The sequence below is a fragment of the Callithrix jacchus genome, chromosome 3, assembly GCF_049354715.1.
Source record: "Callithrix jacchus isolate 240 chromosome 3, calJac240_pri, whole genome shotgun sequence".
NCBI lineage: Eukaryota > Metazoa > Chordata > Mammalia > Primates > Cebidae > Callithrix > Callithrix jacchus.
Genome location: NC_133504.1, coordinates 38,145,948 through 38,290,126, shown reverse-complemented (window position 1 = coordinate 38,290,126; position 144,179 = coordinate 38,145,948). Strand labels below are relative to the sequence as shown.

Here is a 144,179-nt window from a genome sequence, read left to right as displayed (position 1 = left end):
ACAAAGTATTAATTTGTAATTAATATTTTAAAAATTGCTTCCACTTGAACATAATTCTTCAAATTAAAAAAAATTAAAATTCTGTCATATAAAAACTTTAAAGAACTATAAGCCAGAAATTCAAAATATTTGAAAAATAATAATAATGAACACATTGTATACTGACTTTGCATATAAACTTTGTATCACAAAAAAGAAAAATCAATAAATATAAAAACAAAGCAGAAATGAGTTATGAAAAACAAGAACAGGTAAGATTAGAACTAATACTATAATAAATTATTTAACTAAAATAAAACAATAAAAGTGAATTTAAAAGCTTTTATTAAATCAATAAAATGGATTTAAATCTTCATTTTCCTAATCAGGAAAATAAGAAGGAAGAAAGCTATGAGCACATTAAAAGACATGACGATGAGACAATAAGCCTAAAAGAGGGTAATTTTTAAATATGAAGAGACTGCTTTCCTAAAACTCAGAGCCATGAGTTTAAAATTTGGATAAACCAAAACATTTCTAGAAGATACAATTTTTTCGACACTGACCACAGTATATACAAATCCTGAGGAAAAAAAAATCAGTTGAAAGGTAGATATTAAAAAGCTATCCCCAAAATAAAAAAGTCTTAGGCCTGGATACTCTCAAAGATGATTCTTCTAAACTCTGGAACAAATAATTATTATGCAAATTATTCTACAGCACATTAAAAAATAACGTTTCAAATTATTTTTTTTTATTTTTAAAAAATTAAGATAGGGTCTCACTCCATCACCCTGGCTGGAGTGCAGTGACATAATCACAGCTCACTGCAGCCACAACCTCCTGGGCTCAAGTGACCCTCCTACCTCAGTCTCCCAGATTGCTGGGGCTACAGGTGTGCACCACCACACCTGGCTAATTTTTTTTCTTTTGTAAAGACAAGGTTTCGCCATGTTGCCCAGGCTGATTTCCAATTCCTGAGTTCAAGTGATCCTCCTGCTTCACCCTCCCAAAATGTTGGGGCATGAGCTACCACACCTAGCCTAAAGTTTCAAATTATTTGAGTAAAGTGTGTTACATTGATATTAAAACATAAAAAAGATTGAAAACAGACAAACAAAATCTTCATCATCTTTCCTTATTTAAGAAACTCTTAAATAGAATATTGTGAAGACTTTGCGGTAGCACATTGAAATAGCAATACATCAAGAACAAATAGTATTTATTCCAAGCATACAAGGATGGCTCAATGTTATACAGTAATTTCATATATTTTATTCTTTTTATAGATCTATGGCAAAATGATTACATGATTATTTTCCTGGATACTGAAATGACATTTGATAAAATTTATACTAATTTTTTATTTACAAGGAAAAAAACTCAAAATGTACAAATTAGTGGAAAATATACAAATATATCTGCACATGCACCTGCACACACATGCACGAACACACACAAACACACACACACACTCATACACACACACATCAAACTCAGAAATCAGCAAACTAAGTTGGGGGGGTGGAAATGGGTAATAAGATGAATGCTATTACCATGACTAAAGATATTAGCCTTTGAAATTATGACAGAAAAAGATGTTAGAAGTGGGCCGGGCGCGGTAGCTCACGCCTGTAATCCCAGCACTTTGGGAAGCCGAGGCGAGTGGATCACGAGGTCAACAGATCGAGACCATCCTGGTCAACATGGTGAAACCCCGTCTCTACTAAAAATACAAAAAATTAGCTGGGCACGGTGGTGCGTGCCTGTAATCCCAGCTGCTTGGGAGGCTGAGGCAGGAGAATTGCCTGAACCCAGGAGACGGAGGTCGCGGTGAGCCGAGATTGCGCCATTGCACTCCAGCCTGGATAACAAGAGTGAAACTCCATCTCAAAAAAAAAAAAAAAAAGATATTAGAAGTTTACAAACATGAAAAGATAAGGTAAAATTGGCATGCTTTGCAGATAATATAATTATATACTTGGAAACCAACATGAATCCTGAATGGGGAAGAAAGAAAAACCTGGAAAGCAAAGAAAACATAGATGTATTACTTAATAACATTGGAGTGAGGAAAGGACTTTTAATGATGACATAAAATCCAGAAGCCATTAAAGTTAGATTAATAAGATCTGAGCGTGAAAGCCTCCTTTCATGATACCACTATCTACTTTTTTTCCATTTTACTTTAAATTAGAGAAGCCAGATCTTCTCCCTAATAGCGTCAACTAAGTAAATGAGTTTTGTTACTTTTACCTCCATTCATGAACAAAATGAAGATATCTTACCTAAAATAAAATATCTTTCTCATATCTTATTTGATTCAAGCCCTGATTAAATTAATATTTTTCAAAACCATCATTTTTCTTAAAGTACTTGTTTTCTGAATATATCTGGTGAGCCTAAAAGAAAAATCTGATTTAAAATTAATAAGATGAATAAAGAAGAAAATGTTTCTGCCTGTAATATCTTTTAGTAAAGATTCTGGAGTTTTACAAAGATACTAATAGACTAACAAATGGTTTTTGTTTTATATTTTAACTAGGCTTTTTTAAAAATTTAACTCACGTATCAATATAAATGAGGGAAAAGAACAAAGAAAACTATTTTTAAAGATAGATCTCATCAGAAACAGATATATCTCTTATTAGAGATTCTAACTTAGAAAAAAATTTTAACTTCCATACACTATCTCTTAAAATATTTTGTTAAGATATTTTCTTAATGCAAGTCAAGACCAATTTATCTTTACAGATATATTTTAAGGTGGCTTAAGATTTAGGAATATTAATATATTAACCTTTTTGTGTTTATTGTCACTGTCATTTAAGCACTTAATAAATTCTGAGCTGGTTTAACTGAATAAATGAGTGATATTACTGAATACTTTCATTTGTGAGTAGATAAATTCTAACCATACCAAAAGTATCAGAAGAGGAAAAAAAATGTAAAAAAAGAAAAGATAAATTATTTCCCTTCAGGCTTCTTTACTCAGATCTAATTTGATTGATCGTAAGGCAAATATAAAGCCAATCTATGGATAAACAAGATGCTATGAATAAGAATTTTAAAAATAGTTATATCAAATCATGTAAATCTGCTTTTGCATATAAAAACAATTCAATTTGGAAATGCCAAAGACATTTTTGATGTCAGTCTGAAACTTGCCTTTAATTTTAAAATAATCTAGCTCAGACTAAAAAAAACTAGAGTAAGAATTTGGAGTTTACTGTCTAACAATGTGGATCTTGAACTGTGGGGATGACTGCAGAAGGAATTCTAAAGGAAGTCACGACTTGGCTGTTTTGGAAAATGAGAACATTGTTCAGCTTCAGCATAAGACTGAGAATGACAGAGACAAATAGAAAACTCTGATATATAATTGTGAAGTATTAAAATGTTGCTGTTTATACTCTAAGTCATTCTCAATAATTGGAATGCAAGTGAGTCAATACTTAATTTGGGGCAAATGATTTAACCTCTTGAGATCTCTGTAACCTCACCAGAGATGAGGGGAGGGGGAGTACAAGTTTAGTACTCTAAATAGGGGTTTGGACAAGATAATCTATTATGTTTGTTTTTTTATTTCAGACTTTTGATTCTATAATGTATGAAGAAGCAAAGGAGGTCCTTTTTTCTGTGTAATGTCTACTTTATCCTTTTTCGTTTTTTAAATCTCAGAGACGTGAGTAAGAACAGACATCAAGTTGAGTCCTTTCCCAACTCTGTTTCCCACACAATCTCTTGGGAAAGAGCTGCCTCCCTGAGTGTGAGTGCTCCATGAATCAATCCAAGGGCCCTGGGCTTAAAGGGGAAGTTTGGCGATGACACTCTGAGGTTTTGGCTCTGAGAAGAAACACAGGAATTTTAAGAGTTTTGACGTATTCTTTATCATTATAACCGTATTCTTCCATAAGTTTAAAATAAAACTAGAAGAAGTGTTTCCCGAATACCCAGGAACTGAGGACTACATGGTGACCTCCTAAGGAACTTTGAAAGAATACCCAACCCAGGGCTCCGTCCCTAAGAGTCTCATCTCATGGTTTGTGCATTTAAGAGCAACGGGAAGAGGGGAGCTTGAAGGTAACCCAATGACTTTGCACCCCAGGCATCTGGGACTTGGAATAGGACTCCATTTCCACATAGCACTGCAAAACCCACCAAGGCTGTATCTCACAACCTTCGGAGGGACTTTGGATATTTTAAGTTGTTTCTGTTGGCATCATACAGCAGAGAATAGAAGGTCTATAATAAGAACGCAGAATAATTCTGTCCTCTCTTCACCTCCTTTCCTCACTACTTCCCAGACGAATCAACAACAAAACAATTTTGGTGATATTTCAGAAAAAGAATGTGATGAGGCCTGTTTCACTTTTTAAACAGTAGCTGGTGAAGCAATTTCTTTTGACTCTGGTCCTGACATTATGCTGCATTTCTTCCAAAGCAGAGTGGCTAATATTGTTGTTTAAAGACTTTTCATTGTTTCATTGTTTTGTAATCTATTAAATTACATTTCTGAAAATAACTTATTGAAATAATGGATGTGAAAATGTCTGGATTAGTGTCTGGCACTTAGAAGCCAGTTAATAAATGCACATTTTATAATCGAAAAACTGTTCAGTTTATTTGTGAAAACGAAAACGCTTATTTAATAGATTTTATAGGCTTTAAACTGTTGTGCTTCGCGAACCTATGCATAAATCAGAATCTTCCAAGACTTAAACAGCTTCATGTGTATTTTTGTGTTTGTTTCCTTGTTTTCTTTTGTTTGTTTGTTTTGCTTAAAGCAAATCACCTTTTCTCATCTTCCAGTAAAGCAAGTCAATGCTGCTATTCACATGACCGGGAGAACTGTCTGTTGAGAGTCAAGGCTGTTCATTATCCCATGAATTTTGCATCATCAAAATATTGTGAAATTATGCCACATTTGGTTGCTAATCTATCTGTATGCTGAAATTATATACAACTTATATGTAACTCTTGTCTAAGAGTTGTCTTCAAACCCTAAGGTAATTAACATACTTTTCAAGAAATTCTTGCCTAGTACACAAACTTCTTATCATAATTCCTATAAATTAAGTGGGTTATAATCTCCAATCATTTTTTCAAGAACAAAATGTGAGTTTGTAAAAACTTAGATGATCCCAAGATGATTATGAACATCAACACCTAAGTAGTTTCATTACATATCTGTTGAATCTAACCTCTGAGGAAGAAGTAACAGGTTAAAGCATAATTCAATGAGTGACAAAAATATAGCTTACCTTGAGTTACCTTTTATAAATATGAATGCCTATCAACATTGACAATTTTACCAAGATTAGAAAAACATATCAGAGGGGGACCACACATGGACAATAAAATATTGGGTACAATGTGCTTCCATTTCTCAGGATAGTACTGATGACAATCCCCTAACTTTTATTTGGGAGCCCACCAGATGTCAGCATGCTCTGTGTGCTGACTGATTTTAAGGACAGTAAGCAATTCTTTCTGTAATGTGATTTAAACATAGCAGGCAGGCCAGGATGCCCTTCCAGACTCTTTACCTGTGCTGATGGATGCCCAACATTTTAGAAAGCTTAATTTCTCAAATCAGAGGTTCTAATCAGGGTGTCCTTCAGTGTTTTAAAATACTCTATCTAAAAAGGCAGATATCCAAGCCTCACTCCAGAACAACTGAATCAGTATACTTGCAGGTTGGATAAAGCATGTATGAAAAGTTTGACCTCTGTCTGTCATATACCAATCACACTCTCCATCACATTTCTAACAGAGCTCTCAAAGCCATCTTCAAGCATTTGCATTTTAATATGAATTATTTAGCAGATTTGGAGAGGGATGTAGATGAGATGAGTCTGTCAGTATAATAATATAAAGACTCAGGTACAAATTGCAGAAAATAGTGGATTTATTCTCATATATTAAGTCTAGGAGAAATTTATGAGAAAATAAAATCTTATAGGACTAGTGTGAACAATTCCCCAGCTCAATTTTTTTTTAACAAAGAAACCGCAAAATTGTGATTTTCTGTAATTGTTTGAAAGACTTGCAAAACTTTGCAAACTGGAGAAAAAATAAAATTTAAGTTGAAAAATTACAAAAAATAACCCTTACCTACAAATCAATAGTAACAATTAATATAGAGATAAATAATATTTTGCAGTGCTTATGAACACTTATAAAGTGCCTTTCACATATTTTATATCATTTAAAAATCAGACTGTCATTATTGTTTTTAGAGTTGATAAAAGTTGATAGCAGCTAACCTCATTTTACAGATGAGGGAACTCCAAGAGGTCATATGGCTTTGTCAAGGTCCCGTCACCAGGAGCCAGGAGTCTATGCTTCAATCTGTTTGCCTAATGTTAAATATTCCACTTATTATATCTCAGTGTTCCCTGAAGAATAATCAGATCTGATCCATTAAAATATAATTTCTATCTTTGCATTCTAACTACCAAAATATAAGAATAGTGTCTTTTTCACCAGAAAACAATCTTTTGAGACCCTTCATCAAATCCTAAAGAAATATCTTGCCTGTTGTTTCTTAGCTAAGTTCCAAACTGTTGTGGGTAACATGAAGAACATTTAAATGAATACCAAAAGTCTTTGTATTTGGTATTCTGCAGATTCCTTCAGGCCCCCTCTCACTGACGTCCTTGAAGTCATCTCTATTCTATTGCGTCCATGTCATTAGGAGATAGGGAAAATCCATTTGACTATAATCACTTAGTATTCCAAATAAAGACAATGGTAGCCTCCAATATTGGATTTCCAAATTTATCTTGGGAATTTCACTACCTACAATTTATAGATGGGAGATGTAAGAGCAAAATAACACACTAAAGGCTGACTCTCTTTTTTCTGCCTTAGCTTCTATCTCTCTTTTGTTCTTTGAGTCTGACTAAATATCTACCAACTGTGCTCTTCTTTACAAATAATTATCTTTGGTCTCATTGATTTTTCTCTAATTTTTTCTTTTTCATTAAATTTCCACACTGATTTTATTATGTCTGTCCTCTTTTTTGGAATTGGATTTGCTGCTCTTATTTTCCCAGCTTCTTAAAGTGAAAGCTGAGACTATTGATTTTGATCTCTCTTCCTTTCAACTGTAAGTGCTTAAAGTTATAAATTTACCTCCAAGCACAGACTTTTTCCTGTTGTTTATTTCCAGTTTAATCTGTTGTGGCTGGGGAATACACTTAGTAAATTTCAATCCATTTTAAGTTACTGAAATTTGTTTTATGTCCTTGCATAAAGTCTATCATGGAGAATTATTCGTGTGCGTGGAAAAATACATGGGTTCTGCTATTGCTGAATGAAAAGTTCTGTATACATCAAGTCAAGTTGTATGACAGACTTCTGCATCCTTATTGCTTTCTATTTTAGTTGCTTCATCGATTACCGAGAAAAGAATATTGAAATCTCCAACTATAATCAAATTTAAGTATTGTCTGTTTTTCCTACAATTCTGTAAGATTTTGCTTAATTTATTTAGGGATTCTGCTTTAAGCACATGTAGACTTATAATTGCTATATTTCCTCACATACTGGACACTTTATCAATCAGAAAAGTCTCTTTCTGTCTCTAGTGATATTTCTTCTCTTAAAGTCTACTTTAATATTAATGTAGCTATTCCAGTTTACTTATAGCTACCATTTGACTGGTATATATTTTTCCATGATTTTACTTGCAACCTATGTATGTCTTTGGATCTAAAGTATTTCTCTTATAGCAAGCATAGAGCTTGCTTTTTGTATTCAATTTGGCAATCTCAGTCTTTAGAGTGCTTAATCAATTTAAAATAATTACTGTTATGGTTGGATTGATATTTCACTACTTTTTTCTTTATCTCATGACTATCATTTCTTGTTCTCCTTTTACTATCTTTCTTTGTGATAAATGAACACTTTTAGTATATCATATTGCTTGGTTACATTTAGTTATGTATAAATAGTTATATTTTCTAGCAATTCTTAATTGGCTTTTTTCTCATTGAACATTTTAAATATGTCATTGCATACTGTCTTCTGGCCTCCTTTTTTCTGATAAAAAATCAGTCACTAATTATTTTGTTTCCCTGTGGTTTGGAATGTTTGTGGTCCTACCAAATTCATATGCTGTAATCTGATCCTTAGTGCAATGGTGTTAGAAGGTGGGGCCTTTGGGAAATAATTAGCTGATGATAGTAGAGTCTTCATGAATAGTATGAGTACTCTTATAAAAGAGAACCCAGAGAACACTCTAACCCTCCTACTGTGAGGATATACAAACACAACAAAACAAAAAACAAACAAACGAACAAAAAATAGCCAGACTGCAACTCAGAAGAGGCAACTGACTAGAACCCAACCCATGTTGACAGTGATTTTTTCTTCTGCCAGCCACAATCTGTTGATAAGAGCTCAGAGTATTCCAGGTATTCCAGGGGAATTCAGAGTATTCCAGTTTCTGTAATTTTCAACTGTAGATTTTCTATTTGTTTCTTCTCATGTAGTTTCCATTTCACTACAGATTCCTTATTTATTAACTCATAGTCTTCGTAGTTTGCCTTACTTCTTGAGTGTTTCCTGTACTTCTTTAAGCCTATTTATAATGGCTACTTTTAAGTCCTCGCTAAATCCAATATTAGTACCCACTCAGAGTCAGTTTCTACTGACTGCTTCTGTAACTAAGTATGAGCCACATTTTACTATTTAGTGTCTTATAATTTTTATTTGAAAAGTATACATTTTAGATTATATACTATAATAACTCTAGATTATTTTTCTGAGGATTATTGTTCTATTTTTTCGTCTACATTTAAACTGCAGAATCTGTGTTTGCTGATGCATCTGCTCAGGGTTTCTATTCTTACATTTATTTTTCAGCCTGGTTTCCTAGGTGTTGCCTCTTGTATCTGCCTAGCTAATTATTGGAGCAGAGATTTTGCTCAAACACCTGGAGCATGTTAGGCTCCCACCTCCTCTCAATCCATCTGTATATAGTTTGAAAACCATAATCAAAGTTGCAGCTCCTTGTCAAGTCTCCATAGGCCTTTTTTTACCTTTTTATTTTTCTAGGTCTGTTTGATCTCTCCTACACATTTAGAGTTTCCCAGTGAGCCAACAGTTATAGAGAGCTTATCTCAGCATTTCTATGGCTCCCTTGTTTCCAGACTCTTCCTGTGAAATGTCTGGCTAGAAGGTTTTCCCTGCTCATTCACAGTTGAGTCCACCACTACTTTCAATCAGCAAACCGGAATTTTTGTCTCCAACCCTGATTGAATCAGTCTATCCCCTTTGAGAGTAAAGCCACTGGTTTTTGCATCCAGCCACAACTTGTAATACTAGGATTTCTGTCATCCAAGCAGGGATTGGGAATGTGAACAGTTCCAAAGAGCTGGCCAGAGATTCCTGCTTTCCTTCTCAAAGCTTTAGCAGGTTTTTAGGAACCAATACTTCTCAAGTTGCTGTCTGCTCTTGATCCATTTGCAGTGCCATTAAATGATTGCTTTGACAAGTTTGTCAACTTTTATATGCATTTTTTGTGGCGATGAATCACCATCCTATTCACACAGCTATTATCCCATTTATGTGTCAATCTGCAAGAGACAAAATCATAGAGACAAAAAATAGGACACTGATTTACAGGCACTTTGGGTCAGGAGAATTCCTTGACTACAAAGGAGGTGCAAGGGACCTTATCAAAATGATGGAAGTGTTCTATATCTTCATTTTGGTGTTGATTACATGACTATAAATGTTTGTCAAAACTCATACAATTGCACACTTAAAAAGGTGAATTTTACTGTAGGTAATTAATATCTTAAGAAACCCGACTTTAAAATAACAATAATATAGCCTATGGAGTCAGACTCCGCAGCTTCAATTCCCGGTTCTGCCTGTGAACAACTGTGTAACCTGGAACTAGTTACTTAACCCGTTTCCTATCCCAAGACTACCCAGCAGGGATGATAATTGCATTAGTTTTCTATTGCTGCTGCCACAAGTTACCATAAACTTAGTGGCTTATAACAACATCTATGTATTATCATATGGTTTTAGAGTTCAGGAGTCCAAAATGAATCTTGTCAAGCTAAAATTAACATGTCAGCAGAGCTGTGTCCTTTCTGGGGCTCTAGAGGAGTGCTATGTGTCCCCTTGAAGTTCATATGTTAGAATTTAAACTGCAAGGTGATGATATTAAAATTTGCATTCTGGGCATGGTGGCTCACACCTATAATTCCAGCACTTTGAGAGGCTGAGGCCGGCAGATCATGAGGTCAAGAGATCGAGGCCATCCTGGCCAACAAGGTGAAACCCCTTCTCTACTAAAAATACAAAATCAGCTGGGCGTGGTTGCGCACTCCTGTAATCCCAGCTACTTGGGAGGCTGAGGCAGGAGAATCGCTTGAACCCAGGAGGCAGAGTTTGCAGTGAGCCAAGATTGCACCACTGCACTCCAGTCTGGCAACAGAGCAGAGTCTCAGAAAAAGAACAAAAAAAAAAAAAGAGTTGGGCCTTTTGAGAAGTGATGGTTATGCAATCTCTGCCCCTGTGAGTAAAACTGATTTCCTCTAAAAAGAGGCTTTAAAGACCTGCCTTTCGTCCTCTTCTACCATGTGAGAACACCAAGACAGTGCTATTAGGAGGAACAAATCCTCACCAGACATCAAACTGGCAGGCACCTTGACCTTAGACTTCCAAGCCTCTAGAATGATGAGAAATAAATTTCTGTTGTTTATAAATTAGCCATTCTGAGAGTTTGTGTGGTGGCAGAAATGGATCAAGAAAAGCAGAGTCTGTTTCTTTGTCTTTCTCAGCTTCTAGAGGCCACCTGTGTTCTTTGTCTTTAGTCCCTTTCTTCATCTGCAAAGTGTACAGTGTAGCAGCGTCTTCAAATCCTCTCTGACTCTGGGCTTCTGCCTCCCTCTTTCACATTTAAAGAACTTTTGTTATCACATTGGGCCTACCCAGATTTTCCAGGATAATTTCTGTATTTAAGAGCTGACTAGCATCCTAATTTATCCGAAACTTTAACCCCCCTGTGACATGTAATATAATATAATCACATTTTCCAGGGACTAGGGATGAGACATCTTTGAAAGGCTTTATCCTGTCTACCACAATAGTAGTACTGACTTCACTGGTTTGTTCTGAGGATTAAATAGGTGATAAATGTAAAGCACTTAGAACAACACCAGCACATAAATTTATCATTATTATTATCGACCTCCTCATCGTGTGGTCAGGCATGAAATAAACGGAGAGGGGAAGAAGTAATGGGGAATCCACAGATCAACACAATCCTGCCGTACATTCAATGAAACTGTGTGTGGAAATGTCAAAATAGTAACTTTTGCTCAAACAAGAGTTGTCATGTAGCCCAGTATCCCTCTGGCTTTCTATTCTAATGCCAAACCTGTAAACAGCAAAATCACGATACAAGGCACAGAAAACTTAAGAACCTATTTAACTTCCCAATCTTCAGGTTACCACCAAGGTGAATAAAGTGACCACATATCATAAAAAAATAGGCTATTTTTTTCTCATTCCTATCAGAATTCCCACAAAATTCAATTTAACTACCTATTAGGAATCCATAGACATACACAGCTTTCAGGTACCATGCAGCTCTATTCATATCACAGCAGGAAACATAATTCTCAAGCTAATTCTCAAGCTTATGGACACATGTGGACTGGAACAGGAGCAAACCACTTGTATTTTCCAATTTTTAAGAGGTCAGTTAGACTAGAAGTTGTTATTCTCAGTCCATGGATATTCAAGCTAGCCAAGCAAAAGAGAACACTAGTAAATCATACATAAAACTTTGGTTTATTCACTCTTATGTTATTACTGTTCCTTGCAATGAAATGCTTCCTTGTTTCAGATAGGAGAAAAAATATTTCCCATGTATATATGTGGCACCCTACCATATTAGATAAGCACATTTTTATTTAGTAATTGTGTAGAGTCACTCCAAAGTAAATAAGTACTTTAAGGCTAATTTGTTTCAATAAAAATAAGTATGCAAGTATATTTGGCACAAGGAAATAATTTCTGAAAGAAATTCAAGTTCATGCTGGAATAGCAAACTTTTAAACAAACATATCTAATAAAACTGAAGCATTGCTCTGAAAATCCATAGCTGTAATAAGCAAAGAATTTAACTTGAGATGTAATTTTAAAAAATAACAATCCTTTAGAAAATAAATGGAGTTAATAAACATAAAAACAGATTTTTATAGATTAAAAATTATTAAATTAGTAGAATTTTTATATTTAAGAATTATTTGCTTTTAAATCCAAAATAGATTAATCATTAAAAGTCAAACAAGAAAAAAGAGTAGCAGTACAAATACAAAATATTAAAATGTTTCTGTTGAAATAACCATGAACAGAAAAGACATTAACAAAATTATGTGTGAATATTTTGCTAAACTCTGCTCAATACCAATGAGAACTTGAATAAAATAGGTTGTTCCCTGGGAACATGAAAAATAAATCCAGAAACCGTCAAAGATTTTACTAACATTGATAATCTAAAAAATGTCATTGTAAAATCATTCTTCCTGAAAATCCAAGTTTCAAACTATTTCTCAAGGTTTTCTACCAAACCCGAAAGGAAAAGATAACTACAATAAAATCTAGGCAGTTTAAAAATACAGGTGAAAAAACTGAAAGAACTCAAACACTCTTTAGAAATTGTTATAATATGGATCCAGAACCCAAAACAATAATGGGAAAAAATGCTAAGTAGAAACCAGTCTTATTTCATGATTATAAAGGTGAAAATAATAGTAAAGAGAATCCCAGAGCACATTAAAATAATAATAGAGCGTGGGAAGGGTCATTTAGTCTAATGGGAGAATGGATAAATGTTAGCATATCTATGTACATAATTTCAAATATTAATGAAGGAGTCACTGAAGAAAAATTAAATACTAATTTTTATATTATAGATACTGAAAAGAGTGTTTAATAGAAAGCTAACATAACTGTGAATATTGTCAATAACATCGAAATAAGTGGACATTTCTGTTAGTTATGTAATTCATGCTTACTTGAGAAATATTAGCAGCATTTTAGTTGAAACAAAAAATGGGACAAGTATGTATTTTGTTACTACTACAATTAACATTATTCTGTATGTATCAGTATAATTAGATCAGAAAAAAGGAATATACAAATTGAAAATTAGAAAAATGATATCATGATTATATTTAAATTACACGATTGTTTTGTGGGGAAAATGAATAAACAAATCATCTGGAAAAAAATGACAAGAAGTAAGAATTTAATAAAGCTGTCTACATAATTAAATGTATAAAAATCAATAATCTTCACATCCCTGAAAAACTACCAGTTTGAAGGCATAATCCACATTTCAGAAACAAAAAAAAATTTAAAACCTAGAAATAAACTTAAGAAATATGCTAGATGTACATACAGAAATACTTAAATGCTCCTGAAGAATGAGAATAGATATTTGAAATATTGTGAAGGCACAATTTGTTACTGAAACTTCACATCATAACATGTAAATAGGAAGACTTCACATCATATGTTGTTAATTCTATCTAGTCAACTTACAAATTTTTTAGAATTACAACAATAAAACACAAAAATAATTTATTTTTGGAACAAAACACACTGACCCTAAATTTAATTAAAAACATTAATAAGAGGGATGTTCTTACATCTAGAATAGAGAGCTGTAAAGAAGGCTTGTCTCATGCTAACGTGAAAAAGCTAGATAAATGCAAAATCATAAATTTTCTTGAATTTATTGAAAAGCTGATGTCACAGAGTAACCAAGTAGTCTGAAAATCCACCTTGGGGATGGTGTCCATAAAAAGAGAGGGGAAGTATGAACTGTCTCATCTATGGCAAAATGCGGGCAAAACGCAGAGCCATCAAAGACAGTAAGAAGAAATCGCCTTAAATTTTAATAAATAGCTAAAAACTTAATGTGAACCAGCATAACATTATACAGCAGCTGATAGCTTCAGATACAAGGAGATTTTAAATTTACTAACAAGCTTTGTTCTGTAGATCTCCAGTGGCTGTTCAGAAAACAGTTGGGCCTGGCGCTCATGCCTGTAATCCCAGCTCCTAGGGAAGCAGAGGCAGGAGGATAGCTTGAGCCCAGGAGTTCGAGACCTGCCTGGGCAATATAGCAAGACCCCGTTCTCCACAAAAAGGAGAAAAACAAAAAGACAAAAAAAAAAAAAGAGAGAGAGAGAACAGTAGGGCAAGAGACAGGAGGACCTTTCCTACTGATGAAGGCAAGGAGGAGGGAGTAGCTGCCATTGCAGAAAAACAAAAATCCTGCTTCCCTGCCTAATCCCTTGTCTCATAAAGAAGCAAATGCATAAGGAAATACCCTTTGATATTTCAACCGTAGGTTTGGCCTGGCTGAGGAAAGAATCATGAACTTGAAGATGGGCCAACAGATATCCCCAAAGCTTAAACGCAGAGAGAAAAGGAATGAAAACAAACAGAACGGAGCATCAGAAAGGTGTGTGACAGTGTCAAATCATCTAAATACTTGTAATTAAAGACCCAGAAGGAGAAGAGAGAGAGCACAAAATGAGAGAAATATTGGAAAAGATGAATTTTCCAAAAGTAATGAAAGACATCAAAAAAAGTTTCAAGAGGCTAAGAGACTGCAAAGCAAGATTGTAAAATACCGTATACCTAGACATACCCTATTCAAAGGGCCAAAAAAATAAAAAGACAGTTTGGAAGGCAGCCTGTGAAAAAGACACATCACATTACAGAGAAACAAAGACAAAAATTATAGACACTGTCTCATCAGAAAGCATTTAAGTCAGAAGACATTGGAGTCACAGCTTTAAGTTTTTGAAAGAAATTTTAAAAACCTGTCAACTCAGATCTCAATAGCTAGAGGAAATATCTCTCAGCAATGAAGGTGAAATGCTTTTTCAGGACAAATAACGTAGTGAAAAATGATTGCCTGAAGATTTCATTGTGATGCTAATATTAAATACTTCTATTAGGACAGAAGATTGTCTGAAACCATTCATCTCAGTTTCAATCTTAAAAAAAGGAAAGCAAATTAAACCCAAAACAAATAGAAGGAAGAAAATAATAAAGAGTAGATAATAAATCAATTATATTAAAAGTTTAAAAAATAGAAAAAAAATTGATGAAACTAAAAGCTGGTTTATTTTTTAAAATTAGAGGCAGGTGGATCACGAGGTCAAGAGATCGAGACCATCCTGGTCAACATAGTAAAATTCTGTCTTTACTAAAAATACAAAAAATCAGCTGGGCATGGTGGCACATGCCTGTAATCCCAGATACTCAGGAGGCTGAGGCAGGAGAATTGCCTGAACCCAGGAGGCGGAGGTTGCGGTGAGCCGAGATCGCGCCATTGCACTCCAGCCTGGGTAACGAGCGAAACTCCGTCTCAAAAAATAAAAATAATGCAATTGACAATCTCTAGCCAGACTGATAAAGAATAAAGAAAAAGACACAAATAAATAATATCCACATCCTACTGATATTATGGAAAAAGAAAATACAAAATACAATTGTGTCTCAATAGTAATACACACAACATAGACATAAAATAAAAACTGTGTTCTGAATACAACAGTAAAATTAGGAAATGGAAAAATGAGAAAACTGAAAACTGACCCAGCTAGATAGCTTGTCTACTTATACAGGGAACCACAAAGAGGCGAGCAGAATAGTGATTGCTGAATAATGTTATTAAGAACACTGCAACTTTATAGAGAAAGATAAATTTAGATTCTCATCTTGCACCTTACAAAATGAAACTTGGCACATAAAGCATATAAAAATGTAAAATGTGATACTCTAAAGCTAATGAAAAATATAAAACGCATGAAAGTATTCAGCATAAAGTGAAATATTGATAGATATGAGTATATAAGAATTGAATATATTTTGCTTTACAAAGAAGATTTGAGAGAAACATTAGGGGAGAAAATTACAAGAAAAAAATAAGACGATGTTATTTAGGATACAAATATTTTCAAATTTGGAAAACATTTGGATTTCAAGTGAAAAGAATGGACAAAATATGTGAATAGGAAAGGAAATGTCATACATAAAATAATTATTATTTTATATCCAGTGAATTAAAATAATTAGGAAGCTATATAATGCCAAGTTTTGGAAATGATATGAAAAAATAGAAACTATTTCAGGTTAAAGTATAGCCTGATATAGTAGATATGTGGAACAATTTGAAGTACATAATAATTATGAGAGTAACCAGCAATGCTGTACTTGGACTCAGAAACATCACACATAGATTTATACAAGCATATTATCTTGATTATGAAAGCTGGAAGCATCTTATGTGTATGTTTCTGGGAAATCAATTTAGAAAAATGAATAGACATATTAAACTAGTTAAAAAGATAAACTACTGAAATAAACAAATTATTTAAAAGTAATGTACATGTATCATGGAGCAATTCATAAGCAGTCACCATGAAGTGTGGACTAGAGCAATGACAAAGTTATTAATATAATTTTAAAGATGCAGTCACAAAACAACATTTTACAGTTTACAAAAACACATATGTATCTCAGAAAAATATGACACATAGTAGAGTGACACTTATGGTGGAGGAATGGTGAGGAAAAATGGGTTTAGGGATCAAAAATGAAGGAAAAAGTAAATAAAATAGAGCAATATAAGTGACTTAGCCCAGTAGGATAGTGTGACATGACCTGAATAATGCAACCTCTGTATTTGAGCCCCCCAACACACACTCATACACACACCACTCACACAAACACACAGATGCACAAAAAGTACGGTATATTCATATAATAAAATACTACAAGATATTAAAAATAATGAAGTGCCGGATAGATAAAAACCTCAATGTTTATTATTAAGGTAAAAACATCGAAGTGTTGAATTGTGTGAAGAACATGGTGCTATTTGCATTATTAAAAAGAAGATATGAGGAAACGCTTCCATAGCACAGTCTGACTCTGGGGGAACAGAGAAGAAAACGGTAACAGCGATTATTTCCGGGAAAGATAACTAAACACCTAACAGGCAGCAGTGGAGGGAATATTTACATTTTACTGCATATTGCTTCTTTTAAATTTTGTACTTTACTTGCCTACCAATCAAACAAATAAATAAAATGTGCGTTAAAGTAAACTTAATAATTGTCTACTTGAAATCAGCAATGAGTTTATTCTAGGCTAACTTACTCGCAGGACTAAAAAATAGAAATATTTAGAAAGTATAGAAAATGTTCATGTTTTATTTCAAATGTATTTTGTATTCAAATATAGCCCATCTTTGTTTTATAATATTTACTATGTTACAATCCTTCGAAGTAAACCTACTCCTTTGATGAGTCAGAATTTCATTTAGAATTCAAAATAATTAGTAGGATAGTAATCATTCCTTTTAAGATATACACCATTATTTTCTATTTTAAATAGCCGAGGATCTCTAGATGCTGAAAGACTCGAAGAATTCCCCATGGCAATATCAAATGCATTGAGGGGCAGATGTGCAGGGAAGCTTACCAATGTGAGAACCAATTCCAATTAGTGTCTCTCCCTAAAGTACTTTCATGCAGACGTTCAGTTTAATCTCAAAAGCCATTCACTTAAATTGTCGCTGATATGTCATTACTCATCACTCTCTGTAACACTCTCAGATTTCCATCAACTTGCACTCAAAAAGCTCTAAATCATTAAATTGGGGAAAATTTCTTTCTTAAGTCTCTCTATTCAACTCACTTCACTGATAGGGGCCATTTCTATCTTGGGAACAACTTACAAAAACTTCGTATCAGTCAGTATTTCTAGAGCAGAATCTGTAGTGGATCCATCAAAGATTGCCTTTACTCAGGATTTGCACATTGATTTATTTTGATTATACCATCACCAAAATAAGGGATTTTTCTATTTTACTCTTAAAGAACTGTACACCCTAAAAGATATTTATACTTCCTAGATTTGGCTATCAGATTATTAAAAGGATTAGAAAGATAAACTAAATTTTACCTTAAAAAATAAAGTTTTTTAACCATTAGCATTTTAACAAAGATATTAGCATATTTCTTAGCTTAATAATTGAAATGGCAGTTGCTAACACAGATAATAACTAGATGATGAGATTTAGTTATAGAATTTGGAGAAAAACTCAATACCATTAACTTTGTTAATATTTTCAAAAGGAAATATGTCTGAGTAGAAAAGTTGGAAACCCAATGTTATTTACAATTTTGCACATAATAAAAGCAATAAAAATTAAGACATAAAACAGATAACCTGGAATGAATTATATTGCATTTTCTTTCACATAGAAGGAAAATAACGTGAGCTATTACACTGCACTTTTTGATTTGTAACTGTGTAATCAATTTCAAATATCAGCAAGTTTTCCTATAAAGGGCCCAGATATTAAATATTTTAGGATTTGGACCACTTGAACTTCATCATGACCACTCAACTCTGCCACTGCAGTGCAGAAGGAACCACAGGCAACCGGTAGATGAATGGGCATGGCTGGATTCCACTGAAATTTTATTTTATTTAGAAAATTTATTTCATTTTGTTAATCAAATTTCTAAATTTTACTTAGAAAAACTGGAGGCGGGCTACATTTGACTTCCTGGTGTATGGTACTCTAATCTATTTGATAGGTTTATCTATTTGATTAAGGTATTCACAGATTTTGTGAGGAGTGTTGGGCTCAGAAACCAATACCCCCGAATCTGGTGTTTGACATGCTTCAGGGTCTCTCTGATGATCGCCACCCCCAACTACTCTCCCAATCTTCTGTCTCTCCCAAAGAACAAGACAAAGTTGTTCTCTGAAATTCCCTGATCTGCCTAAAGTCTGGACCTACCAAAGACAAAACCAGTTACCTCTGGTCCCTTCCCTGAGTTTTTATTAACTGAAATTATTGGAGGAAGAAAAACGGAAATCTGTCAACAAATCCAACAGACTTTTGTCACACACCATTGTCTACTCTGAAAGCCCAACAAACTTTATCCCAGGCCACGGTATGTTCTTCAAGCCCATTGGATTCCCCCAAAAATAATTTACTAACCCCCTGAAATAATCCATACTTCTGCATCTCCATGTCCCCTGTCTAGAAGGATATATAACTATCTGTACCCCCACGGTGTGTTGGGTAATGACTCTGTGATCCTCCTTTGTTTGTGCTAATAAGTTTGTATTCCATTTCTCTTACTAATCTATCTTTTGCGAGTTGATTTTTTCAGTGAACCTTCAGAGGATGAAGGAGAAGTTTTTCCTTGGCCCCTTTAAGAGCAAAATTATTTCGAAACTCCAAATCCTATCAGCAGTGTGCCTTCTGTGACTGAGATGCCCTTGATTCATGGGGCAAAAGCACCCATCTGATATTCTGATATTGTTTATTTTATTTTTTATTCCTGTGCGTTACTCCTCCTCTCCTTTCAGATATACATAAGTGGTGGGTAAATAAATTTATTTTTCCATTTCACAATTTATTTTCTGATCTATTGGGAAGATTTCACAAAGAACACCATATGGTTAGAGAAAATATTCTACAGAATTTCAATTCTGTTATTAGAATATTATAACATGAAGAGCAAATATATGATAAAAAATAACTGAAGGAAATTAGAGGGAAAGTGAAACTTTCATCATGGTTAAAGAGAGAATGATGTTTATGATTGTAATTATCAGCCTTTCATGAAAAGGGTTTTTACTTTGAGATAGTCTTATCTACTACATTCTGTGCCAAGCACTATAGCACCATTTGATTGATTGATTTGTGAACATAGCAACTTCTTTAAAAGATCAGAAAAAATAGTTTTGAGCAAATATTAGGTCTAATTCTCAATCGCTGTTCCAAGTCTTTCACATATATTATCTCATTTAATCCTCATGACAACTTTATGGTTCCTATGATTGTGTTGCACATGAGGAAACTGACGCTTCAAAGTTATTAAGTAACTTTGACATTTTACCGTGACTAAGCAGAAGAGCCAGGATTCAAAACCAAGTTCATCTGTCTCCAAAGTCCAAGAGTTTGGTCATTATTCTACCGATGACATTTATTTTAAAAGTCAAGGTTTAAACATAGAAAAATAAAACTAAGAGTATACAGCAGTGTAGTTGTCAAATAAATAGCAGACTATAAGCAATACACAATCTCTAAGTAACAAAAGATGACAGTAATAAAAACAGGGGTCATGGCAAAATATATTTCAGTTAAATCTTGAATTTTTAAAAATGCATTTAGGTTGGTCACAGTGGCTCATATCTGTAAGCACTTGTGAGGTTAAGGTGGGAAGAGTGTTTGAGGTTAGGAGTTCAAGACCAGCCTGGGCAACACAGCAAGACCCCATCTGCACAAAAAATAAAAATATTAGTTGGAAATGGTGGTGCATGCCCTCAGTCCTAGCTACTCCAGAGGCTGAGACAGGAGGATCTCTTAAGCTCAGGAAGTGGAGGCTGTAGTGAGCTATGATCGTGCCACTGCACTCCAGCTTGGCCAATATGGTGAAATTCTGTCTCTACTAAAAACACAAAAATTAGCTGGGTGTGGCAGCGGGCACCTGTAATCCCAGATACTCTGGAGGCTGAGGCAGGAGAATGGCTTGAACCTGGGAGGTGGAGGTTGCAGCGAGCCGAGAGCTTGCCACTGCGCACCAGCCTGGGTGACGCTCTAAGAAAAATATAAAAAATAAAAAATAAACCACCCCACCACTCTAAAGCATGCAGATAGATGGAAGGAGTTGGGGCATTTATCATGGGGAAGTGTGAAGATGATGTGGAATGAATACATGAAAAAGGGCAGAGAGGTAGGAACACGTAAAGCATGTTCAAGAACAGGACATAAGCCAGTCCAATAGAAATAAGATCATGAAGATGTATAGACACATACACATACAATGACAAGACACACACACATACAATGACAAGACACATGTTAATGGATATAATCAAGGTTCCAATGTCACAGTTAAGATGCTGTGTCTTACTACATATAAAGCTTCTATTTCTCCTATAATAAGCCCTTCTTAGGTGAGTAGAAAGATAATGGAAAGACATTGTGCAGAAATAATGGTTGCATTAGTATAAGAATAAAACCAAATACTATCGTCATAATAAACTATGCTGGTGCATCACAATTGGCCATCAACAGAGTCTAAATCAGGCTATAAGGTGAGAGGAAACAATGGCAAAGAGGTGTTAAAGGCAAGAGATCACAACTAGTGTCAGGATGGCTAGATGGGCACAGGCCTTCCGGAGTCTCAGGTTCCACTAACTCTACTCCTTGTTCTGGCCAAAGGCAAGATACAGGGCCCTCATCACAGGAATGTGCTTTATCTTCATCAATGTGTCTGAAAAAAGAAATTATCATCAGTATTTCTAATTCAATATCTTCTTCCTTCTGCCCCATCTGGTGCTGTGATTCTTCTTAGGTATTCATGGCCAGCGATTGTAGGTATTCATCAGACATGAATATTGCACTCATGTTATTAAAAGTAGCTGTAGAGAAGAAAGGGGTACCAAAGTCAGGGCACTGAGGATTCTTTTTTTTTTTTTTTTTTTTTGAGACTCTGTCTCCCAGGCTGGTGTGCAGTGGCAAGATCTCAGCTCACTGCAACCTCTGCCGCCTCCCAGGTTCAAGTGATTCTCCTGCCTCAGCCTCCAGAGTATCTGGGATTACATGTGCCCCCACCACATCCAGCTGATTTTTGTATATTTAGTAGAGACAGGGATTTACCATATTGGCCAGGCTGGTTTCAAACTCCTCACCTTTTGATCCATCCGCCTCAGCCTCACAAAGTGTTGTGATTACAGGCATGAGCCACTACGCCTGACCTTTTTTTTTTTTTTTTTTTTTTTTTTTTTGAGACATAGTTTCACTTTGCCACTAGGCTGGAGTGCATTGGTGCCATTTCAGCTCACTGCAACCTCCACTTCCCGGGTTCAAGCGATTTCCTGTCTCAGTCTCCTCAGTAGCTGGGACTACAGGTGCACACCACCATGCCCAGCTACTTTTTGTATTTTTAGTAAAGATGGGGTTTCACTATGTTGGCCAGCATGATCTGGAGCTCTTGACCTCGTGATCTACCCACCTCGGACTCCTAAAGTGCTGGGATTACAGGCGTGGGCCACCATGCCATGCTGAGGATTCTTATAAAAGCTGTCCTCTCTGCCAGGGAGTGAGGTTCCCTCCTCTCTTCTGAACATGGTGTCCCACTGTCCATGTATGTCTGTTTGCTAGAAACAAGAGAAGACATTTCCTCTTCTGGCATAACAGGAAACTATATGTAGAAGAAAAAATAAAATCTATTCCCCATGGAAAAAAACGTTAGCAACAACAGAGGTTTGACTTCTTTCCAGAAAACCACCGTGTGTGTGTGTGTGTGTGTGTGTGTGTGTGTGTGTGTGTGTGTGTGTTGTGTGTTTCTCCAGGAAGAGGGGTGGGAGTTGGATACTGAACTGTGTTTATACCCACATATTATATTCTAAAATGTCATTCAGATATCACAGAGAGTAATTTTTTTTGCTTAAAATTTGTTTTATTCTTTTTTTATTGCATTTTAGGTTTTGGGGTACATGTGAAGAACATGCAAGATAGTTGCATAGGTACACACATGGCAGTGTGATTTACTGCCTTCCTCCCCTTTACCTATATCTGGCATTTCTCCCCAACTCCCCACCCCCTGCTGTCTCTCCCCTACTCCCCCCAACAGACCCCAGTGTGTAGTGCTCCCCTCCCTGTGTCCGTGTGTTCTCATTGTTCAACAGCCACCTATGAGTGAGAACATGCGGTATTTCATTTTCTGTTCTTGTGTCAATTTGCTGAGAATGATGGTCTCCAGGTTCATCCATGTCCCTACAAAGGACACGAATTCATCGTTTTTGATGGCTGCATAATATTCCATGGTGTATATGTGCCACATTTTCCCAGTCCAGTCTATCATTGATGGGCATTTGGGTTGGTTCCAGGTCTTTGCTGTTGTAAACAGTGCTGCAATGAACATTTGTGTGCATGTGTCCTTATAATAGAACGAGTTATAATCCTCTGGATATATACCCAGTAATGGGATTGCTGGGTCAAATGGAATTTCTATTTCTAGGTCCTTGAGGAATCGCCACACTATCTTCCACAATGGTTGAACTAATTTACACTCCAGCAGTGTAAAAGTGTTCCTATTTCTCCACATCCTCTCCAGCATGTGCTGTCTCCAGATTTTTTAATGATCGCCATTCTAACTGGCATGAGATGGTATCTCAATGTGGTTTTGATTTGCATCTCTCTAATGACCAGTGATGATGAGCATTTTTTCATGTTTGTTGGCCTCATGTATGTCTTCTTTTGTAAAGTGTCTGTTCATATCCTTTGCCTACTTTTGAATGGGCTTGTTTTTTTCTTGTAAATCTGTTTTAGTTCTTTGTAAGTTCTGGATTATCAGCCCTTTGTCAGATGGGTAAACTGCAAAAAATTTTTCCCATTCTGCTGGTTGCTGATTCACTCTAGTGACCATTTCTTTTGCCGTGCAGAAGCTGTGGACTTTGATTAGGTCCCATTTGTCTATGTTCGACAAAAACAAACAATGGGGAAAGGATTCCCTGTTTAATAAATGCTGTTGGGAAAACTGGCTATGTGCAGAAAGCAGAAACTGAACCCCTTCCTAACAGCTTACACTAAAATTAACTCCAGATGGATTAAAGACTTAAACATAAGACCTGGCACCATAAAAACCCTAGAAGAAAATCTAGGCAAAACTATTCAGGACATAGGAGTAGGTAAGGACTTCATGACCAAAATGCCAAAAGTATTGGCAAGAAAGAAATTTTTTAAAAAACACCCAGTATTCAGAGTTCTTTGCAGACACCACATTCATTGTTACAAAATGTCTTTGGTATATCATGACTTTCATAAAGACTGAATATTTAAGTAGTTCTGTGCAACTGTGTAGCATATATAACCAAGACCGCCACACTTCAGCCTCTCCTGATGTTTAACCATGAAGGAGCATCTTCACCTGTTCCTTGCAATCCTAGCTGCGCAGGTACAAAGAGGAGAAGATAGTTCTGCATGAAAACAACATAAATGAAACTACCAAGCAAACTCTTTCCTCTGCACCAGTCTATACAGCACCCAATTTTTTCTCTGTATTTACATTTGTACTCTAAACCTTTCTACAAGGATAGGACCCCAATGCCTGAAACTCATCAGATTTACTACCAAAGCATTGATCTTTCTCTTTCCTAGTACCTCCTCTGTTTTCTAGTTCAGGTAATTATAGCAATATCTGTCTACCGTCTTCACTTTCTTCCCCTTCTTTATTCTCCAAATTCAGATGGTGGTCATCTTTTTCCACTTTTTTTCATCTTTTTCCACTTTCTACTCCTCTTACTTTGACCCTAATTCACTTTCAACATCCCTTCCCAGAAAAGTTACCCAAACTTCACAAGTGAGTCTCACAGCATCAACTGTCTCCTATTTTATTGCCTCCTTCATATACTGCCACAGTCTGCTTTCTGAATCCTAGATTTGATCATATCAGTTCCCTGTTTGGAAGCTCTCATAGATTTTTCATTGTTTATAGCACAATTTCCTTGGAAAATTAGGTTTGGTTTCTGCTAGGAGGTTTAAAACAGTTGGGAAAGAAGGAATGAAAGAAGACATAGAAAAGTATAAAAATATTTCAAAATGTGCAACTGTGTAGAAAATGAAAGTATTTTTACTTCATTTGGCTTTGCAGGGTTTTTTAATGGACTTATTGTACAAAACAATACATTTAAGAAATAAGACAATATATAAGAAAATGTACCTATCTGCTTATAGTTTTCAAAAATAAGAAAGAATAAATCAGAAACTAATATAATTAGTTATGTGCAAGGGATAAAATGGAGATTAGATCAAAGAGTGAGCTTTTCTTAATTTGCTAACTGTATAGTGGTTATGTAAGAGAATATCCTTGTTCTTAGGAAATACATACTAAACTATTAATAGGTAAAGGAACATGGTATATGTGATCTCGCAAATGGTTCTCATAAAAATAATAACTGTATATGAATATGCATATGTATATGTATACGCATATGACTAGAGAGAGAAAATAAAGCCAATTTGTCATGATGTTAAAAACTGGTCAATCAAGGGTAAAAAGTCATTTCATTTTTCTTTACAGACCATCTATCACTTGCCACTGAGGACAAATTAGAAGCCATTATCCTCAATTCTAATCTCTATTTCTAATCACTGATGAACTTGAACCCCTGTGAGTTTGGTAGTAATTCCGGAACAAGAAAGATTGGCAGTGCTGGAGTAAAGTTCTTCATCTCTTGACCGTGGGTTTGTAGCATTTGTTTAGCAAGTGGTTATGTTTTGCATATTTACTTTGTCTGGGGGGGACGGGGTGGCAGGAATGCAACAACTTTATTGAAAGAAAAGTGCAATGAGATTTGTTGAAATCTTAAAGGGGAAATTCACATAACCCCCGTCAAGCGCAGGACTAAGTGCAGGGTGGACTTTCTGGATGTTGTAGTCAGATAGGGTGCACCCATCTTCCAGCTGTTTACCAGCAAAGATCCATCTCTGCTGGTCAGGAGGGATGCCTTCTTTGTCCTGGATCTTTGCCTTGATGTTTTCAATAATGTCACTGGGCTGGACCTCGAGGAGTGATGGTCTTAATGGTCAGGGTCTTCACAGAGATCTGCACCCCACCCCAGAGACACAGGACCAGGTGCAGGATGGACTCTTTCTGGATGTTGTAGTCAGACAGGGTGCGCCCATCTTCCAGCTGCTTTCCCAGCAAAGATCGATCTCTGCTGGTCAGGAGGGATGCCTTCCTTGTCCTGGATCTTTGCCTTGATGTTCTATGGTGTCACTGGGCTCGACCTCAAGGGTGATGGTCTTGCCAGTCAGGGTCTTCACGATCTGCATTGTCAAGTGGCGATGATAGCAACTCACAAAGAAGAAAGGCGGCTTCACTCCCGGCTGCCATGGAACTCGCATATTTACTTTTTGATGGATGTGTTGCAGATAGTAAATAGTTATTGTAAGCTGTTTTAAGATTTATAGCCTGGCTTCTCATGTATGCTCTTGGGAAATGAAGTGTTTCTGAGTTTTAATTTCCTCATCTGCAGGATAAAAGCAGTTGAGTGATCACTAGATTACATCTCTAAGGTCCTTTCTTCAAAAAAATCTGTTCCACATTTTACTTTTCAATCTTCTTTTTAATGCAGAAGAAATTCAGTTTTCTCACCCACAGCATATCTGTATTATGAGTGGAAAACATATTTGTTCATGATTGAGGTGAAGTAAGAGTGTTATACTTGTTCCTTTCTACATAATTTGAATTTCTTAATTGAGCCTAGAATTGAAAGAACTGTATTATAACTAGGACTCTAAAAATAGTAACTCATGCCTAAGATTGCTTGCATTCTTACAAGTAAAAGAAAATTGTTGAAATAATTGATTTGTTGCCAGTCAAATGTTTTTAATTTTTTATGATTCCTCAGCACTGGGCTGCATGGTCATTGTTACACAGGTTTGCTGAAGTGAAAATATGGCATTTGCTAAGAAAAGAAAAAAGAAGAATTCAGCATCCTGAAGGAGTGATGTACACAACAGATGATTTATACAATCTTTCCAATGGTCATCAGCGTTTGTTTTGTAAATTGTTGAGAAAATAATATAAAAGAATGAATAAATCAGAAATTTATAATTAGTTATATGCAAGGAGTAAAATGGAGATTATATCAAAGTGTTAGCTTTGTATTTCCCCATCCTTTTCTTTTCCTGGGAGAACTGAAAAGGACTGAACACAAATACAGCCGAGAAGTGCCCATGGGGTAATAATGTGACAGACATTGAGTCTTATTGGGATTCACAGGGTCTGAGGTTTTAGACGACAGAATTTCACACAATACGTCCTAATAGCTGCAGGTCTGCCTTGAGAAATCAACAGATCAGCATTTTATTTCCCTTTTCATGATACTCTTACAGATCGTGGAGTCCTCTACCTTATCTAGAGAGGTTACCTTAGAAAAAAATTAATACTTATTTTAAGTTTAATTCATGTATTCAATATACTTGTATTAAGTACTTATTATACTTAATACTATATACTTAAGTATTTGTTGTTCTATGAATCACAAGACAGATTTCTTTTCTCAGGAAAAAATATGAAACATTTTACACTTTAATCATGATTTGTTTAAATGAAAAGAAGACAATTTGTGGTGATTAAAATTTTGTACTATCGTATTTTTAGAGTGAAAGGAATATGTATAAATGAGAAAATGCCAAAAACATAATTTTTTATTATTATACTTCAAGTTCTGGGATAAGTATGGAGTATGTGCAGGTGCGTTACATAGCTATACATGTGCCATGGAGGTTTCCTGCACTCATCAACCTGTCATCTACATTAGGTATTTCTCCTAATGCTATCCTTCCCCTAGCTCCCCATCCCCTACAGGCCCCCATGTGTGATGTTGCCTTCCCTGTGTTCTTGTGAAGAACATAATTTTTTAAACAAATAATTTGTATTCTTCTTGGAGACTTTTGGAGAATAGTCTCAAAAAATATATCGACAATCTTGCTTTCTTCCAAAACATGTTCTTAGCATTTTCACATATATTGTAATTTACCTAGTCATGTTTAAAAGCTTCCATGTTAAAAATTGAACATGTATTTCCAAGGATCTGTGGGATCAGTATCTTAGAATACTACAGTTTTACCAAAAATATTTTTATTTCCTGCTTTGACATCCAGGCAACTTCAAGGTTTTAGGATTCAGACATGTAGCTGGTGTTGACAACATTGTTAATCTTCCTACACAGACATTCAAGGGAAAATTATTAAGGTAAAGTAGGAAAAAGTAGTGTCATTTTAAAAAATTAATTTTACTCAAATAACATTGTCACTCTCTAAATGCCAAAGTCTTCTTTGTAAAAGCCCAATAATTTGTTGACCATTAAGCAGTTTTTGCTTTCTGAAATATTCTGTATGTGTCTTTGAAAGAGAAGACAACATTATTTGTAAAGTATGGCTTAATGCATTCATGTTTTGCTATAATAATTTATTTTGGAGTCAAGTATAAATTGTGATTGATATTATTACATAAAACCAGTGTTGTATATTAGAACAAGCTCTACATCAAAAGTGGAAATCATATATTCAAGTCAGTTAAAACTCATCCATTTTAAGAAATCTCTTTAGGGAGACTACCCTCATTAATTTTAAACAGTCTCGAACTCAATAATAAAATGACAAATTACTCAATTTAAAAAATAGGCAAAAAATCTGAGTAGATCTTCCTCCAAAGAAGACACATCAATTGCCAATAAACACATGGGAAGATGTTCACCTAATTAGCTATCAGAGAAATATAAATCAAAACCTCAGTGAGACCACTCCCTTGTTCCCATTTGTATGATTATAATCACAAAAAAAAACACATCATGACAAGGATTTTCAAGGATGTGAAGACATTGTGAAACTCATACATTGTTGGTGGGAATGTCAAATGGTGCAGCTACCCTGGAAAACAGTTTGGCAGCTTCTCAGAAGGTTAAACACTGAGTTGCCATGATCCATGTATTCCACTGCTAGGTGTATACCCATGAGAAATGAAAACATGTCCATACAGAAACTTGTATTGGAATTTTCATAGGAGAATTATCCATATTAGCCAAAAACGTGGCAATAACTCAAATGTCTATTGTTGAATGGATAGATAAAATGTGATATAAATACACACAATGGAATGCTATTCACCAATTAAAAAAAAAGAAATACTGATACACGCTAAAATAGGAATAACCATGAAAACACCACTACATGAAAGATGCCAGCCACAAAAGACTATACAGTGTATAATTCTAGTCAGGTAAAAGTTCCAAAACAGGCAATTTAGACAGATAAAAAGTAAATTAAAGATTTCCTAGGTCTGTAGCTGAGACCAGGGAAGGATGGTGAGCAACCACTGATGGGTACTGTATAGGATTTTATGATTTTATTTGGGGGTGACAAAAAGGTTCTAAAATTGACTGCAGTGATGTTTACACAAGTCTATGACTCTACTAAAAGCCATTGAGTTGTACACTTTAAGTGGGTGAATTACATGGTGTATGAAATTATATCTCAGTGAAACTTTAAAAATGTCAAAATTAGAGAACGTTCAGAAAATGCAATTGTGCTATTTTAGTACATGTATTATCTCAAGAATATTGAAAAAGAACTGTTAAATGAAGAACCATTGAAGTTGTTTTAAAATGTATAAGATTCACTTATAATCAATATACTCATTGAATAAAAATTACTTTATTTAAAAGCTAAAAATGATATAATTTTATCCTTTAAAAAAATTAAGAATTTTCTAAGACAGTACACTATTAATTTGTTACCTACACTCTTTTCCCAGAATTATTTAATAATTATTAGTTTAATGAAGCCAGATTCAACACAAAATTTCATATAGTTTGTAGTCTATGTTACTGGAGATCTATGGGGAAAAAATTTCTAAATTCCTATTTAAATATTAAATTAATTGCGAGCCTATTCTCTAAAGTTAATGTTACAGCATTGCAATTAGGATACTATTACCAAAAATATTAGAAACCCACCATATTCTTGGATAAAATTCTAAATATATCCTAGTAATTACCGATGTTAAAAATCTTTTAAGAAAAATAAGTAGTGTGATGCAGCCATAAAATATAATAAGATAATATCCTTTGCAGTAACATGGATGGATCTGGAGGCCATTATTCTAAGCAAATTAATACAGGAATAGAAAAACAAATACCACATGCTCTCACTTACAAATGGACGCTCAACACGGAGTGTGCATGGACACAAAGAAAGGAACAATAGCTACTGGGACCTACTGAGGGTGGAGGTGGGGAGGAGAGTGAGAATTGAAAAGCTATCTATCTGGTACTATGCTGATTACCTGGGTGACAAAATGATCGGTACACTAAATCCCTGCGACATGCAATTTACCTATGTAACAAACCCGCCCGTGTACTCCTAGAGCCTAAAATAAAAGTCAGAAAAAAATACAGAAATAAATATAAATAGTGTGAATTAGAGAACTTAATTATTTGATTCAAATACGTTGGTTATGCTTTATAAATAATAATGTTCTGCCAACTTAGCTTCATCTAAATTTTGCTACAAACAAAATGAAAGAAAAATTAACTTCGTTCCAAGAAATTATTAGAAAAAGAGGAGCTTCTTGGCCACATGTGATGTTGAAAGCATCTTTGTCTATTTGCAGTTCTCGACTGAATAAATGTCAGATCAAGAATGGTCACTTCAGGGCTGGGCGCGTTGGCTCAAGCCTGTAATCCCAGCACTTTGGGAGGCCGAGGCGGGTGGATCACGAGGTCAAGAGATCGAGACCATCCTGGTAAACATGGTGAAACCCCGTCTCTACTAAAAATACAAAAAAAAATAGCTGGGCACGGTGGCGCGTGCCTTAATCCCAGCTATTCGGGAGGCTGAGGCAGGAGAATTGCCTGAACCCAGGAGGCGGAGATTGCGGTGAGCCGAGATTGTGCCATTGCGCTCCAGCCTGGGTAACAAGAGTGAAACTCCGTCTCAAAAAAAAAAAAAAAAAAAAAAAAGAATGGTTACTTCAGAGACAGCCCATGACAGCTCTTCAATACTGTCACATAACTGCTTGAGAGGAAGCAGAGGAATCTGCGAAGAGTGAGTGAGATAGATAAAGCAAAAATTGAAAGCGCGTCAGTAACCAAACAAAAGAAATAAAAACTAAAGAAACTAAACAGGACACTGAATTTCCCCTTAAAAGGGGGAAAAAAATCTACAGTTTTCACACACACAAAAAAATGGGGCTAGATGGAAAAGTGTGGGCTTATGAGTTTATTCTAACCATTTATTCAGTCCAGAATTGCAAATAGACAAAGACACTTTCAACATCACATGTGACCAAACCACTCTTCTTTTTCTAATAATTTCTAGGAATAAGATTGATTTTTCATAAATTTATTTTATTCACAAATTTTTCAATAAATTCATAAAATTTATTCATAAATATTTCAATAAATCTTACTTTTTATAGCAAAATTTATAGGCTGAGGCAGGAGGATTGCTGGAGTCAGCAACATAGTGAAATCCTGTCCCTAAAAAAAAAAAAAAGAAAGAAAGAAAGAAAGTGAAAATATTACAAACAAACAAAACTCTTTTTTTTCTTTTTTTGAGACAGTCTCACTCTGCTGCCCAGGCTAGAGTGTAGCGTCACGATCTCTGCTCACTGCAACCTCCACCTCCTGGGTTCAAGTGATTCTCCTGCCTCAGCCTCCTGAGTACCTAGGATTACAGGCACGTGCCGCCACACCCAGCTAACGTTTGTATTTTTAGTAGAGACGGCATTTTACCATGTTGGTCAGGCTAGTCTCAAACTCCTGACCTCAGGTGATCCACCTGCCTTGGCCTCCCAAAGTGCTGGGATTACAGGCATGAGCCACACACCCTGCCAACAAAACTCTTTTAAAAAAACAAGCAAATAAATAAATCATGAAGAGATTTATTTCATTCAAAATTTGCTTTATCAAAGACTACAAATCATTCACAAACACTTAACTCATGGATAATTTCTATAGTGACACAGAAAATCCAAAAAGGAAACAGTTTTTATTGGTTCTTAACCCATATAATGGACAAAACTGTCTAGAATAGTGGTTACAATTCAGACTATGGATGACCGCAAGCAATTCTATAAGAAAAATGATTGGTAAGAAAATGATAGCTCAGGGTGTGGTATCTCATGCCTGTAATCCCAGCACTTTGGGAGGCTGAAGCAGGTGGACTACTTGAGCCCAGGAGTTAAAGACCAGTCTGGGCAGCATGGCCAAACCCTGTCTCTATCAAAAAAAAAAAAGAAAATACAAAAACCAGATAGGATGGTGGTGCACACCTGGAATCCCAGCTACTGAGGAAGCTGAGGCATGAGGATCACTTAAGCCTGGGAAGTTGAGGCTATAGTGAGTTGGGATTGCACCCCTGTACTCCTGCCTGGGTGACAGTGAGACAAAGAAGGAAGGGAGGGAGGAAGGAAGAAAGGGAGGAAGGGAGGAAGGGAGGAAGGAAGGAAGGAAGGGAAGGAGGGAGGGAGGGAGGGAGGGAGGGAAGGAGCGAGCTCACAATATTCTCAAGCAGTAAACCACACATATATTGAAACATTCATGAATTGCTATACAAAATAATACTTCTATATTTCTTAAAGTGTTGACCATATTGAGAAAAATTGTTGATTACGTCCTGTTCTTTTAACAGGTTTAATATGACCCACTGTGGTTGAATGACATCAACATGTTGCTATTTATTTATGTACATATCCCTAAAAAGATAGTTTATGAAACTAAACATATGTGTAAACTTTTTTGTTTACATGTTTGTCTATACACACAAGGAATAAAATGTATTATTGCAGGGCACTGATGAAATGCTGTTTGACTCTAGTTGCTCCTAACTATTACTAAAAAAATTACTACTACTCTTTATACTTCCATTCTCTTTCATTTAGTGCAAAGAAAATTGCTGGGCTATTTTGTGCCACCAACATAGCCCTTCCTAACTGGAAGAATTGCTATAATTATGCTGACTCATCTTTAGATTTCTCCAGCCCATATCCCCTTTCTACATTGGAAAGCAAAGGCAGAATATGAAGAATGGATTCTTTAAGTTGAGGCACTGTGCAGTTCTCTCTACTCTCCATCCCACCTCTAACACCCCTGCGCAAGGTAAGAGGACTGCAACTCTGCTATTTTCTTACAGGAGTCCCAGTTACACTACCTATGAGCAGATAGGATTTAGTGGATTATTCCACTCTTTCATTAGCCACTGAAAGTGAAAATAGCCAAGGGCCAGAGTTAAGAACTAGCCTATATTTTCCCTGTCATTATTCTACGGTGCTCAATGTAATCAGGATTCTCCTTATTAGGAATAATTTGTACTAATTAAAAGGATAGTAAGCTTAATCCTCTTATTACTTACTACATTCTAAATGTTAGGTTGTAAAAGCTGATCAATTATATCAGACACTTTAATAGAGTTTGTTGAAAGCAGAGACATTCGGTTCATCTCTTTTGTGATATATTTCTTCATCCAAAAGATATTTACTGGGTTATTTTTTAAATCCATTACACTACCTACTGCCCTCACAAAGAAAGCTAATAGTAGCCAAAAAAAAAAGTAGATTTCCATGGTATTAGGAATGCATTGTTAGAATAAATATAAAAAGAGAACTCAAAAAACAAATAAGAGAAGTCAACAAAAAAAACCAAGGAAGGCAGAGAATAAAAAACAAAACCACTGAAGATCAGAAGAAAGATTCTACCTTTAAAAAAGTGAGTTGAAAAATTATAGAAACTTTGATATGGGAAATAATTCAATTCAGACATTTTATTAATATGTAATAATTATAAACATTTGTACTTTTAAAAGATTTTTCATGCATTTACTTATATGCATTTAATCCTCACAGCCCATACAGAGTGGCATATGTATACACCCATGAAGCTTATCACCACAATCAAAATATTGTTTCCATCACTCCTAAATGTGTAATTCCTTTCACATACTCCCCCTACAGAGGTAAACACTAATTTCTTTTATGTCACTATAGATTAGTATGCATTCTCTAGAATTATATGTAAATGGAATTATAAAGTGTGCATTTATTTTCTATACGGTTTCTTCCCCTAAGCCTAATTGTCTTGAAATTCATCCATTTTAGTCTTTGTATTAATAGTTTATTACATTTTGTTGCTCAGTCACGTTACATCACCACTTGTTTACCCATTCACCTGTTGATTGACATTTGGGTTGTTTCCAGTTTCTGGTTATTACAAATCAAGCTGCTATGACCATTTGCATACAAGTCTTTGAGTAATTCTCTTGGGTAGATACCTAGGAACAGAATGACGATCATATGGTAGTTGCACATGTAAATTTTAAAGATACTGTCAAACTATTTTCCAAAGTAGCCCTATCATCTTACAGTCTCATCATCAGCATATAGGTATTAAGTTCCTCCACATCCTTGCCCAGACCTTGCATGGTCAGTTTTTTCAATTTTGGTCATTTCTGCATGGTCTGTAGTGACTTCTCATTGTGGTTTTAATTTGCACTTGCTAAATGATTAATGAGTGAACACCTTTTTACGTGTTTATTTGCCATTTGTAAATCTTTAAGTCTTTTTTCCATTTTTGATTGGGTTAGTTCTTTATTATCATTATTATTATTATTGAGTTTTAAGAGTTATTTATATATCCTAGATACAATCCTTGTATTTTCTTGTATTACTCTTTCACAGATTGTGCTTTTGCTGATATGTTATATCTAGAATTTTTGTCCCTAACACAAGATATAAGATTATCCTCTCTTTTTACATCTAGAATTATTATCATCTTAGATTGATCAGTTAGGTCTGTAATTCATTTTGAGTTAACTTCTATATGTAATTAAATATAGTATGAATCAAAGTATATGGGGTTTTGCACATTTGTTTTTGTACATGGATATACCCTTGTTCCAACATCAGTTGTAAAGACCTTTCACCTTCATCAAAAATGTATTGTCCACGTATATATGAGTTATATTTCTGGATGCTATTCTTTTCCATTGATCTATTTGTCTATCTTTATGGCCATGAAAAATTCTTTGATTTCTGTAGCTTTATAAATGGCTTTGAAACTAGGTATTATAGTATTAGTCTTCCAAATTTGGTCTCTTTTTTCAGTCGTCTTGGCTATTCTAAGTCTTTCATATTCCCATATGAGTTTTAAAATCAGCTTGTCAATTTCTACAAAAAAATACCTTATTGGGATTTTGATTACGATTCCATTTAATCTATTAATGAATTTAAGGAGAACTGATGATTTACCATTACTGACTCTTCCGACACATAAATAAGGTATCGGGGTATATACTGACATTTATTTAGGTATTTAATTTTTTCAGCAATGCTTTGTAGTTTTCAGTAAACGAATCTTTACATCTTTTGTATTTTATGTTTTGATGCTATTATATCACTTTTGTATCAATTTATGATTATTTATTGCTAGTATAGAAACACAATAAATTATTGTAGATTATTGACCTTATTTTCTGCAACCTCGCTAAATTTATTAGTTCTAGTCTTTTGTTATAGATTCCATTGAAGTTCCTACATAGATAATGATAGCATCTGCTAATAAAGACAGTTTTATTTCTTTTCCAGTTTGAATGTCTTTTTTTTTTTCTTGCCTAACATACTGGAACACAACCTTTCATATAGTGTTGAATAGAACTGGTAACAACAAAAGCCTTCATGACAACAGGTTTTTCAAAATTATAAACAGAATGTGCTTTCCTTTGAACAAACTTCTGAAACTCATTATAGACCATTTGAAAATTAAATGGCTCCTCCTCATAGATGTCATTTAAATGTTTCATTGCTATTATAAGACAGATTTTCAAGACTGATAGACCATGTACAATATTTGCTTTTGAGTCCATGCTATACAGCTGGCTTGCTTCTTTTGAACACTTGCAACAATTAGAATTAATAAAGTTTATTGAAAGAACTTCAGGAAATTCACAGAGAGAGTACCAGCTGATGAAACTGCTTTTGGATAATACTCAAATTATGAATGCTCTGCAGAAATATCCCAACTGTCCTACAGATGTGAGGCAGTGGGCAACATCCTCACCAAGCTGCTTATGAATATCACCAGTGACTCCATCTTTGGCATTTCATGCATGCTTCTCTAGAGAATGAAAAACTATTGTCCTTTAACATGATATGCTAAACATTTTATAAATATTTTTGTACTTATTTGAGACTTGAATGTGTACTGTCTTGGGTGTGTCTTGCCTTTTAATCAAGAATAGTTACATGATTTATAATTTCAGTGATTGAGATTACTTTGTAGGTAGCAGTTCCGAATAATAAAATATGACTGCTTTAGGGATGAGATCATGTGCTTTTTTAACACACACACTCATATGTATACAGATTTATTTGAATGACTCACTTCAACCTAATGGCTAGATCTCTTTACAAACCTTAAACCAAAGGAGAAAAAAAAAACAATGGTAAGAATTGAAGTGTAATAAGTAACCTTTAGTACAGTAGGGATGAGGCAGGGTTGTTTTTTTTTCTGTCCACATGCAAATTATGGATTCTATCCCAGACCCAGGTTTTCTAGTTGAGGAGACTAACCAGCTTAGTCAGAGGGTGGTTCACCTGGAAGAAAAAAGCCAAGGAGTTTGAAGATTTTTCTTCTACACATCTCAAAGTGTGGTACTCATACCATCCACATCAAAATCCCTTGTAGGATTTTCTAAAATTACAGATTATTGAGCCTACCATAGGTCAAAAGGATTGTAATTTGCCTTCTTAACAAGTATGGTCAAGGCACCACATAAAATTTTGGTCAGTGACAATGTATATATGAGGGTGGTCTCATAAGACTATAATATCATATTTTTACTTTACATTTTCTATGTCTAAGTACACAAATGCTTACCATTGTGTTACAGTTGCCTACAGTGTGGTTATGGTAACATCCTGTACAGTGTTGTAGCCTAAGTAATAGGCCAGGCTATACATATAGCTCCGGTGCGTCACAGGCTATATACAATCGGGGTTTGTGTAAGTATACTCTGTGATGGTCATACAATGATGAAATCACCTAAAGACACATTTCTCAGAACATAGTCCCATCATGAAGTGACATATGACTGTGTCAGAGATTTCTGGAAAAGCAATCTCAAAAGTAATAAGACATGTATGGCAATGTTAACTAAACCGGTTTGTATCATTAATTCCCTATGAGGAATGTGGAAATGTCAATCAAAGCATTGTCTTAAGTTCCAAGATCCATGAATTAACAGGGGCATATATTTAAAATGAAATTTAATAAGCACTTAGTGAATTCATTTGTTCAAGAATATTTGATTTCCTATTGTGTGCTTTGGAGGTTTCCAAAGACAGACTGTCCCTATGCTTGTGCAGCATACAATCCATTTAACTGTTAGAGGCCCTGTGAGATGTAGGCACTGTTATTTACAGATCAGAAAACTAACACAGTAGTGGCAATGCTGGGAATGCCCAACAGGCTTGGAATTCAACTCAGTTTAACACCAAAGCCAGTGCTATTAAGACCTGAAGTTTGATAGTGGATTCCTTCCCAAGTAGTTTTTAAAGTATGTTCTAAGGAACAATGTTTTAATGAAGTCTTGGATACAAAGTGGAATAAAAGATTTCCGTCCATAAAAAAAAGGATTGGTAAGAACAAACATTCTCTTTTTATTCTTGCTCTTAGGAGAAAAGAACGTATCAGTGTGAGGAAGTTCTCTTTTATTCCTAGTTTGCTGGTAGTTTTTACCAAGAATGGGTGGTGAATACTGTCCAGTTCATATACTTATTAAGATGATTTTATAGTTTTTTGGTAGTTTTTCATATTGTGATTACATTGACTGATTTTCAGGTATTAAGCAGATCCTGCATTCCTGCAATATCCCCACTTCATTATTTTGTGTTATTCTCTTTATATATTGTCAGATTCATTTTGCTAACACTTTGTTTAGAAATGTTCTGTCAATGTTAATAAAGGATACGTTCTGTAATTTTTTTTCATTGGAATGTCTTTTTCTTATATTTGTTTTATTTTTCTTTCTTGTATTTGTATTAGGGTAATGATGACTTCAGAGAAAGAGTTGAGATGTATTCCCTGCTTTTCAATTTCATTGAAGAGTTTGTGTTAGTTCATATTTTTTCTTAAGGGTTAATGAAATTTATTATTGAAGCCATTCAGGCCTACAGATTGCGTTGTTAGAAAAAAGTTGCTAAAAAAAAAAGTTGCTATAAATTCCAATACTTTAATGGATACAGGGCTATTGAGTTTCTGTCTTCTTGAGTTGCATATGTAACTTTTTCCTCTGTGTCTTTCAAATAATCCATTCATATCATCAAAGTTCTCAAATTTGTAGGCATAAAGTTTTTCATAATGTCTCCTTTCTATCCTTTTAATAGCTATAGGATCGTCAGTGAAGTCAACTACTTCATTCCTGAGATTTCTGACTTCTCTTTTTGCCTAATTAGTATGGTGAAAGTTTCATCAATTTTATTAGACATCTCAGAAAAGCAACTTTGGCTTTTATTGATTTTCTCTATTTTATTCCTTTTTATTTCATTGATAACCACTTTGGTCTTTATTATTTATTTTTCTTTTTTTATTGCATTTTAGGTTTTGGGGTACATGTGCAGAGCATTATTTATTTTTCTTACTTTGCGCTTAATTTGTTCTTCTTTTTCTAATTTCTTAACATAGAAGCTGAGATCATTAGAGACCTTTCTTCTTTTCTACAGGCGTTTACTGCTATTAATTTCTTGTAAATACCACTTTCAAGGCATCAAGCAAATTTCAATATTTTGTTTTCATTTTGATTTGGTTCAAGCTACTTTCTAATATCCATTTTGATTTCTTATTTGACCCGTTGCTCATTTGCAAATACGTTATTTGTTTTCTCACTCAACATTTAGGGATTTGGCAGATGGCTTTCTGCTCTTCATTTCTAAGATCAATTCATTGTGATCAGAGAAACACTTTGCTGACATGAGCCATTTTAAATATATTAAAACTTGTGCTTTGACTGACCATATGATCAACGTATATCCCAGCAAACATTTCATGTACAGTGGAGAAGAATGCATACTTTTCTACTGTTGGGTAGAGTAGTCTATATATGTCAAATCAATTTATTGATAGTTCTTTTTGTTTGGTTTGGTTTGGGGTTTTTTGGTTTTGCTTTATTTTGATTTTTGATGGAGCTTCACTCTTGGTGCTCAAGCTGGAATGCAGTAGCACAATCTTGGCTCACTGTAACACAGGCTCCTGCCACCATACATGGTCAACTTGTTTATATTTTTAGTAGAGACAGGGTTTCATCATGCTGGCCAGGCTGGTCTCGAACTCCTGACTTCAGGTGATCCACCCACCTTGGCCTCCCAAGGTGCTGGGATTGCAGGCATGAGCCACCATGCCCAGCTTGCTTGAATTTCTTTTTTGAGATGATGTCTTACCTTGTCACCCAAGCTGGAGTCCAGCGGTGTGATCCTAGCTTAGTACAGCCTCAAACTCCTGAGCTCAGGTGATTCTTCTGCCTTAGCCTCCCAGGTGGCTCAGACCACAGGTAAACCCAACCATGCCTGGCTAATTATTTATTATATTTTTGTTTTTGTAGAGATGGAGTTGTGCTACATTTCCTAGGCTGGCCTCAAATTCCCGGGCTCAAGCAATCCTCCCTGCTGCACCTCCCAGAGTTCTAGGATGATAAATAAACATGAGCTCCCATGGCCTGGCCAGTTCGTTGATGATTTTGTTAAGTATACCGTATTCTTGCTAACTTTTCCTTTACTTGTTCAATACTTTACTGAGAAAAGCTTATGGAAATTTTTGACTGTAATTGAGGATTTTTTTACTTCTCTTTGCAGTTTTAGCTTCATGTATCTTGAAGCCCTGTTATTAGGGACATCAATATTTAAAATTCTTATATCCTTTTAACGAACTGAACTCTGTATTTGTGATTAAAATTTTCGTCAAGTCCAGAAAATTTTTTGCCATTATTTCTTCAAATATGTTTTCCTGCCCCTCCACTTCTTTCCTTCAGGAATTTCAATTCCATGTTCCTGGGATTGCCTGAAGTTTTCCCCCAACTCACTGATGCTTTTCACTATTTCAATTTTTTTCTTTATTTTTTCATGTTGGATAATTTTTATTACTATATCTTCAAGTTCACTATTTTTTTCTTCTGCTGTGTGTAATCTGCTGATAATTTCATCCAATATATGTGTCATATCAGACATTTAGTTTTCACCTATAAAAATTTTAGTTTGGTATTTTTCTATTTCCCTACTGAACACGTTTTAACATATGGAATTTGGTAATAATGATTGTTTTAATGGGCTTTTTGCTAATTATAACATCAGTGCTGTTCTTGGTCAATTTCCATTTTCTACATATTCTCTCTATGATACATCATGTCTTCCTACTTCTTTGCATGCCTATTAATCTGCAATTTGTTGAAACATATTGTGAATTTTTTCTCCTTTGGTACTTTATTCCGGGATGCAATTAGGTTACACAGACATAATTTAAGGTTTTTTTTTTTTTTTTTTTTTTTTTTTTGTCTGCCTTTCTGATTTTTTTGGAGAGTTGTTCAGTCTAGGGCTAATAATTTCCTACTTCTCAGACAAGACCTTCCTTGAATTATGAGTTTTTCCAGTCTCACTGATGGAACTATTTTCAATCCTGTGTGAGTGCCAGGTACTATTCCCTCTAGCTCTTTTGGATGGGTGTTTTCTCAGCCTTGAATAGTTTTTTCACCACACACATGTGCTGAACACTCAAGGGAGCCATCTTCAGCTCTCCAGGGATCTAACTGTGCAGCTGTCTTGTCTCCAGTATGCTGTCCTAAGGACTGTAGCCTCCTTAGGCTCCCCAGACCCTCAGATGCAGCTCTTCAACTTGGGGGGTTTAATGAGCTTCACTTGGATTCCCCCATCTTGTGCTGAAACCAGGAGGCCATAAACTGGGGTAATAATAGAATAATCTTTACTTCTTTCTTTCAGGGATCACTATTCCTCAATGCCTGAGGCCCACTGTTCTGAAAACAGTTTTAATATACGGTTTGATTTTTTTAATTTTGTTTTGCCTTTTAACATTTTATCAGGCAGGGAGTGTTTTCAGTCCTTGTTACCACATCTTGAGCAAAAGAGGATGATCTCTCCCACTTTTTATAGAACTAAAGGCACGAAAAAAATCAAATAGTTAAAGAAAACAGAGAAGGGCTGAAACAATGTTCTCCTCTATCTTGCTTTGATGATGTTCAATGGCTGATGCATTAGCTTCCCATTGCTGCTGTTACAAATTACCACAAATGTAGAGGCTCAAAACAACACATATTTATTATTTATAGTTCTGTAGGTCAGAAGACTGACACAGGTCTCAGTAGGCTAAAATCAAGATGACAGCAGGGAGGCGTTCCTTCCTTGAGGCTTCAGGAGAGAATTCATGCTCTGGCCTTTGCAGGTGTCTAAAGACCACCCACATTTCTCAGTTTACCACCCCTTTGCTCCATCCTCCAAACCACCAACTGTGCATCTCTCTAACCATTTTTCTGTAGTCCTATCTTCCTCTGACCACAGCAGATAAAGCTTTCTGCTTTTAAGAAACTGTGTGTTTCAATTATCTAAGTGACCCCTTAGATAATCCAGAACACAATCCTCATCTCAGGTTCTTAATCACATCTGCAAAGTTCCTTTTGCTGTGTAAGGTAATATATTCATAGGATCTGGGAATAAAGATGTGGATAGTTCTAGGGGGTCATTATTCTGCCCACCGCGGTTGACATCTGATGGCTTAAATTTTACTGCTGTTTATTTTTAGCAATGAAAAAGACATTCACAAAAATCCTTTTAAAAACATTCATTCAAATACAAAGTTTTAAGAGAAGAAATATGCAGTTTTTGTCATCCAGTTAATGAAAAAGATTAAATGGAGAGACTGCTATCTCTATGCAATTCACTGGGAAGCCATTCTGTCTTAGCTCAGGATCTTAGTTCTTTCTCAGTTATCAAGACTAAAATAGTAGAGTCTATCATGCAATGGGTTCTGTATATTTCAGTGTTGCACCATGGGCTTTTTAGTATTTGCTTCTATGGGTCTTCTCTAATTTTTTTTATGTTGGTTAGTATGTTTCTCAAAACGATTCTATAAGTAAAATACCAGTAACATAATAATACCCAATATTTATCTAGCATTATTAAGTCAAACAGTACATTTAACACTTAACATTGAAGTTTTTTACTTCAATTTGGGTGGGACATAGCATGTCCGGGTAGTGGGTCAAACATTATTCTGGGCGTTTCTGTAAGGTTTTCTTTGGTTGGTATTACCATTTAAGTGGGTGTACTTTTGAATGAAGCAGATTGGCCTCCATAAAGTCAGTGGGCCTCATCCAATCATCTGAAGGTCTAAATAAAACAGCCTTCCCCAGGTGAAAGCGAGTTCTACCTCTGTAGCACTGACTCCTGGCTCCATAACAAAGTGTCCACAGACTCATCTACAACAGCAGCTCTTGGACGGGAACTGCAGCATGACTGTCCCTGGGTCTTCTGCCTGCAACTGTTCCTGTAGATTTGGGGTTGTCAGCCCCAGAATCACATGACTCAATTCCTCATAATAAATAACGAATAAATAATTTCTTTACTTATAAAGCTATATGTATATTCTGGATCTTCCTCTTACTATATGGTTATATTACATATGATGTATCTATGTATTCTATTGGTTTTATTTCTTTGGAGAGTCCTGACTAATACAAATATAGCTGCTTTGTGGTATGAGAGAGTTATTATCATTATCCACATCTTTTATTAATATAATTTTTAATTGTATAAATTTATGGGGTACAATGTGATGATTTGATATCTGTATGCAATGTAGAAGGATTAAATCAAGCTAATTAATGTATTCTGTTACCCCATTTATCACGTGTTTGTGGTGAGACATTTAAATTTACTTTCTTAGTTATACTGGAACCTACAATACATTACCGTTGAGTACAGCCACCTAGTGTGCAATACATTTCAAAACATATTCATCTTGTCTAACTGAAACTTTGTAACAATTACCTTCAATTTATAAATGAAAAACTAAAGCAGAGAGCGGGTTCTCCCCAGTGTTTTGGGAAGCATGTGAGTAAAGGTAGGATTAAAGCCAGGAAAGCCTGACTCCAGTTCTACACTCTTGATCCCTACTTTATATTGCATTTTAAATTCCCGAAAGACAGGAACCATTCCTGAACATTGTAATCCTTCAAAGAAACTGTCACAGAGCTGGCACATAAGCCTGTAACACGTGGTTGACCAATGAATAGTCATTCTTCTCATATCTTTATTAACCCATTTAGATAGACTCGGTCCTCCAAAGACTCCTCCTGATTTTACTGTGGGGAGGTGAATACGGAAGAGGAACTGGACACATGTCTCATAACTGCCATGACATATTGGTTTAATGGAAAAGTAGTGTCCTATAGTTGATATGAAAGCTACTAACCCACCCTGGGAGGCCTCCTTATATCTCTTTGATATTTGTAATTGTTTGCCCTACAAACACACACATACATATAAACCCAAATTCAGAATACTAGGCGTGATTTATATTTTGTAACATTGAAATAATTAAACCTCATTTTTTTCACTAAAAGACTAAAATCGAGAAGATCTTGCCATTTGAACACATTGTTGACATTTTGAGCTGTTGTGGAAAGCTTCAATATAGAAAGTGAAATAAAGACTTGCTTCCTAATAGTGAGAATGCTGAGCTCAAGGCCACCATGCTCAGGTTTCTCACAATCCTAGCTCCCTCAAACCTGAGCTCATTTATATTACCTGAACCCACTTCTATTACCAGGATGTGGTTTTGGTCCATCATCATCCAAGACAAAATGACTTGTAAGAAGTTTTCTGCTTGTATTAATTCCGTAGGGCTGCCATAACAAATCATCACTAACTGGGTGCCTTAAAAGAGCAGAAATGTATTCCCTTACATTTCTGGGTGCTGGAAGTCTGAAATCAAGGCATTAACAGGATTAGTTTCTTCTGAGTGCTCTGAGGAAATATCTGCTCCTCTCTCCTAGCTCCTGGTAGTGACCACCAATCCTTGGCATCCTTGGAAGATACATCACTTCAATCTCTGATTTACATCTTCACCATGTTTTCCTCTGTGTGTGCATCTATGTCCAAATTTCCCTCTTTTATAAGGATACCAGTCACATGGCTTAATGTTCACCCTCATCTTCACATGATTAAATGTATACAGATTCCTTTTCTAAATAAGATCACATTCACAGGTCAGAGGTTAAGATTTCAAAGCACTTTTTTCACTCTCTTTTTTTTTTTTTTTTTTTTTTTTGAGGTAGAGTCTTGCTGTGTTGTCCAGGTTGGAGTGCAGTGGTGGATCTCAGCTCACTGCAACTTCTGCCTCCCAGATTCAAGCAACTCTACTGTCTCGGCCTCCCGAATAGCTGGGACTACAGTCACATGCTACCATGCCTGGCCAGTTTTTGTATTTTTGTAGACATGGGATTTCACCATGCTGGCCAGGCTGTTCTTGAACTCGGGCTCCCAACGTGCTGGGATTACAGGTGTGAGCCAATGTGCCTGGCAAATTTCAGCGTATCTTTTTTGGAGGGAATGCAATTCATTGCAAGACATTACCAACCCATCCCCGACAAACACCTGTTGAAGAATTTATTAGTTAAGAATTACTGAAGTGAAGATTCTATTTAGACCAGATTGTCTGTATAGTTTTCTGTGATTTCATTTTCCTCTGATGACCATCATTTCAGCCATAAAAGTCTTGATAGTAATCAAGAAAGATGTTCAGATCAAGCATTGGCCATAAAATATGAAATTTAGAATTTATCCTTTCTCAATACCATTTACACAGTATTCATCAACCACATAAAGCTTGTACAATATTCCTGTTTCACTTACACTATCTTGTTGACTCCACAGTCCCCTTCATCTGATTCATGAGTCACTTAATCAGCAGATATTTTATGGCCTCCTATGTAAGGCTCAACACCTTACTAAGAGCTGGGAGGCCATGAAACATGCAATATATGTGATATCAAAAGAAATGAACAAACCTAATCTTTTCATTATGTTCAGAGGAGGAAACCCAAGCCCCAAAGAGGTTAGTTTTCTCTCTGGTTAGTGGCAGAGGCAGGTAATCATAAGTATCAATTGTACCTAACCTATGTTTATATATTTATTTATCTATCTATCTATTCTGGAGACTGAGTCTTGCTCTGTCACCCGGGCTGGAGTGCAATGGCACGATCTCAACTCACTGCAACGTCCTCCTCCCGTGTTTACACGATTCTGCTGCCTCCACCTCCCAAGTAGCTGAGATCACAGGCACACACCACCATGGCCGGCTAATTTTTGTATATTTAGTAGAGATGGGGTTTCACTATGTTGGCCAAACTGGTCTCAAACTCCTGACCTCGTGGTCCACCCCTCTCAGCCTCCCAAAGTGCTGGGATTGCAGGTGTGAGCCACTGTGCCCAGCCTATTTTTATTTCTTAATTCATGATGACATAATGATGTCCGCATAACTCATAAAAATATACACGGTATAGTGCCATTTCAATTTTAGCTCTCCATCCCTAGTTATGCTAACGTCAAAGAGAGGGCTTCCAATTTTTTCTCCAGGTGAGGAATTATCCCCTCTTCACATAACTTTGAGGACCCAGAAGTACATTACAATATGTCAAATTGGAAAATCTTTGCAGTTTTTGCTCTTTACCCCACCTAGTAAATAAGATTATAAGTGAAAGCGAAACCCTCCTCTAGGTTGTGTGCAGCAGCTTAACCATCTCAAATTCAGTTTTCTTCAGACAACTTTCCTAGTTTTCAGCATTCCAATTTGCGTGAATAAGTTCTGAAGGATTTTCTTGGGTAGCTGCTGATGCCTAGCTCTGAATATAAAAAATATAGCTACACATAGACAATTATATTCTTAATAAAATAATGATTTATGCCCTTGAAACTGGGCAATAAAAATTCAGATGGACTTTTTTGTAAGTTACATCTTTTTCACTGCAATTCACTCATCCTTTCTCCAATTCTTTTCTGTACAATCAAATCTCAAGCACTATTGCAGCCTTATGCTTGCGGAAATAAATTTTCTAAAGGAACATGACTGATTTTGCCTCAATCTGTTTTTTAAAGATCAAAGAGGAAACATTTAAAGGCTTCAAGTATCTTAGCATCATTAAATGCATTCATTTTTTAAGGGAAGTATCCACAGTCAACGAAAAGGAAGGATCAAGGAACTGTCTAGAGAAAGAGAAAATGTAGTCAACTTGAACCTAAAACAGTCCAGTTAAACATATTTTGACTTAGTTACAAAGCCAACTATTCCTTAAGGATATTGCTAAACATGAATTTTGATAGCATTAGATCAATTCATTTGAATAACATAATCAATCTACATAAAGTAGCGTGAAGCCCACAAATCATATCTCTAAGCAAAAATAGTGGTAGGAGTTTTTTTCCTGGAAATAGCCACATAATTTTATTTGCACTCTACATAAACTTTCTGGAGATACACTGTAACATAACATTCAAATTAAGAGCTCTTAAATTAAGCTTCTTGGATTCAAGGTCAGCCATTGCAATTTTCTAGTCATATGACTTTGGACAAATTATTTCTAAACCTTTTCTAATTTTCTCATCTATAGAACAGAAACTGTAAGTAGTACCTACCTCTTTATGAAGGTAGGTACCTTTATGAAGCATGTAAAGTGTTTGGTATAGTGAGTACACCATAGATCATTGCTAACAGCTGCTGGAAAAAGCTCTGCTGATGAAGAAATTTGGAGCATAAAATAATGGAAAATGAAAAATAATGGAAAGAAATGCAACAAAATGTTAACAGTGGTTAACATCAAAGAAGTACAATTATGAGTGATAGTTTTCCTTTTTTCATTTTTCAAAAATTCTTAAATGCGATTGTATTGTGTTTACTACAGAATAATACTTTGTGAAAGAAAGCTCAGGACTAAAATGTTTTTAAGTTGGTACAAAAGTAATTGTGGTTTTTGCGTTACTTTCAATGAACACAATGGAAAACTTAAGTTACTGTTAATATTTTCTCTGTGTATGGAAACTTTTAGTCTCTAGAAACCAGCTCTCTTCCTCTTCACACATACCTCTTATCCCCAAATTGGACTTTATCCAAGTCTAAGTACCACAGGGAACATGCACAGAACTGACTGTATGACAATTCAACCAGTTCTTTACAACGAAAAGAAATCTGTATTAAAGCATCCCTAAATTTAGAAACTAATGTTCTGTAGAATTCAAACAAAGCTGATTCATTTGTGTAAGATATGGTTTGGTGTTAACCTGTCAAAATACCGGATATGCATTAAATTTTTTTTGTAATATTTTGTCCTAATGTGATTTTATTAAAATTAACTGATATAGTTTCAACATTTTATTCAGGAATTGGGAAAAATAGATATGTGTTTAATATCGGCAATGACGTTTTTGAACATCACAATTTTTCATGTCAAGTGCAATATCATAAAATCCATATGGCTAGCTAGAAAATATGCCATGCATGATTTTAGGTGGGGAAAATGTCACTTATTTTTCACTTTGTCACCAAAGCTGAAGTGCAGTGGCACAATCTTGGCTCAGCGATTCTCCTGTCTCAGCCTCAGGAGTAGCTGGATTACAGGCATCTGCCACCACACCCTAGTTGTTTTTTGTGTTTGTAGTAGAGACAGGGTTTCATCATGTTAGCCAGGCTGGTCTCAAACTCTTGACCTCAAGTGATCCCCCAACCTTGGCCTCCTAAAGTGCTGGGATTAGAGGCGTGAGCCACCGCACTCAACCAAATGTCACTTATTTCTTAACAATAAGAAATTCAGAAATGATTTGAAATAGCTTATATAAATACATTCAGTACAATAACTATGTCCATATAAGGGAAACTTCTTTGACAACCCAACTGTAAACTTACCATCAGTTAATTGGTTTATGAAGAACTCATTTTAAGATTATGTGAAATCCCTTCATAATTATCATGTTAAAGCCAGTTAAGATTTTTTATTCTATATAAATTTTAAGGCAACATTTTGTGGAAAAGAAAAAAAGTTTGTAAACAGGTAGGTAAGAAGCTTTTCATAAAATTTCCTAATGAAGTCACAAAACATGAGATGTTGGCCATGATAACTAAATTTTAATCTGTTTTAATTTTATTTTTTTCATAGAAACATTTCTTTTTTCTTTAATTTTTATTTTTTTTAGGTGCATACTATATCTGGCATTTCTCCCCATGCTATCCCTCCCACACGCCCCACCCCCGCTGTCTCTCCCCTACCCACCCCCCAACAGCCCGCAGTGTGTGATACTCCTCTACCTGAGTCCACGTGTTCTCATTGTTCTAACAAAGCATCTCATGACTTCCCTGGAATTGAAAAGTATAAAATAACTGCATAACCCTCTCTGGAGATGCGTGGTCAGGGAGGGCACAAGGGAAAATAGATAGCATATCTGTGTCCCCCAGCAATATTTCACAGGTGATTTCAGGTCAAAATAAACATCAGAGATGTTGGGAAGTAAAAATTAAGTCATGAAAGAAATCAGCCTTCTAGGACTTCCTGTCCCTGTGTCAACCTCCTTCAATCTTTCAGAATCTGTATGGGAAAGAGGGATGGCCATAGACACTTCTTGAAGATGGGAGGTAGAGATTTAAGTATTGGCTGCCCATAATGTTGCCTTTTTTACTCCTGCAAATATGGGCCATATACTTATCCATCGTCCTGAAACATGCCACAGCCAGTAGTACACACATCAGTACAAAATATGAATAGCCCTGAAAGCCCATGTACTCAGGGGATCCATTAAAATTAAGAACTATGAAAAAATAAGCTGCATTTGCCTCCTATAAAGATTTGTTACTATGCTAAATGAGAAGTATTATGATTTTGGCCATCATTCTGAGACTCTTACAAGATCAAATGCGGATATCTCTGAGAAAGAAAAGTGAGAGGTTAGACAGAGATTTTGTGCCCATTCAAGAAACAAATGTATAATCTATGAATATCTTACATCTCCACAAATGGTGAACATGCTTTTCATTATTTTCAACTGCAACATAAGCTCTCATTCTCACGACTTTGGTTAAGAGTCATTTACTTGAAAAATGTTGAGAAACGTGTGCTCTGTTCTTGGCAAATAAACTTGGCATTAGCAATTGCAGAAGCAGATGCTTGTCCACACTGTTATCCAGAAGGAATAAAAAACACTCCAAGGTCAGAACTAGCTGAAAAAAATCCAGCAAACCACGGATGAAGAAAAATACAGAAAATGAGTTATGAACAAGAATGGTGGGAAGCAGTGGTTGTGCCTCAATGCCACTGAAATTAGTAGTGTGTATCAGGAAGAGGAAGAAAACAAGTGGCACCCAGAAGTATTCATTAGGATTAGCCTTTATCATGACCGCCTCGCCTTGAATTGAAAAATTTTATTACACAGCTTTGTAATTAGGCTAAAGTCAGCACACTAATGCCAGTGTTGTGAAATGTTGCAGAAATTCTTTCTGTTATTCATTGAGATGAAATAATTTTTGAAGTGTGATTAAATCCAAGCCTCATTCAGAAAAACAGACTATTGGCCCTGATGATCAAGCAACAATAAAAATTTATCCAATGTCAAAGAGCTGGAAACAAATAGGATACATTTGCTGTTATAAAAGAAGTCTCTGAAAATGTTAGTTTGTTTCATCTGCACAAAACATACATCAAAAGAAATGCCACACAAATGCTACAATTGTGCAAGTTTGTTTTGGTATTTCATTTTTCTACCTGTGTCAGAGGCATTGGAACCAGACTGACCCCAGGTTGAACAGGGGCTGGGTAAAATGAGGCTGAGACCCACAAGTTAGGCATTCTAAGTCACAGAATGAGACACACAAGATACATGTCAAACAGACCCTGCTGATAAAAAAGAATGCAGTAAAGAAGTTGGCCAAAACCCACCAAAACCAGCATGGCCATGAAACTGACCTGTTGTCATCCTCACTGCTCATTCTATGCTAAATATAACGCATTAGCATAAAAGACACCCCCACCAGCCCCTGACAGTTGACAAACACCATGGCAATGTCAACAAGTTCCCCTATATGGTCTAGAAACATGGGAGGAACCCTCAATTGGGGGAACTCCCCAACCCTTTCTTAGAAAACTTAACCCACCGCTTGTTTAGCAAATATTCAGGAAAAGCAATAAGTATGCCCATGGACAGTAGCCCATGATATCGCTCTATCTGTGGAGTAGCCATTCTTTTATTCCTTCACTTCCTTAATAAACTTGCTGTCACTTTACTCTGTGGACTCACTGAATTCTTTCTTGCACAAGATCCAAGAACTTGCCTCTTGGGGTCTAGATTGGGACCCTTTTCCAGTAACACCTAGATTTATGGGATAGTTAATCATTGGCAAAGGAAAAAAATGAACATAATGTAAAGGTTATTGAGGATCAAAGCTAACATCTACCAAGTCATTAATTTGCTCTAATTAGAATGAATTCTGCTGAAGCATTTGGAAACGTAATGGTCTGTAAAAACACTATGTAAATGCTTCCTGAACATCTATTGCAGGTGATTGAACGGTGATTTGATTTCAGTGCTTAGTAATGCTTAATTCTGCTTATCTGACACTGCTTATGTCAGCTTGCTTATGAATATCCAAGTTAATTTCCAGGTTTAGATTCAATCTCTGTGCTTGGAGATGGGTTACAGAAAGTATGCATGGGGACCCAGTGAACACGTCAATTAGCCTGGAAGGAAGCACAATTTTTACTCTCTGCTATCAAGTTCAGGCAGGCAAATATCCTGACAGAGATTTAAGAGTTCCAGGAGGTGACTTCTATCACTGGTCTCCCAGGAAGGAGAGGTGCTCATTTTGGCAGCTAACTGAAATGCTCTGAAGGCTGACCCTTTCTTTAGCTCTCCTCCAGCAGAATGGGATTGAAGGGTGCTACCATCACTCAGGCCCAGGAGCAGAGCTGGGAGATGGTTATCACTTCACTTCTTCATTTACCCAGACTGAAAGGAAAGTTTGTTTTCTTCAGTTTGGATGATTGGAGATATTTCTTAAAAAATGAATAATGATAAACTCTTCAATAAGGAGGTATTTCATAATGCAAAATTTTGGATGCAAATTTTGCTGATATTGTGGCTATAGATTTACCCAGTTTGTGAAATAGCTATTTTCTAATTACTGTACTTTTATTTGGGATCTGCCTGCTGCTTTAATTCTAATTGTAACATACCACCTAGTACATCCAGGCTGCTAGACTTCTTAAGGGCAGACTTTATTTCATTCATCCACGTCACCTCCACAGCATCTGTTTAGCACAGCACCATAATCAGATGCTTGTTGCTGTTGTCAGTTCTCAGCACCACATTGCACTGATACTTTCTCACCTCTTTTGAAGTGGAAATCAGATTCTATATCCCTCAGGGGTATTCGTTTATTCCATAGGTTCCATGCCCAAGATTAGCTTGTTTTATTCTAGTCCCCATTTCCATCCATTTTCTCTAGGAAAGGAGGAGCTTTCCTTTTAGTCTGGGTAGGTGAAGAAGTGAAGCGATAAATATCTCCTACCTTTGCTCCTGGGCCTGTGTGCTGTTAGCACCCTTTAATCCCATTCTGCTGGAGGAGAGGTAAAGAAACAGCCCAGGGTCAGCCTTCAGAGCATTTCAGTTAGCTGCCAAAACAAGCACCTCTCCTTCCTGGGAGACCAGTGATAGAAGCCACCTCCTGGAACTCTTAAATCTCTATCAGTATAATGCCAGCACTTTCGGAGGCCCGAGGCAGGTGGATCACGAGGTAAAGAGATCGAAACCATCCTGGTCAACAAAGTGAAACACCATCTCTACTAAAAATACAAAAATTAGCTGGGCATGGTGGCGTGCGCCTGTAGTCCCAGCTACTCGGGAGGCTGAGGCAGGAGAATTGCCTGAACCCAAGAGGTGGAGGTTGAGATCAGCCAAGATCGCACCATTGCACTCCAGCCTGGATAACAAGAGCAAAAACTCTGTCTCAAAAAAAAAAAAAAAAATCTCTGTCAGATATTTACCTGCCTGAATTGATAGCAGGGAGTAAAAATTGTGCTTCCTTTCTTCCTTTTTTTTTTTCCTGTAGTCAATCCTGCTGTCTAATGACTAGACGGGTGACAGAAAGGATGCAAGTATGGAAGATCATCAATACATATTCATCATTTGATTGATTGAGAGTCATCAGAGGAGACAGAACAAGAAAAGTCAAGGATGGCATGAAAGGAACAAAAAAGTATACAGAACATAAACCAAAGTGGTACCCCAGGGATGTATGATCATAAACACAGAATAAGAATTCCCCATATAAAATACAATAATCTAACATGTACAGTACAATTTGGTCTTTGTGTTCTGTGAGTCAGAGGCCTGCCATCATCTGTGATATTCACAGACTCTAGGCAGTGAAAAAAGAAAAGCCCCAGGCTTTCTGTTGGGAGCTTCAACACCAGAGGAGCGCCTCATTAAAGTTTCAGGAGTTTCCGTTTTTAAGGGCAGAATTTTTTTTTTAATTAATTTTTTTATTTTTGTATTTATTTTTTTGAGACGGGGCCTTGCTCTGTCACCCAGGCTGGAGTGCAGTGGCGCAATCTTGGCTCACTGAAATCTCTACCTCTTGGGTTCAACGTGATTCTCCTGCCTCAGCCTCCCGAGTAGCTGTGGTTACAGGCGTGCACCACACCCAGCTAATTTTTGTATTTTTAGTAGAGATAGGGTTTCACCATGTTGGTCAGGCTGGTCTCAAACTAAAAGGGATTTTTTTTCAAGTTTACCTCTTTTCTTGACCAAATCAGGGTATTCTTCCACAGAATGAACTGGAGTATTGGCACATTAGGGTCTTTGAGAAATTCATGAATTTCTCAGAATTAAGTAAAGAAGGTTAACATAATTAAGTTAACCCCAATTTAAGAGGGTTCATTAGAAAATTATAAATCCACATTGTTTAAATTTTTATGATTAAATACAGCTACTTACAATAATAAAATTCTGCACCATGGTGATACGTATTATATAAAAATGTATAACTTATCTAGTGGATCACTCCAGAAAAGATGACAAGAGGTGAATTCAAGGCCCTCTTGACTCTCTTGTTGGTTTGGTCTCACAGGGTGCAAACAAGTCTTTACGATGTTTGATTATTCTCCCTTGTCATGAACAGATCTTCCTCTAGGGCTGAGATAGGGATAGATGCAGGGAAAAGGTCATGGAGCATTGAAAATTACTGTAAAAATATGAGATTTTTCAGGTTAAATGAATTTTAAAGTTAATTTCTTATCATTTTAGACCTAATTTCAGTATATAAAGTCAGGCGGCACGTAAGGACATTTCACCAACACCAGGCCACATACACAATGGTGGTCCCATAAGATTATAACACCATGTTTTTACTGTATTAAGGTCACTAATGAATAGTCGTAGTCAATTCTCAGTCCTCAGACACAGCTTACTCTGCTACAATTTGTTTTGTTTTTCTTGAATTCCAGAGTATTAAAGAATATTGGTTTTCCGCCTGTCTCATTAACTACTCTTTTTTTTTTTCAGACAGGGTCTCACTGTCTTGCCCAGGCTGAAATGCAAAGGTGTGATGACAACTCACTGCACCCTTGAACTCTCAGGCTCACGCAACTCTCTCGGCCTCCCAGGTAGCTGAAACTACAAGTGCATATATCACCATCAGACGAATTGTTTTCTATTTTTTTGTAGAGATAGGATCTCACTGTGTTGCCTGGGCTCGTCTCAAACACCTGAGCTCAAGTGATCTTCCTGCCTCAGTCTCCCAAAGTGCTGGGATTACAGGCATGAGACATGATGCCTGGCCACTGCCACTTTTTCAGACTCCTCCATGACTAATAAAGACCCCAAATTTAAAATACCCGGAAGTGAACTTCCTCCCCCAACCCCTCCCCCACCAAAACTTGCCTAGCCTGTGTTACTCCCTGTCTTGGTCATTGTTGACTCTCCTACTTCTCCGAGACCAACATACAATCTGTTAATTCCATCTTCAAAATGTAGCCAGCATCTGACCATTTATGTTTACTGCCACTGCTCTCACTGGTCCAAACCACCGTTATTACTCACGGAGGTCACCAAAACTGCTTCCTCCCTGGCCTCCCTGCTTCTGCTGTTGATCCCTCTAGCATAATCTCCACACATCAACCAAAGCGATCCTGTTAAAAAACAGGTCAGGTCCAGTCACCCCTTTATTCAAAATCCATCAGAGTAAGAGCCCAAATCCTTACAAAGGCACGTAAGTCCCCACATGGCCCAGTCTTTTGTTGCTTCTCTGACACCATCCCTTGCAACTCTCACCCTAGCTCCCTTTGCTCCAGCCATGGTGACCTTTGGCCCTTTGCAGTGGATGTTCCCTAGGTTTGGAATGCTCTTCCCCCAAATGCACATGTGGTTCACTTCCTCACTGCTTTCCAGCATTTCCTAAATTTTCACCTTCTTTCTGAGGTCTTCCAGAGTCACCCAACTTAAACAATCAAATCCCCTGCTGTAGTTCTGCTATCTTTCACTTCCTCACGCCATTTTATTTTTTTTTCTCATTCCACTTATGACCTGTTAATATTCTGTGTTATTATTTGTTTGGTTTATCATCTACCCTTCCCCACCACAATGTAAGCTTAAGAGCATTTATAAGATGTTATTGGTAAATTATGAACTCAATAAATATTTTTAATTAATAAATGATTAATGTGCAACAAGAACACAGTATTTTTCCATAAAAAGCTGAGAAAGGGTACTCTAAAATGTCTCTGATCTCTCTACATATTTGTTTTTTCTTCTCACCATTTTTTCCTTGCCTCGATTTTTCTTTCCCACTGGGTGTCTGACAGGACATGCATCTGCAAGGTTTGGAAACCGCAGATCTAAAGCCCAGCATCAGATCCACTTCATGTCACCCGTCTCATGAGGGATTCAGTCTCTTCTCAAGTGTCCTCAGAAGCAGAGAATTTATGTGCAATTCTATTGTGGAAGAGTTTATAAAATTAACATGAAATTAGAATTACTATAACTTCCAAGCAACAGTTCTGTTTTTGTTTTTAAGGAAAGCCTTGAAAGATTCTTTACCCTCTTCCACATGAAATCTCTTCAAGTATTAGAACAGAAAAATATTTTCCTTTTGATTCCAAAGTCTTCAAAGTAGCCTCCACTCCTCATATTAGTTGAGCGATTTAAAATTTTAGAACATAAAATTTGATCTAGAGTAATTAGATCTCCCAGTAAGATACAGCTATAGAATTAGAAGAGGTAGAAGCTGTACTAACATGCAACGTGAACAAAACAGAGCTTACAGAAGTAGGGCTGACTTGCCCAAGGTCATCCACAAATGGTCATGTTGCCATCAGTTTCAGGGAAAGTGAATTTCCCCACCCCCACCCCCCATATTTCCTCTCACTTGATCACTTTAACCAAAGTTATTCTATTTTGTCAGTACAGCTAGTGGATTCTAGTAAAGACTGCTGTTTTTCTAGAAATATCTAAACCATCCTCTGAGAAGGCCAAGGTAATCCATCCATGGAAGCAGCATTGCCCCTCCCTTATTTGAGGCATTGCTGAAATTCTTTCCATAAGCAGAAAGCTCAACTGATTAGAATTCTTCCAAGATTCAAGATCCAAACTAAAGTTATGAATAAAAGTGCAGTTTTATCCAAAGAAGAAGGCAGATAGCAAACTTCTGCGTTAAATAAATTTTTTAAGGTTCAGATCTTAATATTAACACAGTTCAAAACTGTACATTTTCAGGAAAAAAATTATAAGAGTTATTGAAATCTTTTCTTTAAAATACAAATCTAAAGCTAAATAAACACTAATGAAGAAAAGCCTGCAGAATCCAGGGACACAAAGCTTAGAGGTAAAGAAAATAATAAACAAAGAAAATATTTAAATCAAATACTTACCAAGAGAATTTTATACCAATCCTTGGTATTAAATACCAAGTACTCGATAGTCAAATACCCATCAAATCTCACCAATATCCTGTGCATTCTCAGGATCTTAAATCTGAGTAAGAATCAAAGCTTTTCTTGAGTAGAAGAGATTCCCCATAGGGAAACAATCAATAGAGGAAAGGTGATGTGGAATACAGGGAAGGGTGGAAAACACCTGCCTGAGGGGAGAACACCACGCATATTTGTTTTACAAAATTAACATTTATAGCTCTTTATGCCGGTACTGCCTACTAGGCAATTTAAATGCATTATCATATTTAATCCTCACAACAATCCAATCAGCTAGGTCCTGTTATTTTTATTCTCACTTCACAGATGAAGAACTTAGGATTCATTCGTTTGGCAACTTATCCAAAGATACCTGGCAAGGAAGTGGCCTAACGAATCCAAACTCAGACCCTGTCTAGTGTCAGAATTGGATTCTTAACCACTATGCTTTGCTGTCTCTTGGGAATTTACTAAACAGTTAAAATATCCATCTTCCCAATCATTTCTTAAGGAAACACAGAACCTCCAAGTTTCCCAGTCACCCTCAGGGACTAGAATCCCAGGCCTACTGCTCAATAGCTTTGCGAAGTTGAGCAATGTCCTTAACCTCCCTGGGCACCATTTTCGTCATTTGTATTATGTCATAATAACAACTCACAGAGTTATTATAAAAATAACTGAGTTAAAATATGGGGGAACGTAGCTTCCCAGTTAAGGACACTGGCTTGGAGTCCGACGCTTGTTTGAATCCAACTCTCACTTTGTACTTTTTTTGTGATATTAAGGGAGCTGCCTATTTTTCTCAGGCTCAGTCTCCTTGCCCATATGTCAGAGACAATAAGGCTCAAGCCTGTAATCCCAGCACTTTGGGAGGCCGAGGCGGGTGGATCACGAGGTCGAGAGAGCGAGACCATCCTGGTCAACGTGGTGAAACCCCGTCTCTACTAAAAATACAAAAACTTAGCTGGGCATGGTGGCGCGTGCCTGTAATCCCAGCTACTAGGGAGGCTGAGGCAGGAGAATTGCCTGAACCCAGGAGGCGGAGGTTGTGGTGAGCCGAGATCGCACCATTGCACTCCAGCCTGGGTAACAAGAGCGAAACTCCGTCTCAAAAAAAAAAGAGCACCTTCCTCACAGGTGGTTATAAGGTTTAAAAGAGAAAATCATTGCCAAGTATCTGGCACATAAAAAGTGCTCAATAAATTTGAACTATGACTTTAATATAGTAAGATCACCCCATTGTAGCACTACTGATCTTTCACTTCCTCACATAGAATAAAAGTCATAGTTCAAATTATATTTGAGTTTTGTTATATAAAAGTCATAGTTACTTGGCAACTACAAATATTAGTTGTTATTAATAAGAGTAAATATAACATAGTTTACTAGGCAGATGATAAAATAGAAATGTGTAACCTAAAAAAAATGACAGTACAAAATTAAGAGCATACCAAGGGTAGTGATATTTATAATAAGATGACTAAAACTGATTTACTTAAAAGCAAAGACTCTCAAATTGAAATACAAAACCAGATTTAGAGATTTACTACATATGAAGATATATCTAAAGTCAAATAATACAGAAATACTACAAGTAATTGTATGTTGAAAATAAAATATATGTGTTATAAATAGAAGAGCATAGAAAAAGAATACAAAGTAAAGTCTATGTGAAGCTAACTTGGTGGTAATTTAGTAAAGTGAAAACATTAACTGAAAATAAATCAGCCTATGGTCGGAAACAAAATAAAATTTTAAAAGTCATTGGAAATTCTAAAAACAATTTCAAGAGATGACATTAACGGTTACATATAAAATGTTCTAAGACTCAGCTGATACAGCCATTTCAACTACTCATGTAATATTTACCAAGTATATTAGCATGCAATGAAAATAAAAAATACTATAAAGACTACATTTGATTTTATCATAGCTCTGATGCAGGGTAGGCCAGCCACAAAATTGGGGTGTAGCCTGGGAGGATTCTTGACTTTGCCCAGAAAAGAACTCAAGGGGGAATCCAATGGTGTTGAGCAGCAACTTTTATCACAGCAGCAGCAGAGGTCCTGCTGGAGGGAGTTACCCTCGGTTCCTGTGGAGCCGAGTTACCCCACAGGCAGTGTGCTCAGAGTAGCAGCTCAGAGGCAGTTTTGCAGTCATGTTTATACCAACTTTTAACTATGTGCAAATGAAGGGAAAGATTATGCAGAAATTTCTAGAAAAGGGGTGGAAACTTCTAGGTTGTCAGGTCATTGCCATGGAAAGGGGCATTAACTCCTGGGTATTACTATGGCAATGGCAAACTGACATGGCACACTGGCAGGTGCATCTTATGAAAAGGTGCTTCTGCCCGGTCCCTGTTTTAGCTAGTCCTCAATTTAGTCCAGTGTCCAAGCCTCTCCTCTAGAGTCACATTCTCCTCTAGAGTCACATTAACCCTTCTACCTCAGTTCTATAAATCTAAAAAAATTATTTTATTCACTTAAAAGAGTTCACATCTTGTCACTTTAATGGAATAAAAGCAAATTTAAAAATAAAGATAATGCATGTTCCTTAATACTGAGTGAAATTTCTGGAGCTGAGGTTGAGCATCTTTGATTTGATTTGTGCTATAATAGGCAGAGACATAGGGTCTCAAGATCAAACTAATATATCAAGAAATAGATTAGCTGCAGTCCTCATGTTAGATATATAGTGCATATGCCCTAGAGGGAAAACATTTTCTTTAGGTAGATTGAGCTTTTTTCTCTTTCCATTTGTATGCAGTGAGTAGCAAAATTACATAGGAACAAATATCTTCACATATTAATTTCTAAAATATTTTCATATGCTTGATTTGCCTTCTCTAATTGCTGAAGTTCTTAGGGAACTGGTTTTAGATCCACTTCTCATCTGTCACTCTTCTTTTTACTTAGAAAATCTCTCTTTTAAAAATATTCTTAGTGTTCTGAAGTTTTCTACACTGCACTCATGCTGAATTATTTACCTTGATTGAGATTTTTGGTTTTTCTTTAATTTGAGAATATACACCTTTGATCAATTTTGAAAATTCATAGGCATTGTCTCTTCAATTATTGTCATTTCTCTCTTCTTTCTATTCTATCTTTTTGGAATTCCTAATAGAAGTATATTAGTACTTCCTCTTTCTTCATGAGATTATCTTTAAGCTCTCTGTAGTAATAGCCATCCATTTCTCTGTAATCTATGGTATTTTCTTGGCTCTATCTTCCAGTTTCCTAACTTTCTGCCTAGTAGTAACCTACCATTTGATTTCCATTGTATTTGTAATTTAACTTATTATAATTATTTCATGAATTCAATTTTTTATGGTCTGTTCTTCTGATACATATTAATTTCTTTCAATATTTTTATCACTTTCCATAATACCATTATAGTCTGCTTCAGATTATTTATTGGTTCAAATGATTACAGTGATAATTATCCTATTTATTGGGTCTGTAATCTTTGGTTCATGGCAAATGAATTCTTTACATGTTAATTTTTTTAATTATGTACTTCGTTCAGTGGGGCTTGGTTTTTGTTTGTTTGTTTGTTTTTTGTTTTTGCTGATGTTTTCCATACCTAGCTGATAGTGAGAATAATCATCCAGAGAAATTCGGCATTACTTCTATGCTTCCCGAGGGTCAACTTTTATATTACTCTCTCAGATGGAAGGTTCTGACCTTCTCAGGTACTGCAAATTTGTGCTCCATGACAAAATGACATAGGTTCATTTGATTGCTTAGAGACGTTTTCCTAGACACTAGACAACCATGAGCTTCCATGTCAAATATTGGGTCAGTGGGTGGGCATTTAATGCCCACCTTTCACTGAAGCTCCGAATTACTATGGTCCAGACTTTATTGAAGAGCTCTAAATATTTGCCTTGTACAGTCCATGCACAGGTATTAAAATCAAGCCCCATGGCTATTTCCAGGTGTAGTAACACTCCACCTCCATTACCAGGACTACAGAAGCACCCATTTCATGCCTATTAAGTTTCATTCCTTTAAAAGTATAATATGTATATCCTAATGCCTAAGGATTTTCTTTCTTTCCTATGTTCTCAGCATTAATTTTTTAGTATTGCTATATTTTACCAATTATTTCAGAGATAGTGAAGGACTTTCTTTGTTTATTTGATATACCATTCTGATGTAACTGAATCTTCCTGAATGAATTCTTCCATTTTCATAAATTCTAAATTTTACCTATATTCCAACAACTTCCAAATTACATTTCTAAGCCAGGAGTTCTCAATTGGTGGTGGTTTTTAACCCCAGTGGGTATTTGGCAGTGGCTGAAGATATTTTTGGTTGCCATAACACAAGTGGTTTACCTCTGGCTTCCAGTGGGTGGAGACCAAGAATATTGTTTCTAAAATGCCCAGGAGAGCACCCACACAAAACTTATCTTGGCTCAAAATGCCAATAGTGCCAAAGTTGAGAGACTGCTTTTGAATCTCTATTTGCATGCATATTAGCATATGTTAAACAGAGTTGTGTTTCTGTTTTTATTCACCAAACCTGTTTCTCCCCTGACCTTGCCCAACTCACTTAATGGTACCATGATGAAGCTGATTGCTCAGGTAAGAAACCTGGTAGTTTTTATGGAAATGCTGATAGCTCATTCTGGTTGATTTACCACCAATAACATCCCTTATTTTATCTTCGCTACCTCTACCATAGACTACCATCTCTCACTAGGGTTCCTGGACAGTCTTCCAGTCTATATCCACTTTCTCCAGTCTCACCTGCCCCAGTTCATTTTTCACACAGACGTCAAGGTGATCTTCCCATCGCACATCTAATAAAATCCAAAGTCCTTAGCAGGGTCTTCAAGGGAGGCATTCATGATCTGGGCCCCACTGATCTCTTTAATCACCTTTTGTGCTGTCATTCATTATGCTTTAGAAAAGTTAGCAATCCCATTATCTGGATGATATTGAACCTTCTTCCAGGCCCAGAATTTTTTGCATGTTATTTCTTCTGTCTGTAATACTCTTCCTCCACTTCAAGCTTCAGTTCAAATATATCTCCCTCTGGGAAGCTTTGTTGACCTCTCAACCTGTGACACATCTAATATGGTTTGAATCTGTGTCACCACCCAAATTTCATGTTTAAATGTAATTCCCAAGGTTGGAAGTGGGACCTGGTGGGAGATGATTGGATCATAGGGGCAGATTCCCCCCTACCCCAGTATTGTTCTCAAAATAGTGAGTGAGTTCTCATGAGATCTGGCTGTTTAAAAGTGTGTGGCACCTCCTTCCCCGTCTTGCTCCTGCTCCCACCAAGTAAGACATGCCTGCTTCCCCTTTTCCTTCCACAATGACTGTAAGTTTCCTGATGCTTCCCCAGGCATGCTCCCCATACAGCCTGTGGAACCATGAGCCAATTAAACCTCTTTTCCTTTTAAACTACCCCATCTCAACTTATACAATATCCTTTCTGTTACCTTCTATAATATTTACTGAACATTTCAATTTGACTATATATCTTCTTTCTTAAATGTAAGCTTCAAAAAGTCAAGAACCTTATCTGTTTTGTTCACTACTTTCTTTTTGGGCCTGGAATATGTCAGGTGTTCGGTAACAAACAACTTTTATTGAAGTGATTCGTTAACACCTACCAGAAGTTTTGACAGGAGTGATCACTAGGCTAACACCAGCTGAAGAGGTTCTCTTAGTCTTGAATTCATAAGGACTTCAAGGTTAGATGCATATGACTCAACAAATACTATGGAATAACCTATATATATAATTAAAAAGTAGTTAATGCTTTGGATAATATAGAGAACTATGACTATAATATCACTACATATGTTAAAAGTGCATAGATATAAATTATATACATATGCTCATATATATTTGATGCATTTATGTATATTAAATATATAACATGTATAACAATATATTTTATATAATGGATTAAATCTATAGCTATTATACATGTAAATACATATACATTATAATTTGGTTCTAATATTCAAAAGTAATATTGGAATTACTGAAACTTTATTTAGCTGTGACGCTGGAGACATCTTTCTTCCAGGGGCTCATCACATATATTGTCCTGGTTCTGAGTGAATGGCTGGTTTTTCTGTGTTTCAGAAGGTTCTATATCCAATCAAACTTCTTCAGAATAATCACTTTATGTCTTAGTATCTTTCTGTTCTATTGTCCAACATTCAAGTTCTTTGCTCATCATCAGTATTTTTATAGCTTAGTATTTTGCTGCTTTTAACTGAAAACCAGGTACTTCAAGTCTTGCGATTGAGATAGGGAAATACATTAATAAAAACAAATCCACTACTGTAGCAGTGCAAGCCTTGATAAATAGCTTTCATGGAGGTTTGTTTCTCAGCAATAACATATTGTAAAATGGCTTTTGTCCTAACCATTTCTCGGGAACAGTCTCTCCCTCTCACTTCTATCTTATGTCAGTGGAATAGATTTAACAGATTATCTTGGCTTTATAACAAAGAACACAGTATTCTGAAAAAGCACCTCATTCCCTCAAAGAAAACTAGACTGAAGTCATGAATTTCATATTACCTTGTGTGTCAAATTCTCATATATCCCCTTGGCTATGAGTTTCGATGTTGCTCCCAGGTTCCTGATGAGATGTCAGGCAGCATGGAGAATCCCAGGATTCTTAGAAAAGATTGTGCTTGCCTACAGAGAAAGACATTCATATTTTTAAATCTCAATCCTTCCCAATCCTCAGTATAAGAGTTCAAAAACCTTATATAAGCCAATCAAATAGATACTGGGTTGTTAAATATCTATTAGAAAGTTAGTGCTATTTTTAAGGGAGTTGTCATTCCCTTATTACCACAACTGGTAATAAGAGTGCAAAAAATAATATGCCAATCAAAGCAATGGTATTACATTTTTATAAAGTATAATCTTTTGGTCATAAAAATAAGTTTTATTTTAATATGACTGAATGAAAGTAAGAATTCTTTTCAGTACAAAGCTGATTTTTACATGAGTTTAAATCTGTTCTTTGTTGTCTCCAATCTCTTGCTTTAAAACACACTAACTAATCAGTTGACCAAGCTCTACTGGCCATTATATCTACTTGCAAACTAGCAAATTTGGTTTTTGACATAACAACACAAAGTAAAATGAAGTGGAATGCTGTGATTTTAAGGGGGCTTTGCCCTCCTTTGTTCTGTGAACTTTGCCAGCTTTCACATCATAGCAGTCTCACAGGCCTTTGTTCAAACTCACAACATCAAATGTAAAGAATGGCTTTACATTGTCGTCTTCCTACAGGAGGAATCCAAAAGCATCGAGAAAAATGCTCATCAAGGCTTGGAACAAAAAGAGGTATTTATTTTACATGCGCCCTAGTTCTGTGTAACTCAGCATCACGACAAATGGGTTGGGATTGCAATTGAGAGTTAAAGTTCTCTTCACCTCCTGTAAATCGTGAAGCCCAAATGCATGGCCCAACATGATAACCCTTTTAAGTATTAGGTACTGACACTTGGGAACATTGATGATTACCACCATCTCATATACTTGAGTACAGCGAGCCCTGAGAGAGATACTGCAGACAGGCTGTTTGCTCTCTCCGGTGTCTGTTAGTCAATGTTTCCACTTACACATCTGGCTATAGTTTCTGTAATTTATCCCACTGTGGATTAGAAGTACAAATTATTTCAGGGAAGCCAGTTTGACAGAGTGGAGGGAGCACCGGATGAACTTGGGAAGGTGGTGTGGCTTAGCTGTCATAAATGGGGGAATGTACATAAATGTAAATGGGGAAGTCAAGCAGATTTGGATTTGAATCCAAGGCAGTTTGATTACTTCCTGGCAGTTTCATCTTGAGTAAATTATTAGCTTCTTCATCTCTCCATTTTCTCATTTTTCTGATAGAGTTGTTGTGAAGAATAAAGTAGATATTATTTTTGAAGTGAATCAAGCCATGCCTCTCCAGTGGTAAGAACATGACACAGGTAGCTGTTACTATGGTGGTTTTTCTATCCGCAACTCTCTAGAGCTCAAATGCAATCATTTTCCCAATGTAAATGGAAAATTTATACCACATGAGCTCAGATAAAGTGACCAAGTTTCCAACTGTGTCATTTTCTCTATTATTTGCCCCTTGTTCTTTTAGTTGATTTAATGGCAACCAATACTTACATAAGAAACATTTAAAGAGTTGAAAAATAAGATAGGCAAGAGGTTTGTGGAGGTAGTTAGCAAGGGCGAGGCAATCATTTGCCTAGATGGTAGGAACAAAGCTATGGATCTCTTCCAGAGTAACAATGCGGTGGACTGAAGTGGAAGGGCACTAAGGGAAGTGAGTGGGGAGCATGAGAACAGTCAGAATACCAAAGGGCACATCTCTGCATCCAGCCAAGACCGGGAGAAGTCAGCATCAGTGAGAAAAGGAAAGATGCGCCAGAGATTTTACACAGATGACGTGGCTGGACATTGCAGAAGTTACCTCAATAGCAAGGTAGAAAGTGCCCTGAAAAGGCTCCTAGAAAAAATAAATGGAAGCACCAATTTTGTAATGCTCTCAGAAAAGAAGTGCAATGAGAATAAAAGAGGATTGCCAGTAATGGAGAAAGATATTGAGAATGTTGAAGGCACTTGAAGGGTATTATTTTGCAACAAGGGAAAGCCAGCTCACAGAGGATGGTTTCTCTCTGTTTCCAATTTCTCTTTCTCTTCAAAAAATGTATCCATTTTATTCAAGGCAGAACAATTTGCCAAATGTGCTATTTAAATATTGGTTTTAGAACATTTCCTTGATTTGAAAGTACACTACCAAGATTGGCAAAATTCCAAGCTATTTATTTCTGTAGTCTTTCTCATGATTTATAGGGTGCTTTTTTTCTACCAAAGATAAAGTGGAAGAAGACCAGAATGTAAAATTGTACAAAATACTCATTGCTGACCAAAAAAAAAAAAAAAAATACACCGGCCTGAGCTATTGCCAAAGGTATTTTATATTATTCCAAAGATTCTGATTATCTTTTCAAAGATGTTTGAAACTAAGGTCTCTTTTTTTCATAGGAACAGAAGGGGAAGACTAACAATTCTATATAAAATAATTTTCTTTTATGTATGAATTATTTCTGGCTAATGTTCCTGATTCCGTTATACACACAGACATTAACTGTTACAGCTTAATGATTAAAAGCTTGAAGGAAAGAAGCTGCTAGAGACGAAGGCATTCAATTCTTCTTCTCTGAGCTATCCCAGGACCTAAAGCAATGCCTGGCACATAGTTGGGACTCAACAAATATTTGTTACATGAAGGAATAAATAAAGCGCTAGAGAAATCAAATTAGCAAGTGAATTCCTTAATCATCATCAGATGAGCATTACTTGTGCAAAAAAATTCCCAAAGTATAAATTGAATCTCACGGTTTGGGGTACCTCAGCCTGAGTTGAGAATCTTATCCTGGTCATCATAGTAACTTGGTGTATAGGCAACTGTGAAATCAGGTTGTTCATTATGAAAAGAGAAACAGAAGACAATCTAACCCGTTATATGGATTTGCTAGTGTGTGTGGTGTGTGTGTGTGTGAATTTTTCTCAATGTTGTATCCTGAGGTGATCTTCTCTCTGGTTTACATAAAGCCTTTTTAAAGAAGACTACTGGTGTGGCTAAAGCACCTGTTTTGCATGGTGTTTCTGGAGCACTTTTTAAAGCTGTTTCCCTTAGCAATGATATTTTTATTAGCATGGTTAGTAATTTTTCTTTGAATCTTAAAATATGTAATCATCCATAATTATGTACAAAAACACTTCAAAATGCGACCTGTCCTACTTCATTCCTTGATTATCTCATGCCTATGTAACTCCTAAAGCTTCCTAGATGACTTCCCATGTCTTCCTTCCTCCTTTCCACAACATACGCAACAATCTACTCTAACAAAAATCTTCATCACATGGCTGCCTTTCTTAAGAATTTATAATAACCTCTCAATAAAACAAAATAGGAAAAAGAGCAAAACATTATTTGGTACAAATCACTGATATAAATAAAGAGGGTGAAACCATGGGAAAGAATGCTCCATTTAGCATAAAACTAGCAAAATGACTACTAACAAAAACAGAGTCTAGGAGAAATCACAGCTATGTGTAGTAGCATTTATGCCAACTGGAGAAAAAAAACTGTGCATATTTCCCAGGTAATAAACAATGTGTAGGTTTTTTTTTTTTAATTGGGTTCTAAGAAGACTAAGAAGGATCTTTTATTTGATCCTTCAAAGACTGGACATGGAAGGAAGTGGGGGCATAATTGTGGGGGTCTCGTTCTGCAGCATGGAAAAGCACAGAAGGAGGGCTGACTTAGTATCTCTAGAGATACTCTGTCTCATTGCTCCAAGAACAAAGCTCTAACCAGGTATCTAGAGATACAGTCTTATTGTTCCAAGAACAAAGCTTAACCTGGTATCTAGAGATACTCTGTCTTACTATTGTAAGAACAAAGCCCTAACCTAACATCTAGAGATATCTGTCTTATTATTCTGAGAACAAAACCCTAACCTGGATATACTGGTAGGTATATCTACCTGTATAGGTATATGCCTGGTAGGTAGGTAGGAAAGTTAGAAGACGAGCGAAACAGCAACTGCTGCTGAGCACAAAAAAAATGCATCCTCTATCCCACACAAAAGTATAGGGCAATGCCTGTGCTCTAGAGCAGTGCAGGTCAACGGACATTCTACAGTGATGGAAATCTTCTATATCTATGCTGCTCATATGGTAATGCAGTATTCCATTTCAATTAATTTAAATTCCATTTTAATAGCTTCCAAAACTATTATCTACAATCTCCAAAAACTTTCATTTCTCTGAAAATCTAGATCAAAATAAATATGAAAAATTCATAATGAATAAAGCATTGAAAGATGAAAACTGAGCTGGAAAAGCAGAAAAAAACTTGAAGATAGCAAAGTAATCGGAGGGATTAAAACTAATTAGAAGGAGTAAGAAGTAGAATAGATATTGCTGAAAACAATACAGTATATAAAGAAAACACTTGAGAAAACAGTATATATCATAAAGAAAAAAATAAATAAAAGGAAGCAGAAAAGGAAAATACAATTGATTTGGAAGCAGATTGCATATACACATCATAAATTTTTCTTAACCTGAAAATAAAACAAACAAATACAACCAAAAATATGTTCAAATATATACTGTAAAATCTTCTGAAAATGAAGTAAAATATAAATATGTTGATAGCATATTTCAGGAAAACGCAATACTGAATGAACAACTTTAAGGCATGTCCTGAGAATTTATTCCTCAAAGAATATGTGAAGGAAAGATAAAGCTGAAAAAAAGAGAAAAAAAATTAATAATAATGAAAGAATTCAATGAACATTAAAATGGGAAAGCGAATCACCTCAAAGTTCGAGGGGAAAAAACTGAGTGGCCTCAGAAATCTTATCACAATGTGCAATATCAGATGACAGTGCTAGAATAGTTCTACAGATTTGCAAGGGAGAAAAATATGAACTCCAGGTTTGTGTCAGCCAGATTGTTTACACACATAAACATAACAGAATGAGATTCACAAATGAACAAAGCTCAGTGAAGGTGGAATTTATGAGTATGTAAGTAAAAATTGCTTGATAATTAAGCCAGTCAAAAATGAAATGAAAGATGAAAAATGAAAACCATCAGGAAGGAAGAAGCTGTAATTGATGGTGGACATAAAATCCATTCCAATCTAGAACTAATACACCTGTGACAGAGTAGGAAACAGAAGGTAAATATTTAGGACAGTAACAATGTGAGAATGATGGTAAATATTTTAGAAGTTAATTTGTGAATGGAAAAAGTGGGGGAAAATTTTAAGAGCACAAACTTTTTCATCTGTCATAGGAAGAAATATGATATACTTTCTAAAATTGATAAATAAAATAGAAATTAATTATAGATTTTCAGTTCATTGTAGCAGAACAATAATCAATTTAGACTAAGCATTAGCTAAAAGATGAATTATAAAAGGATACTCAGTCATTTCACAGAAACCAAGAACTACCAGGGAACTCCAGAGCAATTAACAAAGAAATCAAAAGCCACAAGATTCCTTTCACATCAGACCCTCCTTGGGTATATGTTTCCATATTTCTTCTCTCTCTCTCTCTCTCTACTTATAATTGAGTTTCTCCAGCTCACATGGAGGAATGCATGGCTAAAATCACTGGAAGATACATTATTACTTTAGTCTTTGGTCCTAGTTTCTTTTCCTCATTTTTAGTTCTAAAATTCTAAGAAAGTTATAGGTTATAATGTTAAGTGAAATAAGACAGGCACAGAAAGATCACATGTTCTCACTTAAATGCAGGACTCCAAAGTTATTTCATGGAGGTAGAGAGTAGAATGATAATTACCAGAGACTGGGAATTGTGGGGGTGCGGGGGTGGGAGGGATGACAAGAGGTTGGCTAATGAGTACAAACATACAGTTAGATAGAAGGTATAAGTTCTAATGCTTGATAGCAAAGTAAGACTATAGTTATCAATATATTTTTAATTTATTATGCATTTTATTATAGCCAGAGAGAATATTTAAAACATTTCTGACACAAAGAATTGATAAATATTTGCAGTCAAGCGTATCTTAATAACTCTGATTTGATCATTACACATTGTGTGCATGTATCAAAATATATGTACCTCATAAATATGCATCAATTTTTATTATGTATCAATTTTTAAAACGAAAATTCCACCATTATAAAAAAATTAAATTCTGAGGGAAGTATTCAGATTGGCCCACTTACATTAGGTGTTCAATTTTGAACCAATGAATTATGACATGAAACAGAGCTGAAAAAGAAGATCATGATTTGCCCAGCTTAAGTCACATGTATATCACTGGACCTATTCACTATGGCCTGGAATCCAGGACAGAGGGGAAATGAGGGTGGATTGAGGTAGAAGGTTCCCAAAAGTAAAAGGTTATTGGAAAAGCAATAGTAAACTTAAAGTGTACTGTCTCAGATACAATGAGAGGCACCATGTGTAGCTTTCACCATACATTTCAGTTAACATTATTCACCAGATATTTCTAGTGTCTCTCCTTTCCCAGCTACTTTTGTCCAGCAAGTTGTGTGTGGAAACAAAGGCCCTTCAGATGTTTGTCTTGCTCAAGCACACAGATGGAAGCACTCAGGCTATTCCATGGTCCGAGTCTCTGGTTAAAGGAATGCTTGACAAAGCTACATGATGGTTAGGAGGAAGAAATATCTTGGGATATGAAATAAAATGTTTTGGTGAAGAATAAATGTTTAAGCTCATGGATATCTTAATAACCCTGATTTGTTCATTACAAATACATTACATTGTATGTATGTATTGAAATATCCCATGTATATCATCAATATGGAAAAGCATTGTGTATCAATAAAAAGAAAAAAGGCCACCATTTTAATAAAATAGAATAAAATTTTACAAAGAGTAAAACTCTCCAGCCAATCTTTGATGGACATGTGCTATGAGAAATCTACCTTTGTGTTTTAAGCCACTGAGATTTAATGGCATTTTATCACCATAGCCTTACTTAGCGTACCCTGACTGACACGGTGACTCTGCACTCCTCCTTGGCTGCTGACTGTATCATGGCTAAACAATTCCACTCTAGTGCATTTTGCTGTTCCTCCTCCTCTCCTGCTGGTAGGGAAACACCTACTTTTCATTTCTTTGATCCTGTTTCAGGAAAGGCTCCCACAAGGGCCCTAAGGGGAATCAGCTTCTTTACAGTGCAGGTTACCTATTTATTATATTATTATACTTTAAGTGCCAGGGTACATGTGCAGAGCCTGCAGGTTTGTTACATAGATATACACGTGTCATGGTTGTTTGCTGCACCCCGTCAACCCATCATGTACATTCGGTATTTCTCCTAGTGCTATCCCTCTCCTAGCCTCCCGCCCTTCAACAGTCCCTAGTGTGTGATGTTTCCCTCCCTGTGTCCACGTGTTCTCATTGTTCAACTCCCACTTATGAGCGAAAACTGGCAGTGTTTGGTTTTCTGTTCTTGTGTTAGTTTGCTGAGAATGATGGTTTCCAGCTTCATCCATGTCCCTGCAAAGGACATGAACTCACACTTTTTATGGCTGCATAGTATTCCATTGTGTATATATGACACTGTTTCCTTACCCAGTCTATCTTTGATAGGTATTTGGGTTGGTTCCATGTCTTTGCTATTATGAACAGTGCTGCAGTAAACATACATGTGCATGTGTCTTTACAGTAGAATGATTTATAATCCTTTGGATCTATTCCTGATTCCTCAAGGATCTGGAACTAGAAATATCATATGACCCAGCAATCCCAGGTTATCTTCTTAAAGAATATAGATACTGTGTCCTTGGACAGAGGATGGAAAGCACACATTTGCAAGCACTCTTATCTGCAACAACAACCCATTTTGAAATTTTTGCCCTGATGCTTATCATATGCTCCCAGATTTATTCTTCACCTTTAGATTTCAGAGCTCAAGATGCTGCTTCCTCTTGGCTCTCATGTGGCTTTGCTCAAAGATCTCTTGTTCCAAACCATCAGACCTCCTAGGGCTATTACTGATGTCATACAATGTGGCAATAAATTACAGTACAAGAAATTTTGCAAAGAAAATCTTCATAAATGAAATGTGAGAGAATAAAAAATGGTAAAAGTTTTATCCTTTATAAAGGGATATCAAAGTGGTTCTCAACTAGGAAATGATTGTGCCTCCCAGAGACACTTTGCAATATCTAGAGAATTTTTTGCTGTCACATCTGTAGAGGCTGCTGTTACTGGCATCTAGAGAGTAGAGGCCAAGGATGCTGCTGAACATCTTCCAATGCACAAGATAGCTACCCGTGACAAAGAATTATCTGGCTCAAAAGGCCCTTAGTTCTGGGATTCAGAAAACCCAGGCTAAAGTCAGGGTTTAATTAGAAATTTGTCTTTAATTAGGAATTTGCTTCTCTGGATATTGCCACATCCCTCCTCTCTAAACATAACATATTCTTTCTATCTGAGACAAAACTTTTGATATTGCAACAACAAAGGAATACTAACAGAAATATACAGTAAGAACAGTCAATAGCTTTGCCACAATAGCCACCAAAACTCTTGAGAAAGTCCAATCTTTTAACTGTCATTTGTTACCTGATTAAAAGAGAAGAAAATTGACTCCCTCCTAGGAGGATCTACTAGTGATTTGCTCATTCTCTTTCAAAAGAACTGAATCTTACAAGCTTAACCACAATTTAGTCTCAGAAAGTTAGAATATCTGCATCATACTTGTTTCTTTTTAATGTTGACCTCAATTTTTAATACTCCCGAGAGCCTGAAGAGTGTACAGAACGCCATATCTTGTTCTTCTAAACAGAAGCAGAGCCAATAACATAGGGTACTTTATAAACCAAATAATGTCTGGTGTCCTGAAGCTAAAGAAACTATTGGCACATCTCACAGAGTCACAGCTGTTTCAGTCTTATTTAGTGATTCGTCCCACTCCCTGCAGTCCAGTCTGCCTTTTGAAATATAGCACAGTTAGCTATTCTGCAGCATGTGATTAAAGCCACTGACAAGGGAAGTTTTCCTTATGTGTTAGCTCTTTGTCTGAAAAGCTTTGGTAATCTTGACAAGTACTCTTACAAAATACAGATTACTTCCTTGAAAAGAAGCTGCATAGAGATTTCTTCATGTACACATGATTGTGCATATTTTTATCAACAAACTAAATATACTTTAGCATCATGAAGATAAAATGGTACCTTTCTAAGATGAAAAAAAGAAGTTGAACAAATTTAACCACATGCAATGCCATTTTAAGAAAGGATTTCTGTGACTTCATTCGCTTACCATGTGCATTTTTAGGTTGCAAAACAGTCTGCCAGCAACCCTTCTGAGTCAGACCTTTCTTACAGCAGAGGCCTGTCCCAGAGGACTAAAGAGCTTAAAAATTGGTGAAGATGCCATATTTCGACATAAGACAGCTGTGTGTAAACTGGAAGTGGGGCAAAAGGTGACATGAGCATAGACAGTCCAAACTCCTCCAACAGGCCAATGGAACAGTAAGAAATAGTTACAGTTCTTTGCATAAATGTCAAGAAAATAATTCCTTTGGGAAAAATTCATTCATTTAGGAAATTGTTTAATAAGAAGCAAGAACATTATGGTAATGCCCAGAAAACCATTGGCAATAAATCATTCAATAGTAGACATTGACTATATTTCACCCATACTCCAAAACACAATTTTTTATCATTATGCTTTGAGTTCTGAGATACATGTGCAGAACATGCAGGTTTGTTATAGGTATAAATGTGCCATGGTGTTTTGCTGCACCCATCAACCCATCATCTACATTATTTATTTCTCCTAATGCTATCCCTCCCCTAGCCACCCACCCCATGACAGGCCTGGTATGTGATGTTCCCCTCCCTGTGTCCATGTGTTCTCATTGTTCAACTCCCACTTATGAGTGAGAACATGCAGTGTCTGGTTTTCTGTTCTTGTGCAAAACATAATTTTAAAAGTAACTATCTGAGATATTTTGTATTTTACAGCAAATGAACCAGGTAACTGATAATTTTTAATAAATTAAAGTTGAAGTGAAACTAAACTCAAAGGCTGTAATTCTATGGTTGATTAAGTGAGCGATAGCGAATTTGGAGTTGATGGTATGGGCTGAAAATGTTTAAGGATTGCCAAAGTAAATGCTCTCTCAACTTCCATTGCTAAATAAAATATCTCATTATTCTTTACCAAAACCTAAGTTTTCACCTTTGTATAAAAACAAAACTTGTAAAATACATTAGGTGAAGATTTTTTGACTCCAAGTAACATAATTTCCCATCTTCTTAAGTACTCTGGAAAGCAAGTTTTCTTAACCTGGGAGACCATAGACTTGGGAGGGAAGAGTTCCATAAGTGGTTATCTGTAGATCTGAGAGCCCCAGGAAACTATGTGCAAAACTATATAGAGAGCTAAACATTTAATCAGCTTCTCACTGAGATCCAGATCTCATAAAAGGCTAAATAGCCCTGGTACAACACAGAATATAAATTAATGCATTTTTGATTAATCAGTATATTCATCAGGTTGCAAAACTGTGTTCATCTCTTATTGTACCTTGACACTGGAACATGGTGATGTCTGCAGAATATATTGAGATGATTAGGTCTACTCCTTTAGCCACAAAGTGACTCTGAACTATTGTTTCAAGCAGTAATCATTGACAGTACACTACAGATAGGCAAATTCTTACTGTGAGTACCAATATCCTTCTCTAGCCTAATAAGAGTTTATTTCTGGACACTTCTAAAAAAATTTGTTTTCCTACATTTTTGCTACTAAAAATATAAAGCCTAATTACAGGTCTTGATTGATAGTTAACATGTTGAAAATTTACTTATTAATTTGTGTATCTGCATTGTTTAACAGAACATAACACAGTAAATTCTCAATCAACTGTGCAATGTAATTATCAAAAGTTTCATAATATGAGCAACTTTCTTGTTTATTCTGCTCTAAATGTTCATAAAACAGTGTCCTAAAATTATTACTACATATGAATATGCCTATGTAAGAACTTCAGGGTTTACAAACTTGGGATTTCTTATTTTATGTTGGCAGATAATAAATCCCTGAGAAAGTCTTGACTTTCCAACTTTCTAAGTCATTTCAACACAGAAGATTTTAGGTCAACAGTTTGTATAGATTGAGGCAAGTCACTTTTCTTCTCTAAGCCTTAGTTTCCCCACCAGGAGAATGACGTTGTTGGAAAAGATGCTGACTTCATGGCCCCATTCTATTATAAAATTGTGTAAGTCAGCCAAGTGTGGTGGCTCACACCTGTAATCCCAGCACTTTGGGAGGCCCAGACAGGCAGATCACCTGATGGCAGGAGTTAAAAACCAGCCTGGCCAACATAGTGAAACCCCATCTCTGCTAAAAATAGAAAAACTATGCAGGTGTGGTGGCAGGCAACTGTAATCCGAGCTACTAAGGAGACTGAGGAAAGAGAATCCCTTGAACCCAGAAGGCAGAGGTTGCAGTGAGCTGAGATCATGCCACTGCACTTCAGCCTGGGCAACACAACAAGACTCCATCTTGAAAAAAATTTTTTTTAATGTATAAGTCTGTATTTTGAAACTTTGTTAAAGTAAAATTTTTAAAAATTTAAAATCACATAACTCAAGCAAATAAAATTATATGGCTCTGTGGTCAAAAGATTATTAAAGCAAAATTTTCAAAAGATAAAAAACTGATTCCTAGGAAAATGTAAAATCAATAGATTATAAAGATTTTTTTCAAATAACCAATTAATGATGGAACCAGTAAGATGGTAAAAACCATTTAAAAGAGTATTTCAAAATCCAAATATCTATAGGCAATATTAAGATTGTCGGACTACACTGAAAATGGCTAATGCCCAACAGTTAATAAACTGTAATCGTTGAGGTTATCTCTTGCACTAGAAGGAAATTATTTGCATCTCTATGGAGCAAAAGTCTACAAGTCAACCTCTGCCGACCTGCATTGTTCAGTAGCCCATTTAATAGAAAATTAAGCCCAGCATTGCACTGAATGAACACCCAAAACCTCTCTCCTGGCTATTTCCAAGTTTCATATAATTTTTCTGACAAGTCAATTCTTTCTTTTTATTTTTTCCTTTTTCAACCTTTATTTCAGATACAGGGGTACATGTGCAGGGTTGTTCCTGGGTATACTGCATGATGCTGAGGTTTGGGATGTGAATGATCTCATCACCGAGGTACTGAGCATAGTACCCAAGAGTTAGTTTTTCAACATTTGTCTCCCTCTAGTCATCCCAAGTGTCAATTGTTGTCATCTTTACCTGACGAGACAATTCTAGTTATCTCCCATGAATGAAAGTTCTTATTGTTTATGATACTTAATTTTTAGAAAAGGTCTTTAACACCTTTATTTGACCCATGTTCAATTTCCATATAATTTTCAGATGAATGCTCTAAATGTGTCTTACCTTCTTGTATGCTGATCTAAACATAAGAATTTCATAAGACAGTGTGTAAATAAATCTACATATAGGTATTAAATTCATTATATATAAGGTAAAGTATATTTAATAGCACAGTAGAATAAACAGGCTATGATTACAAGTCCTAAGATTATAAATATAATAATGATATCAAATATATGCACACACAAACACAATCCAACAGAATTCTTGACACTATTTCTTTTTCATGGATAAAGGTAGCAAACACTCCTCTATACCTAACTTTTAAAAACACATCTACAAAAGCAAATGAACTCATCTGCAAAATAAAAAGCACATATCTTTAATTTCTAATGTTTTATTATAGATTTTTAAGATACATATTTATTTTCAATTCATTAGCTTAAAGAAAGTTACACAAGAATAAGCTTTTGCATGCCTCCTAAAGTAAATATTATACTTTAAATTTGTTATGAAGCTATAAATAAAACACATATTGTGCTTACATGAATGAAACCACAGCATAATCTGAGTGCATTTGAAATGCAGAGTATTCTCATTGTTTCAATAAGACAAAAGAAAAACATTACCTATTAGAATTAAAAACCTGACCTTCAGCTATTCATTAGTCAAAAATAATTCATCATGACTCACTGATTACAGAACAAAATTGTTTAAAAGCAAAAGTGACTAAAATAAACATGTTCTTGGGCCTTTCATTTAATATGCATTTTGGAATCACTGGAGGCAAATAAACAAAGTGAAACCCTCATGTGGGAGGACCAGGCTGCCAACAGCATTTTAGCTGAGACTCAACATTAAAGCCAGCTTCTAAAAAGCCTGTGAGTCCTACCAGCAATGTGATAAATTTAAATCGAGATGGTAAAAAATAATTTAAAGCAGTAAAAGTGTAGATATGCCATCTTGGTAAGACAAGGTGTCAGGCAATTTGCCAAAAGAGTTATTTCAAGTCAGTGCCTCAGTCAAAGTAGAATTCCAGTCTCCAAACTTTTGTTAGGCTAATTTTCATTAAGCAGATGATTATGAGAGAAGAAACGGATCTTAAAAATCCCAATGACGGTTAATAAAAGTGGAGATTCAGAAGAGCCGAGGAGTTCTATAAATTTTTAGGAGCAGAGGGAGGCACTCAGGTCTACAGAGGGAAAATTGAAGAGGAAGATGGTCTAAAGCTCAGTTGCCCAATGGGCAAGCACAGCCCACAAGGGTACTAAAGGTAGTGCATGAATGTGAGCCTAGAAAAGCTGTAATTAGAAGATCAAATGATCTCTCTCTCCTTGGTCCATCTTCTCTTAATCTTAACACATTATTTTGACATTTTGCCCTACACTTGTATCAATTAGAGCTATAGTTTTTTTTTCAAATCTTGCCTCTATTGTAATGTCATTCATAGTTCTCTTTCACACAGATACTGAGTTAACCAGAACAAAGAAAATGTGGTGTACTGAGAAAAGACAGGACAGAATGTATTGTAAACATTCTCAATTTGTATTTTTAAACTTTCAGGAAATGAGAAAGTCACAAATTGAACTTTTAAATATGGAGTGGGTTGTATAAGGGCAGGAGGATAATGGTAATCTATCCTGAATTTGAAACCTGTGTGAATAACTGCCATACGTGATGATCTTCGGTATTGGCAAAGGACATAAAGACAGAACACGTGAACCTACTTGTCCATGTCTTCCAATCTAATTTAAAATGTGTTAGAAGGAGTTTGGAAAGGATGATTTGAGGCTTAATATTGTCCCAATTTACTGTTTTAGTTCTAGTCATGTGCCTTCACTGAGGAAAGTTGATCAGAGGCAGGTTTTAACTTATTTTGTTCATATTACACATGTTGAAATAAGCCAGATAATATATTGAAACACACTCAATATCTAGACCAATTCTCAATATCTGGGCAGTAGCCATTAAATCAAATTCAATATAATTACACAGAACAAGTTTTAAGAAATCTATTATTATTAATAAATATACATAAAGTATACAACATGTTTTGTAAAAGTAACTGAGTTTTTAAAGAGACGTCTATTTTAAAATGATACTCTCTAAGTACATTTTCAGGTAGGTAACTTCATATTTTAGCATTATTTAATTTCTCAGCCACTAGACATAAATTGGACTGAAACAGAGAGAGCAAAACTCTTTAATATATGAACTGTCAGAGGTGAATGATTTCCATACTGGCAACAAAATAAATTTTTTAAAAGGAATGGAAAATGCGATTCCTGTTACTTAAATGGCTGATTATTTATAGACACGATAGAAAATATACTGGTAATTTTGCAAATAAACCAGCATTTCTATTTAAATGTATGGTCAGCTCTGATGCTGTCACAGGCCATGGGCCTCAGTGTTCCAATGTTGAGTTTCCTTGGAGTAGCGCAGAGACTGCTCTATGTTAACAATCAGTAACAGAAGAATCATACCCATTAGCATTTGTTCAGAACAGTCAAAATGGCATAAAATATAGTTTATTAATGGAGTCAGTACCTGTGGTTTACACTTTTCTATTAACATGGCAAATGTTTTCGAAACTTAGCTAGAATAATAATTAAAACTATTCTGTTGTCAGATGTTCAGACTCATACATAGCATGATGTTAGAGAAAAATATAAACAAACATTTCTCAAGTAGTATGTTTTTCAAAACCTTTTAAAATCTGCATACAGTGCTCAGTCCCATTATAGCTATTTGGTTAAAGTCATTTATTTTATGTATTCATCTACATTGACTCATTGCTAAATGGGCTTGAGGTTAATGTACTAGATTTAAAAACAAAACCAAAAATGCATAAATATATCTAATACCCTAGCCAGAAGATTCTTTTTTCATTCATTCATAGGTAATACTTTGGCCCCGTGCGCATTGATGTAGGTGATTAGAATTTTGGCTCTCTGCTCTATCACATCAATAAGCTTTTCAATTCCTTGTCTACCTCCTTGACTTTCCCAATACACTTTATCAAGAAACAGAGACTGAAGGAGTTTCTGCCGTAAGTGCTGGCTCTTCAAAACAGAAACTGCAGAAGCGGGAAATCTGAAAAGATAAAATGATATTTCAATCTTAGTAATTGCTTGGGAATAGTACTGTTTACCCAATTGTTCTGCCTTTCATTAATCTGTCATAAATCACATTATCGAGTGGTATCTTCAAGAACCAAAATATTTTTGTCGCTGCCAAGATGAAACTTCTCTAAATAATAATAAACTAGAAAAAAGAGTTTCAAGTGAACTGAACATTCTACTGAATATTCTATACTTTCAGAACATGACAGACATTCTTACCTAAGGTCATTCTATACAGTCAAACAGAGGCATAAAATTGGAAAGGATTCTATTAGACGGCAGAAATACTTTTCTTAGTATTAGGTTCATTTCACAGGTGAAAACCCCTTTAATCTGTCAAGCAGAATGGTATCCTCTGAAGTATCAAGGTGGGGTTTTATGCAAGACAATCTGAGAGAAAAATTGATAGTGACAATTTCAATAAAGTACTCTGCCTTAGTAGAAGTTACACAACTGAATTTAAATGTGAAATAATCAAAATATATACTAAAATGAGAGAAGAATCATTCGAAAACATCAAATTAGAGAAAGAATTGAGGATTTCGGAACATTTTATTTAACTGGAGTATTAAGTTGTTTTCAAATAAATTTAGCAAAACTCGAGTTTCAGAGAAAAGTTTTAGTTCCAGAATGAAAGTCTCTTTGGAAAAACCTAATACCAGTTTAGAGGGGTCTTTGCTGGATTACCTTAAAAGAGTGCATTGTGCTTGCTTTTCTTCATTGAGAAAGTAGAAAGCCAGGATTCCAGCATATACATTATCTGAAGGACTTAGCAAAATTTCTGGATCAAAAACATAAGTAATATTTTGCTAAATCCCCAATTTGACATTTCCCGGCTTTCATTAAAATGATGACAAAGCACAGTAAAAATAGTTTTAATAGTAAATTTCTAATAAACTCAGTTGTACCTCAAAAACTGTAGTGAGAACATATGTACTTGTTTAAAGTATATATACTTTGCCAGAAATTTTAGGCCTTATAAGCACCTCTTCCAAATTCCAATGGAGCACAATGGAGATGGCACACAGGGTTCCTGAGAGCCAAGGATCAGGTGCTCTAGCAGTTTGATGCTGCAGAAAAAACAAAGTCTCAGTGCTGGACATGCTTAAGGCTTGTGATTAAGCGAGGAATGAAAGAATGCTTATACGAAGCTCCGAGTTCCCTGAGGACATTACTATATAGTTTCGGCCCTCAACTTTAAGGGCTCTAGCATTAAGTAGCAGTTTTGCTTTATGAAGTATTCATAATCCATGAATTGTCAGTTCTATAGCCCTTCAACTAATTTAGCTGTGGCAGAATGTATGAGATGGAATTGTTAAAACCACTGGATCTCCTTAGTGACTAATCCTTTTCATAAAGGAAAGCAACAATCTTACCTGTCTCTGTACTACACTGCTATAATAGGAAGAATATTCAATGCATAAATCTAGGATTAGAAAAGTCTTCAATTTTTTCCTTTCAATATATGAATTATATTTTCAAAGAAGATTTAACTTCAAACCCATTACTCCTCATAATGCTTTTAAATAAATCTTTGAAAGAAGAAATAAAGATATTCACATTTACATGAATGTATGAAATGGATGGACTGTGCTCTTTAGGCATTCTTAATTCTAAGAGGGAATTTAGGGATTTAAGAAGACCCTGTAATATCAACTTAGTAAGTGATGTCTTAGGAAAGTAAGTTTTCCTAAACATAGCATGAGCTTTATAGGTGGTATGGGCTGGAGAAAGAGATGTCAGGGATGCACTCTGGTTCTGTTCTTCTTGAGTTTGTTTCCCTTCTTGGGTCTCCATTTCCAGATTCCACATTCACAATTACTTTCAAGGGTTAAAACGATCAGATGTAAGATGTGAGTTTTCTCAGAACCTTGCTACTTAGCTAATATAAAAGTGATGTTCTGCAGACGTGGCTATAAAACTTACTCTTTGATGCCTTCTAACAATTTGAAGTTTAAGTTATCTTCACTCCTGTCAAAGAAGCCTTTGTTGTCTATAAAAACCAAATGCCTTGGGTCATGCTTTCGCTGGATAATGTGCGCTAGAGCCGCAGAACCTTGGTCGTCACATTTTGGCCTCAATCCTTTCTGTACACAGGCATCTTCCTTGCGAGGTCTGAAGCCACAGCAGTTTGTATCTAAGCGATTATAAATCTGTAAATGGAAAACACAAACAAAACCAAGATGTTGAGTGAAAACAAAACTTGGGAAAGTAACAAGATTTTCAATGACTAGTGCTTTCTGAATAGGTGACTTGCCAGAATTTAAGAGGATCAGGCTCCTTTAATTAAAGACAACTGTCAGAATAAGTCCAAGGTTCATATCCTTCTGACTCAGTCATGGTTATAAGCATTTCCAGCTTCTGCTAATAGATCCAAAGTCAGATGATCCAAGTTAGGCATCTCCACCCTAAATATTCAAAGTTCCCACTGACATCACATGCAGACACATGGCCAGCAGAATCTCTGACTCCATGCAGAAGACAAGAAACACCATTGCACTTCTATGTATGTAGAAGGTTCTGTCTTGTTTTCTCCCTCAGGTGGTTTATGGAAAATTAGAGTTATTTCATTGCCACAAAAAGTTTATTGTTTCCCCTAGCCTATCTGGACTTCAGTATTACAGTAATCTAACTTGAAATTACATACAAGAAATCTATTGACTAGATGTGCAATCCAATCATGAAAACTAAAAGCACTATGTAAATGGAGGCCACAGCTAGATTCTAAACAAGTGAGCAGGATGAACAAAATGGGCCTATTGAGGTATATTATGGGAGTTAGTGATACCACCCTATAGAAGAGGGTAACCAGATTATTTAGAAAAAAATTTGTTTAATTCCATGTCTTTTGGGCAAGGAAAGAAATAATATTTATGAATCAGGTAAAATACAGTCTGGGCAAAGAAATTAGGTAATAATTAAGTCAAATCTCTGCTTTCACACTTCTCAACTCTGCAACCTTGTGTAGATTCCTTTTCATCACTGACTCTCAATTTAAATGCTCGAGTAACAGGAATGATACTCCTTACCTTACACAGCTGTTAGAAAGATTTATGAAAATATGTGTACACCCTGCAGCCCTGATCCAAGCATCTATAAGACACCAAAAAATGAAAATCACCATGACTCTTATTGAGACACACCTACATACTATCCAAAGTTATTTACCTCAAAACAAGCTTCTAAGACAAAGAGTAATTTGTCTATTTTAAATAAAGAAAAACTCAGCCTCTGAGGCATTATGTAACCTGCCCTGGGTAGAATATCAGTAAATAAGTAGCAAAGTTAGGAAATCTAAATGACATAGATTTCCTTGTCTCCAAAATTCCACGATATTCCCCCGAGTAGTACATTGTATTGAATGGTTTAAGGCTAACTAAAGTTTGTTTGTGTGCTCATGAATCAAAAGATGACTACACAGACACTGCCACTTTAATTCTTTTGGCATTAAATTCCCATCTTGTTCTCCTGTCGTGTTTCTGCAGCTCCCATGGAGCTGTCTAGGAGGCCAGCTGCTTAGAAAGGGACGCAAAAAAGCAGTGCCAAAATTTAGTCTACTTTGGAATAATCATTTATTCATTTATCGAACAAACACTTATTGAACATCTGTATCCTATCAGTGAGCTAGGCACCAAGGTAAATGCCACCCATGGTCAGCACCTCTCCACCATTACCATTCCCAATGGAAATTGAAACGGTCATTTAGTTTTTTTTAGCTACCACAGCAAGCTTCAAGAACTGGACAAAAGACTTTATTCTTTGCTTTCTGTATATAAACGGACTTTGTATCAAGTAGCATGCTTGAGATTAAGGATTGTAAGAGAAGTTAGCATAAGCCAATTTTCTATAAAGTTTATGTAAATCTGGTCACATGGGTGGCAAGTGAACGCCCAAGCATTTGCACCAGTCAAAGGGTACACTGCTAGCCTAGAAACGGTCACAGAAAAGGAGGGTTCTGTCAAGATTGGTTCCAATCTGCTGATCCATGGGACCAAAAGTCTAATCCGTAGTTTATCCAAAAAGTCACAGAGGCTGACTCCAGGGAACAGTAAGTTACCTGATCTAATTCTGAACCACTGCTTGTTTATGTGCATTTGTTTGACATGAGCATAAGAAGGCTTCCCAAAGTGAGCTAGAGCGCCCCAAGCAAATCACTATAGGTTAGAAAAGCACATGCAATGAAAAAAGCACAAATTAGAAACTTTTATACAAATGTATTGAGCCCTTTTTTCTCAATTTCAGTCATTTTATGCAGTACCTTCACTGACTTTGAATATAAAAGAAATCAAATGATCTAAAAGAGATTGCACCTGATTGCCAATTATTTAAGTTAAGGTGAGATAGAACATGAAAAATAACTTTTCTAAAAGCTGCTTCCCATCCAATCACCTCTTTTTGAAAATACAGATTAGCTAATGATTCTCAAATAATCTGTATACCATTTTTATCATCATCATTGTTTTATCTAGTTATATTGACATTAAAAATGAAAAACCCTTATACCTTATTTAAATTTGACTATTAAATTGAATACAATATCAAAGTATATTATATTGGACACATGTGTTTTGAATTTAACTCTCAAAGAAAACTCTACCAAACATTCCTTAAATACTTCTTCAAACCCTAAGTTCTTCCATCATTGTGGATTTCATAGTAGTGGGGAAAGGACTAAGATACATAACTACATTTGTAGTGTTTCTATAACAAAGCCATGAGTATCATATATTTATGTTAAATAATAAGCTCTTTAGAGATAAGGCCCTTTCAGAACTTCTGTAAACATTATATATATTCTATTTTTAAACTACATGAAAGCATTAAAAGATAAAGGTGGAAAAGATTGATTTAGGTCATCTTTTTATTGCCCTACCAACTTTAGATTGTTTGCTACAGTATACTTTTGAAGTGCTTCATCTGATCTAATTTTGAAGCACTCAACAGTCTGTGATGACTTCATCACTTCCCTGACAGACTGTTGTGCCATTCAGATCTAACAGACATTACTATTGAAAACAGGTGTGTGCGTTCAGCCCAACTTGTTTTCCAGAAAATGTTGCCACTCATTTTTTTTCAGATCTATATACATACACACACACACACACACACACACACATACACATATATATATACACATACATATGTGTGTATGTATATATATATATATATATATATGCCCACCAAGTATATATACACACACACACACACACACACACACATATATGTGTGTATATGCATATATATATATACTTGGTGGACATATATATATGTGTGTGTGTATATATATATAGTGTGTGTGTGCTTATACACACATATATATAGCACATATATATACATATATACACATATATATGTGTGTACATATATGTGTGTATATATACATGTATACATATATACACATATGTGTGTACATATATGTGTATATATACATGTATACATATATACATATATATGTGTGTATATGTGTATATATATACTCTGTGGGCATATGTGTGTGTGTATAGCATGTGTGTGTGCATGCACACTGTGTGTACATCTTAGATGGAAAATCAGCTTGTAATGTCTCAAATAATTTAGATTTTACTTTGTTTTCCTTATCCTCCAACTATAGTAAATTACATCTCTGTATTATTGCCCTTGTCTATCAAGGGCTTATGTACCTCTTAATTCATGTTCTCTAGCTCTTCTCGGAATTTTGTTTATAGCCTTCCTTTTGAATTCTCATTCAACATACCAAAAATAACTTGACCACAAAAACATAGTCTACTCCCTTAAATTCAGTGCCATTTTGTTGGGCAGTTAATTTAGTTCTATATTGAGCATATTTATGCTTACTTTTAGGACAGCTTATCTATTTTTAAAGCCTAATAAAGCATATCCTGCATAGTTATGAATCTATAATATGGTTTTAATATACTTGTTTAGTGCACACATTAAAACAATCACTTAACTACTGCATGATTAAGCACTGTAGTGCACATCTACGTGTTTGTGTAGATAATTATCCTACAAAGAAGGCTATTTGGGGATAAATTTTTGTCAGCTAAGCAATGGTGTTAGTCCTCGTTACTGCCGCTTGTTCAAATTCACATCTTCTCATTCTTTAAAACAGGAATATCTTTTGCAAAACTGATCTTCTGCATCTTAAAATTACTGCCAACCACCATTTTTCATAAAATGACTCTTTCCTTTCTTAGGAAAATACATCTTTTCCATGTTTACCTAACTAAAATTATACTCAGAAAAACCCAGGTGTTCCAGCCAAATTTTTTGTTGGTGGTGGTGGGATATTTTTAGATATATTTCCTTCTTCTACATTTTTTTAAATTCTATTTTCCTTTGGTAGTGTTAGTTTTGCCTGTAGGAAAATATAGTATCTATGAGTGATTCAAATTATGCTTACAGCACCTAAACAAGGGTGCCTCTGCTGCACTGTCTTGGTTCCCCAAACCCATTAGAAATCTGCAGAAACCCAAAGATGTTCCATCCCTATTCACACTACCCATGTCAGCTATGTCCTCAAGGATTGGTCTATCAAAAAATTGTGTCAATCTCTTCACGTCTTCTTTTTCCTCAAAACAATATGATTAAATAACTAATTTCTGGCAATGTTTGGATGAAGGCAATAAAAAGTACCATATTTTTATTTTATTTATATATGTAATGCTGCTAATATTAACAATGAAAAATGTTAAGAGCAGTCATATATTGAGTGTTTAGTATGAGCCGGGAACTGTATACTTAATGCTTCACATGTATTATTTTATTTAATACTCATAGTAACTTTAAGATATTGGTGATACCAATAGTCTCATTTGATAAATGAGGAAACTGAGGCAAAAAGGGCTAACTGACTTTCTCAAGGCCCCTCAACTCTTAAATGGCAGAACTCAGGATTCTAATCCAGATATCTAAGGCTTTAAAGTCCATGTTCTTAGCCATCCTGATTGTATCTCTCAGGTATAGTCTCCAAAGTGATACTGCCAAAAAGGAAGTGCATTTGTGTAGAATGCTAAATGATACTGAATTTAAAATATTGGTTATAAGGGTTTCCTCAGAAATACAAAGAACTTCAGTAGGATTTCAGAGAGAAACTCATGAAGGAGAGGGCATTGCAGTTAAATTTTAAGAGCCAGGTAGTGTTAGCTAAAAACCAGGCAAAGGCATGAAGGTAAGAAATCCAAAGACATCTTCAGAGACACAATGAATGTATTTGGTCAGCGCTTCTCTATGTAGACTATTGTTTTGTTACATAAATAAATAATGATTAATTATTAGAGAAATAAAATTTTAAAATGGAAAATACCAGATAAATATCTTGTTAGACTCAGCAGACAAATTACTGTATAAAATTATTATTAAACTTTCTGAATGCTTATTTGTAAATCTAGAGACAACAGATGCTGAAGAGGATGTGGAGAAATAGAAACATTTTTACACTGTTGGTGGGTGTGAAAATTAGTTCAACCATTGTGGAAGACAGTGTGGCAATTCCTCAAGGATCCAGAAATAGAAATTCCATTTGACCCAGCATTCCCATTACTAGGTATATATCCAAAGGACTATAAATCGTTCTATTATGAAGACACCTGCACACGTATGTTTATTGTGACACTGTTTACAATAGCAAAGACCTGGAACCAACCCAAATGCCCATCAGCGATAAACTGGACAAAGAAAATGTAGCACATATACCCCATGGAATACTACACAGCCATAAAAAATGACTTCGTGTCCTTTGTAGGGACATGAATGGACCTGGAAACCATCATTCTCAGCAAACTGACACAAAAAAAGAAAATCAAACCCCACATGTTCTGACTCAGAGGTAGGTGATTAACAATGAGAACAAGTGGACACAGAAGGGAGCATCACACACAGGGGTCCACTATCGGGGGCTGGGGAGGGAGAGTGGGAGGCAGGGTGGGAGGGATAACATGGGAGAAATGTCAGGTATAGGTGATGGGGGGATGGGGGCAACAAACCACCTTGCCATGAATGTACCTATGCAACGATCTTGCATGATCTGCACATGTACCCCAGAATCTAAAGTACAGTTTTTTAAAAAAAGCTAAAAATGTTTTATGTATCTGCAAGGTTCATTAGTATTTTCTCATGCAGAGCTGGAAGAAAAGTCAAAGGCAAGTGAGTAGGGCATCAGGTGAAAACATTAAAGAAATGAAAACCAAAGGGAACACAGGCAGAATGTACTTGACAGCTAGAGAGGGTAAAATGAGGATGTTCTTCTTAACATAGGTCGGAAATTCACATTACCCAAATGTTATTATCATTCAATCCTGTTAGTTAAATTAGATAAACCTCTGTTTTATCACCTCTGTTTTCCACCTCTTTAAGAGTCTGAGGGTATATTCTACAGGTGTGTATGTAGGTGTTTGTGTGTTTCTGGTTTGGTAAATCAGTGTCTTAAGCTCCTTACCATCTCTTTTCAAATGATTTGTTTTTAGCATTTAAAAACTGCACCTTTCGAAAGAAAAATGCATTATACAGAGAGAAGGTATAAATATGCAACAAGACATGTAATTAGTGGGATTTAACAATTCACCATAGTGATTCACCCAATGCCTAGCACATAGTAGGCACTCAAGAAATGTTTGCTATTGAACCCTGCGGAAAGTTGGTACCCACTTTGAATTTGACTATTTACAATGCTCCTCCAAAGCACTGTCTTGTATTAGGAAGAGTCAAATAAACAAAATGATGGTGGCTTATCAAGATATGGAGGTTTTTTTTTAATGTAGCATCCACTGAATAAAGTACAAAAAAAATTGAACAGGCCAAACAATGGAATTGCCTGTGCTTGTTACGTGCTTTTGGTTAGCTTCTTTTGTGGGTTTAAATTAACTAACCATGGATAACAAATTCTCATATCTCACAGAGGGTCTGCCATAACACCATGTATGTACTAGGCATTCAATAAATACATGCTAGGCAGGTTGATAGAAACAACCAAAAGAAATTCTTTTCTATAATTAGTAGTTTTCTGGAAGATTTCTTTCAAGCCAAGTTATCTCATGGGATATCTCATTTAGAAAAAAGTTCCATTTGCAATAATTACTTTAATTATTTTGAAAAGGCAAAAGGACAGTGAGAATTGTTATCATTCTCAGTACCTCTTCAGACAGACAGATACAAAAACATATGAACTTACTTATCAGCTAATAACTTACATTGGAAGATTGCTCTACATGAATTTGTCTTGATGTAAACCATTCTTTGGTTGCCATATTATCAATGGAACTACAGTTGGCCCCATGTAGTCTAGTGAGTGTACAAAGGGACACTAGATTGTAGAGAATGCAATTTCAGACAAATTTCACAATCCCCATGGCATTTGTTAATATAGACACAGCCTCTTACTTGGAGAGCCATACAAAGCAAAAGCCCACAGTATTCTCCCCGCTCCACACCCGCCAGCACCTGTATCACTTGGGAACTCTCACCACATAAAATAATGGATTTCATTCTTGTTCTATGCTGCCATGACAACAGGTGCCTGTTCAACTAGTAAGCATGCATATGCGACTTGCAGAGCAGTTGACGAACGATGGGAAATGTAAAAATAGTCTGCATTATAGAAATCTAACAATAGGCATGGGCTCCTTCGTGTCTCTGCCTCTTTATTAAAATCCATACACTGCACCTTTCAATGAGAACCAGAAGCCAAACATCACTGTGCCACAGAAAGACTGGAGTCACCAGGCAAGCAACAATCTATTTTTGGAGAAAGAAAATTTATGTTCTATAATTTGCACAAGCAGGGATACATTAAAATAGTTTCTGTGAAAGACACATCCACTTTCCTGTAAAGATTAAAAAAAGAACACTCAGACTAAAACAAATTTTTTTGCATTTTATGAAATTCTGATTTATAGAATGAATTTCTGTTAAGCAATAAATTAAACATAGCAATGAAATAACCTTACTATAATAAAATTTTTAAATTCTTTTCTTCAGTGAAGTAAAACACCACTACTTGGAACTAAATCTATAAAACAGAATTAGAAATAAGCTAAAACGTGTTCATTGACATCTGAAGGAATAGTATCACTGAAAACCCTTTTGTGCTTAACTCAGTATGTATAACTTTTATTATTAATATAGAATTTATGTCAATTTTATTTTTTCTATAATATAGATTTTTTTAGTAAAATGACAAAAATAAGTAAAGATAAGCTAAATTACTATATTAAAAATCAATTTTTGTTATAGTTAACAGAGCCTAATGTGGCAAATAAATCCAGTAGCTATTTGAACTTACACTTTTTTATAAAAATAAGTTCTCTTTTAAGAAAAAATTAATTTTGATAGCCTAATTATTTTCTGGTCACTAAAAGTCAATTTTGCTTTTATGAATTAAACTTTTCTTAAAAATTGCTTTTACATATATGTATAGAATTTTCCAATCTACATTTCTGTGCTCCTTGGGTTAGTAAATAGCTATAAAATCAAGCCCTTTATATAAGCTGGCTAAAATATTTCAGAACACTGCTAAAGCACCTTACATTAAAAGTTTATAGTCATCAAAATAATCCAGAATGGTATGTATTTTCCCCATCTTACAATTGAAGAAAAAAGTTCACAGAGGATAGCAACCTGCCTAAGGAGATAAAACTAGTGACTCGTGTGGATTTCAAAAGACATCCTCCTGCCTACCACGATGCTTCCCCCTGCTACAAAAGACAAAGTTCTTGCTTTCATGAAGATTACAACTTAATGCCTCTAAGTATGATTCACTGGGTATTCTCTACAGCAACCAGCATCATACTTTGTACAATGCAGGTACTCTATAAATGTTAGTTGAAAGAAATCAAAGAATGCATACCAGCTCCACTCAGCTCACCCATTGAAACAGAATGCAGATAGCTAACTACTAAAAGTTCTGTATTTCCCTATCCACTGTTTTGTAGAAATCTTAAAATCATAGAATCTAAGAATCACAGAAATATAATACCTTTGAAATTACTAGATCCTCTATAGACAAAAGGGAGTTTATTTCAGAAAAAATAACCTAGAGCAATGGACTTCAAACTTTTGATTTCAGAATTCTCTGACACTCTTAAAAATTACTGAGGATCCCCTAAGAGTATTCATTTATAGTTATTTACCATATTAAATGAAAAATTAAAGCCAAGAATTTAAAAAACAAATATGTATTAATTTCATATAAAAATAACATCATATGTTAATATAAATTACATCTTTTAAAGGATTTTGCTATACTTTCCAAACAAATGAGAGAAGTGGAATTGTTCTTTCAAATTAAAATGGCATTTAACAAAAAAAGCAGCTATTTCAGCTCACAATTCAAACAATTACATGAGTGGTTTCTCAAGATGACCATTGCACTGTGGGATATAGTTGATGTGCTTTATACATTCTCATTTTGTCACACACAGGATATTAAGAAGACAGTGATTTCAAACTATACTACAAGGCTACAGTAATCAAAACAACATGATACTGGTACCAAAACAGAGAAAAAGACCAATGGAACAGAACAGAGGCCTCGAAGGCAATGCCACATATCTACAGCCATCTGATCCTGACAAACCTCACAAAAGCAAGCAATGAGGAAAAGATTCCCTGTTTAATAAATGATGTTGGGAAAACTGGCTAGCAATGTGCAGAAAGCAGAAACTGGACTCCTTCCTGACACCTTTCACTAAAATTAATTCCAAATTGATTAAGGACTTAAACATAAGACCTAGCACCATAAAAACCTTAGAAGAAAATCTAGGCAAAACCATTCAGGACATAGGCATAGGTAAGGACTTCATGACTAAAACACCAAAAGCATTGGCAACAAAAGCCAAAGTAGACAAACGGAAACCTAATGAAACTCCAGAGCCTCTGCACAGCAAAAGAAACAGTCATTAGAGTGAATCAGCAACCAACAGAATGGGAAAAAATTTTTGCAATCTACCCATCTGACAAAGGGCTGATATCCAGAATCTACAAAGAACTAAAATAGATTTACAAGAAAAAAACAAACAAGCCCATTCAATATGAACAGACACTTTACAAAAGAAGACATATATGAGGCCAAAAAACATGAAAAAAATGCTCATCATCACAGGTCATTAGAGAAACGCAAATCAAAACTGCATTGAGTTATCACCTCACATCAGTTAGGATGGTGGTCTTTAAAAAATCTGAAGACTAAGGCAGGAGAATTGCCTGAACCCAGAAGGCGGAGGTTGCAGTGAGCCGAGATCGCGCCATTGCACTCCAGCCTGGGTAACAAGAGTGAAACTCCGTCTCAAATAAAAAAAATCTGGAGACAACAGATGCTAGAGAGAATGTGGAGAAATAGGAAAACTTTTACACTGTTGGTGGGAGTGTAAATTAGTTCAACCATTGTGGAAGACAGTGTGGCAATTCCTTAAGGACCTAGAAATAGAAATTCCATTTGACCCGGCAATCCCATTACTGGGTATATATCCAAAGGATTATAAATCATTCTATTATAAAGAAACATGCACACGAATGTTCATTGCAGCACTGTTTACAATAGCAAAGGCTTAGAACCAACACAAATGCCCATCGATGATAACTGGACAGGGAAAATGTGGCACATTTACACCATGGAATATTATGCAGCCATAAAAAATGGTGAGTTCATGTCCTTTGTTGGGACATGGATGAACCTGGAAACCATCATTCTCAGCAAACTGACACAAGAACAGAAAATCAAACACCGCATGTTCTCACTCATAGGCGGGTGTTGAACAATGAGAAAACATGGACACAGGGAGTGGAGCATCACACACTGAGGTCTGTCGGGGGGAACTAGGGGAGGGACAGCAGGGGGTGGGGAGTTGGGAGGAATAACATGGAGAGAAATGCCAGATATAGGTGATGTGGAGGAAGGCAGCAAACCACATTGCCATGTATGTACCTATGCAACAATCTTGCATGTTCTTCACATGTACCCCAGAACCTAAAATGCAACAAAATATGTATTTAAAAAAAAAACAGGGATTTATAGGTAGAGGTTTTTAAAAAATTAATATATTTTTATTGCTTCAAGAATCCGGCATTTATTTCATGTGCTATTTTTCTTCCTGTGGCTGCAGTGGCAGTGAAGAGTATAACAACCACTGGTAGTTTGGTGCCTGCCTCTATTCATGCAAAGCATCAATAGATTTAACCATTACTGCATATATCAACACTGATAAAAAGCAAAAAAATAAGATCTCAGTATTATTGTGAAAATGGTTTTGACTTTATGAACCTCTAAAAGGCACACAAAAACCATTGCCCCAAACCATTCAATTTGATCATACAACAGTAGTAATTATTGGAAGCTGCATATATATCTTAGTGATACATGTCCACAAACATCATAAATATGGTTGAGAAGAGCATGAAACTAATAGAATACTTATCCTACTTTTGCACTTGTTGAACCAGCTGTCACTTAACCCTTAGCCCTCTCTGAATCTACTTCTTCATTGGCCAATAATGAGCCATAAATTTTTAAAAAACATATAATGTAAAAAGCATATACATTGAGCCCAATGAGTATCTGCCTGCCCTCTCAGATGTTCGTTTGAAAATATTATCATGTTCACTTTTCAAAAACTGTTGTATTTGCATCCTACCAGACTTACTCAGAGGTTCAATGGTTTGATCTCCTGCTTTGCTAGAACATACCAGTCAAGTTTGGTTTCAGACTGTCTATGGTTCAATGGCACAGGATTAGTGAAGAAGCCAATTCCAAAAGCTACTTCCAGCAATGTGTTAAACAATGTTTGAATCTCAAATGGTTATTTATGATATTACACAGGCTTCCTCAAGTCTCTGCTCTTTCTAGCCCAGCTATGCATATAACTAGACTTACAACTGAGGCATACTAACTATGCACTGATCAATTTCAACAGTCTAAAATAATCACCACAAGGGTGGAAATAAGCAAAAGGGACATAAAATTTAAAAATATATACTGTGCTTTTGATTAATAATAAAATTAGAATGAATCCAGAAATGCTCAATTGGTTGTCACTTAGCAATTTAAAATTACAAAGATAATATATTTGATCAGATATTTTCTCCTTTAATTCAGACTGACACAAGAGCAAAGACTTATGTTAACCAATTTTCTATTCTACATGTTATGCAGATGAGGCTTTAGAACAATTAACACCAGCAATGTCTGAACATAAATGCTAGATAGTAGGTGGAAAGAATACATTTAAGTCCCAGAATACATTTAAGTTGGAAACAGACACATGAGGAATCTATATGTTTCTTAATGGAAGACATATGCTTTGAGACAAAGATCAGTCTGAAAAGGAGATGTACCAGCACATGTTATAATGACCCATGTTCATTATAAAGGCATAGTTTATTAGATACCTGTCCTCAATAACCAGAATGTACTTCTGAATGTTGTCTGATACATTCTGGTTATTGAGGCCTGGTATTTAACAAGCTATACCTCTATAATGAACATTGGTCAGTGTGGCTAGACTATTCTTTTTCTTAAAGTTGACTTTATGAAGAAAACGCTTAAATTCTGTGAAGAATGTGGTCTTAAAAGTCAAACCTCAATTCCACCTGAAGATGGCCAAATAGGAACAGCTCTGGAGTGCAGTTCCCAGCAAAATGCAGAAGGTGAGTGATAAACACATTTCCAAACGAATTTTTACTGCCCACAGACCGGGAGATTCCTGGGCAGAAAAGTGTCATTAGTCTCCAGCACAGCTGTTTCAGTCAGTGCAGCAGGTCTCCACACAAAAACTCACACAAATCTGGGCACCGTTTCAACTGGCCACTGGAATCCTTGGGAGACAGAGTCCCCCATTCAACTGAAAAGATGGGGCTGAAACAGGGAGCCAGGTGATCTGGCTCGGCTTGTCCCACCCCCACAAAGACCAGCAATCTGAAATGCTCTGGATTGAGAGTCTCACAGCAAGCAAAGCTGGACCCAGGATGGTCCAGTTCTGTGGGAAGAAGTATGTCCACCATTACCAAGGGAGTCCACCACTACCGAGGCAGTCTGCCATTACCAAGGCAGTCCGCCATTACCGAGGCAATCCTCCATTACCAAGGCAGTCTGCCATTACAGAGACAGTCCGCCATTAATGAGGCAGGCCACCATTACTGAGGCAGTTCTAACTATACCTGTATAGACAAAACCACAAGGAAGTTCAAGTGCTGAGCTGTGAGCTCCATTGTTCCGTTCAGAGCTGCTGGGCAGGTGCATTTAAGTCTGCTGTAGCGGAACTCATAACTGCCTTATTTCCCAGGTGCTCTGTCCTGGGAAGGTAGGGCTTTGTTTATAAGTTGCTATGGGCAGAGCCCATAGCAGCTCAGCAACAACTCTGCTGGTAGACTGTTACTAGGCTACCTCCTCGCTGGGCAGGGCATCTCTGAAAAAAGGGCAGCAGCACATCAGGAACTTATAAACAAAGCCCTACCTTCCCAGGACAGAGCACCTGGGAAATAAGGCAGTTATGAGTTCCGCTACAGCAGACTTAAATGCACCTGCCCAGCAGCTCTGAACGGAACAATGGAGCTCACAGCTCAGCACTTGAGCTCCTATAAGGGAGAGACTGTCACCTCAAGCAGCTCCCTGACCCCTGTATATCCAAAGAGATACCTCATAGAGGAGAGCTCAGGCTGACATCTGGTGGGTATCCTTCTGGGACAAGGATAACAGAAGAAGAAACTGGCAGCAACCCTTACTGTTCTGCAGCCACCGCAGGTGATCCCCAGGCAAGCAGGGTCTAGAGTAGAACTCCAGCAGTCCTGCAGCAGAGGGGCTTAACTGTTAGAAGGAAAACTAAGAAACAGAAAGAAATAGCTTCAACATCAATAAAAAGGACATCCACTCAGAGACCCCATCCGAAAGTCACCAACTACAAAGACCACAGGTAGATAAAGCCACTAACATGGGAAAAAAACAGTGCAAAAAGGATGAAAACACCCAAAACCAAAACGCCTCTCCTCCTCCAAGGGATCACAACTCCTCACAAGCAGGGGAACAAGACTGGATAGAGAATGGGTCTGATGAATTAACACAAAAAGGCATCAGAGTGGGTAATAACCAACTTCTCAGAGCTAAAAGAACATGTTCTAACCCAATGCAAAGAAAGAACTTTGAAAAAAGGTTTGACAAATGCTAATGAGAATAAATAGCTTTAAACGAATATAAACAAATTGATGGAACTGAAAAACACACCACAAGAACTTGGCATAGCCAAGTTTCAATAGCCAAATTGACCAAGCAGAAGAAAGGATATCTTTCGACCAAGCAGAAGATCAACTCAATGAAATAAAACAAGAAGGCAAGATTAGAGAAAAAAAGAGTGAAAAGAAAGGAACAAAGCCTCCAAGAAGTAGGAGATTATGTGAAAAGACCTAATCTACATTTGATAGGTATCCCTGATTGCGACAGAGAGAATGAATCCAAGCTTGACCACACTCTTCAGGATATTATCCAGGAGAACTTCCCCAACCTAGCAAGACAGGCCAACATTCAAGTCCAGGAAATACAGAGAACACCACAAAGATATTCAAGAAGAGAAGCCCCAAGGCACATAATCATCACATTCACCAGGGTTGAAATGAAGGAAAAATTGCTAAGGGCAGCCAGAGAGAAAGGTCAGGTTACCCACAAAAGGAAGCCCATCAGACTCACAGCGGATCTCTCAGCAGAAACCCTACAAGCCAGAAGACAGTTGCTATAGGATCACACAGTTCTACTGTTGTTTTCCTAACCTTCTTCAAGGTTTTGAGAAGGCCTAACATTTCAAGGGAGGTGGAATTTGGCAGGTCAACTTCTGGAGGCAGATTTCACAGACTACCTAGATAAGATTGTCTTTGGAAGAATGAAATTGAAAGAAGTCACCAAGCGTAAAGAGGAGGTGTGTTCCATGAATGGTCAAAGAGGAACTGAATGTGCAGATCAACCAAAGGAACATCTGGGAAGGAAACACACTTGCTGAGAAACAAGAGTACAGTCGGTCCCAGGCATGGAAATGACATTTTGTCAGATTCAAAAAGCAAGTTACAAAATCTCAAATGATGACTGAGGCTCACAGATCAATTGAGAATTGATTACACAGGAAGTATTCTCTGAAGTTCCTCTTATCTATGTAAAAACGATAACCCCTGTTCCAATTTGACCTAAGTGTGGTTTCATACACCACCAAATATTATAATGAGCAGCTCCACACCATAGAACATTCAAAGAATGTTCCTTTACTGGTGATCTCTACCAGTAAAGGAAGTAGGGAATAGACCATGAACAAGAGTGTGGGTAGTATTCAACCAATAGTGGATAGACCAAACTGCAACACACACACACACACACACCCTATGAGGAAACAGTGGCAGATAAGATTGGAAAGTTAGCAAATTAAGTCATGGGACTTATTAAAAGCAATGCTATTTTTTTCAATCTAAACTGTACCCCTGGACAACCAAACAGAAGATGAGGTGAAAATCCTCTTTAAATTAATGGTCCAACTAATAAATGAAGAATTAATGATATAATTAATATATCATTTTTCAATTCTCAGTGAATTGGTGGATCAATGTGAACATCAATAGCTACTATTATCACAAAGAGAAGCAACAACTAGATATGATGTGTCTTCTGATAAGAGAACATACCACTATCTACAAAGAAGACTTGACAAAATAAATCAAATCTAAATGTATTCATTAATTCACCACCAATCTATAGGGAATGTAGAGAACGCAAGGGCAAAAGAAAGGCACCAGAAAAATACAACGACCAAAATCTAGAGTGTGAATTCTAAAAAACAAATTATCTGGTTTCTTCAACAAGACATCCAAAGGGAAAAGAGAAGATATAGAAAGGAAGTCCATAGAGTAGAAGGCACACAAACCAATCTCAAGGTGTAGCCATTATTTAAATCTTGATTCAAATAAACAAACTGAAATATATAAATGACACTTATGAAATAAAAATCTGGCCACTGACTGGTTAGTTGACTAGAATTATTGCTCAATTTTTTTTTGGATGTGACAATAGTAATATGCTTATGTGTTTTATATTCTAGGGATACATACTGAAATATTTAAAGATGAAATAATGTAATGCCAACGATTTTCTTGAAATTAAGGTGGGTGTGGAAAGAAGGTAGAGATAGAGATTAAACACCATGGATCATGAGCTGGTAATTGTTGAAGCTGAGTGACAGGCACATAAAGGTTTATTATAATATCCTGTCTTCCTTTGCATATGTTTAATTTTCCATAATAATCTTTTAATGCACTAAAGAATTTAAACTTTATTTTCTCATCAAATGGAAGTCTTTTGACATTTTATTTTGCAACTGGCAATATGACTAAAAGAGAAATAAGAAAGATAAATTCAGCAATGATTTCCACATTGATTGGCAGCTGGGTAAGACTAAAGACCAGGAGATTAGTTAGGAGTCTCTTACAGTATCTTGATCTACATTGACAAAAGTCTCATTGAGGTAACATTAACAGAAATGAAAAGGAAAAAAGTGACAGGAATGGCTTTGAGGAACATCAAAGTTCACTGCTACCTGAATATGAAACACTAAGCAGAGAAAGATCAAAAGATGACATAAAAATCTCAATCCCGGCATGTTTTAAAAATAGTAATGACATGAATAAAAATAGCCAAGTCAAGATGGCAAATTGTCAGGTGATGAGGTAACGAATTTACTTCTAGACATCAAGTTTGAGAAGATGAAGTGGCCACTTGCTATTTAAAGTAAATTATTGTTTAGTTGCACTTGCATTAAAAAATAATATCCTTTGTGCTGTCTCCTGAAATGTGATGTATTTAAAAATAAAGTTTCATGAATTGAACTTAGTGTAATGAAATAAATGAATAAAATAAAAATATAAGTCAAATCTTGTTACCAATACTAAAATAACCTTCTTTAATAAAAGTATTTTCTTGTCATGGTTTACCATTTGTTTACATTATTTCCCTACCAAAATAAAAGCTCCATATTCCTTGATATTATAAATGGATCTGTATATGTACTTATTTTACATCACTTCCCCTGTCTCTATACATCTAAACATTTAAAGCAATAAACACATCATAGGTCCCCAATAAATACCAAGTTTTCTGGCCAATATGCTCACTTATTGCAAGCAGAATTCAGAAGAATAAAATTGTAACATTGCCAGATAATTTGGAAAGTCTTCTGAGGCTTCCCTAAATAAGATAACATCATTATTTTATTAAGCAGTATCATTAATCATCTTAAGTAACATCGTCAATGCTGAAATAATTTCTTCTAGCGACAAAGGAAATATATATAGTAGAAACTGTCTAAGTCAGACTTTTGAATTTCATTTATGACAAACTTAGCTGTACACAATTAGAAGTCTATAATAATCACAAGGCCATTCAGTGCTTAGTATGTCCATACCTGAAAGTTTGGAATTTTACATTTTTAATGCCTAGCATCATACATTCCCATGTCCTTTACCTTAGTGACTCCTTGTAACCAAATGAAAAACTCTAATTGCCTCCACAGGAAAAAAAAAATTGGGGAAATGCCTCAAAAATCATGAAAAGCAGAAGTATATTGTTTTCTAAACCCTCTGATCCCTGACAATTTTTGCTGCCTAGATCCCAACCAATTCAGCATGCTAACCAATACTGACAACTAATCCCAGACTTTCTTTGCTACTTGAAACCAAGGCAACATCCAACTACATTATCTCTCATTGTTTGCTAGAAAATAAATGAGAAACTATTTCATTCATTTGCTTGAACTTACCAATAAATACATGGCTAGAGGTCATTTAGTTTGGCAGTATTCTGATTCAGCAAAGCAATAAAACCAACTGAAACTATCTGAAATCCCAATGTCCAGGACCCTGGAGCACTATGTCTCTTGCTGTCAGAGCACCTGCCTCTGAGTGTGTTTTCTCACTGGCCTCTGAAAGCTGGTCGCAAGACCCTTGAGCATCAAGCAGGAGAAAAATCCTCATCATCTACCAAGGAGGACATAGTTGGAATCTTTCTTTGTCATCCAAATAGAATGTTCCTGCAGAAACAAAGATCTTTCCATCACAGTACTAAGTTTCCTCTTGTTTCAATGGTGATTGGTTGGAATGTTTACTCTTACTTTTATCATACCATTAAGTGGAAAAAAATAATGCACAGAATCAAAACCATGAGAAAGTAGGGCAGTGATGAACATCTCTTGATCTAATTCATTAGATTCAGGAAATAATTCTTTAGAAGTCAGGTAATAATCAGGAGGACAGAGTTAAATTAAATAAGTCAAATCCAGAAGGCAAGGCATACCAACTCATATTCTTGTTGTCTGTTGAATTTATGAATACAAGTTTATTACTCACAGCCTCTGAGAGAAAATCACTCTTAGGAAACAGGATATTTCTGTAAGCACCATTTCTCCTACTCAGTGAACTTTTTCAGACCTTCGACCCTTTGCTAACATTCCTCTCTCTCATAAACTCTCTTTCCATCTCTTGTACTCACCTAATTTCTGCAGGTTCTTCCATTTCTAGATTACATCACATTTTCTGTCTACGTTCTCGAATCTCCAATAATAATCAATAGTACCTTATTTCTTCCTATAAAATATTACTCTTAATGCCATTATGGCATTTGCTATATTCTGCTGTGATTATCTGTCTCTTTTAGTAGATTGTATAACTCTTGAGGGCAGGGAAATGATCTCATTTGTCTTTTATTACCAGCACTAAACCTACTCAGTGTCTGGAGCAGATAAGAGCTCAAAAAAATTCTGTTACAATCAAGTGAAAAGAAATATATGCAGCTTTTTTTTTTATGATGATAGAAGAAAATATCTCCCAAGACACATCTTTGTTGGTCCCCCTCCATGTTAACACCCATTAAGTCATCATTAAACAAACAGTTATTCCTAGAAAATGTAAGTATATCAAGAACTCCAGCAAATATTGAAAATATTAAACATTTTTTACTTCTTTTATTTTCTAAACTTCTAATTCTCTTCCTTTAACAAAACTATGTATACCTGTATTGTGAGAACACTTTATATCTTTTACATTTAACATTTTTAATCTGACACTTTGGACTTAATATTTTAATATAACTAAGTAGTTTTGTTTTTTCAATAAACCATGCCCTAAGTAAGTATGACATTTCCAGACACTCTGCTTTTAATAAAATTGTTACAAAGTTGAAAAAGACAGGGACTTGCCCTTGAGAAATTTACAGTTTGTCAAGACAGACTAGTCAAATATAATTAAAACTTAAGAGCCGAAGGCATATAAGTATGAAAGTCCATAAGAATACAAAGAAATGAAATTATTTGAGAATGGCTTATAATTTAATAAATGAAAATAATGATAAAATAATTTATTTAATTCTTACCTATTTCTACTCTTACTTCTGGATGATCAGTTGCTTAATTCATAAGCAATACTTATTGAGGGTCTACCATGTACTAGGCATCATTCTAAATGCTTTACATATATAAAATATTTACATATGCACCATTATTATTCCTATTTTACAGATGAGGACACCAATGCACAGAGAGGTTCAAGTAACTTCTTGAGGTTAAATCAGTTGTAGCAGAACTGGGACTAAAATATAACTGACGGCAGAGTCCCAGTTCCTAACCATTACAATATAGCATCTCTTTGGTCAAAAAGCAAATTTTCTACCTCCTGAATGTGCTCCTGTTATTTTATATAATCTTTTGAGAGACATTTGACCAAATCTTGGAAACTCAAACACTCTCTAGAATATGTCTCTTTGTCATCCTAATGGAGGTGAATTTTTGTCTAGGCAATTTTTACACCCACGCTTTAAGAATAAAAGATTACTTGTGTTTCTGTCACATTTTACAGACCCAGTAAAATGGCATAACCTTTGTGAATGTAGATTTGTTAAATGGGTGAAACAAAAAGAATGCTGTGTACAGAAAATGAACAACTGGGTTCTGTATTCCCTGCTCTTTCTCTGGCATCATAGAGCAAATGATTTTAGTTTGCTTCAGGCACAACTTTTCTAAGACTGTTCAAAATATCCATCCAATACATTCCTCAATACCATTTAAATTAAGCATTTATTCTCATTTAAAATAAAATTTTTAGTGTAATTGATAAGAAAGTGTATCAATAATAATAACTATTTACTATGGCATTCATGAAAAATGGCCTAAGTTTGTCCATTTGTTTATTCAGTAAACTTTTTTGATTAATATTGTTCTATAAATATTTTATAGCCAGACATGGTGACTCACGCCTGTCATCCCAACACTTCGAGAGGACAAGTCAAGAACATCACTTGAGGTGCAGCATTAAAGACCAGCCTGGGCCACATAGTGACACTTCATCTCTACTAAAAATCCGAAAAATTAGCTAGGCATGGTGGCGCATACCCGTAGTCCCAGCTACTCAGGAGGTTGAGGCAAGATGATCGCTTAAGCTGGGAGACTGAGGCTGCAGTGAGCTCTGATCACATCAACACCCTCCAGCCTAGGCAACAGAGCAAGGCCCTGTCTCAAAAAATAATAAAAAAAATTTTAAATAAAAAAATGTTTATGGTAGTGAATACAGGAAGTAAAAGAATCAAGATATGATTTTATTAAAAACAAGTAAAACTCCTCTGGAGTAAGCTCTTCTGCAAGCAAAGTCAAAAGAACAACAAAGTAAGAAAAATTATTGAAGACATGTAAGATCAATAGAGGTTCATTTTCATAATACAAAAAATTTGTATTAATAAGAAAAAGTTATAAAATGCAATAAAAAGGCACAATGATTTGAGCAAGCAATTCACAAAAAGTAAAATATAAATAATAAATATTTGAAAATAGAAGCTGGGTGTGGTGACTCATGCCTAGCACTTTGGGAGGCCGAGACAAGTGACTGCTTGAGCCCAGGAGTTTGAGACCAGATGGGGCAAAATGATGAGACCCTGTCTTTAAAAAAGCTTTTTAAATTTTTAAAAAGTGTAGTGGCATGTGCCTCTTGTCCCAGATACTCAGGAGGCTGAGGTGGAAGGATTGCTTGAGCCCAAAAGACCAAGGCTGCAGTGAGTTATAATCATACCACTGCACTCCAGCCTGGGCAACCGAGTGAGACCCTGTCTCTATTTTTAAAAAGGGAAAGAATATATCATATCCTCAATATCACTCAAAATGAAAAACTAAAATATATAAATAAGACCCCATTACCATCCACAAGATCAGCAAAAATATTAATTTGTTTTCCACTTCCCACAGTTGGCAAGAGAAAAGGATAAATGTACTTTCATACCTTACTGTTGAAATTGTAAAATGCTGCAACATCTACAGGAAATTAGCCTCTTACCTTTTGCACTGTGGGAAATAAATAAATGTTGAATAAACAAAATGTGTAAGTTCATTCTCTCAGTTGCCATCCCTACATATATAATTTGACAAATAATATTACTTTTGTAAATATTAACCAAATTAACTGATAACAATCAGATTAACTTCTGATTTTAGCTTTGTGCTTTAGCCATAGCCAAAATCAGGAGCTTCAGTCTTGGCATTATAATTTGAGCAAGTCCCAGTAAAGTTTCGCAGAGACCTCAACCTTATAGAGTATCAAAAAAGAGAAAGACCCTCCCAGCCCGGGCAGAGGGGAAAACAGATGTGAAATATGTATCTTTGTTGAAAACTCCTAATAGTGATTTCACTTGTGCAGGTTCATTCTCAATGTCACAGATGGGATAGGCACAATAATGATTAAAGCTGCTGATGCACTCAGAAGAAGACTGGGACTCAGCTGGAATTTGCACTTGCTCAGTCAGGAATAAGTATGAACAGCAGAAAATTACAAAGTAAACATACGTCTTGGAAAAACATCTCTCTTCCTCTATATTGAATCATATCACTTAGAGGCAGCAAGCATTACTACTGCTCTCAAAGAACTCTCTGCTTCAAATGGTATATTTCAGATGCCCTGAATGTTGTATGAATGGTACGAATCTTATATTCTTACTCAAACTTTTCCCTATCCTCTCTATCATTGACAACCTACAATCCTACTCAAACTCTTCCTCCTTCACTATTTTATGGCAAAGTGCTCTTCCTTGTTTGACCTCATAATAATTTGAACCTATACTGTCATCCAGTAATTCTTATATGGATCTATCATTTGTTTCATGCACTATGTTTCCTTAACTAAATAGTTTTTAAAAACTTGAAGTAGGACAGTGAGGATGACCACTTTGTACTACTTTGCTACCATTGTGGTTGTTTTCTACGCTGTAACACACAATAGACTTTGCATAAATGGAGCTTCCCTCAATAGGAAAGAAAATGATAAAGGCAGTAGGGTAGAATGAGATTTAGTTGAGGGGTTTAAAATAAAACAAGTATCACTAGAGAACATAAGGGTTTGCCCTCTATTCACAATAGATTAGCTCTTATGTTCATCAGCTTCAAACCTCAAGGTCCTTTCTCATAGACTTCACTGCCAGGTTCATAATTTACTTTACATTGTCCTTCCAATCATTCTCAGGAATGTCAATATCTCTGTTTACCACTCCCCAAACACTTGACCTCATAGTGAAAATTTTACCTCCTTGACTCTAGGTACTTTCATTCATTCTTCACTTGATTACTATCACATTTTATCATATCAACTTGTTTCATTAATACAATGATAACTTGGTAGCAGTTACACAACAATTGCTAAAAATATTGAATCTACCGTCAGCCAGATTTGATAATATCTCTGTTTAGGAACTTACTAGCTATGTAACATTAAACAAGTTAGATACTTGTTGAGGGACAATTCTTCATGGCATTTCTGCACATCTTATATTAGATTTTGTTCCACATGTATTTTGAAGAGTGTTAGCATAGCAAACAGAGAGTATCTCCTTCTGAGAAGAAGGGCAGATTTGTTTCCTGACAAAGATAATCAAGATTATGTATCCTTCTGAGGCAAATATTAGACAGGTTAGCTAGCAGCTCCTTACAGAATGAGGGGTTTCCTAAGCTTAGAGTCCCTCAGCAGTGATATAAACACACTATCTGAAGCATTCACCAAGGCCACTCTGTATTACCCCAATAGAACTTGAGAGGCAAGGGAGCATAAAACTCATATCACCTGCTATATCACGAGTAGGAAAGTCATTTGTCTCTGACCCAGGAGTCTCATATCTTCTGCTAACATCTATCAAACTGTGGCAGACTAACTTGTTAGCTTCCAAGAAAAGTGAAATCTCAGACTCTTCTGTGCCTCAGTTTTCCTACCTGTAAAATGAAGAAAGGATGCCTACTTCACAGAGCTAGTACATTAATGAAGTTGAATAATAAAATAACGCATGTATAATGTTTAAAACCAGTTACAGTCTCATAGCTGGACCCTCAAATACTCTTTAAGGAGGCAGAACTTGATGACTGCTGACCACCTCCTTGCAAAGTCAAATATTCTACTCCCCAGTTCAGTCCTTGCTGATGTCTCTCTACCACTAACATCAGAGATCCTTTTCTCCTTCGTCAAAGTTCCTATTTCGTAGACTGTGACTCTCTACTAAACTGGTTTTCTTCCTACATTTTTGTCCCTTTCCAATTTCTTCCTCCTACTCACACTCACACACACACACACAAAAATGAACTAACAAAAGGAGAATGCTTAGCAAATGTCCTAAGGCCATTCCAAATTTCCACAAGATACTAGTTAGCAATCCAACAACAGAAACTTTCACAATAATCAGAATGAGGAGGTGGAGAAAAGTACTGAGATATTTATCAAAGGGAGAAAACAGTCATAAGAAAAACGTATAAGATGACTGGAGTCACACAATTACATAGATGATGATATTTATTATTTTCTTTTCTTAATTTTTTATTTTTTACTGCATTTTAGGTTCTGGGGTACATGTAAAGAACATGAAGAATTGTTGCATAGCTACATACATGGCAATGTGGTTTGCTGCCTCCATCCCCCAGTCACGTATATCTGGCATTTCTCCCCATGTTATCCCTCCCCAACTCCCTACCCCTCACTGTCCCTCCTCTAGTCTCCCCCGACAGACCTCAGTGTGTGATGCTCCCCTCCCTGTGTCCATGTGATCTCATTGTTCAACAACCACCTATGAGTGAGTACATGTGGTGTCTGATTTTCTGTTATTGTGTCAGTTTGCTGAGAATGATGGTTTCCAGGTTCATCCATGTCCCTACATTATTATTTTCTAATGTAGACTCTTCATTTAAAAAGCTGCAATAAATTTAATTGTAAAGAAAATAAGGAAAATAAGTTACATGGCCAAGTGACCATTGAAACACAGTGTGGAATGTTGGAAAGAAGACACTTTTACCATCAACGGATCCAAACAAATCCCAGCTCCAGCCTTCAGTGGTTGTAAGAACTTGAGTGAGATACTTAACCTCACCAAACCTCAGTTTACTCACCTCCAAAATGGGGTAAGACAATATTCCTCATAGCTCAATAAATGGTAGCCATGATGTGTATGATTACTGCAGGATTATGTAAACCAAAATTAAATTCCAAGCCCCCCAAACAACTGAATTAATCTCTAAGCCAAAGACATTCTACAACCAATACCACAGCAATGCAAAAGATCATTCATACTATGAACACATTTACATGCACAAACTAGAAAACCTAGAGGAGAAGAACAAATTCCTGGAAATATGCAACCTCCTAGATTAAACCAGGAAGAAACAGAAACTCTTAACAGATCAATAACAAGCAGCAGGATTGAAAAGGTAATTGTAATGGTTAATATTGAATGTCTACTTGATTGGATTGAAAGATGTAAATATTTCAATATATTTACATATATAAATAGTAAGGTGTGTCTATGAGGGTGTTGCCAAAGAGATTAGCATTTGAGTAAGTGGACTGGGAGAGGCAGACCCACCCTCAATCTGGGTGGGCAATATCTAATCAGCTGCCAGCACAGCTAGAATAAAGCAAGCAGAAAAGGTGGAAGGAGCTGACTTGCTGAGTCTTCCAGCCTTCACCTTTCTCCCATGCTGGATGGTTCCTGCCATCAAATATCAGACTCCAAGATCTTCAGCTTTCTGACTCTTAGACTTACACCAGTGATTTGCCAGGGTCTTTCAGGCCTTTCACCACAGACTAAAGGCTGCACTGTCAGCTTCCCTACTTTGGAGATTTGGGGACTTACTGGCTTCCTTGCTCCTCAGCTTGCAGACAGCTTATTGTGGGACTTCCCCTTGTTATTGTGTGAGTCAATACTCCTTAATAAATTCCCCTTCATATACACATCTATTCTATTTGTTCTATTAGTTCTGTACCTCTAGAGAACCCTAAGTAATACAGTAATTTTAAAATTGCCAACAACAACAAAAAAAAAGTCCAGGACGGGATAGATTCACTGTTGAACTCTACCAGACATTCAAAGAAGAATTGGGACCAATCCTGTGACACTATTCCACTATTAATATAGGGAAAGAAGGAATCATCCCTACATCTTTCTATGAAACCAGTATCACCCCAATAGCAAAACCAGAAAAGGAGGCAACAGGAAAAAGAGGAAACTACAGACTAATATCCCTGGTCAACAAAGATGCAAAAATCCTCAGCAAAATACTAGCTAATCCAATCCAGCATATCAAAAAGATAATTCACCATGATCAAGTGGTTTCATACCAGGGATACAGGGATGATTTGATATATGCAAGCACATCAATAAATGTGATACACCACATAAACAGAATTAAAAACAAAACCACATGATCATCTCAACAGATACAGAAAAATCATTTGACAAAATCTGGCTTCCATTTACAATTAAACTCCCAGCAAAATTGGAATAGAAGGGACATACCTTAAGAGAATAAAAGCCATCTATGACAAACCTACAGCCAACATTATACTGAACAGGGAGAAGTTAAAAGCATTCCCCCTGAAAACTGGAACAAGACAAGGATCCCACTTTCCCCACTTCTATCCAACATAGTACGAGAAGTCTTAGCCAGAGGATTTAGAAAAGAGAAAGAAATAAAGTACATCCAAATCAGTAAACAGGAAGTCAAACTGTCACCGTTCACTGATTATATGATTTTATACCTAGAAAACCCTAAAGACTTCTCCAAAAAACTTCTAGAATGGACAAATAAATTCAGTAAAGCTTCAGGATACAAAATTAATGTACACAAATCAGCAGCTCTGCTATACACCAACAGTGACCAAGCTGAGAATCAAATCAGAAACTTAACCTCTTTTACAATAGCTGCAAAAAAATAAAAATAAAATAATTAGGAATATACTTAACCAATGAGGTAAAAGATCTCTACAAGGAAAGCTACAAAACACTGCTGAAAGAAATCATAAGTGGCCGGGCACAGTGGCTCAAGCCTGTAATCCCAGCACTTTGGGAGGCCGAGGCGAGTGGATCACGAGGTCAACAGATCGAGACCATCCTGGTCAACATGATGAAACCCCATCTCTACTACAAATACAAAAAGTTAGCTGGGCATGGTGGCACGTGCCTGTAATCCCAGCTACTCAGGAGGCTGAGGCAGGAGAATTGCCTGAACCCAGGAGGCGAACGTTGCGGTGAGCCGAGATCGCGCCATTGCACTCCAGCCTGGGAAACAAGAGCAAAACTCCGTCTCAAAAAAAAAAAAAAAAAAAAGAAATCATAAGTAACACAAACCAATAGAAACACATCCCATGCATATTCGGATGAGTAGAATGAAACTGTATCCTCATTTCCTATCGTATACAAAAATAACTCAAGATGGATGAAAGACTTAAATCTAAAACCTGAAACCATAAAAATTCCAAAAGATATCATCAGAAAAACCTTTCTAGACAACAGCTTAGGCAAAGACTGCATGATCAAGAACCCAAAAGCAAATTGCAACAACAACAAAAAAAGATAAATAGATGGAACTTAATTAAACAAAAAAGCTTCTGCATAGCAAAAGAAATAATCAGCAGAGTAAACAGACAACCCACAGAGTGGGAGAACATCTTTGCAAACTGTGCACCCGACAAAGGACTAATATCCAGACCCTACAAGGAACTCAAACAAATCAGGAAGAAAGAAAAACAAAAAATCCCATCAAAACGTGGGCTAAGGACAGAGAATTCTCAGAAGATATACAAACATATGAAAAAATGTTCAATATCATTATTGTTAATAACCAGGGAAATGCAAGTCAAAACCACAAAACAATACCACCTTACTCCTGAAAGAGTGGCCATAATCAAAAAATAATAGACATTGACCTGGATATGGCGAAAAGGGAACACTTTTGCCTTGCTAATGGGAGTGTAAACTAGTACAACCACTATGGAAAACAGTGTGGAGGTTCCTTAAAGAACTAAAAGTAGATCCACCATCTGATCCAGCAATCCCACTACTGGCTATCTACCCAGAGGAAAAGAAGTCATTATACAAAAAGCCACTTGCACACACATGTTTATAGCAGCATAATTTGCAGCTGTAAAAATATGAACCATGCCCATCAATCAAGTGGATGATAAAGTGTGATATAAATATATATATATCATAAAATACTACTCACCCATAAAAAAAAGGTATGAAATAATGGCATTTGCAGCAACCTGGATGGAATTGAAGACCATTATTCTAAGTGAAGTAACTCGGGAATGGAAAACCTAACATCATATGTTCTCACGCATAAGTGGAAGCTAAGCTAGGAGGATGCAAAGGCATAAGAATGCTACAATGGACTTTGGAGCCTCAGGAGAAAGAATGGGAGGAGAGTGAACGGTAAAAGACTACACATTGGGTACAGTGTACACTGCTCAGTTGATGGATACACCAAAATCTCAGAAATCACCACTAGAGAATGTACCCATGTAACAAAATACCACCTGTCCCCACAAAACCTATTAAAAAATTTTTTAATAAAAATTAGAAAATAAAAGTAAACCTGAAACACTACTTCAAGCCATGCTGGGAATGGGTGGTTGGGCATGCCTCCTTATATCTTCCTCCCTTTGGAATTCAGGCACAGTTGACCGGCATTAACATTAAAACAGAACTTAAGACCGGCAAAACAGACTCTGTAGCAACAAGATACCAACATGACAGACAGTGGGTTCTAAAAGAAATCTAATTATTTTACCCCAAAATGTATTTCCTTGACATATTTTGAAATGGCCCTGCAAAGCTGTCACTTATGGGGAAAATCTACATTTTGTAGAGAATGCCCTTCCTTTTCCAGATCTATTTCCTGGTCTAGGAGAGATTTAGAGTCTGGCACCTCTTTAAGTCCAATAGAAACATTTATGATCTATTCTCTCTGGAGCCTGCTACCTGGAGGCTTCATCTGCATTTGGCCATTATGGCTAAAACCACAATTACTTTTGGACCAACCTAATAGATGTTATCACCAGCTTTATAAAAACTCCAGGCACTGAACAATCCTTAGTGTCAGGCCAATATATCTCAGCACCAGTATTAGATAACTGTTTGCTTGATTTGATAAACTTACCTGTAACAAAAAATCAAAGAGTGCCATCTTGGACCACTCATGATGATGTATTTCAGTACAACCCGATTCAGGTTTGGGTACTCGGCCATTCTGCCAGCACTTTTGCTTCAGCAACTGCTGATAAGTTCCCCAGGTGAGCTTAACAGAAGAATGGGTGTCATTACTTGCTGGAGATAAAGATGCATCCCAGAGAATGACGGGGCATGGGCGGCCATCTGTGGAATCAGAAAAACAAACACACTTTGAGCACACTATTGATGCAGTGTGTGCCTTTGAGCAGGTCATCCACTCTTTCACAGTCTCACTATCAGCTATCAAATGTGAGGGTATGATTCGACAATATTTGATGGTCCCTTTGTCTTCTGATGTCTTAATACTTTCATACCTCAGTGCTTCCTGTTCTAAGTTTTATAAAGCAGAAAGTTATTGTTAGACGATGAAAAAATATTTTTAACAAGATACTTGATAGATGTGGCAGGAATAGTATACTAAGCACCAGTAACAACGTCCTATGGTTAATGTGGTTTTATTCCACATCTAAAAGCAGCCACCACAAAACGGGAAAGAATCCAGACATTTATAATTGTCTATTCAACGTCTGAGTGGAGCTGCTCTTTATTTGTAATAACAACTGTCTGATTTTCTGAGGCCACATTATGATGTCAGGAAGAAAAAGAATTTTTAGAAGTCGCAAATTTAAAAGTGAAATTGTATGGTTCACACCAATCACTGTAATTTCCAAAGAAGAAAAAAAAAGAGGCAAGAGGTTTTTTCTTTTCTGATAGAAACTGTGCAAGCACAACAGTGCTCTTGGTAAGGGATCATTTATTCACACATATCCTCAACAAAGTGCATTTAAGCAAATGTCAGTTCCTCAACTGCATGTGCATAAGTGATTTTTTTTTAATCTGTCACTCAATTTGTTTTGTCTCACTCTTGGAGGTTTAGAAATGCTATTTCTTTCATTGCTAAACTGTATAAAGAATATGGGCCCCAGTGAAATAATCATAAACAAGGAAGACCATGATTCAGACACATTAAACAACACTTCAACCTTAAAACCAGTAACATCACTTCCAAGCTTCCATTTCTGCCCAATAAAGTCACAAAGAGATGGTACTGAGCAGCTTTGCTTATAACTCAAAAATCAGAATGATGCACTTGATAAAAACAACTAAATTACGAAGATCCAATAAAGCCCAGTTAACTCATCCTTAACAGGCCTGAACAACAGAGACCTCTGAAATTACAGCTGGAATGTTCAGACATGTTACAGGAATTCTTAAAACCTCTCCTAAATAGCCTCAGATGTTCTCAGTCTACAACGTTACAGTCTACTGGAAACTTTATTTTGCCACCTTACTGTCTTGCCATCTTGTAGAATTTTTATCTCCAGTCTTTAACACAGGAAACAGTCCTCTTCTCTAACCACTCATGAGTTTGGTGTTACACTAACCTTCGTGGTTTTAATAACATTCACTTAAATCATTCTAATCGCTTGCATTCCAGTTCTGCTCAAAGAAAAATCTTTCTCACTTTAGCCTTGCAGTGTAGGCCAGGGTATGTGGAAAGTCTTTTGGATTATGGAAAATATGCCGCAATCATTGCTGCAAAACTAGGAGAAGAATAGAGAAAGAAATGTGAGCCATACAAAAGAACTCCATTTGTAGCCTTCTCTCTCTCCTTCCAGTTTCTTTTTACCTTAGTAAATGATTTCAGGTTCCTGGGACCTAATTATCTTCTTAGATATAAGTAATTTTAAATGTGTATATTCCGAATACTATGCCAATGTATTTTAAAAGAATGAATTCCAGGTAAAAGTAGTCCATCTTACGGTGGAAGACAGCACTGGGCCACTATAACCAAATACGAATAGAAAACACATGTGCAGTCTCCAAAGATGTGTACTTCACGCGTCTAAAAATAAACACCAAGAAGCTCTATCAGTGTCTTTGAACCAAAGTTATACACATACAAAAAGCACTTTGCACGCTGAGGGATAGAAAGCATTCAAAGGGAGGTGAAACCTAACAGTGAACTTCAATACAAATTAATACACAAGTCAGATGGGCAGCAGTTTCCTCAGCAATTCATACAATGCCTTTGGAGAAATATGGAAGTGATCTACATAAACAAATCAAAACCTGCTGGGCTGTTTTTCTTCCCTTAGAAACATTATTTCTTACTGTAAAACTAAAGGTAAACCCATTCATTTTATGAAATATAGAAAAACATAAAAATGTATAGCTAAGAAAATAAAAATCACCTATAACCTCATCTCCCAGTAGTTGGTTCTGTTATTTGTACATTTACCTCCAGTATTTTTCTAACCCTTTCTTTCTCACCTGATTAGGTAAATTACTTTTAGAATTTTTCTTTTAAAGAGTATAACTTACGGTTAGAGCTCTGACTCTGGAATCCAACAGAATTCTGGTCACATTATATCCTAGCTTTGTAACGTTAGAGAAGTTATGTAACCTTTTTAAACCTTGTTTTTCTCATCTGTAAAATGGGAGCAATAATGTACCTTGTTAGGAAGAAATGAGATTGTGCATCTAAAATTCCCAGCATGGTACCTAACATAAACGCATGCCCCAGAAAGGTTTTCTCTGATGACTACTACACATATGTTACATAATCACATCATTCATCAGGCTCCAACTGACCTTTACCGTTTCTTGAGCATTTATTGTGCAGTAAGCACTGTTCTAGAAACTGAAGCTACATACATAATAGATACATCATTAGATAAATGTGAAGCTTTTTGCTTTTGTGGAGCTTCCATTTCTACCAGGAGAAAGAGGCAAAACTTATGCAAAGAAAAAAAGCTATTTGGGATCATCTTATATGTAGATTTGTCATAATTATTTCACTAAATATTATAAGTATTTCTTTTATTATTTTTAAATTGTACCACTTTAAGTGTAATGCAATAATCTAGCCCAGTGATCAGCAAATTTTATAAAAGGCAGACAGTAAATATTTTAGGCTTTGAGGGCCTAAAATACCACAATGATTCAACTATGCAACAGTTCAACTCCGTTGTAGCACAAAAGTAGTCATGGACAATGTATAAACAAGTGGTCATAACTATTCCATTAATATTTTATTATGTATGCAAAACCTGAAATTTCATATGAGTCTCTCAAGGTCATAGCAATATTACTAATACTTTGATTTTTTTAGTCATTTAAAATTATAGAGACCACTTTTAGTTCACAAAAATAAAAAGAGGCAGTGAGCCATTTCTGGCCCACAGGGTATACATTAACCCCTAATTTAGTTTATGAGTATACTGTACGTCAGTCACCATTTCTCTATTTTAGATCATCAAATTTTTGGAATGATACATTTTCTATACTAATCATTAAAAACCCATTCTCAAACTGCCAAAGAAAGTGTTCAGCTGATAAGCATACTTGGTTTTCAATTAATAGCCTATGTTTTTCTCCCTATCCATCCATTTTCCCTCAGCAAAATATTTTGAATGCCAACTATCGCACAAAGACATTCTTTCCTGCCCTGCTGGAAATCAGTGTGCCTTCGGAAAGGGGATTTCCATAGAACAAGAAGAAAGCATGGTGAGCAGTAAGACTTAGACTGAGTCACAGAGGGCTGTGGTTCCTTTCCACATACAGGCCTTCTTGCTATGGATACGTGTGTGTGGCCCTTGCAGGTAATAATAGTAGTCCGTATAATTCCAGATCTCAGAGCAATGAGTACTACTCTGAGGAGAATTCCACTTTTTTTAAACATATGGCTTTTGAAAGAATTAAATGAACCTTGATGGATTTGAAGAGATGACAGAAAAATCACCTCTGAAAACAGGAAACTGGTTAAAGCAACTTACCCTGAAGTGTTTCAGAGATGAGAAGCATTCATCTCTCCACATTCAGGTTTGTCAAAATGATGCAGTACTGGACTCTCTAGAGAAATCTCAATAGTGAAGAGATAAAATTCTGTCCCAGTGGTGAGAAAGCGGGTTTTAAAAGATATGTGGGTGTTCATGTGAATTAAAGGTTATATAGCTGTCCTAAAAAATGAGACTCACCAGGAAAGCTTCTTTTTTTCTGAAATCTGAATATTTCCCCTGAATTCTGATGCTCTGCTAAGTCATTTTGTATTCAAAAGCGCAAAGAAGACATTCTACTGAGAAGATGAACATGAAAATTCACTTAGAAAGGGTGCTTTACACAATCTTCTTTGTCTAGATTTATTTTAAATGCCCTTCACTTTAAGCACCGGCTGAGTGGCTTTGTGGAACTATAGGTGAATGCTAAGCATGTTGGGTGGGGCTGTGAATGTCTGTATGCATTTGTCACTGAGCAAAAATAAGAAAAAAAAAGTCTTGGGCTCTGAAATCAAAAGTTCTTTCTCTTGCACGGGCCATGTTCCAAGACTCTTTGTGAACAAGGTAAAAAGGAAGTCACAGTTCAGCTCAGAGTCCTTCAATAAAAACAACTCTACAATACCCATTGAGGGAAAGAAAGGCCAGTCAATCTTGAGTGGCATCTTTGTTATAGGAAACAAATTCTGCTGGGCTCCATCGCAACTGTCAACAATGCATTGAAGGAAAACTTTAATGCAATAAGAAATAAACCTCCATAAGGTTTTCATGATTTTTTAAAACAGTAGGTGAGGAGGTAGGAGTCAGCAGATTCCATACACATAGATTTTATATGGTCAAAGAAGTCCTGGACCTAGGGACTTATCCTAAAGCAACTTAAAACCACGGTAAGATATGACTTCACCCCTGCTAGAAGGGCTATCATCAAAAAGACAAAAGATTACAAGTGTTGGTGAGGGTGTGAAGAAAAGGGAAGCCTTAGCACTGCTGCTCGGAATGTGCATTAATACAGCCATGATGGAAAACAGTATGAAAATTTCTCAGGAAACTAAAAATAGAATTACCATACTATCCAGTAATCCTATTTCTGGATATCTATCCAAAGAAGTTGAATCTCTATGCTGAAGAGCTTTCTGCCTTCTATGTTCACTGCAGCACTATTTTTTTTTTTTTTTTTTTTTTTGAGACAGAGTCTCACTCTGCTGCCCAGGCTGGAGTGCAGTGGTGTGATCTTGGCTCACTGCAACCTCCACCTCCAGGGTTCAAGTGATTCTCCTGCCTCAGCCTCCCAAATAGCTTGGACTACAGGCATGCAACACCACACCCAGTTAATTTTTGTATGTTTAGTACAGATGGGGATTCATCATGCTGGACACGATGGTCTCCATCTCTTGACCTTATGATCCCCCTGCCTCAGCCTCCGAAAGTGCTGGGATTACACGCAGCACTATTAATAATAGCCAATATATGGAAGCAACCTAGGTGTTCATCATCAGAAAATGGTTACGGAAAGTGTGTTATGTGACATATACACAATGACATACTCTTATTCAACTTTAAAAAAAAATTAACCTAAAAAAATTGTGAATACTATTATTCATAACTTTAAAAACGGAGAAATCCTGTCATTTGTGACAACACGGATGAACCTGGATGACACTATTTTAAACAAAATGATCCAGGCACAGAAAGACAAACACTTACTGCATGACCTCATTTATATGTGGAATCTAAAAAAGTTGAACTCAAAAGTAGAGAGTAGAATGGTGGCTAGCAGAGTCTGGGAAAGGGGGTTAGATGGGAAACAGTGTTGATCGAGAGGTAGAAAGTTTCACTTAACAGGAGGGATAAGTTTTAGTGATCTATTGCACAGAATGGTGACTGTAATAAATAAAATACATTGTAGATATCAAAATCACTAAAAAATATATTTACAATGTTTTACCACAAAAAATAAATGATGATCCTATGAAGGAGCCTAAAAAAATAAATTAATTTCAATTTAAATTTTAAAAAATGTAAGGTGATGGATTTTTAAATTAGCCTAATTTAATAATTCCACATTGTAAACATATATCAAAACATCACATTGTGCCCATAAATTATTACTTAAAATTAAGTTAAATAAAATAAGAAATAGGTCTCTGAGTGATTCAGAATACATTTCATATATTTATTTATCTAACTGTCTTTTATTTCATAGCTTGTTTTCTCTAGGCCGAGCAGAGTTGAAATAATCTCCATACTTCCTCAGGAGTTATCTAAGTGTGAAGTCAAGGAAGCAGGAGAGGCAGATGTCTTGTGACTTCATTCATCACCAACTACCTAAACAATCTAAATTGCCAGTTCTCCTGTGAAAACAAAGCATTCTTCTTTGTTCTGACTAATGGGCAGGAACTTCTGCTTTCTAGGGCTGCCCTGGACTTCTGGTGTATGAATGGAAACTCCGACACTCTTCCTGTCTCAATGTTCCATTTTAAAAAACAGGAATCAAAATTGACTCCAGAGGGTGGTGATGATGTGGTCACGTGCCAGCCTCTACGATCACATTTTGCAGATGAAGTCTTGGTCACATCAGGGTGACTCAGTCCTCAGCAATCTAGCATTTGTTAGTCCAGTTAAAGGAGCCATGAATTCCCGACCTGAATGACCTTCTTAATTCTTACAGTGAGAAGCCCATGACGTTACTCACCTTCTTCAAACCCTTCAGTGACTGCCTACTTTCTTAAAGATAAAGTCCATGCTCCACACATGATATAAAACACACTTACTCTGCACTTACCACAGCTTAACTCACATCGTGCCCCCAAACACTAATCTGTTGTTTTTCAGAACTATTTGCAATTTCCTGAACACACTCTGCTTTCACACGTTTTCATAGTCTATTCTCTCTATATTTTCTGCACCCATCCCATCTCTCACACAACCCACAGTGACTTTTAAGAACCAGTCTGGCATTACCTCTTCCAAAAGTATTTATAATTTCCCTACTCAACCCCCTACATACACATTCTAGGCTAAATTCTCCCTCTCTGTGCCTACAGGGCTTCCTAAAAATACCTCAATTGACGTTATCATACGCTTTTTGTAAGGTAGGTTTGCTTAACTGTCTCCTGCCTTCTAATCTGAGAGCTCTGAGGAACAGAGACTACTTCTTCGTCCTCTGGATCTCCAACTTTTTTTTTTTTTTTTTTTGAGAAGAAGTTTCACTCTTGCTGAAACCTGCACCTCCTGGGTTGAAGCAATTCTCCTGTCTCAGCCTCCTGAGTAGTTGGGATTACAGGCATGTGCCACCACACCCAGCTAATTTTGTATTTTTAGTAGAGAAGGGGTTTCTCCATATTGGTCAGGCTTGTCTCAAACACCTGACTTCAGGTGATCTGCCCACCTCAGCCTCCCAAAGTGGTAGGATTACAGACATGGGCCACTGCGCCTGGTCCTAGATCTCCAACTTTTGATTCAATGTTTAGAGGAAAGGAAGCACTGGAAACCTCGGAATGCATTTTTCAGAATCCCCCAATGTTCACGTATAGCTGTTAGAGCCTAAGGAATGGTCCATGGACCCAGAATACAAAATTTATCTGGGGTGACATCCTGGTAAGCTATAATTTCACTGTCTTCACTCTACGTGAATTGGGAAGGATTAGAGAAAAACTTGAGAAATAGAGCCAGGGATGCAGAGGTTTTAATGCCCTCATTCTGTCCAGCTTGTGCTCAACTATCTGCTTCCATGCATCTCTAATACACTGGGACGATGAAAATGGGGGTGGTGGAACACTACTGCCTCTCTTTTTCTGACCCCAGATCACTATCATGAGAAGGGGAACAGTGAGGCATCATGGTTACATTCAGGAATCAGACGATAAGGCAACGGGAAAAGTCGGTTAGAATCTGGATGTATGATTAGCTGGGAAAGCCCAAGGCTGCAGTCATTGGAGGCTCACACGTGATGTGAAGGGACAGCGGGAGGCAGTAAGGCACAGCTCTGAGGAATGAGGCTAGAAGTTCTCCTGACCCATGTCTATATCCCAGCCCTACTGCATGCTACCCATGGGCTTTCAGGGGACATTTGTTATTCTTTCAGCCTCAGTTTCCCCTCAGAAAATTGGTACAAGAACCTCCTATGTATGGGACTGTTGTGGCATTTAATAAGATAATGAAGGTAAACTGCCTAGCACTCCACAAATAAGAGATCTTGTTATTATCCACTATAAGCTCCAAGGTTTTTCTTTAAATGAAAATTTTCGATATCCATTTATTCTACTCAAGTAAACATCCATCTAGATAAAGCAACTAAGAAAATCTAAAGAAAAAAAACACAAAGACCTACATCCACTTAGAGATGGTATGAAAAAGTGTTAGCTTGGCATGGTGGCTCATACCTATAATCCCAGCACTTTAGGAAGCCAAGATGGGCGGATCATGAGGTCAGGAGTTTCAGACCAGACTGGCTAACATAGTGAAACCCCGTCTCTACTAAAAATAAAAAAAGGAGCCGGGCATGGTGACAGGCACTTGTAATCCCAGCTACTCGGGAGGCTGAGGCTAGAGAATTGCTTGAAACCAGAGGTGGAGGTTGCAGTGAGCCAAGATTGCACCACTGCACTCCAACCTGGGTGACAGAGCAAGACTCCATCTCGGGTAAAAAAAGAGTGTCAAGCAATGTTATATTTCATACATATTGACTCACTTAATTCTCATGACAACTCTAAGGTTATCATTGTTTTTATTATCATCATCCCTATTATACTCATAAAATGTAAAGTACAAAAAGATTAAGTAACTTATCCCATGTCATGTAGCTAGCAAGTGGCAGAATCAGGATTCACTTGCAAGGAGTCTACATTGCCTGTCCACACCTCCAAACACAAAGCTATTTGAATTACAAACTGTACCCCTTTTCCCTAGTACCTAGGACAGTGCCTCACACGTAAAAATGCCATTGAATTGAATTGACTACAAACAAATTGGACTGAACCTGTAATAATTCTTCTTAAACTTAAGCAGGAAGAACTGTTTAGATCCCCTGCACCTGTGTGGTCCTTACATTAACTCAGAGACAGCAGCAGATTCACTCCCACTGAAGAAACCACGGCCTTGTTTGGGGAGGTGCTCTGTCAATCCTCACATCAGTGGCAGTAAGATTTCCTTCAGAACACTGAACTTACACATGGCCCTCTACTGTCAGCTCCAAGACAGCAGGGATTCCTGACTGTTTTATTCACTGATGCAGCCCCAATGACTAGACTATTGGCTAGCACATAGCAGGTGCTCAATAAATACGTGTTAAAGGAAGAAAAGATAAATGTGATCCTATAGAAGACAATAGATTGCATGGAGTTAAGGCACATGCATCTCTTACACTGAGAGTACTGTGGCAACCATTCATGGCCCCTTTTATCCCAGCCATGTGTGGGACCAAGGGACAAATTACAGAAGCACAGCAGAGAAGGTTGCCTGGTTCCCCGTTTGCCTATGAAGTTATGTAGTGAGCAAACAAGAGGACACTGGAGTACAGCGCTGCTTAGAACTGAGGCTCAGTAAACTTTTGTTCGCTGATGAATGAATGTATTAAGCTGACCAGCTCAATTTGATTCATAAGGAAATAGACTTAAGGCTTTTCTGAGGAAGAACACAATATACTTTCAAGACAACTTTTAAAACAATAAAACCTGATTATATACTCTTAAATAAATATTTTCAGAAAGTTTGCCTATATGTCAAAGATTTCTAGGATGTGGAATCCAGTATGTTTCCAAGTTGTGGGGACATCTGTGTTATTCTCCACATTCCCTGCAAAATGACTCTGTCCTTACCTGAGAGCCTGAAACAGTATGAAATTCAAAGCTGCCATCCCTCTGCCTTGGCAACTACACATTCACCCAGAACTCACAATGCTGTTTGCATAGACTTGAAAAGAGGGTGCAAAATACACAATATATTTCTCCTACTTTATAATACGAACAGGCAATACAAGTTGGAAAACAGTGAGCAACTTGGGATCTACAGTGAATTTAAATGGAAGTTTGTTGGGTGCCTGCAGTTTGTCATCTAAGCAGCCTTGACATACAGAATTCCTGGAACTAGGCTACCTTAATTCAGTCTGACAGCTCTGTGGCAATAAAGCAGCATCCTAAAAATGAAGCATACATAATGCATTTTCCATGCTGGGCATGAAAAATAGTACAATGCTTAAATGCTACCAAAATGGTGTCCCTTGAGATTCATTCACATTACTGTGCAGACTACAGGAGAAGCTCTGGCAAAGCTGCTAAATCAAAGATCACAGAAAGGTGCTGGCTTTTCTCTTTTTTTATTCTCTTGATTTTTATATGGACGTAGTCTGCTTTGTCTAATCCTAGATAAATACTTAAGGATATTTTCAGTTTTTTAATTATCAAAATGTATCAGCACCATAGAGTATCTGATGACTTTTATAATAATTTGAGACTCTTGCAAGGACAACTTGGCAGAAAACAAATGTGTTCAGTCACATTGATACACATGCGATTGTTTATGGTAAACAAGAAAATCTGGTAAGCACTGGGACCCTGGCTTGCATTAAAAAATCTTGTAGCAGTGTTCACAATGATACATTAATACTGCACTTGAGTAAAAATATTATCAATGTTAGATTATTGAATTGAAAAAAGAAATTAAATAGAAATGTTGGCATAGTGGCAAAATCAGAAACCATCATGCTAAAATTTGCACATTTTGACATTATCCTATAATTGTATTAAGTTATATTTGAGAGGTAGTGCAGGTTAACAGAAGCAACATGAGGAAACTTCAGCATCAGAGACAGAATTGGGCACAATTTCAATTTCATTGCTCACTAGTAGGTGACTTCGGGCAAATTTTATAAGCTCACTGAGTCTCAGGAATCCTCTATTTAAAATAAGAGTATTATTTGCAGTGTAAAATTGTTAGGTGGTATAATAGACAGCACACATCAAATACAGTATAAGTGCCATCTGATGCATAGCACTAGATGCTTTAACACAATTGAAAAATATTTCATTATTACACACAAATATTTTAAGGCCCTTTGATGCTGTATTTTCATTCATTTTAAGACTTCCTACACAAATACATGTAGGATGAAAATCTGCTCCAGTAAGAACTGCTGGATCTTATACTGTAGCACACTGCTGGCTCTGCCTGCTTAATTACTTCCTTGCCCTTCCTCAAGTGCACTCTTCTTACTTTCTAGCAAATCTTGGAGCACAACCTGTCAGAAAATAGTCTGTTAAAAAGTACAATACCAGTAAGTCCACTAATTTCATACATCTTTTTGTATTCAAGAAGAATCATCTAGAACCCATCGATCACACAATCAAGATCTTGTCCCAGACTAAACTGAGCTAGCTGATTGGATCACCCACACCAGTTTTACCAATTTAGAAAAATCCTAAAGATAAGCTTTATAATTGGAACTCTTTGTCTTTTGACTGAATCAACAGAGAGCTTTATCGGAAAGGCTGGGGCAAGCAGATCACTCGAATCACAGCATTTGATTCCTTTTTACGTCTCCCTTTGCATGTCATATATCCATTTTATAATTACTTTGGGCATCAATTTCCCTACTGTTAAATGTTTTTCACAGAGTCCCCAGGGTCTATATGAATTTGTATGAGGATTTAATGAAATAATGCAAGCACAGTACTTAGAACAGAGCCTGATATATATACATATAGATAGATATAGATATAGATATAGATGATATAGATAGATTAGATATAGATATAGATATAGATCCAGGAAAATTCAATAACTCTTAGCTATGGTTAATGTTGCTTTGTCTCCTTGTGAGAAAAAAATAGCTCTATCTGTGCATTAGTGTGTAAGTCATCTATTTCATTACACTAAATAACTAAATTTCCTAGGAGGATGTGGTGATAAAGAAGATGCACCTTAGGGCCCCTTAAAGGATTTGTTGAGGGAAGCAGATTTATGAAAAGAGAAACGACTTGGAAGTTAGAAGACAAAAATTTCTGCTGGATAACTAACTCATTACATGACCTTGAGCAATCTTCTTGCCTTTCTTTCATCTTTAAATTGAGGTTAAAAAAAGTCTTCTGCATAAAATTCTTTAAAAAAATAGCAAAGACAACTCAGATATCTAAATTCAACTTGCAATACAGACTAACCACTTTCTTAGTGCCAGTTACAAATTTCTTTTTGTAAACATTAATCAGGCCGGGCGCGGAGGCTCAAACCTGTAATCCCAGCACTTTGGGAGGCTGAGGCGGGTGGATCACGAGGTCAAGAGATCGAGACCATCCTGGTCAACACGGTGAAACCCTGTCTCTACTAAAAATACAAAAAATTAGCTGGGCACGGTAGTGCATGCCTGTAATCCCAACTACTCAGGAGGCTGAGGCGGGAGAATTGCTTGAACCCAGGAGGCGGAGGTTATGGTGAGCCGAGATCGCATCATTGCACTCCAGCCTGGGTAACAAGAGCGAAACTCTGTCTCAAAAAAAAAAAAAAAAATTAATCAAAGGTCAGAACAGAAACAACATTTAGGGCAGATTACTTACAGTCTTTGCTGGCTCCTCACTCTCTCAAATATTAAAAGATCTACTCCTAGACCAAGCCAGATCATCAGAGAAATATATACCTAAATTAAATCTATTATTCCTCCTGCAGAAAACTCATTAACAAATTACCCTAGAGTGTGAGGCCGACATACTATATTGATGGTCCTCACAAGAATAAGCCCTCGAAACCTTTTATTTGCATTGTAAGGAGGCTGCCAAAAACATTTTTCATTACCTCCGCAACGAATTCTTTAAGAGATCCTCCAGGAGAAAGCCCAGCCTGGACTAAAGACTAAAAATGTTATTATGTGTCCTAAATATTAGAAGCTGGTGGTTTCCAGTATAGATTTATGTTTAGAATCCAAGGAACTAGCAACAGATGCATTCCTGCATTCCTTCAAAATATCTATTGGGTATCTACTATGGGCCAGACTCTTTACTAGGATCCAGAAACGCAATTCTAAAGAAAACAGGAAGTGTCTTTGCGTTCACAGACCCAGAGAGTAGTAAGGAGGAACAGATGATTAAAGAAATGATTATAATGCAAATATGTATTATATAATGTAATGATACAGAGCAAGCTGAAAAAAGATGCTGGGTAGCTAGATAAATCTGTTGCCTCCCTCGGTGGGCCAAGAGGCTCAAATAAAGCCAAGCTTTGACCAACAGAATAAAAGGGGCCAAGAAGAAAGCTACACACTTCTGTGGAAATCAGGGAAGAGTGACATAGAGAGGAAAAGACTAGAAATGGGAGGGTGGGTAGAGATACTGAGAACCTAACATTGTCTATACCATGACCGGAAGTGTTCTATTTATGTACTTTGCATCACTATAACAGTCTGCTTGAGTAGAATTATATTGTGTAGAGTATGTGTAACTACATGGAAATGATTTCATGAGTTCCTGAAGACACTGTCCTGACTTTGTGACTCTAAATGACTAAGTAGACGAAGGTATCAAAGAGACTATGTTGTTTGGGATGTAATCTTGGGGATTTAATTCATTAAATTGAGTCATATTAGTATATCCTATCATTCGTTTCTTTCCATTACCACTCCCATATGAACGGAGAGAGAACTGTCCAGGCTCTATTGAGATTATAAACCCCTCCTTCAAATTGAATTTTTATTCTCAAAGATGCTGGAAATTCAGAGCAAAGAATTAAATATCTAAGAGAAATTGTGATTACAAAAGTTTAATTGAGCAGTTTTAGTCATAGTCCTAGCACATAAGGAAATAATATATGAGACTTGGAGGTTATGTGAGGAATTCAATGAACTTGGTACCTCGTGTACTTGGTATAATAATAATAATAACCAATATTTATTGAAGGTTTATCTTGTGCCAAACACTGGTTCTAAGTGTTTTCCATGTATTAACTAACAACAGTCTCATGTGGTAGGCATTATTGTCATTTTACAGCTGAGGAAACTGAGGCATAAAGAAAAATGGTAATATTTCCAAGGCATATGGTTGGTAAGGTCAAACCTAGTTAGTCCAACTTGAGGGCCCGGGCTCTTAGCTGCTACTGTATTCTCCAAACTTCCATCAAAGAGCATCTAAAGGAAGCTCAAAAGACTATCAGAGAGCCCTGCCTCAGGATGTACCCAGGAGTTCATCTTCTCTTCTCTGGGCCTTTATGACATGAAAATAAATGGCAATACAGCATAACAAGGGGATCCTGTGCCCTACTCTGCCCAGAACAGCTGCTGTGTGCTCGTTGTCCCGATGCCCACCAGCATCTCCTTTCACCCACAGAGTTCCAGTTTGGATAATAAGTTACATATTCATATAAGTCCAGTGGCTAAGAAGTTATGTTCTGAAGTTTGCTGGGCCTACGGTTAAAACCCAGCTTTGCCACTTACTAGGTGTAGAGTTGAGGACAATTACTTTGCCTCAATAAGCCTCAATTTTCTCATCTACTAAATGGAAATAATAATAGTCCCTACCTCATAGCATTGTTATGAGAACTCTAGGAGCCAACACACATGGATCAATTTGTATAATCCTTAGCAATTTGTGGGCACCGAATAAAAATTCATTTTTATCAACATTAGACTAAATGTTTGAGAGGGTTTCTTACATTGGCATAATTGTGGTGGACTGCTTTGTAAACTTGAAACATCAAAGCATACCTATGAATCTGGAGCACCTAGACAAGAATCACTATCTGTAAGGAATGTCCGATTTTTCTAAGTAAATCACTGGTACTTCAAGAAGTATCCATTCTAAAATGAAATTACAATGCTAAAGCCATTAGAAATGCAGTTTGGGTCTCAGCCACTCCCAGAGGTTTTAATCCATTCAATTCTAGGCTCCTTGGGAACCTCACTGAAATGCTAAATTTCATGGTAACATGGAGAAAGTAAGTATCCTTTGAGCTTATAATCTCTTAGGGGTACGTTTTAGCCACTTGGGCCAGTCTAGATTCAAAGTAGTAAGTTCTGGCATCATTCTGCATTCAAACACAAGCCACTGATTCACTGTACTTTGTATTCAAACCCTGGAATAGCTTTAATATTCAGAGAATATCCTTTATAGGGCGTGGGCATGACCACAGACCAACCTTTTTGCTGGCAATTGCAGTAACTGGCTACATGTGTTAGAACCTGCCAAAATGTCTGTCACCCAAGAAGAAAGACTCTTGAAAGAAAGGCTCAATGGACCATCACGATGGACTTGATAAAACCACACAGCTAGTTAGTATACATACTGAACAAATCACCTATTTTTGCCTCATTCTTTTTATTTTTTAAATAAAGGGGTTAAATCCATTGGAAAAACAAAAAGCAAGGGGTTGAACCTAACATGGTCTGGCTCTGTGCCTCTTAAGAAGATCCCATCTGCTCCAGAAAAATAACCTGCTTCCCCCTTACTTTTAAAAACTCCTACTTCCTCCCATAGTAACCTATTTAATAGTATGCCTGACAGCAAGTTCTTTGCCTCCAGCCTAGCTTCCTCTCCTCATCATGTAAACTGCCATTGGCTTTAATTGGATTTAATAAGCCACTGGGAAGTGCAGCAGAGGGAAATGGAGAGCAAAGAGTATACAGTATGGGCTTACTCTTGCATGTCCAATACAGCATTTCCCTGGAACTCTCATATCCTCCCAGGCTGGGAAAATACAGAATGCCAAGCGCATGGAAAGAAAGGCTGCTGCTGCTGCTGTCCAAATGTGAACCGTGGGTGGAGAAAAATCATTTAGAAAAAGAGATTGAGGGAAAAGAGAAAATGAACCCGAATCCCCAACAGCTGCAAATAACGAAGCACGTGAATCTGTTACCTTGGATGAACTCTGCTTTCCTGCTCACAGACGGCAGGGTTCTGTTGAGTCCCAGGATCCTGTCTAGGTGGAAGGCAAACACCTCACTCATGTCCAAGGGCTGCTTGAGAAGCCCACAGGGGCTAGGGCCGCAGCGGGGCACAGCACCAGGTGCACCCCCCTCCAGCACCAGCAAGCGGGCACCGCTCTTAGAGGACACCGGCCGGAGCCCTGCCACTGCGCTGTCCGCCAAGAGTCGCATTCTTTGGATGTCATCTTTGCTCAGCCAGGAGGGGGCGCTCTCGCTGTAGATCCTAATGTTGCTCTCCCTGGCCTTGGGCTGCAGGAAGTCTGGACCCCCCGCTCGCACTCCTGGACCCCGCACCAACCTCCAGGGTCGCTCTCCAATCTTGGCCAGGTTTCCTCCCTGAGCATACCCAGGTGCTCCAGCATCAGCTTCCTGCGCCTGAAGGGATGGTCCGACCAAAGCCTCCAGCCCTGGGGCAGCCGATGCCACTGCGTGCTTTTTCCTGCGCTTGGGCTTCACGGTGCCGCGAATATTGGCAGGCTTGCTGCGCTTGGAGCGTAGGGTAATGTACACCACATTGGGCTGCAGGGTGGTCCCATTACCCTGGAACTCAGGAGGGGCCAGGGTACCATCCAGAGGTATCTCAGGGAAGGGTGCCTCGGTGGTGTGGCGACTGCGATGTGGCCCCTTCTCGGCCGCCTGTCCGTGCTGGAGAGAGGCCCTCCCCACCTGGCTCACCAGGAAGCCCAGGTAGATGGCGCAGGCAGTGCCCAGCAGAAGGTTTCTCCGGGTCCTTGGACGCCGGCTGCTCCAGAGTTTACGCACCCGCGGGAGGCACAGGGAGCAGATGAACCAGTTTATGAGCTGCCCTGGCTTGTCTGGACGGGTCATTTCTCTGCTGCATCAACATGTTGAACGGAGTTTAAAGTCTGCAGTTGGCTCCTGCTATTGTGATGCATGGTTTCCTGACTTCAGCTGTCGCGTCCGCTTCGGGATCTAAGTGGTCTCCAGTGGGTAGAAGTGGAAGGAAAGGATTGATGATGAAGCTGAGAATGTTTCTGACACAACAAACCTTTTAAACTATCAGCCTCCCCAAGGAGAAATGTAGCTTGCTTCTGGGAATGAATGGATACAGAGTTAACTGAGTCACAATCTCAAGCATTTCAGTTCCTCTACAAAAGTACAGAAAAAAAGTAATCATTTCCTTTCATAAATATCACCACTAAATGTTTTCAAAATTAAAATTTAAAAACATAGAAACAAGATAGATGTATAGATTTGATAGTCACTTTAAAGTAGTGAAAACAAGCTACAAAAATCCAAGAGTATTTTATAACTTGTACCTAGAGTCTTTAAGCTGATTCTGAAGCAAAAGCTTTAAAATGTGACAAACCTAGGCTTTTCCTTTGAAATTCAGAAATAACTTAAGACAAGTAATAGATGATTTTTAAAACCCTATAACTATACTATATTTATTTTTAAAGTCCTGAATTAACTAAGTACAAGCACCTAGTATTAACAATAAAATTTAGAAACATATTCTCTTAATCTAATGGTACAATTTTTTCTTTATTAATACGTTCCATTAGCTTACATTATTAGCATAATACGAAGCCATAAATGGCCATATATCTTGGAAGCAGTTACATTTATTCTATCGGGGTGTAACACACACACACACACATTACACACACACCCCACACAACACACCCCACACAACACAAATCTGACTGCTTTTTATTTCTTTTCTTTCCACCGAAGTCAGCTGAAAGAAAATAAAAGCATCTCTAGTTCTGTTTTTTCACTATTAAAAAGAAAAAGAAGAAACTCATAAGCAACCTTACTTACACAGCTGGCCCCATGCTTGGCTCCAAGAAGAATGTAATCCCTGACTCTAATGCAAAGAACTTTTAAAGGCTGAGGCATGTAAGTAGAACATATTTCATGGTCAAGAGTGTTCCACATTTCAAACACTTCACTTCAGCTTTAAAAGCTCCCTTGAAAACTGCTGATTGCAAAGCAAAACTTGTAAACACATCGCTGCATGGTTTTAAGAGGTATAAGGCTTTTGAAAACAATAGTTAACAAAATAAACTTTAGTTTTAAATTCTGAAAAAAGAAATGCCGTAGAGAATCCGTTTTCATTCAAATAACTTTCCCCTTATTCTTAACCCCTGGGGGCCCTCTAGTGTCCTGTTTGCAAACAGACTCAGAAATGTCAGTCTCATGACTTTCAAAAGATCGGGAGTGTTTGCATAGCTTGGTGGAGCAGCCGCCGCCAAGTAAGTAACTTGTAAAATGAGGAATGCCATAACCCCTAGAGTATCCCACATAACTTGGGGTTAGAGCACAAGCGATCCCAGGAACTACTCACCTTACCATCTTGGCCGTTTACAGAGTAACATTTGTCTTCCACCAGTTCTGGGAAGAGAAGGCCTAGAAGTTTAGAGGAAAAAAAAAAAGGTATGAAAGAGTTAATATAAATGAGGGGAAAAAATAGAACAGTGAGATAACAGTGCACATAGATAAGGAAAGACATTTATAGTGTGCAGTTGCACGGTGCCACAGTTCACAAAAAGAAGTCGTGGATTCTCTCTGATTGGAGGCTTCTTCAAAAAACAGGTTAGGGATTGGCCTGGGTGGTTTGCATGTCCTAGCAACAAAGGCAGGGGCTGACGACCTTGGGGGTCTCAATTAGACTATGGTAAATCGAATCAAAAAGCAAGAAGACAGAAAGGGGACTGGGATTTTTCCTCCCCACAGAGAAAGAAGGTTGTGATACTGGAGAATGGGTAAAAGATTAGCATATGGTATATAATCCTAAAAATATTTTGTTTTACAATGCAAAAAAGAGCAAGGAGTTGGAATATATATGGAGGGAGAGAATAAAATTCCAAGTGGTAACTTGACAAAAATTATAATATGGCTGTTATTTCAGCACTCCAAACTCAGTCCTTTTTTCCTCTTTAAAAGTACTGCCACATGGAGGAACAAGAAGAAGCAATCCCAATATTGACAGTAGCCTAAAGTACCTGCATATTTTGGCCAAACTTCGTGAGAATTCAGGCATCAAAGCAATTTTATCTGTGCTCAAAAACTCTTAGAGCACACATTTCCACACACACAGAATTATTTTCTAGATAGGAAATGTAAGCTGCTTGCAAGGAAACTATACCAAAGCTGTATTTTATAACCATCTTATTATTTTCACAGTCACAGGAAGAACTGACCTGGCTCTAAAAAAATTGAAAGTGAGCCTTTGGCGGAGGCCAGTTACAATAAGCAGAAGTCTCCTCTAGCTGTTTTTAGAGCTATTTTTTTCATGGAGAAATGCCTAGGAGTAGGTAGAGTTGCGTGAGTTTGTCAATTTGGTTGACCTACCTTCCCGCCCCCACTCTGAAAATGTCTCCTAGAAAAAGAACAATACACTGTTCCCTGCTATAGCCACAATAGGGATTAGTGGAGGCTACAGTATCTTCCCTGAACTGTGATATTCAGGGAATGGGCTGCAAAGGGAGAAAGCCTGACTTGAGGTTCTCCTCATTTACCTCTTACGTGTGGTCCCCCTGTGGGAAGTAATCTTACCTCTAAGCCTCAGTTTCCCTCCTATGTAAGAGAAGGAAAATAACAGCACTTACTCCATCGGTTTCTTGTGATGATTAAATGAGACAGCGGCCTTGGAATGATCGTTTGAAATATTCAGCAATGTGTTTGTTTTTATCCCCCACGATGCCTCATAAAGCTGCTTGGAGGCCCCTCTGCAGATAGTCACCGTTGTACCACAACAAAGCTCTCGTGGTAGAATTGAGGATAAGCACACTGAATTATTTGCAGCCAAGATACTGATATAACCAATACAGTGGACAAGCAGAAAACAATGTTAGTGATTCCCCCCACTGCCCACCTAAACCTGTCTTGTGGCCTGATGCCTCTTTTCCACATTTTTAAATGGAAACTCAGGCAGGCCCCATAACTTTTCTAGTCACACTTAAATTTTTTAAAAAGTTCTCCAGCTGTTAGCCATAGACATACAGACATGTGATATATATATATAAACTAATTAACATGTTTGATTCTGTATCGTAGTCAACTTTTTAAATTTCTTTTACATTTTCAGAATTTCTTCAGAAGATAGCAGTCCCTCAAAAAGTATAACCAAAATCTACTGAAAAGAGATAGAGGAGATGCATCTGAGATTATTTTTTGTTCCTACCTAGAGCTCTTATTCCTTAACCACTCACCTCACTTTGAGCTTGGCTCTGGCTGTTTCAAGGTAGTGGGAAAAGAGCAGCAATAATGGCAGAAATGGCCTTCCTACTCCATTGATATTGCTGTGAACTGGCTTATTAGCTCTCCAGGTTTGGCAGGTGTGTAAAGCTGACTCTGCAATCAGCATCTTACAGTCACTTCAAAGACACCACTATCAAAGCATCTCTCTGGCTGGCTGTTGATAGTCCCTCAGTCCCTTGAAACAAACTTGGTAGCCCCCTGTTCTGTTGAGATCACCTCATCTCTCCAGGGTGTTCTCTTAGGTAGCATTTAGGCAGACCCACAGGCTGGTTTTCTCACGTGGGCCTCTGGGTACACCAGTGATCCAATGGACGTGGTCACCACCATTTGCTCCACCAACCACAGACTTCCCAATGCAGCAACTCACCTCCCTTAGAACAGCAGATCCATATCTCATTTTGGAATGTGGAAGCAATTCCCATCAATTGCTTATGGTCTCTATTGAAACTGAAAGGAAAGATATTTTCTGCCATCAGGTAGCATGGAATACAGAGAAGTTTAATTTTGTTTTAGATAAATAAAGCAAAATTTCTTGAACAAGTGTTAGTTTGAAAATTTGATTCCACAATATAACATTCATGTATAACTTAAAATATAATCTGTGAGTGCTCATATAGAACTCAAAGCATTCATTATTATTAATATTATTAGATCAGAGAGATTAATAATCCTCATGTCTAAAGTATTTTCTCTTCTTAAAAAAACGAGGGAAATTAAGTGAAAAAGTAGACAGTAAGACAATGATAGGGCCCACTAGAATTACCCAGAGACCTTTTCATATCTTTATGGAGGGGCAAGGATGGTGATGGAGAAACAAGATGAGCAGAGACAGGATTGTGAGAATGTTCTGTTTCTTCATTTCGATGGGATTTACAGAAGTATGTTTATTTTGAGTTAACACATTGACTATACATTTGTGATTTCTGTACTTTTCCATATTTATATATAGCTTATCCTTCAATCAAATTGGAAAAGGTCGTAGGTAAGTAGCTATTTATTTTATATTCTTTATACCTTGTATATATGTTATAAATCTGTATAAAAGGAGAGTAGGACTAATAATTTATTTACAACGAAAAATGCATATTACTTCAGTCATTTAAAAATTAAGTTTAAATATTAAAGAACAGTAAAATCCCTGAAGATTTTTTAAATGTATGAGTGTCTAGGCCCCATCCATCTTCCCAGAGAGTTTACATGATCTGAAGTAGGGCCCAGGAATCCTACTTATAACGTGCAGAGTTATAATTCACTGTCCTATGAGTGTTCTAGAGCCAGAGCCAAGCTCTAGAAGCAAATTAACACCTTTTTACATTTAAATGATGTCTTAGGTTTCACTGGCAATGAAGTAATCTGTAAATTCTTTTAGGCTTCCAATTATAAGATCCTGGTTTGGTCAAGGTTATTTGCCTTCAGTCAGGCACAACTCCTGGACCAGACTAGATAGTGAATCAGGCCTCATTTTTCCATGCCCAGCATTCTCATTTCCCCCACTCCTGTCAGGTGTATCACTTGCTGCAACTGTGTAGCAGCTTGACCATCTTCTGAGAGCGCTTGGGAAAGTGAAGGACAATATTTAAGGATTCCAATCACTGAGAAGCTAAGTACTAACGTTTTCCTTGCCGTTGTTGACCCATGCTTGTTGCATAGATTGCAGACCTGCAGATGGACACCTTGTTACTGGTTCACTGTTGCCCAGACCCTTCCACTGGGGGTCCCTATCCCTTGCTCCTCATATTCCTGATTTCTAGGACCCATAACCCTACTATAATTATAATCCTGGCATCAGCCTAGGTTCCTGGATACAACCTTTGCCCTACTTATTGTATGGAATTTGCAAATACCTTCGCCATCTATTCCAACAACAGGCCTGGACAGCACCAAGCTGCCCAGTCCTACTGCTGAAATTTTTTTAACTTAATAATATTTGAAGTTTTTTCATAAAAGTGTAAATAGTACTCTATACTATATATGTCTTTTGAACTGTATGCAAAAGAAGTTATATTGATTATGTTATATTTTATAGAAATATGTAAACTGAGCCTGGCGTGGTGGCTCACGCCTGTAATCCCAGCACTTTGGGAGGCCGAGGCGGGTGGATCACGAAGTCAAGAGATTGAGACCATTTTGGTCAACATGGTGAAACCCCGTTTCTACTAAAAATACAAAAACTTAGCTGGGCATGGTGACGCGTGCCTATAATCCCAGCTACTCAGGAGGCTGAGGCAGGAGAATTGCCTGAACCCAGGAGGCAGAGGTTGCGGTGAGCCGAGATCGCGCCATTGCACTCCAGCCTGGGTAAACAAGAGCAAAACTCTGTCTCAAAAAAAAAAAATATGTAAACTGTTCTATTATAAAGACATATGCACACATGTGTTCATTGCAGCACTGTTTACAACAGCAAAGACCTGGAACCAACCCAAATGCCCATCGATAATAAATTGGACATGGAAAATGTGCACATATATACTATGGAATGCTATGCAGACATAAAAAACGATGAGTTTGTGTCCTTTGTAGGTACATAGATGAATCTGGAAACCATTATTCTCAGCAAACTGACACAAGAACAGAAAATCAAACACCGCATGTTCTCACTCATAGGCCTGTGAACAATGAGAACACATGGACACAGGAAGGGGAGCATCACACACTGGGGTCTGTGGTGGGGCTCGGGGAGGGACAGCGGAGGGTGAGGAGGTTGGGGAGGGATAACATGAGGAGAAATGCCAGACAGAGGTGATGGGGGGATGGAGGCAGCAAACCACATTGCCGTGTATGTACCTGTGCAACAATCCTGCATCATGTCCGTATACACCCCAGAACCTAAAGTACAATAGAAATAAATAAATAAATATGTGCACTTTTATCTGACACTTGATTGTTTACCCCTCAGGACATCATTTCTGTTGACCTACACTAGTACATCTCTTTGCAGCAGGAGAAGCACTTTTGGAGAAAATCACCTGTCCCCTAAGAACTGGTCTTACAAATCTATGAAGTAACATTAAGTGTCATAGCCTAATCACTCGTATATGACCAAGAGAACACCAAACAGGCATATTTCCATGGTAAAATGCCTAGCACTGCATGGTATTAGATATTCTCTCCTCTGTCTACTATTATACCATACACCGTCCTCTGTTTTCCTGGTAGGGAAATCTCCTGCATAATCCATTTGCCTCATTTCCGTAGAAAGGCTTCTTTCATTATTTGATGTTGTGTCTATGTTAGGACAGTTCCGCCACGTGACCAGAAACTGAGCAATGTTCGCATGAACATACCATGATATGGTAAACAGATGAAATGTCTGACAGCCAATTTGACAGATATTTTAAATGATAAATATTTATAAAGTTATTATTTCACTTCTTAATAATTAGGTGAGTTATGCATGTTAGAATAATTTGCATTTGTTTTATAGTTCTAAAACCTGATAATTCATAGAGTCATCATAGAATAAAGTAAGAATTAGGAAAACTGGAGGTTGCCCTGGGTTTCCTCAAAAATCCCCCACACAATCTAGACAACTAAGCTTCTGTTTCAGAAGTGGGCACTCAAGGTTTCGATACTCTGCTGTATCTCTGTCCCCAGGCCACACACACAGAAGAGAAACCAGAACAGACACACTGGCTCTAGGTCACCCCTGGCATAGACAGAACAACCCATATCACAGCAGTTTTCTGTCTTTTTAAAGGCGTAAAGACTGGATGAAGCTGTCTCAACCCTTGGGCTCTTTGCAGGAAACTAGGGCAGAACAACAAATTATTTTTTCTCTCCTCACCTAAGGTACTGTTTCTGTAAAAGAAAACAATCTACAGAGTACATTTAAAGGAAGGAAAGGCCCCTGGCTTGACTAGATTAAATCTGGAACGTTATGAATGTATTGATACTATAAACAAACACCTTAGAGTGCAGGAGAACAACGTAGAGAAAAATTTGGAATCTTTTATTCATTTGAATCTGGTAGTTTTGAACTGTGTTGGATCACCTACTGTGATTCAGACATATGTAGCATATCTGATAAGATGTTAGGGTATGTAACTACATACACAGGTTTTAAGGATTGATGGCGAAACTGGATTGGAAAAGAAAGAATGTGTTGATGTTACATACCCTACCCATTTACCCATCCCCACCTCCCTGGTGCTATGGAGTCAAGCACCAGAAAAGAAGAACTACAGGAAGGCACTGACGGAAATATTTTCATATATTGCTCTCTGCAATATCAAAGCATCAGCAGCCATTGGCTTGCAAGATGAGGTAATGTGATGCAGCGTCATGGAGCATCTCATCCTCTCATTACCTCTCAGGTATTGCAACTTCTGGAGCACTGGTAGGTAGCTCCCATGGTGTGGACTTCATGGTTACCATAGAAGGCAGCAGCAGCAGCAGGTGCAGCAGTAAGTTGCCCATAAGTAGCTGCATGGAGAGTAAACATCCATGAGAGAAGCTTGCATTGTAGAGGGTTATAAGCATATGAACTATAAGACTAAGCATCCTTAGGACACAATAAGTGCTTTTTAGAGAGGTGCTGGAGTTCTTGTTTTACAAGCAACAGAGAGTGAAATTCAGTGCAGTGTAAATCACTCATGCCTAAGAATGCTTGGTAGCCATGGGCTAGTGAGACTTGGAGAAATGTACGTTGCACAACACTTTAAAATTTACTGAAGACCTACTCAGTGCCCATCACTAAAGTTGGATTCTATGGGAAGTATGCAATGTCTAAGGCACTGCCTGGACATTAATTGAATGAAGAAGAAAAGAAAAGAAAGAAGAGAGAGAGAAAGAAAGAAGAGAGAGAAAGAAAGAGAAAGAAAAAGAAAGAAAGAAAGAAAGAAAGAAAGAAAGAAAGAAGGAAAGAAAGAAAGAAAGAAAGAAAGAAAGAAAGAAAGAAAGAAAGAAAGAAAGAAAGAAAGAAAGAAAGAAAGAAAGAAAGAAAGAAAGAAAGAAAGAAAGCCATTAAGATGATAAAATACATCCCAAGGCCAGTGGTTCTCAAAGTGTGGCCCTGGGCCAGCATCATCAGCTTCACCTAGGAATTTGTTAGAAATGAAAATCCTCAAAACCTACCTCAGACCTACGGAATTGGAAACTGGAGGAGAGTCTCTGTGATCTGTGTTGAAACAACCCCTCCAGGTGACTGTCCTAGTGAGAAGCTCCAAAAAGAATACGGCATTTCAGGAGGAAGATAGGAAAATTCCAGAAGAGGAAGGATAGAAAAGCAAAAGATTGGGAGAAGATTCAAAACAACATTTGCACTTTATCTAAGATCATTCTATTCCTTTTCCCGTCTTTATGAGAGTTCCATTTCCTTCCTGATATTTTATCCTTTGGATTGGAAGACACAGAATGCGTTAACATCACGTACCCTGCCCAGCCACCCACTCTCACCTACTCAATCCTATAGATTCAAGTCTCTTCTCAAAGCAAGTTCACAGCACGTAGAAACTGGAAAAAGAAGGAATTTGAGAGAGACTACAGTTTACAGCCCATGGAATGAAAACCAGGAGCACTCATGGCTGAGTGTGGAGGGACTGCCTAAGGAAAAATGCCAGAGAAAACTCAATCCTTGACAGGTCATCACCAGTTATGAATCCATAAAGACTCCTTTTACAGTAAAATCGCACAGCTTTCCAAAAGGCAGTCATCGGGCTCCCATGGTCATGTAACATGTAGCATAGCCAAAAATTATAAGCCTAAAAGCTTTTGGTTAGAAGCTTGGAATGGGTTCTGAAAATAAAAGATGAAAAGATACCAAGGAATATAACACAGAGAAAAGAATTGAATATTTTTATAAGAATGAACATGTCGTTCTCTAAATATAACACATTCCAATTATTTTTCCACAGGAAATGACCAGTGATTTGGTTAAGAATGCACATTATACTGCAGTACTTTGGGGAATGAAGCCACCCCTGACTGAGGTAACCATCAGTTCAGAGGCAATTCCTTGTTTCATTTTTGCACTAATTGCTTAGAGAAATAGCCAGACAATATTATTTATGACAATAAGTCCGCATTTAACCAAGTTTAGGAATTTGTAAACAAAAAGATTAGTATTTCAGGTAGGTGCTTTTGGCAAGATATTTAATTTTTCTCCATTTCCTCATCAAAAAACTAAGATCATTATATCTAGTACACAGAATGGTTCTAATAATTAAACTGCATGCTATATGTAAAGCACTTAGCATAGTGCTTGATATACTATAAGACGTAATTGCTCATTCATTATTTTCTCTTTTCTTGCAAGGAAGATACTAATGTCTAGGCACTCTCTGAAGAGACCTAAGACATTGTTGATAAAATTCACTGGTCAACATATGATTTTGGGTTCAAGAAACAGTTGTCAGCATTATTAAATTACTAATGCAGCAAATTATCCAGAATTTGCTTCACTATTTCCTTCTATACTTAACAAAAGACTTGAAAGATAATCAGGAATATATTCTGCATGCTACTTTAGATTCAAATATTTGGCCATTTTTGCCTTTGAAATTTAGAACCAGTCTATGGTAACCTATGTTAGGCCATAGTAAGGTGAGTAATGGCAATGTAATTGAAATGAGGGGGTATCATAACTGAATGCTGGTTTCACCTTTCTTAATAATGGCATCTATCTCATAGAGCTGGTGCGAGGATTAGATGAATTAATACCTGCAAGCTTCACCATACCAAAAAATAATAATAGCAAAGTTGGCTTTGATCAAGGGAGAAGTCACCCAGTTATTGGATCAATTTAGTCAGTTCTCCTGGCAGGTATCTCCTTATTATGGAGAAACCTGCAATAGCTTAGTAGAGACTAAGGTGTTTGCTGTCAGATCTTTAGACTCTTCTATTATTATTTTATTTTTTCATTTAAAATATTTTGGAGCAACTATCATGTCATAGGGCATTGTGAAAGTACTTTGGAAATAGCAGTTGAATGATATTCAATGGCCTAGCAGTCAACGGGCTTATAGGATCCTACCTTCTAGACTGGACTCCCTCTCAAAATTTCCTCTCTATCCTGTTCTCCACCTTCTTCCTCATCTACAACCCTGAGAACCTGCCCAAATGGAACAGAAATGTATAGTTTCAGGTCTCATTTGTTTCCATTCTATCTGTCTCAATATGATTAAGTAGATCATGCCTACACATCTCAAATATGTTGATTCTAATCATGCCAAATTTGTCTACCAAGTGACAGTATTGGACTGCTTTGAGTAGTTTTATAGATAATTCATTTTCATTGATAAATAATTCACCTACCAATCTATCATAAGTTTCCAACTGAACCAAAGCTTATTTTCACTTATTCAATTATTGAAGCATGGAAAAAAAGACATTCTTCTTTCTGTTCAATAAGAAAAATGCTTTACAATTAATTGAATTTCAGCCCACTGGTGGATATATTTCTCTTTAAAATATACAGTTTTGCAAAATAAAGAAGTTTAATAAGATGAGTTTTGAATTTCTGCCGCTAAAGCATATAAGTGAGAAGCTTGGTGAACATAAATTCATCACTAAACATTTTTATTTCTTTTAAAGTTTTCCTAGGAGAGCACAACTCAAAATTAAAATGTATAACTTTCTGCTTCCAGCAGTATATATTGTTAGGCTGGAAACTCTCAAAGACGCTCTTGCCTAAAACCTAGACCTAGAATAAATAAGGGAAAAAAAGCACATAATTTATTGTTCACAAATTTCCTACAAGTGAAATTTTCTCAAATGTAAAACTTCCATAAATTGACATCAAATTACCTGTGGTTAATACTAGAAATTACAAGCATGCAAAGAAAAAAACACAAAGAGAGAGAGAGAATTTTTGAAATTATTTGAATCCAAACATAAATACAGATAGATAGATAATAGACAGATAGATGATAGATAGATAGATGATAGATAAATGATAGATAGATGATAGGTGATAGGTAGGTAGATAGATAATAGATGATAGATAGATAATAGGATAGATAATAGATAGATGATAGGTGATAGATACATAGATAGATGATAGATAGATAATAGGATAGATAGATGATAAATAGCTAGATAGATGATAGGTGATAGGTAGATGGAAAGATAGATAGATAGATAGATGATAGGTGACAGATAGATAGATAGATAGATGGTAGGTGATAGGTAGATAGATAGAGAAATGGTTTAAATGAAGACAAAGGGAACATGCAAGAAAAAAGTCTTTAAAATGATTGGGTACACATTAGAAAGAATTTTAAAAATAACATTTAGAAATGATAAAACTGCTCGAATTAAAATTCACTGGATAAAAGGCTGGGCCCTGGACTCAACAGTGTAGCTTACATTCAACTAAATCTTCTACAAAGATAAGTTTTAAAATTAGAAATATATATACATATACATATATAGCGAAGACATTAGAAAGCCAGTGCAAGTAACACTGAGCAGCTAGAATCCTTGAGAAAGGGAGCAACAAGATGTATTCAACATTCACCTCGGAATTTTCCTGAAGGCATTTTCCAAATTGTGGTGAAGGTGAAAAGAGCCCAAGAAGAAAGCAGGAGTCTCACATGTCAGAAAAGACAAAGTCTGGCGTTTCAGGATGCCAAAGGGGATACTATTTGAGGATCAAACTAGATAGCATGGGGAGAAATGCCAGATATAGGTGATGGGGAGGACGGCAGCAAATCACATTGCCATGTGTGTACCTATGCAACGATCTTGCATGTTCTTCACATGTACCCCAAAACCTAAAATGAAATAAAAAAAATAAAATTAAAAATAAATAAGTAAAAATAAAAAATATCCTTTGTAAAAAAAAAAAAGAAAAGAAAAGAGTGTTCCCAAATCTGTTTCTTCATTTGCCTCAAACTGTAGATAAACTTCTGACTTGTGCATGTACAAGGCAAACCTTTAAAATATGTGGTAGGAAACAGCAAACAGCTCAAATGCTGGGCAGAAGTTTCAGCAGCTGAACGGCACTGTGGAGTTAGAGATTAGAATTCAATCCAGAAGGAGTGTGCTAAACCCAGGTCCAGGACTTGGGCAAAGCCACTTTGTAAGATGAATGGTCACATCCTATAAGTAACAAATTTAAAAAGTCAAGCATAACAAAGCTTAAAACCAAGTCTCAACTGGATCCAAGTCATTCACTGAAGTGCTTTATAATTGAAACACAAAAAACAGCCCTTTTCTGGGAACATCATAAGCAGAATGTACGGTAGCCATCTATATTCTGAAAACTGAAAATTATAAAACACGCTAAAAATAACAAAAGCAAATGACCAAGATGAAGGGGAAAGGCGGGAAATTTATAAATAAAAACAGAAAAGACCCAGGCTCCAACCTTCAGGAACTCGAGGAGGTAAGCGTACAGCTGCTGTCATCAAAACCTGAGCCTAAGGCTGACACATCAGGTTACGTCACTTCCGGCGCCCGCAAGCGCACCTCGGCTATGTCCCCAAACTTTGGACTCCATACTACTGAAGTCTCTGGCTTTTGCAGTTCACAACCGCCGCCTCTATCCAAAGGCCTTTTTGCTGTGCTGTCTGTGCAAGCCGCCTGCTCCCTGCTTGCCCACCGAGCATGGCCAAGGTAGTTGGCTGCCGGTGGCCATCTCCATAAAGGCAACTGAGTTTCATACCGGAAGTTCTTTGGCTGGCACTCCCACAGTTCTATGAAATAAACTTACTTAAAGCCCTGTGAAGTATGAAAGCTTTCCCCTGCTCTTTGACTTGCTCTTTAAACAAATTTTGTTTTTATCGTACAATAGAAGAGCGAAAAGGCTGGCTTGGGATAGCATTATTAACCAGTGGGGGCATTGCAGTTCTTCCCAGGAGATGAGCTATGCTTAGAAGACTCAGACTTTTTAGAAAATCATTTCTCCACTTAAAAAAAAAATGAAGGAGGGAAAGAAATTTCACAACATAGTGATGAACAATCACCATGTTTATAGTATCCGTCTGACTATTCAAAAATAAAACATTTGTCCTAAGACCTATATGGCAAGTCGGTAGATAAGAGGTGTTTGCAAAGTGCTGCTTATTAGTATGCTAACTTGTATGAAGTAATCCTAATGAATAATGAGGGTTGACTAGTCTTGCTTGAAATTGTGCCTGTGAAAGTTATAGCAGTCTTATTTAAAGTGTATTATGGTGGGTGCTCGCTTGCTTAATTTAATCTTCAAACATTGTACTAAGTGACAACTAAAAAATATTAATGATATTGTTCCCAAAACAAGAAAAAATATTATTTTATTATGTCAAAAGTTTAAATAAGATGTTCTACTGCCATTGTTCTAACTGTCCAGTGTATTATCCCTTCTTTGTTGTGCTTAGGAGATGGCTCCATGAATTCCTTAAACTTTCTGCCAGAATTTAAGTGTCTAATTAAATGGTGAACAATAAGTAGACTGAGGCAAATTTCCAGTGATGCTGTTCATTTTTTCTGCTATGCCTGTAGCTTGATGATTACAACACAATTCTGTTCAAAACCAAATGACATTAGCTCTTATCTGTTCCCCAAATTGGAAATTTATTTTAGTCAATACTACAAAGAAATATGAAGCCATAACCAAAGCTATCATTATTTTTGCTCTGAAGTGCAAAGAAGATAGATTTAGAACTACTCATCATTTAATGGTGTTTAATGACATTTATTTTCAGTATATTTAATATGGGTCATATTTTTTACCTCCTCTAAAGAAGAATAATGCTTATCAATTAAAGGTGAAAAATAATGGTTTAGACACCAGTTTTTTTTTTCAAGAAATTTGACTATATTATGCATTATACAATGGATTTCATTCTTTATGAGATTTTTTAGTTTCCCTAAAAATAGAGGTAATGACTTAGAGAGAGTTCTACAGGAGACTCAAACTTTAAAATACTTAGATTAATTGATAAAAGAAAGTAAAGCAAAAGATGAGGAGTAGGAGAATGTCAACAGAAAATTAGAAGCTATAAAAAATCAGGTGCTGCTAAGCGCAGTGGCTCACTCCTGTAATCACAGCACTTTGGGAGGCCGAAATGGGATGAGGTCAGGTCCAACATGGTGAAACTTTGTCTCTACTAAAAATGCAAGAATTAGCCAGGCATGGTGCCCGTAATCCCAGCTACTCAGGAGGCTGAGGCAGGAGAATTTCTTGAACTTGGGAGGCAGAGGTTGCAGTGAGCCGAGATCTCACCACTGCACTCCAACCTGGGTGACAGGGTAACACTCTGTCTCCAAAAAAAAAAAAAATATTATGTAGACATTCTTAGTCTGAAATGTTTTAGAAATCTGAAATTGAAAACTATTTATTTGATTTTAAAGGCAGATAGAAAAAAGGAGAACACAAAGTTTGTGAAGTCAAAAACAGGTCCCTAGAAAATATTAAATATAAAAGCAAAGTATTAGAAAAATATCAAGTCAAGTGTTTAAGGTATGTATTGGACACAGTTAAAAAACCAAACATGGGTGTAACTGGATGTCCCAAAGAAAAGAGAAAGACATTGTGACAGAAATAATATTTTAGATGACGATGATAGAATTTTCAAACTCAAAAACACATCAGTCCTAAGATTAAGTAAAATCATTGAACTCAATACAAGATATGTATGATAAGATTATCAATAAACACCTCATAGTTCCCTTATTAAAAAAAAAAAACAAAATACATGCAATTGAAAAGAGAATTTGTAAACTAAAAGGTAGGTCAGAAGAAAATACCCAAACTGACACACAGACGGTTAAGAGGATGGAGAATACAGAAAGGGCATGGGAGATTTATCAGACACAGTAAAAAGATTTACCCAATGTACAGAAAGAAAGGAGAAGAAAATGGGACTAAAACAAAATCTGAAGAGAAAATAGCCAATAATTTTTCAGATTTAAGAAATGCTACAAACCTCCAGAAGGATAAACACATTTCCGTTTTAGAAGGAAGCAATATAAAGTTTGGATAATTGAGGTTTTATCACATTTTTGTGGAATATTAGAAATGGAAGAGGCCTGAGAGATAAACTAAATATGATCCACTGATTTTATAGAAGTAGCAGCTTGAGGGGTCTACCAGTAAATAACTTGAGAGTAAGACAGAATAAGAATTCTTAAATTCAAATTAAGTGATATTTGCACTATACAAGACTTTCACTCCTATTTAATTTTTTTTAATCAACAGCATTATCAGAAGATATAGATATAGGCTATCATTTTAAATACAGATTTTCCTAAACTACTTTTTAAATCTTTCTTGTTGACTTTCATAATGTCAGGAATATTGATAGTGAAAAAATGTAATATTATGTCAGTCACTATTTAAGATCATGTTAGAGGCAGATCAGGGACTAAAATTCAGGTCTCTGAACTTTCAAGAACAGACCGTTTTTCACATCCAGGTTTGTTTTATATGTTGGCATTTGAGCACTGCAGCTGCAACCAAAAACCACTGTTCGTTCTCCTTCATCTTTAACCTTAGCAATTATTTGTTGTGTGATCCATACACTTTCTAACCTAATTTTCTACACTATGTGAAAGCGGGGTGGAGGAGTACAGAAACACGGGTGGCGAAAGGAAATATGATTTGTGGATAAAAGATATCTACCTTTTGTCTACCTTTTTTTCCTCATTTCTTATAGGAATAGACCCCTCCACTCTCCTGGATGTAAGAATGAATACATGGCTAAGCTATGGCAAAAACAGTACATCTCTCTGTTAGGACAGCAATTGGTCCAGGGTTGAGAACTTTACTCAGGCTTGGAATATTAGCCATCTTCCAGGACTTTTAAATTGAGAACATCTACTCTCTAGTCATGAAGTGATGAGTTTATGATCCCAGGAACTGGGATAGTGCACAGCATTTCAGCCAGCTTGAGAAAATGAAGCCACTGTCTAGAAAGAAGCACAGATGGAGGATCCAAGATGGCCAATCGCTAACATCCCAGGATTGCAGCTCTCAGTGAAGGCGTGGAGAACTAGAGGACGCCACACTTTCAGACAAACTCACAGAGCAGAAGATCCCCAATGGAGGAAACACACAGGTCTCCAGCGGGACTCTCGTGGCCTGCACGGCGGTTCCGCCGGCACCTAGGCACGGCAGCTCTCGGAGCAGAGTAAACAGGTTTGGAGGACCCGCACGGGCCCCCAGCACAACACCAGAGCCCGGTGCAGCGGTTGTGACGGCACCTCGGCGCGGCAGCGCTCGGCAAAGAGTAAACGGGACCGGTTCCCCTTCTGACCGAGGTTTGGAGCCCCAGGAAGGCAGAGTCACCTATTACAGACACAAGAAGGAAGCCTGACAGCAGAATCCTGGGAAGAAAAGCACCATCAGTTTTAACTCCGCTGCTCTGGCCCTGGGAACTAACAACCTGGATGCCCACTCAAGAGACCTAATCTGAAAGTTGGTAAATTCAAAGACGACAGGAGGATAAATTTACAATGACGGGAGGAAACCAGTGTAAAAAAGCTGAGAATACTCAAAGTCAAAACGCCTCTCTCTCTAAAGATGATCACAATTCCACATCGACAATGGAACAAGGCTTGATGGAGAACGAGCGCATCCCAATAACAGAATCACGCTTCAGGGAATGGATAATAAGAAACTTCTGTGAGTTAAAAGAACATGTTGTAGCCCAACGTAAAAAAAACTAGGAACTTTGAAAAAAAGGTTTGATGAAATCCTATTGAGAATAGACAACTTAGAGAGGAGTATGAGTGAATTAATGGAACTGAAGAATACAATACAGGAACTCCAAGAAGTATGCACAGGTTTAAACACTCGAATTGTTCAAGCAGAAGAAGGGATATCAGAGGTCAAAGTCCAACTTAATGAAATAAAACGTGAAGAAAAGATTAGAGAAACAAGGATAAAAAGGAATGAGCAAAGTCTCCAAGAAATGTGGGACTATGTGAAAAGACCAAATTTACGTTTGATAGGTGTACCTGAATGCGATGGAGAGAATGAATCCTAGCTGGAAAATACCCTTCAGAATATTATTCAGGAAAATTTTCCTGAACTAGCAAAGCAGGTCAATATTCAACCCCAGGTAATACAGAGAACACCACAAAGATATTCCTCAAGAAGAGCAACCCCAAGGCACATAATTGTTAGATTCACCAGGGTTGAAACAAAGGAGAAAATACTAAGGGCAGCCAGAGAGAAAGGTCAGGTTACCCACAAAGGCAAGCCTATCAGACTTACAGCAGATCTCTCAGCAGAAACTCTACAAGCCAGAATAGAGTGGGGGCCAATATTCAACATCCTCAAAGAACAGAACCTTCAGCCCAGAATTTCATATCCAGCCAAACTAAGCTTCACAACTGAAGGAAAAATAAAATCTTTTATGAACAAGCAAGAACTCAGAGATTTTATTACCACCAGGCCTGCTTTACAAGAGCTTCAGAAAGAAGCATTACACACAGAAAGAAACAACAAGTATTAGCCTTTCTAAAAATATACCAAAAAGTAAAGAGCACCAACATAAAGAAGAATTTACACCAACGAATAGATAAAACAGCCAGATAACATCAAATGGCAGTAACCCTAAATTTAAATCGACTAAATCCCCCAATCAAAAGACACAGCCAAACCCAATGGCACGTTACATCCAGACCTGTTTCACATGCAAGGATACACAAAGACTCAAAACAAAGGGATGGAGAAAGATTTACCAACCAAATGGAGAGCAAAAATAAATAATAAATAAATAAAAAGCAGGAGTTGCAAATCTCATATCGGATAAAATAGATCTTAAAGCAACAAAGATACAGTGGTAAAAGGATCAATGCAACAACAAGAGCTAACTATCCTAACACCCAGATACATAAAGACTTAGACTCAATGAGACAGAAAATTAATAAGGATATCAATGACTCGAACTCAGATCCGGAACAAGTAAACTTTAAAAATATTTGTAGAGCTCCCCACTTCAAATACACAAAATATACATTCTTGTCAATACCACATCACACCTACTCATAGGTTTAAATGAAACATTGATTGGCCTTATTAATACCCAATATTTTTCAGAATAAAGCAATATTTCCGTTTACTCTCCCTCTTTCTCTTCCTCTTTCTTCCTCTCCTTTACTTATTTTTTTTCTTTCTTTCTCTCAAAAAAAGAAATCAACTTGTAAACCTCTAGATCCAGGTCGGCAATGTCTCTCTCATTGCTTGATTTCCTTCCTTCCCTTCCCTCCCTCCCTCCCTCCCTCCCCCCTTCTTCCCTTCCTTCCTTCCTTCATCCCTTCCTTCCTCCCTACTGTCCTCCTTCCCTCCCTTCCTGCCTTCCTCCCCCGCCAAAAAAAAGAAAGAAGCACAGGAGGAGAAGGAAGAGAATAATATGGATTAGAGCCTCTAGTTCTATCTTTCTATGTCTCTAGTTCCCTGTCCTTACCATAATTAATTTGCCAATGAATTTACCCTTTTGCCTAACAGGCTCAAATTGAGTTTCAATCACTTTCATTTCAAAGATTTTTGATTGATGCAGAGATTTGTATAGATGGTCCCCAAGTTTTGGCTCAACTTAGAATTTTTCAACTTTACAATGATGCAAAAGCTACATGCGTTCACTAGAAACCATACTTTGAATTTTCATCTTTTCCGAGGCTATGGATATGAGGTAATAATCTCCTGTGATGCTGGGTAGCAGTAGTGAGCCACAGCTCCAAGTCATTTGATCCTGAGGACTGAAAATGATACTGCACTCTATCATATGCTGTATTCAATAACTTACATGATATATTCAACACTTCATTATATAATAGTCTTAGTGTTAGATGATTTTGCCCAACCGTAGGCTAATGTAAGTGTTCTGAGCACATTTTAAATAGGGTGGGCTAAGCTATGATATTTGGTAGTCTAGGATATTATGAACATATAATGGATTTATCAGAGAGGTAACTCTAGGAGTAGCTATACTTAGAATCAAAATCTTATTACAGACTTTAAAATGTGGAACACGCTGAAACAAGATGGGATGGGGACAACGCAAATCACTCCGTCCCTATCTGGGAGTACGATACACCTGTTATGTAGTGTAGTAGTTTGAATGGTGCTTCCAAAAATTCATATCCACCTGAAACCTCAGAATATGGCCTTAATTGGAAACGGGGCCTTTGCAATGTAAT

General features: G+C 36.7%; 1 protein-coding gene, 1 long non-coding RNA gene and 1 pseudogene across 5 annotated transcripts; 1 reads left to right on the top strand and 2 right to left on the bottom strand.

Moving 5' to 3' along the window:
- Positions 1-25,452: 25,452 nt before the first annotated feature.
- Positions 25,453-25,996, bottom strand: LOC144581920 (polyubiquitin pseudogene; annotated as a pseudogene).
- A 48,946-nt stretch (positions 25,997-74,942) lies between these two features.
- Positions 74,943-125,704, bottom strand: GASK1B (golgi associated kinase 1B). 4 transcript variants are annotated; one of them, XM_035292799.3, is made up of 5 exons: positions 125,666-125,704; positions 123,815-124,936; positions 108,139-108,353; positions 79,613-79,839; positions 74,943-77,657 (listed from the first exon to the last, which is right to left on the bottom strand). In XM_035292799.3, exons 2-5 carry the CDS (start codon positions 124,710-124,712, stop codon positions 77,450-77,452), a joined length of 1,548 nt encoding a protein of 515 aa, XP_035148690.3. In that variant the 5' UTR covers positions 124,713-124,936; positions 125,666-125,704; the 3' UTR covers positions 74,943-77,449. The 4 variants fall into 4 exon arrangements, with proteins under 4 accessions (XP_035148690.3, XP_035148689.3, XP_002745334.3 ...); XM_035292798.3 differs by having other exon boundaries at positions 123,815-124,993; positions 125,670-125,704; XM_002745288.6 differs by having other exon boundaries at positions 125,670-125,704.
- Positions 125,705-126,369: 665 nt separating this feature from the next.
- Positions 126,370-142,515, top strand: LOC103791787 (uncharacterized). The gene is made up of 3 exons (XR_004740578.3): positions 126,370-126,443; positions 129,061-129,093; positions 140,690-142,515. It is a non-coding gene; the product is annotated as an uncharacterized LOC103791787 (long non-coding RNA).
- Positions 142,516-144,179: the final 1,664 nt, after the last annotated feature.

Bases quoted from the DNA above. Each gene is read 5' to 3' on its own strand.
- GASK1B (XM_035292799.3), bottom strand. From the start codon at position 124,712: ATGACCCGTCCAGACAAGCCAGGGCAGCTCATAAACTGGTTCATCTGC. The intron at 108,354-123,814 runs GTAACAGATTCA...CTGATTCCACAG, and splicing joins GAAAGCAGAGTTCATCCAAG to ATGGCCGCCCATGCCCCGTC. The intron at 77,658-79,612 runs GTAAGTTTTATA...TTATCTTTTCAG, and splicing joins TTGTTAGAAGGCATCAAAGA to ATTTCCCGCTTCTGCAGTTT.